General features: G+C 41.3%; 1 protein-coding gene across 1 annotated transcript; it reads right to left on the bottom strand.

Moving 5' to 3' along the window:
• Positions 1 to 67,587: 67,587 nt before the first annotated feature.
• Positions 67,588 to 106,829, bottom strand: LOC124622357 (cytochrome P450 4C1-like). Its single transcript, XM_047148035.1, has 12 exons — positions 106,623 to 106,829; positions 93,183 to 93,289; positions 91,628 to 91,718; positions 87,448 to 87,633; positions 85,390 to 85,459; positions 84,990 to 85,116; positions 83,663 to 83,735; positions 83,478 to 83,587; positions 81,741 to 81,809; positions 76,101 to 76,272; positions 73,243 to 73,422; positions 67,588 to 67,862 (listed from the first exon to the last, which is right to left on the bottom strand). Exons 1-12 carry the CDS (start codon positions 106,783 to 106,785, stop codon positions 67,705 to 67,707), a joined length of 1,506 nt encoding a protein of 501 aa, XP_047003991.1. The 5' UTR covers positions 106,786 to 106,829; the 3' UTR covers positions 67,588 to 67,704.
• Positions 106,830 to 144,179: the final 37,350 nt, after the last annotated feature.

Here is a 144,179-nt window from a genome sequence, read left to right as displayed (position 1 = left end):
CGCTTTCGATTCACAGTCACAATACATTAGTTTCTCCGATTTATTAGGCATTACTTTTTATATTTGAATCGTTCTTTCTATTCATTAATTCATTTAAGTTATCACTGTCATTTCGACAAAAATTTCAATTTTACTAGATACGGGGATCAATCAGTCACACTTGATCGCCCTCTCACATGAGAACAAAACACCATTCAAGAAAATATCGCGATCGCAGTTCGCCTCTCGGATTGACTTTAAAAGAAAAAGTAAGGACATTTCAAAACTAGCTTTTCCCGGTTTCGTACAAGCGTTTCCTTTTGAAAATCGTTTGCCAAACCAGCCTTCTACGTTACCCACATTTCTCAATCTGTTACGTCAAGTCTACTGGACGGGTTTAGGCGGGTTAGGATATTTACACAAAGTCAGAATAAAGACATAGATATAATAGTACATAGAAGAAGAAATATAGCAAACAACTCCTTGTTCCTTATGACTTAGAAATTAATTTTTCTTTCCGTCGTACGTCTGCTCAAAAATGGTTCAAATGGCTCTGAGCACTATGGGACTCAACTGCTGTGGTCATAAGTCCCCTAGAACTTAGAACTACTTAAACCTAACTAACCTAAGGTCAGCACACAACACCCAGCCATCACGAGGCAGAGAAAATCCTTGACCCCGCCGGGAATCGAACCCGGGAACCCGGGCGTGGGAAGCGAGAACGCTACCGCACGACCACGAGATGCGGGCCGTACGTCTGCGTACGCGCTCTAATTAAGAAGTACCTGCTTTGTTTTACTGGCGGTTTCACTGTCATTTTATTCTCGCTTTGACGCCTGCTTATGTTCCGCTGCATTGACCTCTATATATGACCTAAGTTATCATTGCTTTCTCCTTGTCACTTACGCTCATATGCTTGATATTTTATTTCACTTATGGCTTTAAATGTATCTGACTTGCGTAATGCAATTACAACTAATGCCACTCTGTTTATCTAGCTGAAGGGTAGCGCTTTCGTTGTGACGCTGATACTTACAAGTAACTCACTTGCTTCGTAATCATTACGTTATTTTAATGCAGAGAAGAACTTGTTCCAGATTCTATGTTCATTATAGCTTAATCTAAAAATCGCTGACTTAGAAACTAGTTACTTATTTTACTTTGCAGTGGCATAATGAACCATCAATTGTCAAGCGACCCTTGTCCTTGACGAAAATAAATTTCCTTTTTCGATCATTGCTCCCTGAACTCAAAAAAATTTCTTACATACTACGTTTTACTTTCGTTTCTTTACCATTTCATATCGCAGAAGCCGGCTTGTTAGGCACATCCTTCGCTTTATACAGGGTTATTACAAATGATTGAAGCGATTTCACAGCTCTACAATAACTTTATTATTTGAGATATTTTCACAATGCTTTGCACACACATACAAAAACTCAAAAACTTTTTGTAGGCAGTCACAAATGTTCGATATGTGCCCCTTTAGTGATTCGGCAGACATCAAGCCGATAATCAAGTTCCTCCCACACTCGGCGCAGCATGTCCCCATCAATGAGTTCGAAAGTATCGTTGATGCGAGCTCGCAGTTCTGGCACGTTTCTTGGTAGAGGAGGTTTAAACACTGAATCTTTCACATAACCCCACAGAAAGAAATCGCATGGGGTTAAGTCGGGAGAGCGTGGAGGCCATGACATGAATTGCTGATCATGATCTCCACCACGACCAATCCATCGGTTTTCCAATCTCCTGTTTAAGAAATGCCGAACATCATGATGGAAGTGCGGTGGAGCACCATCCTGTGGTACGTTTAGCTCCCTGCTTGCTTTATTCGTTGACATCCGCGGGCTACGCGTGAAACTTACTTGCCCGCACGCGTTCAACCGTTTCTTCGCTCACTGCTGGCCGACCCGTTGATTTCCCCTTACAGAGGCATCCAGAAGCTTTAAACTGCGCATACCATCGCCGAATGGAGTTAGCAGTTGGTGGATCTTTGTTGAACTTCGTCCTGAAGTGTCGTTGCACTGTTATGACTGACTGATGTGAGTGCATTTCAAGCACGACATACGCTATCTCGGCTCCTGTCGCCATTTTGTCTCACTGCGCTCTCGAGCGCTCTGGCGGCAGAAACCTGAAGTGCGGCTTCAGCCAAACATAACTTCATGAGTTTTTCTACGTATCTGTAGTGTGTCGTGACCATATGTCAATGAATGGAGCTACAGTGAATTTATGAAATCGCTTCAATCATTTGTAATAGCCCTGTATTTCATTTTTCTTTCTTAAATATTTCATGCTTAAAACTAACTCTTAAGCTAGAGTTCTCGGAGTCGATCACTTTCTTTGCTAACCAAGAATATTTCATCAGCTGGTCTGTGCATAAATTATGGTTCAAGATAACTTATTTTAAATTATCTGCTGTATAGCAAGACAGGCTCACAATCGTGTAGTTTTTCCTAAGCATTTTTAGCGAAGTCAGATCAGTTTACACTTAGTTACTAGCGGCTAACCTCCTCTTGCCAATATAAAGCTTTCTTCTGATTTATTTTGTAGCATGATACTTTCTAAGGTCAGAGTGATGGTATAATCGTTTTATTTTTCCATTTGCGGGATCAGAAGTCAGATAACAACCTGTGTGCGGTATACAAAGGATCTCGTAAGGTCCCTCAAAAAGACTTTGCCATTTTCGTTTTTTGCGTGAGAGCAACGATGGTTTAAGGCGCGTTTTTAGTAAGATCTTTTCGCCTACTTTATAAGATAACACCTTATTAATATGTTTGGGTGATCAATGTTGTTAGAGCTTGTCTTATTCTGGCGTCTAAACTAGCGCTCGTGTTGTTACACTTAGGAACTGAATTGACCCATTCATTTTTTTCTTGGTCAGAAGACATCAACTCACTCGGAGTGAAACCAGTACACAGGTGCGGTAGATTATTCATAATTTCCTCGAAAGGTGACACGAAGCAACCCAGCGAGTCTGCTGATTTGGTACATACGTACGAATGAAACGATTAAACTCATTCAAGACTCGTGCAGTCGGGTTCGACTTGGGCCTGATTTTTACTCTTTCTTTTACTAACTTCTGTGCTACTTCTGTCTGCTGTACTAACAGTGCGCAAATGCCAGTATAAAGGTTTATTAGGGCTCTATAGCGTCTTAGAAAATCCATTCCCAAGAGCCATGGCACTGCCAAATTCCTGACAACGAGGAAAATACATTTGATGGGTATTGATTGAATCTCCAGTGGTACCCAAGCTTGAATACTGACCTTTTGTGTCTGGGAGCCTATGGCTCCTGTTATTGAACATCCTTGGACAGGTAATGTTGGAATTTTAATTAATGCGGTAATTTGCTTATAGAAACATAAGAACATAGCATTAATATTTGCACCTGTATCTAAGATTACAGTCGTCAAAATTCTTGCTATAGTAAGTTTTGTCACAGCTTGCACTTGGTCATGGATCGGTTCGTCACATTCAGTCGTCTCTTTCTCTTGTAATAATTCTCCTCTCGCGTCAATTCCGTCATTGTATCTCAGTACAAGTACGTCCTGGTTAGGCTCTTTGTCGAAGTGGTCGCCCCCATTCTGTCTCACTGCATCCCTTAGGGAGCTTTCAGATGCTGGAACTAGTTTACCTGTTTGCGTGTTTTTAATTGGCCTTCATCATTATGAAGTTTGACGAATCTATGAGAACAATCAGGAACAAAATTACTATCATGTACAAACCTCGTGTCAAAGTATTGTTGGGTTTGTTCTGGTGTCCAATATGTGTTACTGTCTTCTGCGTTCGCGAAAAATACAGGGGGATTGTACTGACTTCGCGGGGTCTGATGATTTTTATCACCATTATGATTTCCGGAATTGTTACAGTGAAATCCACCTTCACACTGTGGCTTGCCGTTAAACTGTGTGTTTCTATTCATTCCCTGCGCTTGATTTTTACTAGGTGCGGAGTTGTGTTGGTTTGAGTGGTCGGTGTGAGCTGTTTGTTGCTGCCCGTAATCTGAATGTTGCCCGTGCGAGTACAGTGCATTTCATTGCGATCCGCTCTGCTGTTGCCAACCCTTTTGACTGAAACCATTTCCAAACTTCTGCTTGTACGGTTGACTGCCGTACTGGCTATCAGTCGTGTTATACACGGGATTTAATCGGTTGTGTTGATTAGGTCTATTGCTTTTGTACGGATACCCATTGCCTTGATTTCCGTTTTGCCAATGGTTACTATTTTCGTAACCGTTCCCTAGCTTTTCATTGCCGTTACTCTCGTAAGGTTGTGGCCAAGAATTGTGTGGAGTGTTCCGCGGTTTGTTAGCTCTCATGTCCTCGTAGATCAGGTCTAGGGAATCTAATATCGACAGAAAGGTATCTGGATCATCATCTGGTATGGCTATCAACTTTTCACGAATTGATATGAGTAATTTAGACTTTAGGATCATAATTACATCTTTACTATTAATAGGGGCATCCCAATACCAGATTTTGCCAAGACATTTTTCGAAGTACTTTCTCATGATACTATTCCTGGGGTTAAATTGTTCTGCATTATAAACTTCCTTACGAAGGTGCTTCTGAACACCTTCGCTTCAAAATTTTGTGAGGAAACAGTGCTCAAACTCCTCATATGTTCGACACTTATCAACCATTTCGTTTCCCCATATTGCCGATTCGCCACCTATATATCCGGTAACAAATTGGATACGCTGTCTATCGGACCACGAATTTGGAAAAATGCCAGAGAATCCACGAAGAAAAACAATTGGGTGTGTATTTCGTTTTTCCGGGTTACAGGTTTGAAAAACAGGATGTTTTACCACGCTTTCTTCCTACACCATTTGTACTACCGAGTCAGATTCTTGGTTTCAGTGACTAACTGAAGTATGTGGTGGTGAAGTGTGCTCATTAGATACAACAGGTATTGGGAACTGCCGAAATAATTCTTCTTCTTCCTCTGAGGCTAAAGAGGTAGGATGATTCGGTCTCTATATTCGGAAACTACTACTCACTTGTGCCTTCAAGTTATTTAGTTGTTCCGTTACCTTTTTCTTCCAATTTGGTATTTCTTGCTGAAGGGTACGCCTAATGCTACCGAGTTCAGACATTACAGTATCTCCGGAGCTTCCAGGAGCTGCCAAGATACTAGGTCTTTGTTAATTTTATTTTCGACAAATTTGTCCTTTCCAACAATCCAGTTCTCATACATTTCTCTAAATTCTCTCTCATGACTATCTTGCCTCTCTTTTCCTTTTGTTTCAGTCTCCAGAGCCAAATTTGACATTCCCGCGGTTAGTTTTTCTACCTACGTAGTTACTCTATCTAATCTATGATTAACTGTGGTTACAGAGGAGTCAAGATTCTTGGTTATGTCTCGGATGTCAGCTGTCTTCCATTGCATGCTAGCTAAAGCGTCATTCAGTTCGGAAATTATTCCGCTTCGCATTTGAGAAACTGCATCCTTAACTTGATATTCTACTTCGTTGGCTACGTCTTCTCTAACAGTTTTTATTTCTACGCCTACTGTGGAAAGCTTATCTTCAAGCGAGCCTAACATTTATCAATTTTCCTCCATCAAATCTTTCATTTGGCGATTTCCGTTCTGCATCATTTGACTTATTTTACTCAGTAGATGTTTGAATACATCGTCTGTCACTACCCCTGGATTACTTTCACCTGCCTCCCTTGTAATCGGTATATGCCTACGAGTACTAGTGGCAGAAACTGTGGTGACATTGTCTAGTTCAGTAACATTATGGTGTGAGACACCAAAGTCCATAATATTTCCTATTTCACTTTCTACAGTTGTTTCGATTGGTGTCTCAGCCCTACTAATTATCCTGCGGGACCGTAAGCGACACGACAATTCACTCGTTTCATTCTGTTCGTTTGTATCTAGAGATGACATTTTATCGTCTGCCATAGCTCACTTATTTACAAATAGTAAGTCAATGAAGTTCGTTTGAGTTACGCCCGTCAGCTGTTGACAGAGATGAAATTTATTGGTAGCGAGTCGGTTGTCACTGCTACGTCACAAGATCTGAATGTCGGAAGTTGCACGTCACGAGAACAAGTGACTATTCTGGACAGTAAAGGAAGTATGGCTGCACGCGGATCAAAATAAATGACAACTAATACCAGTCAGCTCCGTGAAACGGTAGCGGACATTTAAAAACAACTGATATACAATACACAACAATGGAATTTGAGCAATCGTTAAAGAAATGCCCAATCTACTGTATGCAAACAACTGAATTTGAAGCAAATTTTCTACTGCAACTACTAAAGATCGTCACAAATTGATTAATGACGGCTGAAACTAAAGAAGCTGACAAAATTTTAACTTACGTTGCTGATGACTGCCTTCGGCGATGCAATTAGATTTTCGCACAAATTCCGTTCCAAAAAATTTCCTTTCCGCAAATTTCTCTGATTGCCTTATCTCGTTTGTTCGCTCGATGGAAATTTTATTGGATGGTGTTTGATGCATGTAATAAATCAAAAGCACAAGATTAGCTACAATTCTTTATGAAAATTTTCACAAAGCTTATCTTACTAAAAAATTTTATTCTTTTCCGCAGTACACAAGTTTATTTAATTCGTGTCCCTGTTCAGAGGCGCCAATTATAACAATATATTTACTTTTGTGCGTCAACATACAGCTATAATTGGCGGTGGAAATATATTTGCAGAGAAAAGCACATAATGATATACACTCCTGGAAATGGAAAAAAGAACACATTGACACCTGTGTGTCAGACCCACCATACTTGCTCCGGACACTGCGAGAGGGCTGTACAAGCAATGATCACACGCACGGCACAGCGGACACACCAGGAACCGCGGTGTTGGCCGTCGAATGGCGCTAGCTGCGCAGCATTTGTGCACCGCCGCCGTCAGTGTCAGCCAGTTTGCCGTGGCATACGGAGCTCCATCGCAGTCTTTAACACTGGTAGCATGCCGCGACAGCGTGGACGTGAACCGTATGTGCAGTTGACGGACTTTGAGCGAGGGCGTATAGTGGGCATGCGGGAGGCCGGGTGGACGTACCGCCGAATTGCTCAACACGTGCGGCGTGAGGTCTCCACAGTACATCGATGTTGTCGCCAGTGGTCGGCGGAAGGTGCACGTGCCCGTCGACCTGGGACCGGACCGCAGCGACGCACGGATGCACGCCAAGACCGTAGGATCCTACGCAGTGCCGTTGGGGACCGCACCGCCACTTCCCAGCAAATTAGGGACACTGTTGCTCCTGGGGTATTGGCGAGGACCATTCGTAACCGTCTCCATGAAGCTGGGCTACAGTCCCGCACACCGTTAGGCCGTCTTCCGCTCACGCCCCAACATCGTGCAGCCCGCCTCCAGTGGTGTCGCGACAGGCGTGAATGGAGGGACGAATGGAGACGTGTCGTCTTCAGCGATGAGAGTCGCTTCTGCCTTGGTGCCAATGATGGTCGTATGCGTGTTTGGCGCCGTGCAGGTGAGCGCCACAATCAGGACTGCATACGACCGAGGCACACAGGGCCAACACCCGGCATCATGGTGTGGGGAGCGATCTCCTACACTGGCCGTACACCACTGGTGATCGTCGAGGGGACACTGAATAGTGCACGGTACATCCAAACCGTCATCGAACCCATCGTTCTACCATTCCTAGACCGGCAAGGGAACTTGCTGTTCCAACAGGACAATGCACGTCCGCATGTATCCCGTGCCACCCAACGTGCTCTAGAAGGTGTAAGTCAACTACCCTGGCCAGCAAGATCTCCGGATCTGTCCCCCATTGAGCATGTTTGGGACTGGATGAAGCGTCGTCTCACGCGGTCTGCACGTCAAGCACGAACGCTGGTCCAACTGAGGCGCCAGGTGGAAATGGCATGGCAAGCCGTTCCACAGGACTACATCCAGCATCTCTACGATCGTCTCCATGGGAGAATAGCAGCCTGCATTGCTGCGAAAGGTGGATATACACTGTACTAGTGCCGACATTGTGCATGCTCTGTTGCCTGTGTCTATGTGCCTGTGGTTCTGTCAGTGTGATCATGTGATGTATCTGACCCCAGGAATGTGTCAATAAAGTTTCCCCTTCCTGGGACAATGAATTCACGGTGTTCCTATTTCAATTTCCAGGAGTGTATATTGTGTTTTAGGCCAATAGACATAACTAGTTATTGTTGTGGTTTTGAATACCTTTACTTGTCAGGGCTAAACGACTATTGAAAATATAATTATTTTTGGGTAGCTCAACATGAATTTCCTAAGGAACCGAAGTTTATCATGCATTTACCAGTACAATAAGGTGTGGAGAAACTATTTCGCCGTATGCAACTTCCGTCCGATTTCGACGAAACAATTTGTGACTGTGAACCATCAAAATTTGCATAAACAGAAAAGAAAATTAAATACGTATGAAGTAGTGAGACATAGGCACTATACTAAATAATTAGTCCATACACAAGTTCCATTTAACTTTGAATTTATGGCAGTCGATATATAACGAACTTAAATCTTTTAACATTTCCAGATAGACGTCGCACAATATAGCTTCTCACGTGAATTTACTGCTATGCAGTATGGCACTTTCCCATTACGCTAAAATAATATTATTTTTAAACAACAATAATACGGTGGCAAGACATGCATATCCGACACCAATTACAAGAGACAGCAGAATGAATAACTGTTCCTCGAGAATATCTCGTACATCAAAAGAATGTGCAAAAATGTTGTTCATTTGTCCGCCTTTCGCGCAGCGGCTTTCAAAGTCAATAGCTCACTGTATCTCTGACTGCGCTTCCACAATAAACGCGTCACGTCACAGGACGTTATTTCCTAACTGTAGCTGTTGCCGAGCGACTGCTCGGTTAGTGAATGATTTAAAATGGTAGGGCAATCACATAATGTTACATGGTCTGTCTAGGTCCTCAAGACGTTTATTCAGGCCGTTAATAAGGAGAAACTGGTTAGTTGCTCGCCGTTGCCCTGTCTGATTCTGAGGTAAGGTCTTGTCTGGATTTTCTTTCGTGACTGCATCCGTCTTGGGCCTTACGTTGGTGCCTCAACAAACAAAAATGTGGGTGTGACTGTGTGTGCGTGAAATTTTATGGAACTTGACTGCTAAAGTCATCAGTCCCTAACCTTACACACTACTTAACCTAAGAATTCTAAGCACAAACACACAGACGGAGGTCTCGGACCTCTGCCGGGACCAGCTTCCCAGTCCATGACTGCAGCGCCTCAGACCGTTCGGCTAATCCCGCGTGGCTTGAGAGTGCTATTTGACCTTTTTCACTAACCCTAAAGGCCAGTAATTGTAACTGTTTTCGATTTAATTATCTGGTGTTACTAATTGTATTAATTTTTGTTAGTCTCTGTTAGACCGTTTACTGAATGAATTTGTTTACTATTTAATTTATATGTATACTCAAATTTTAACATAGTGTGTAGTAAGCTGATTCAGCTTGTTTTTAAAAATTTGTCGTTCAGTTGCACCTAACTGAAGGGGCTTGGCTGTCAATATATCTTGTGCGTCCTTTGGCGAACGGCCATTGTGCCCGTATTACTGTTTGATTCGAACCTGTCTTGCTTCAGCGATTCCTTCGCTGCGATATTTCCTACCTGTCAGCGCTTCTCGCCTTGGTTGCAGGCCCTGCGGAGAACCGGGTACTGGAGTGGTTGTGTACTGCCGTGTGCGTCTGTTCGGCGCGGCGTGACTCCGGCATGCTGTTTAGTCGCGTAGCGCGAGGTCTGACACCGTCACTTACCTCTACCGGCAACTTTCATGCCGCTTCATCAGCTCCCTAAGTTGAGTTTGCCGTTTCTTATGTAACCTTTAGCCGCTTCCAGAATGAGATTTTCACTCTGCAACGGGGTGTGCGCTGATATGAAACTTCCTGACAAATTAAAACTGTGTGCCGGACCGAGATTCGAACTCGGGAACTTTACCATTGCGGGCAAGTGCTCTACCATCTGAGCTACCCAAGCATGACACAGACCCGACCTCACAGCATCAATTCTGCCAATACCTCGTCTACTACCCACCCTACCAAACTTCACAGAAGCTCTTCTGCGAACCTTGCAGAACCAGCACTCTTGGATGAAAGGATATTGCGGCTTACCCACAGCCTGGAGGATGTTTCGAGAATGAGATTTTTACTCTGTAGCTGAGTGTACGCTGATATGAAACTTCCTGGCAGATTCAAACTGCGTGCCGGACCGAAATTCGAACTCGGTACCTTTACCTATAGCGGGCAAGTGCTCTACGATCTGAACTACACAAACTTCTACAAGGTTCGCAGAAGAGCTTCTGTTAAGTTTTGAAGGTAGGACACGAGGTACTGGCAGAATTGTAGCTGTGAGGACGGGTCGTGAGTCGTGCTTGGGTAGCTCAGATGATAGAGCACTTGCCCGTGAAAGGCAAAGTTCCCGAGTTCGAGTCTCGATCCAGCACACAGTTTTAATCTGCCAGGAAGTTTCACTTTAGCCGCTTGTTCCTCGGTGCCTCACGTCCTGAGATTGTGTCTGGCCCCTTAATCGTTAGTTCCGGTGCAACCCTGTGAAATTAAGGACTTTATGCCCTTGACTTGTTATTCAATTGTAGTTTTACTAAATAATTCATTCCCTTAGAAGGGACTTTTTTTAATGCATGTTGTTCTGGAATTGTTTCGGGGTCCACTGCAAACTTGTTACCTGTATGGTTTTGTTACATTCAGAAGTTATTCAATACTGAGTGTTTTTCCTGCCCTTATATGTCACTTCTGTAGTTCTAATTGTCATTCAGCATTGCTTCAACTAAGAATTCAAAATTTTTAGTGTTACCAAAAAAAATAGATTGTGAAACAAAGTAATATCATTAACTGTTTCGCAATTATTCGTTTTCTTTGGGGGCAAATTAATCCATTTTCAGTTGTGACTATCTCCTTTAAAAATTCAAATTGTGAGAAATGATGAAAGTCTCATGACCGAGGCTTAGCCTTCCACGAAGTGTTCCAATCCTTATTCCACTCCTGGAGATTTCACCAAGCAACATTCCTTCCGGTTCCTTTGTGCTCCTTTCAAATGCAACACAAAATCTGCTGCTCCTCACATCTGTTACTTTCCCCTCTTTGGGGAAGTGTGTGTGGGGGAGTTTGTAGCCTTTCGGCTTTTACTCCCCTGTGAACGTGTGTGTGTGATTTTTCTATATTTTTTTGGTGTCTGTGACTTGTGATGTTTGTTGTGAGTGAGTCTAGTACTTGCCTGAGGTAGGCGAAAGATTGGTGTTATATGGGAAGGAACTGGATTAGGGATTGGGTATTGGGATTTTCTCTTCGACTTAATCGTCGAAGATCGTCATAGGGCGCTTATGCTTATCGCGGGACATGTCGTACCGACCTAGGGAGTGGATGAGCGCGTGTCCGGATCTGGAAGATCCCTCATAGAAGGCCCTTGCCAGATCCTGGAAACGCTCTCTCAGGAGTGGGATTTCGGCTGCGGCGTGCAAGTCGTCTGTAGGGAATCCAAGAGGTAGGCGCAGTGCCCTTCTGAGGGCGCGGTTCTGCAGCCTCTGGAGTTTGTCCAGGTGCTGCTTTGCCGCGTATCCCCAGACAGGGCACGCATACTCCATTACTGGCCGGATCAGGGCCTGGTACACATTTACTGCTACTGGGCAGGGAAGGGAGCTGTTTGTGTTCAGGATAGGGTATAGGATGGACATTCTGGTGCAGACCTTCCTGTGGACCTCGTCTATGTGGGGTTTCCACGTAAGACGAGAGTCCAAGGTTACGCCAAGGTACTTGGCGGTTCTGCGCCAGGGGAGTTGGATTCCATTTAGGTGAAGGTGGAGGGGGCGACGTTGAGGAGGTTCGCGCCTTCCGAGCCTGCGGGTAATCAGCATTGCCTGCGTCTTCTCGGAGTTGATCGTGATGCGCCAGCGACGGGCCCAAGTTTCTGTGTCATCTAAAACCTTTTGTAGCCTACGGATGACCAGGTCCTTGTTCGCGTTTCTCGTGTAGAAGGCTGTATCGTCAGCGTACTGTGCAGTGTGCACCAGGGGGGCCGTTGGAGTGTCCGCAGTGTACAAACTGTACAATACGGGCCCCAGGACCGATCCCTGTGGCACCCCGGCACGAATACGCTTTCTGGTGGAGGTGGCAGTTTCTACTTTGACGGAGAAAGTCCTATTCGTGAGATAGCTCTTAATGAGCTGAACTATGCTCCCGGGAAACCCTTGTGTGTACAACTTGTAGAGTAGCCCTCTATGCCATACTGAATCAAAGGCTTTGGCTACGTCTAGTAGCACTATCCCGCAGTAGCCTCTGTGGTTGAAGCCCTCTGTGGCTGCTTCAACCATTCTCATGACCTGTTGTGGGGCAGAGTGGTTCTGCCGGAACCCAAATTGGAAATCCGGTAGAATTTGCTCTCTGGTAATATGTTCTTGTATGGGTCTTAGCAGGAGGCGCTCATAGATCTTGCTGAGAGTTGGCAAGAGGCTAATCGGCCTGTAGTGCTGCGGGAATAGAGGGTCTTTTCCTGGTTTGTGTATCGCGACCACTTCCGCATGTTTCCAGCAAGCTGGGAAAACACGGGAACGAGTAATCTCGTTGAGGACGTTCGCGAGGTGTGTGATCGCTGTGGGTGGGAGTTTTTTGACTAACTCGTTTGTGACACTGTCGTGCCCTGGCGTCTTTTTTTGTGGGGAGGGACCTGATTACTCTTGCCACGTCCTCGGGGGCAAAAAGTATGGGTTCGTCCTCTGGGTCCTCCTCGGCATTGAGGAAGACGGCCAGTTGACGACTTACTACCTCTTCATGCTCTTCATCCTGGGGTTCTGCCGCTTGGAACTGCTTCTCGAAGGAGTCGGCGAGGGCGTTGGCCTTTCCAGCATGGCTGTAGACCAGTCCCCGCTCGCCATGCAGTGGCGGCATCCTAGCGCGTCGTTTTGTAAACTGTTTGGTCGCTTGCCATTGTGTATGATCATCTACTTTGAGAGCTGTGAGGCGGTTTTGCCATTGCTGGTTTCTGTGCTCATTGAGCACTACCTTCAGCTCTCTCTGTAGACGATTGAGCAGCCTCCTGGTGGCCTGATTTCTGGTGATCTTCCACTCTTTTGCCACTCTGTTCTTGTGTCGAATTTGAGCTAGCAAGTGTTCCGGGAGCTGTATTTGCGGCGGTGGGCCATCCCTTTGTGGAGGGGTGGCTTCTTCCGCTGCCTGCAAGATGGTGCCTGTTAGGTCTTGTAGCGCTTGTTCTACTGTTTCAGCAGTGGGTGGCGGAGCGCGAGCGATATGAGAGGCGACAGTTTCTTGGTATCGCTCCCAGTCTGTTCGTTTGTACGACGTCTGGTACCGTGGGAGTGCTACCCATTCTCCCACATCGACCTCCAGAATCACTGGGTTGTGGTCGGAGGACATTCTGTTGATTGTCCTTGCGGCCACGAACCCTGCGATCCTCCTAGTGAGAGCTATGTCTAACACATCGGGCCTGCTTCCGTTTTTCGGAAAATGAGTGGGCTCGACTGGACCCCATGTTTCGAAGTGGTGGGCGCGCGCTAGTTGTTGCAGTTTGGCGCCTGCTCTGGAGGTTACTCTAGAATTCCAATCAGGATGTTTGGCATTGAAGTCTCCCCCTATTATGAGTTTGCCTTCAATTTGCCCTAGAGCAGCTATGTCTCCTTTATCTATCTGGTCATGTGGGGGTCGGTAGACTGCAACAGTTGTTAGGGGTCCGGTGGCAGTGGTTACTTCCACAGCCACTGCTTCGATTTTGTTGGTAGCTGGTAAGAATACCTGGTGGTGGGGGATCCCTCTTTTTACATATATGGCCACTCCTCCGCCTTGGGTTGGCCTGTCTTTACGGTAGCTAATGTAGTTGGGAACTGTCGCTTTTATACACAAAATCTAACAGTCCAGTATTTCTTAAATCCTGCTCTATTGCTACTCTATCGATGAAGTTGAAATTTCCCCTGCTTGTCTAAGAGGGATCTGAGAATCCACAAAACTTTACACCACATAATACACTCCTGGAAATTGAAATAAGAACACCGTGAATTCATTGTCCCAGGAAGGGGAAACTTTATTGACACATTCCTGGGGTCAGATACATCACATGATCACACTGACAGAATCACAGGCACATAGACACAGGCAACAGAGCATGCACAATGTCGGCACTAGTACAGTGTATATCCACCTTTCGCAGCAATGCAGGCTGCTATTCTCCCATGGAGACGATCGTAGAGATGCTGGATGTAGTCCTGTGGAACGGCTTGCCATGCCATTTCCACCTGGCGCCTCAGTTGGACCAGCGTTCGTGCTGGACGTGCAGACCGCGTGAGGCGACGCTTCATCCAGTCCCAAACATGCTCAATGGGGGACAGATCCGGAGATCTTGCTGGCCAGGGTAGTTGACTTACACCTTCTAGAGCACGTTGGATGGCACGGGATACATGCGGACGTGCATTGTCCTGTTGGAACAGCAAGTTCCCTTGCCGGTCTAGGAATGGTAGAACGATGGGTTCGATGACGGTTTGGATGTACCGTGCACTATTCAGTGTCCCCTCGACGATCACCAGTGGTGTACGGCCAGTGTAGGAGATCGCTCCCCACACCATGATGCCGGGTGTTGGCCCTGTGTGCCTCGGTCGTATGCAGTCCTGATTGTGGCGCTCACCTGCACGGCGCCAAACACGCATACGACCATCATTGGCACCAAGGCAGAAGCGACTCTCATCGCTGAAGACGACACGTCTCCATTCGTCCCTCCATTCACGCCTGTCGCGACACCACTGGAGGCGGGCTGCACGATGTTGGGGCGTGAGCGGAAGACGGCCTAACGGTGTGCGGGACCGTAGCCCAGCTTCATGGAGACGGTTGCGAATGGTCCTCGCCGATACCCCAGGAGCAACAGTGTCCCTAATTTGCTGGGAAGTGGCGGTGCGGTCCCCTACGGCACTGCGTAGGATCCTACGGTCTTGGCGTGCATCCGTGCGTCGCTGCGGTCGGGTCCCAGGTCGACGGGCACGTGCACCTTCCGCCGACCACTGGCGACAACATCGATGTACTGTGGAGACCTCACGCCCCACGTGTTGAGCAATTCGGCGGTACGTCCACCCGGCCTCCCGCATGCCCACTATACGCCCTCGCTCAAAGTCCGTCAACTGCACATACGGTTCACGTCCACGCTGTCGCGGCATGCTACCAGTGTTAAAGACTGCGATGGAGCTCCGTATGCCACGGCAAACTGGCTGACACTGACGGCGGCGGTGCACAAATGCTGCGCAGCTAGCGCCATTCGACGGCCAACACCGCAGTTCCTGGTGTGTCCGCTGTGCCGTGCGTGTGATCATTGCTTGTACAGCCCTCTCGCAGTGTCCGGAGCAAGTATGGTGGGTCTGACACACCGGTGTCAATGTGTTCTTTTTTCCATTTCCAGGAGTGTATTTAACCAACTTGCAAAAATAACCAGTTAACTGCATGCTGCATAAGTGTAGGGTTGAAATAGGTTCTAGAGTGTCATGAACATAATCAGAGGCGTAGGAAAGAGCTCAAAATAACTGATATAGTAAGTATCAGTAGCAGAGCCAAAGACATTTAACTTGTTGTTGTTGTTGTTGTGGTCTTCAGTCCGAAGACTAGTTTGATGCAGCGTTCCATGCTATTCTACCATGTGCAAGTCTCATCTCCAAATGACTAATGTAACCTACATCCTGAATCAGTTCATTGTATTCATCTCTGGTCTCCCTCTATGATTTTTACCCCTCCACACCTCTCACCAATACTAAATTCGTGATACTTTGATGTCTCAGAATGTCTCCTTCTTATAGTCAAGTTATGCCGCACATTTCTTTCCTCACAGTCATATTCAGTACCTCTTTATTAGTTACATTATCTACCCATCTAACCTTCAGCTTCTTCCGTACCACCAAATTTCAAAGTTACCAAGCGAAATGGTTCAGTGGTTAAGGGGCTGGACTCGTTTCCGAGAGGACGGCGTTTCAAATTCCCATCCGACCATTCAGATTTAGGTTTACAGTGGTTTCCAGAAATCGCTTGAGGTAAACACGAAAATATTGTCTTTGAAAAAGACGTAATCGACTTCCTTTCCTTGATTATAGCTTGTGTTCCATCTTTAATGACATCATATTATGGGACCTTAATTTGTGTGTTGCCTTTGATCTGAATTAAAAATATACGAACGCCTATGTAGTTGAAATTAACATATGCGCTTGGGAAACGTATTTCCTGCGTGCTGAGTCATCGTTGTTTCTAGTCAGTCCACGTTTAACGTGACCTATCACTCCTTTAGTTTTATGGCTTTCTCCGCTGGAGACCTGACGAACACAATTCTTTTTCTCTCGTTTTGGGAAGCTGTTGGATTCACTTGAATATTTTATAACCTAGTTCCTGCAGCGTATTAACAATTTGTTTTACCTGGGGGTATCAGAGCACTGTTTCCGCACTCGTTGCAACTCTATTGTTACCCTTGTCGCTACGGAAGTTTTTTCACGGGACAGATTGGGAGTTCCTGAATTTCCCACGGGACTGCAGCGCTGTTCGCCAGTCTGGACTGTGCTGTGCAAAATCGCACAGAGTTTTCGCATATTTCGCTAGAACATTACGTTTTTTTAAGCAGAGACAACTGTGTAGTCACCTCTAGCAGCTAGATTAGTTTTTGAGGTGGACAACAGGGTATGAGCGTTCAAAACAAAAATGCTTCAGGACGACTAAAATTATTCAGAGAAACTGCACACGCAAATGAAATCATCTCGTGCCTGGAAGCAGGTTCAAAATTTTAGTATAGTGTAGCTTTGAGGGGGGAGGGGTGGGAGGGCATTTGTGAAAGACACACACAGTTTAAAAGATGCACCATTTCCACAAATTTCAAGATACGGTAACAAAATTTTGTACCATTCTTCACATGAAATTAACACATTTAGTGTTAAGTTCCTTGGTTTATATACACATTTAACTTCCGTTATGGAATCTGAAGTATTATTTTCAAAAAAATAATATATACATTTTTTTTCTCAATAACTAATCAAGATATTTCTGAGAAATTTTCTCTGTTTAATATCTTTCTATACGGTGAGCTTCTCTCATGAGGTTTTTTTGACAATGTAGAAGAAGAGAATTTTAATAATTCCTTAATTATAATTCTGTTATATAAAATTCATGCAACATTCCAAGCACTTTGCTCCATACCTCAGCTAACACTCACGATATTCGTATTTACTCTTGAGACAACATTATATAGTTTATAGGTATAAGTGTACAAATTTTTGTAATTCAAATTTCAGAGATTCCGAGAAAAAGTCGCATAAACTTTAAAAAAGATTATTTTCAGGAAATGCAATTTGAAGTTCAAATTAACGTTTTTATTAAATCTTTCTTACGTCACCTGTTCTCCAGATTTGTACTCAGGCTTCTCTTTCAAAATGGTTCAAATGGCTCTGAGCACTATGGGACTCAACTGCTGAGGTCATTAGTCCCCTAGAACTTAGAACTAGTTAAACCTAACTAACCTAAGGACATCACACACATCCATGCCCGAGGCAGGATTCGAACCTGCGACCGTAGCGGTCTCGCGGTTCCAGACTGCAGCGCCTATAACCGCTTGGCCACTTCGGCCGGCGCTTCTCTTTCCCTTGAAGGCTTATCTTCTGGTTTCTGGTCTTCTGCCCCCTTCCCTTTGTCACATCTAAATTGATTTATCAGCTGTAGAGAGGTGCTGTAAATCTGTTTTTCTCAAGATGCCTTGAGTTAAATTTCCCATCTCAAATTCCATTTTCACTGAGATCTTCATTGTCCCTACCTTTCTGTCATTAAATACAAGAACTACATCATAATTTGCAATTCTGACAACGGTAGCAAGTGAAAATGTAGTTTTAGGGCATCGTTTCATGACTGAATTCAGAAAGTCATTTGGATTCTGGGTTTTGCCAAGACCACACATCTGTAGAAGTCCAGGAGAATCGGCTTTTCAACATCCAGGATACAATCTGGAAGCCTCTCCTTGTGAATAGAGAAGTTTTTGTCCCTCTGAGGGACCTAACAACGTTTCTGGTTTGTCTCTGTTGGTCCATTACGGCCAAGGGACGTCGGCTGATACGTACTTTTCAATTCAAAAAACTTTACCGACAGCCGTACCCTTTAAGATATTTTATTTAATTTTGAAAGCAGCCAGTTTTGTCAGTTCATTTTGCCATCTACAAGCCCCTACAATTTTTTCTAATCATCGATCTTATCATAGAGCGCCTTAAAACTGAATATCGTGAATCCCAATCGTTGTGCTGCTGATTCACACGAAAGGGCTTTCGTGTGAACCACCTGCACGACGATTGGGATTCACGATATCCAACTTTAATCATTCATTAAACACTTACTTAAATCTTCGTCAGTAGCACAAGGTAAAACAAAAATTGCTTCTTCATAAACCGAGTATCTGGTTTATTATTGTTTCTAGACTGAAGAGCGAAATAAACTGGAACACCGGCCTACTATCGTGTAGGTCCCCGCGAGAACGCAGAAGTGCCACAGCAACACATGGCATAGACTCGACTAATGTCTGAAGTAGTGCTGAAGGGAATCGACACCATGAATCCTGAAGAATTGTCCATAAATCCGTAAGAATATGAGGTAGAGATCTCTTCTGAACAGCACGTTGCAAGGTATCCCAGATATGCTCAATGCTTTTCATGTCTTGGGAGTCTGGTGCCTAGCGGAAGTGTCTAAACTCAGAAGAGTGTTCCTGGAGGAACGCTGCAGCATTTCTGGACGTGTGGGGAGTCGCATTGTTCTGCTGGAATTGCTCAAGTCCATCTGCAAAAATGAGCTTCCGTGTTAGCCACAGTTGGGATTCCAGGAGGCTCTCGTTTTCAGCTCAACTGTTTTGTTAACCTGGGTTTAGTTAAGTTATTCATATGATACATTCATTGTAACTGAGTCTCTTCCCGTGATATGGAACGAATCGGATTTTACAGTTAGAGTATTTTCTCAGTGAAATGAAGCCCACTAGAAATGCCGTGACAGCAGGAACAGTATAAGAAACACGCAGAAAAATTGATCGGTTTTCAGCAAATGGGCCTTTCAGTTTATGAACTCAGGCAGAAGACAGGATACGTCATTAACAATTACAATAGCACAGAGGGAAGAGGAAATATATAAAACTAAATGTTCAGTGTACACGACTGTGCCTTTCTATCCACCTGAAGGGAGCTCACATATATTAAATATTTTGAAACGCCTGAGTTCATTAATGTTTGCCCTGTGTGTGATTGCTGTTTTTGGAGATGAAACACCAGAAAATTGGCTCACTTTTCACACATCGATTCATTCAGAGTTTCATTCATTTACATTATGTGTATCAAATTTCAGGGTGATTCAGCAGTCAATATTTTATGAGTTTTATTGCGAGAAACTAATCACAAACTAAAAGCAATGGAAGAATTCGTAAATAAAATACTAGTAATACTCTACCTCTGTCGTCTAAGGGTCAGGTCGACAACGTTAATGTATTATAAACGACACCTCCGGCACCTGGTAAATCGCGTCAGCGGGAAGTCATAAGGGCCGAGCAACAGACAGCAAGCCGGAGATAAGATCTGTCATACAAGCTGTCACAAGATAGTTTTAGTCCTGCTGTGCTAAAGCCTCCGCCGCTTATTCTCTTGGTGTCTTCTACATATTACGATGACCTGGAGTAAACTGAAATTGTGTATCATCACTGATCTCTGTGTACCCATATGTCCTGTAAGATAGTGTCTCGTACTCTAGCAGATATAATAGTAACAAATATGGCCGCCACTATGGGCAAACTACGACTAGGCCACTCTTGCACGGAAGACAGCTTATGTAGCCATTCGAATTTGGACCACTTCTCTTGTGAATTAACTGTGCTGACCAGCGTAGAAAACTATTTTAAAACTTATTTATCGATTATTCTGTTATTTCTTCGTAGAACAATTGCATATCGGTATTTAAGGTTGAATAACGATTAAATGCTTATGTCCTATTGATTTTTGTTTATTTCAGATTAGTTTTAGACTTACTGGGCCATCTTCAGGAAACACCTGACTATGGTCTAAAAGGAACTTTAGATCTCAGGCAACCATGTGTATGGAAGATGTTTAACATTGTTAGCACAAGTTGCACAATTGATAATATTAAAAACAATAATTGAAGTACACAATATTACAGTATTACTCCTTATATGGCTATGATGCCATAGTTTGTGAGGTCGTGAAATTGACTGAGAACTGTGTAACTGAGCACTATTTACTTACGTTTGTAGCATTTAAAACAAGTTGTGCGTAAAGTGTAATTACAACGTTAAAAAACAAGTTTGGTGCACAACATTCTGTGCAAGTGAATTGTATGTTTGCTTATAATGTTTGGTTACCCATGAACTAGTGTCCCTTGCAGGCAATAGTCAGTTGTTCCCTGAAGATGGCCTAATAAGCCGAAAACTAGTTAGAAATAAACATAAATCAGTAGAACAAAAACAAAGTACTTGTTATTCAACCATAAATATCGGTATTCTCGAAACTGTTAATCATTTGTACTACAGAACTACTTCTACTCCACAGGTGAAAATCTGATTGTATCTGCGATCGACTGGCTCAGAGTAGTAAAACGTTATTGTAAAAACGATTGAGTAAAGTTCTCTTTATGTAAATAGTCAGCATGCAGCTACACTTCTATGGTGAAACTATATAGACATGCAAACCAACTGACATGTTCTTCATTGTGAGTTGTCACATATAGATTCACATAACATGAAAACAACTGAACTGTTATTATTCTCACTATTATTTATTTATTACAATCATGGAACCTACCATCCTCTGTTTCTACAGCAGATTGTAGAAAACATCGAGTAGATTTGAAATTTTCTGCATATTAAAACACTATAATTATGCAATATTGAGATAGTAATTTATATGATATAGCTTTGTTATAAATATACATGTGTGGGAGTCGCCAGAAGATCATCTGTGAAAACATTGTGAAGCGCAGCATTATTCTGTGGCGAGAAGCGGACGAACAATTGGTTTTACTCTTTGATTTTTATGGCTATTCTTTGTATTGATTTAGGTTTTTAAGTTGATTGGTGTTTGAGTAAAACTAAATTAAATGTTATTTCTTGACTACTTTTATGGATCTCTTTAGCAGACAGAGGTAAATTGTAGTTGGCTAATGACGTAAAGATAACATAATTGGAAAAAAATAGTTTAAAGTGAGGGTAGATAGAGGGACAAATCAAAGTGAAAGAGCTTATTACGTTATTTCTTATGTAAATTTTTCTTGCTATGCTTCGGTTTGCAGGTGCCTCGGTACACTTTCGAGTACTTCCTAAGCTGAGAGAGACAATGCTCTAAAATTTAACCAACTGCTCGTTTCCTGGATTTATTGTATCCATACATTTAATTTGATACATTTTAAATTGTACTTTACCGTCCATTTGTTGAGTAAAGTATAAGAACATCGATGTATGAGAATAATTTACTAAATAACAATACCATGCTGTTACCAATAACTAACATATGTATAATAAACTAAGTTACAATTACACACGCTCTTATTAACCGATGCAACTCAACACTTCACGGACCACACACTGCTGTTACATTACTTGTGAACTGATCACTCTCTCATCATCGACAAACATCACCGGTTGTAGAAAATTCTTCCACACAGGCGCCTTCTTATTTTGCAACCGCCCTCCTCCTTTTCCCTCTTCACCTTTCACCCAAGTTAGTTTTTGCAGGTAACAGTGATAAGCATTGTAATATAAAGCTTGCAATTGGGAGCCCCTCTCATTCTGACCCCACAAAGCGCCGCTACAAAGTGTGTGATGCGCCCAGTATATAAATCTTACAATTCTAATGCGTCTGCCGCCCTTCACAATTTGGAGCCCCAAGCGTCGGCTTGTGCAGCTTGGTCCTTAAACCAGCACTGTAGACACCACGACGTCCATCCTAACTCCTCATCATTCGCATATGCCTTCCCACTCACCATTTCTGTTAACATCCCTTATACGTCTATTTCTGCCTCTAGTACCTACTCTGAACTCTTTTAGTTCGTCTCTAGGTATATTTTTTGTGGCTGTATTAAGTAACTAGGATGTGTGAGCGTTTGCAATTAGCACCGTCATTGCGCCCAGAGGGGCATCATACCTCTTAGCTTGCACTTGGAGTGGGTATGTTAACACAATGTGCTCAGAAGATACTAATCACCGGAGTCACACAGTGCTAATCTCTTACCTATTTTATGTGCTTATTGCTATAAACGGCTGTGTTCTGTCCCAAATTAACTGTACCTTTGGTGGTGACTATAGGATTCGTTCGTAGTCTCTGATGTTCCGATGGAGACTATACTGACTTTCCAAACTGCGTTGGTGCTGTGGACAGAAAACATGCAAGCCTGAAGAAATCCGTTAATAGTGGATCGGAATTTTATAATCATTGGAATATTTTTTGGTCAGTACTTTTGGGTCTAGTACACGCTAGCTGCTGTTTCACTGTGATGGACGTGGTCTCATACAGCGCCTGTGGGGATTCCGATGTATTCAAGAAATTCAGCTTCTATAAAAGACCGAATCCTCAAATATTCTCTCACGATGTGGAAGACGAATTTCAGCAGTTTAATTTTGTAGGATATGAAGCGTTTCACTATCTACATGCATTCTGCTTATTTTTCAACATAATCTCCGTTCAATGCGAATGGCTTACGCCACTTTACGGGGTGGGGGGGGGGAGGGGGGACTGTATGCCTGTAGGGTACTACAATACTGGTCCACGTCCAAGTCAATACTTTTTGCATCAGTAACCACCTCATTATCCATGTACCACTTCCTATGGAGTGCATCCTTCATTGGGCCAAACAATTGCATGTTGGAAGGTGTGAGTCCAGGGTATAGAGCAAATGAGGAACAACAGTCCAATGAAGTTTTATCAGCTCCTATCAGGTGCACAGACTTTTGTCAGGCCTTGCACTGTCGTGGGGAATCCCAATTCGTTTGCAAAATGGTTCAAATGGCTCTGAGCACTATGGGACTTAACTGCTGAGGTCATCAGTCCCCTAGAACTTAGAACTACTTAAACCTAACTAACGTGAAGACATCACACACATCCACGCCCGAGGCAGGATTCGAGCCTGCGACCATAGCGGTCGCGCGGTTCCAGACTGTAGCGCCAGAGCCGCTTGGCCGCTCCGGACGGCAATTCGTTTACATTTTTGTGGCGGCGAACACATTGTAGGAGTCACAGCTGTGTGCTGTCCACTGGCATGTGGGAGATTGACAGGTCTGCGCGACCTTGTTGTGATGATGACAAGCCTCGCCGAAGGACTCACCGTGCTTTTGTTCACTGCCCGTTCTTTCTGCAAACCCCTATCACTATCTACTATGCTCTGGTTTTCCTCGAAAAGAAACTCAATGACGGCTCTCTGACTGGAACGCTCCACAGTTACGGACGCCATATAGCGCCGCCTATCGGAAATATATGAAACTATGGCAGTTGGTGTCGGAATATTCAATGATATCCCACACTTCCGCATTTTCTCAATCGAAAATGGCCGAGAAAACAATGTGTTACATTACTTATTGAACGCCCCTCGAATGGTTGCGATTCTGGCTAAGAAATGGGGAATATTTCATCGGTCTATAGACGTGGATATCAGTTTTCCGTAGATAATCATAAAATCATGTTGTATTCTAAATGATTTTGTAAGAAGAAATGATATATAAATCCAAGACGAGTCATATGAATGCATTCAGGAATGCTCTGATCCAAGAGGAAGAAGACCTGATATGTGAAATATTCAGGAAAGAGATTATTTTGGGTGCCATGACTCTAGCCGTTGTTCGTTGTGAAAACGCCTCCCTTCCTGGACTTGAATCTTTCGCCGACCGAGATGCCATCGCCTATAAGATATGGCAATGTGGTATTGACCCGAAGACGCAAAGTAGACCTAGCTATGTTTATAGTAACATGCCATTTACATTGTATACACGCTCCTGTAGAAAAGTTAGTAATGATGAAAAAATTCATGTATGGATGAAAGGACTTTGTGTACTTGCTTGGCAATATGACACAATTTAAATTGTAGTAATGGTGATGTTTACATGAACGAATACAGTAAGTGAACTATGAAATATCATTGTTATTGATTTCTGGTCCTGACAATTCAGTCCAGTTCCGAATGCCGCTCCAGTACACTTCTTCCCATACTTTCTCTTTCAAAGTGCTGTTACTGTATTCGTTTGATTTTCTATTGTAGAGATCCGGCCTCTTTTCTGCTTTTGAAATCAGTCTTCGTCAGTCGACAAAACAAGTTACAGTGTCATCCGCAACTCTAGTTATCATACAGCCCGCTAGCGCATCGGACATGTCTGTCTGCGACACATTGCGAGAGCGACTGAGAAACAGCGTCGCTAGCAGTGTTGCCAACAAGACTGAATCAGTTGTCGCTAGATTTGACGTGAAAAATCGCTAAATGTCGCTAAAATAATTTAATAGGGTTGACGAACTGAAACACAAAAATACACAATTCTTTTTTCAGAAACTTTTACTCTTCTACAAAAGCGTCTTTTAAAATAAGCGCAGAAAAGAACATACAACGGATTTGTTCATCGTCATCGTCACAATTGTCAATTAGACAGGTTAAAGGGTGTTATAGTTGTCCCAAAGTTGAAGTTGATGGCTGTGCATTACTATCAATTATACTCCTAAACGAGTATGATTTGTTGGTTCCAATAAGTCTTAGTACATTTGTTGGCAACCCGTAGTCAAAACATTGTATATTCATTCTTTTTAAGGTTCTTTCGATCATCAAAATAGAATTCAATGAAGTAAGGCCAAGGCGATGGCGAAGTTCTGATTTGACCATATTCATGTCGCTAAAAACTCGTTCTACCTCTGTATTTGAATGTGTCATGACAATACAGTAAACGCAAGATTGCACAATTATTTGCACGGATTTCGATTTCCAACATCTTTATATGATCGAACTTCAGTCCAAAGCTTGACTCTACTCTCGATGTTTTCGCCATCCAGTGAAGTTAATACTATTCCGTTGTTATTATATTTCTTCCAATATATTGATATAATAATATCCCAATTCCTTTGTTAGGTCTGTGAGATTATGAGGTTATGTTGGTTAAAATTTCAGTCTTGGGTGGAGGTCTATCTTATAATTCTTTTATAAGCTTCACTGTAAAGTCAATGCATACTTATGTCACCAATTTCGTACCGTTCGAAGGTAAGTCCAACTCGCTAGCAAAGCCGAGTGTAGTATAAGGATTAAGATAAATTTGTTGAATAGATGTAGTTAGGACGTTCTTGGTAATATCAGGTGCGTAAATTACTCTTTTACACTGATCACCAAAGAAAACTAATGGTCTTCCGCAATTTTGTGGGTTCGGAGTTTTCACTCTCAAATGCTTTTATGGCTGTTTGGGTGTCACTTGATACGCTTTTTAAATAAGTCAAGTACTGCAAATTGTTTGGATCTTGGTACATGGAATGGAGCAGTTCCACAATGTAACGATTTTCTCTAGTTTCGCATGTAGAGAAATGCCTTTCAATTCATCTCATTGTTTTAAAATACGGCAGACTGCTGGATGTATGGAAAACCATTGAGAAGCACATACTTCAAGTATTTTCAATGGTGCTTGGCCGCATGTTTTCTATGGTCGTCGTGTCGACTTGGAGACAGACAAAACCAGTTGTAGATTTCTCATATATATTCTGTCTCGGGGTATAGTGTTTTCTGAAGCGTGGCTCAGTGCCAGTGTAAAGAATGACATATGCAACGCACAAGTAAGATGTCTGGCAGCCCATAATCAGTTTTTAAAATTTTATGTTCACCATTATTCACACCTGTCCTAACTGACGCTTTGTCTGTACCTATTCCAATCAAATTTTTAATTTCCAGGTTGTGGTCTTTTAAAGTTACTATGACTGCATCGGCAAGACCTTGCGCATCGGCTTTTTCGACAGTAGTAGGCGATAAAAATATTGACAGATCTTTTTATGTGATTCACTATAATATCTTTTTTGCACTTCCTAGATGTTTTAAAACACTTACGTCAGTGGATTCGCCACAAGCAGACCAAATTTTTCGTTACCGATATTAGCTCGCAGTACTTCTTTGAAATATGGATCAAATACTTCAGTTATTATGTTTTAATACTACGTTCACTGTAATTGTTAGTCCTTGGTGGATTTAGAGTCAAAAATACATTTTCACACAACTATCCCATATGTTCTACAGTGAAAAGCAAGCAATGTTCAGCAATGAACAATGAAAGTGAAGCTCCTCCTTTACTAGGAGGTCTAATATTGTCAATTTTTTGCACTGTCAACGTCTTCGGCGCCCATTTTATGTCAAGTCTCATTTGATGTTTCTTGGTTTCACCGTGTTCTTTTGTATTGCTCAGTACAGCGTAAAATTCAGTTTGGCTGTAGAGACACATACCCTTAGTATCATTTCCAGGAACTGGTGTCAGCCATTCATTAATTTCAGGTTTATTCTCCAGTTCTCTTTTGCAATCTTGAATGCAGCATGTTTGCTTCACTATTAATTCCATTACACAGCACTGTATTCGCTCACCGAATACGACGCAACACAAAGAAACGAATATGTGCACAAATACAGTTGAGCCTATCTTTAGCGTTCACAGTGCCATTCCAAACCACCCGAACAGTTCCGAAATGACGCAAGACACTAATAGTCTCGTTTCATAACTCCTCATCATTCCCTTATTCCCTCCCGTTCACCTCTTATCTTCTGTTGACGTATCTCATACGTAAATTTCTGCCTGTAGTATATACTCCGAAGTCGTTTAGTTCGTCTCTAGATATATTGTCTGTGACTATGTCAAGTAACTAGAATGTGTCAGCGTTCGTAATTAGCAACGTCATTTCTTCTGGAGGAGGAGCGTTTAACTTGTATTTGGAGTGGGCATGTTAACACCACATGCTCGAAAGATCCTAACCACCGCAGTCACACATCACTAATGGTCTCTTTCCTATTCTATGTACCTCAGCTGGAGCCGATATTGTTCATTTGTGGTCTCTTTCTGATGTTCGGAAGGAGACTACACCCGGCGTCCTGTATTTGTGCTCTCTCAATGGATCTTCTATTTTTCTGAAACCTGCAATTTCTTGTTCTTTATATTATCTCGCCGCAACCTGTATGTTGCGGCAAGATACTGTTCTGCGATGTCTATCGTTACAGGTCTTCTCATCAAAGAACAACCAGCGCTGCACAGTGGCGGAGAGCGGCACTACCACGCCGACGTTCTTCATACTCTCACCAGATGGCAATTCTGATTACATACGAGTCTGCGAAGATTGGCATGGAGGATCTAATTTTTCGGTGATATGTTCTAATTCTCATTCAGTTTGACAATGTAAATAAATCAATTCTTCCCTCAGTTACTTACGTACTTCGTTGCCGCTGTGTAAAGTCAGGGTCAGATAATTCTTTTCTCTCGCGAAGCGTGCGGTATGTTATTTATTATTTGTATCACAGATGAAGTGCTGAGGCCTCATTTTATTTTGACAATTGTGAATGGCTTCGCTCTTCCTCTGTATGCAGAAGATTAAGCGTTGTCTAAATATAGCATGTCATATTCATTCAGCTTAAATTAAAAATTATAATTTTAATAACCAACATAGAATCAGATGACCTAGTCTAGTGAACGAACTCTCGGTCTGTTCCTATTAATGCTGGGTATTTGCTCTTTATTTAATTGAAAATCAATAAAACACATACAACGACTAACTGCATACAACAGTATGTGGCTTAATTATCCTCGTTAGGTCGTTAATTGGATATTAAACGGAACGGCTGTTACTTCAGTAATTATACACTATACGTGTTTTAACAACTGAAACTCGTAGAAAATTGCTAGCTGTAAAGTAGTACCTCTGCCACAATCCTGCGATGTACGGATGCAGGTATGTTCGTCTGTTGTAACTGCAGCTCTATGCATATGAACTTGCCATTTTTTCCTCATGAAAATACGGGACATCTGAAAAAGCTATAGTTGATTGCTCAATACTTTATGAAATACTGTGTGAATAAAACATGAGGATGACGGAAACGTGATACTGAATATAGGCATTTTTCATCGGAAGAACGTTTATTAATACCCTAAGTGAAGTGCACTTCCAAATCTTTCATGGCAGTAGAATTTCATTCGTTCCGTATTTTTTACATGAGTGAACTTGCGCACATAACTGATTATTGCGTAACAATCTGTCGTACAAGTTTGCATATGAAATGCCTGAGCGACTTTTCATTTGCAACAGTACTACATAAAACATTTGTTTTATTACAAGTCCAATATTGATTGATTTTTGAAAATAAACACTCAGGTCCTATACTCGACCCCGGGAAGCAAGACATTATGCACTTTACCCTCAACACTCTAAATGCTGCATCAAATCTGTTGCGTACGTCTTTCTTGGTCTATTCCATTCCACTGTGTTCCTTTTTAAAACTGGTCTAATAAAGTGAATTATAATCTGAAAACTGCTTCCCCCCTACTCCACCCCCTCGCAATAAAATTTTCAAGTGCTACATTATAGAATAAATAAACGTAGGAATAAAACCCATTATGAGCAGCTTGATCACCGTCGTACATTTCCTTCAACATTCCCTTTTAGATATTAAATTAGAACTTTCATCTCCAATAGGTATGAATTCCTGCATTGTTTTATTCACCCCGCTTTCTGAAAAAAGTATTTAACTGATACAGGAAAAAGCTTTGTTGGCCTGAGATTACTGGTATCAATGGCTAAATTTATGTGGTCAAGATCTTCAATAAGAGGTAGTTTGCAACCAAGGACTTAAAACGCTAAGAGGTATTAATACATTTTTACATACTATATTAGAAGTTTCACTAGCAATAGAGATGACTCCTAATATTTTCAGTTTCAGCTCCATCTTTGGATCGTTTGCAACTGAACTTGACACCATAGAGTTTTTAATGACTTTTGTTGTGGACTCCATGGAATTGTAGCTAAGATTACGACACGGTATGGTATATAAGGGTTCCCTCAGTTGCAGCTACTGTGAGCCCTTCATTTCCTGGGATTTCATAAATTACGCGTCTGCTATTTATCCATTCTTGCTATTCACCCATTCTGTATCGATAGGAATTAAAGCTAATACCTGTAACATGTATGCTTCTCACTTTATAGAGCCCATCTTAACGTAATAGCCGGCCGATGTGGCCCAGCGGTTTAGGTGCTGCAGTCTGGAACCGCGCGACGGCTACTGTCGCAGGTTCTAATCCTGCCTCGGGCATGGCTGTGTGTGATGTCATTAGGTTAGTTAGGTTTATGTAGTTCCAAGTTCTAGGGGACTGATGACCTCAGATGTTAAGTCCCATAGTGCTCAGAGCCATTTGAACCATTTTTTAACATAATTCCTTACAGCAATTAGTTAACTATCAGATCAAATCTAATGATAATATATTGTAATTCGTTATTATAATTAATGTAAAATCTTTATTATCCTTAATATCACGGATATGATTTCATTATAAACCTTTAATAAAGAATGTTTATGCTGGCAATATTTTACATTTTTAAATACATGTTTCACAAAATCAGCATAAGAATTTCTTATGATCCGTGAAACAAACTTACCCACTAATTTTTGACGAAGACATCATTGACTTAAGAAGTTGTTGCAACAGTTGCAGTAGAAGCTAGCTTACATTATGAGATATTCGCTATTTTTGACTTCATTAAAACAGCAAATACGAGTAGTTAATACTTTCAGCCAGAAGGCAAATACTTGTTTGTAAATAATGATTAATGTATAATGAGGCGTCGCATAGCGACGGTGGAATTTTCTAATGATGTAATTTGTCGTCTTTGGGCGGCAATAAAAACAGAAAAATACGGATAGATATACGATCCTTCACTATTTTGTTCGATGGAGAACAAATGAAGCCTGGAGCGCTAAGAAGACTTGTACTGTTTTTCTGAAGTAAGACGGACGCAGATTTGTGGCAGTCTGATCTATTTTTTTACTAAATGTATAAAAACGTGTTATGTCTAAGTTTGAGTGAAGTGTAAAGAACTGTTATAACTTACCGTGACGACGCACGAGCGACTCAAAGAAGACAATGGCCATATAAAAGAGCGCTCAATGGACATGATATGGACATAAAAATCTACCGTCATTGTAGTATTAAGCTTAAGGTACGATATATGTTTTAGTTATAATAAATATTTGTTCTGGGAATACTGAATCATTTAGCAGTGCTCATTTCTATTATCTCCTCAGTATTATTTTCATTTTAATTATGCATTTTGCTAATATTACAGACTCCAAGATCAGCAGTCCAATGTGCGTGTTACACTGATAAAAAGAAAACTGTTTTATCGTCTTCTTGCATCAGCTTTAATATTGAATTTCTCTTTTGTGTGATGTTACAGTTGTTTTTGCGCCCTTAAGAACTTTCTGGTCCCTTAGGAAATTTTTTTTGTCATAACAATAACTTCACTACCGGGTATGATCGTATCTACGATCATGAAGTAATTAGAAAGACGATAACGCAACTTCTTAATCAATAGCACGCTAGTTGTGACTGCCTCAAGCCACGCGAAACCGCAAGTAAAAACTATTCACATCTCATAATGCAATATTTTATGACAATGGTCAATCCAGGATTCTTACGCCAATTGTGATTGATAAAACAGTTAGTTAAATCTCAATTTCCAACTTTCCATTGAATAGCAACATCACTTCCATTTTGTAACATCACACTTGGCGCCCGAACAGAGACTTGACCAAAAATTAGTTCAAATACTTGGAAAATTTTCTATGTGCTTGTGTTAATAAATGTTCTGTCGTTTCATGTACACATCGTCTCTCTGTGAGAATAACGGTCAATAATGCAGTTTAATTACCGAGAGAAAAGAAGAGAAAAGAGACGTGAATTTGCTGAGACAACATAGCGGTATTCAAGCCATCAAAAAGTAAGTCAGAATTTTGCATACGCAGTGTAGTGCTTCAGTAGCAACGTTGCTTTTCCAAGTCGATCCACATCCTTTCTATCTCCTTCCCGCTATAGAAAATCTGCTTTATTTTATCTTTCAAAGTAAAATTCTTCGTAGTCTGATAATAGAAATTATTTCTCCCCATTGTTAGTATACCTGTATTGCATTTTCAACATGGTGGATAGTGTGCGCAATTTGCAGTGAAGAGCATCTTCATTCATTTGTCTGAAACGGTTAGGTTCCATCTTGTCTTCTCGCCAGATAGAATTTCATTTGTTGCTCACGCGAGAGTGGTGCTCTTAGCGGACTCACCACGTCACTGACAAACGACGAAAGCCTTGCGTAGCACCTGATTTACTGACGAAAATGGCAGATAGTAAACAGAGACAGGTGACAACAGGAGACGGGAGTGAAGACGTTAATAGTATTCCATACCCTTTACGATCGCGAACGGTAGGTTCCCGTGTGGAAACTGAACTAACCATGTCTGTAACAGGGGAAAGTGACCCTGAAGTCCAAACTCGTCCCGCTGCAGCTACAAATGACCTCGGTGCGTTAATGGAAATGCTGAAACAACAGTTTGACGCAGTAAATGAGAATATAAAAACACAAAATGAGACTATAAAAACACAAAATGAGACTGTTAACGCGCGACTAGATGCTGTAAGCGAATCATTAAAAACAGAGCTAGGCACAATCAAAACAGATCTGCATAAAGAAATTACGGCTGAATTAAATACCCATTTGGGTGAGGTGCAAACTAAGATCAGTGATCAAATTCAGAAAATGCAGAAACAGGTGAAAAGTGAAATAGCTGAAGTATCTGGAACATTAAACACAAAAATTCAGGCAGCTACCAAAGAAATAAACTCAGAAATGCAGTATCTGACATTGAAGGTGTAGTAGAGGATCTGTCGAGGCAGATAGACTCAATCAATATCGAAGAACAGGTTAAGAGCACCGTGAAAGCACACGCGGAGGCATTGTCGGAACACTACAGTGAATGGATAAAGGGTAAAGATATTTTTATCGAAAAGAAGGTCAGGGAGGAGCTTAGGGAGACTGTCAAGGATGTAACTTATGAAATCTTAGCTGCTCCTGGTAAGTCGGGAGACACAGTAGTTTCTCAATTGGGACAGATTCGGAGGACACTTACACGGGATCTTCCCGAGTGGAAGCAGCAAGAAGTGGACGAAGTCCGAATGCTGAGAAACTGGGTAGAAAATCCGCACACACATACGCAAACTATAGGGAACAACTCTTTAGACGGTGACGAATGTCAGTCAACTCCTTATCGTTCACCGCCTGATTACATGCAAAACAACAGTCCTGTTGAGTCCCGAGTAGGGAAACTAAATGATCCGCCCACAATTGTGAGTTTAATGCAAGAGGAAAGTGTGATTAAGCATCGCACTTTTCCTGTTTTTCATCCGCAGAAGCGTGAAATACACCCCATCGTGTTCCTAAAGAATTTTTCCGGCATATTTCCCAGGAGCTGGACAGACAGACAGCGTATTCAGTTCGTCACTGGCTTTATTTCTGGTGATGCAGCATTATGGGGAACGGAAATGGTAGACACGTGTAGGAATTATGAAGAGTTTGAGAAAATGTTCTTGGCAAAATTTTGGAGTAATGGGGTACAGCAAAGATTAAGGAAGGAGGTGTATGGTGCGGAAATTTTCAATGAGAAGCATGGAAGTCTCCGGCGATACTTTGAGAAGTATCTAGCAAAAATTAAATTCTGGGATTCTCCGATTTCTTCCAAGGACGTAATTATGATTCTCAAAAGCAAACTCCCTGTGTATATTAGAGAGAAATTAGTAAATGTGTCCGAAGAAGACACGGATGTATTCCTTTCTGTGCTGGATTCCTTAGATTTAATTAGCGAGGATGTGCGCTCCAAGGTTGGCAGCGGCAAATTCTTCCCTGGCAGCCAGCAGAATGCATCGCACGCGGACAACAATGCGCCCAAGGAGAGAGCGAGCTACTGCGACCGCTGTTACCAACCTGCCAGCGGTTATCAAAACGCAAACGGCAATAACTTTAAACGGAAGCAGAAAACCAATTACAGTAATCAGCAGAGATACCACCCAATTTACAACCACCAGGTACAACATCAGTACGGAAATCCACCCTTTAATTCTGCGCCTGAGCAGTATGGAAATTCTCCACAAACGATTGGTAATTTTTCAAATGGGCCAGTGTACAATCAAAGTTATAGGTCGAAAAATAGCAAGTGGCATGGGCAAGGCGGAGGCCACCCAGCACATCAGAACAACTTTTCACAGAATAGAGGACCGCGGAACAATTTTCAAATGGCACCAAATGCGAACTTTCCTTCACAAGGAAATGGTTTTGCCGGCAACCAAAAGATCGGGCGACATCAGCCTTCTCAAGTATTCTATTCACAAGTGAATGCACCCAGTGGATTTGACCCCTTTACACCGGCATTTGTACCACATAACCAGCACCAATATGAAACGGAACAAACACTTAAGGCCATGAATGACAAACAGGTTAAACATCCTGCGGAAAATTAGAGGCAGCGCCTTTCAGCCTCCTAGAGGTCGCTGCCGGTTCCAGTGGGGGTACTAACGAATACTCTGATTCTGAGTATGTTAATGCGATACGGTACGACCATGAGACCGACTTACGAGATGACCTTGCACCTGACCTAGAAGCTCAAGACATTAATGACATATATGATGAACAGGTCCAGGCTTCGATTAAGATTTCTATTACTAACATTCCTGTCACAGCCATTGTTGATACAGGAGCAAACATCAATGTGATGTCATCATGTCTCTTCAGACAGGTGTCTTCTGTTTCAAAAGTTTTATCATTGCCGATTCAGGGCTGCTCCATATCGGGAGCGATTGGTCCATTGAAACAGAGAATTAGTTTACAGACACAGCCTCAACTGCAGATAGCATCTGTTTTGGTTTCTTACCTCTTGCGTACTGGAAATTTCCTTGTGTGAACTGTTAATGATAAGTATTGTGTTGAACAGCGCTCTGACTACATGGTAACGGCTATTACATGTAAACTTTAAGTATTAAATGCTATGTGTGAAAAAATTGTTTGTAGTGATGGACATTGAACTGATATTTCTTCAACAAGCTGAAGCAGGAAATTGGGGTTGCACCAAGAATTTCAATTTAATTTTAAGTTAGTATTAAGAAAAAAAAAGTGCTTGCGAGGCGATTGCCCGGAGCTATATAAATATGTAAAGGTGAGAAATGGAGAAATGGAGGAGGATGCGTAAATAAGCACTTCTCTCAAGGTACAAGAAGATTTACAGATTTATTTATTTTTAGTAATGTAAGTACTTGAAGTTCTGTTGTAAAAGCCCAAATTACCTGCTTAAAAAAAAAAAAAAAAAAAAAAAAAAAAAAAAAAAAAAAGGGTACATGTTCAAACAGTCCAGACAGTGGACAGGAGTAGAAGAAATAGCTTAAAGTTCAGTTAAAGCGTGCTGTTAAATGGAAAAACAAGTGGTAACCCACATGTGTTCACGCAAGGAGACAATAAGCTGTAGTAAACTAAGTTAGGTGAAATACAGTACAAATAGAGGCAAACCATGAAGCATCAATAATGTAGCGTAAGTACTCCACGAGGCCACTAATTGCTATGAAAGTAAACTATTTCCCTGTGATCTGAGCCCAATGTAAAGAGTATATGAGGAATGTTAGCTGACGAATTGATTTCAGTAGAATCGAGGTACTAAATAACCACACAGCAAGCCCCCTGTATCACAAATAAGTCCAATTAAGGTCTTCAGAAGATCTGTAGTGTAATCTAGCGACCATTCAATACCCTAATTGAAGGCTAATCTAAAGAACAAGCAATGCAGTGATATTTAAACTTAATATTGACTATAACCTGAGTAAGACGTAGAAGTGGCAAAGCATGCTGTAAGGAAGGAGGTTGAAGTTTGTATATGTGCCTATGTTTATTGAGATAATTTTATTTACATGCAGATTTTATTGCAAAAATGTCTCCTAAGACACTCCTCTTATGAAATCCATTTTCCTTGTGCCCGTTCCTTTTGATCCTGGTTCATTAACCCAGACCAAGGGTCGACTTGTAAAAGGCACGTGTGCTTCGAAGCAAAGCAGTGCTTATGAGAAATGAGACACGTAGCGTGATGAACTTCGCTAGCTTTGGTAATGTTTGTTATGGACTGGTTGCGTAAACCCAGTGAACTGTCGGTAATTCCATTCATGCAAAAAAAAAATAGTAGACACGCGTTACCCTATTTTTTTTAACAGAGAACGATTGCTGAGTACATGAAGCAAAGAGGGAGAACTATTGTTATCCAGTCTGCCCTCAAATATAAAAAAAAATTGGCAAGCACAAAGGAAAGCACAAAAAGAAAAAAAAAGATTCAGCGTTAAATGTGTACTCGTTAAGTAGTAGATATGCTGCGTGGCAGTAGAAAATGATCTTGGGTGCACTAAAGAATAAATGCAACGAGTGTTGCGAAACCTGTAGTTTTCATAATGAGGAGATGAGCACTTAAAAGAAAGTTTGAAAGAATATTTTTAGGTTCACTAGTGAAAGTAAACCTTGAGATATAATGAGTCCATTCATAAAGCAGTTGTTCACTGGACTTAACAAAAGGAATGACCATTAATTGTAAATATTAGCTCGTAAGTGATATTTTGTAAATAGTAGAATATAAGTCTTTCTGTACCAATGGAGGAAACCTGCAAAATTGATTGTTTTGTAAATGAACTCCATCGGCGAAGGAACTAAGCACGAATGCTGTGTGAAGATGTACACTAAAGTGCGACGTGCATAATAAAAATAACTGTTCACTGTATACTAGTGGTAGTGTTGTACTGCAAGTGTAAAAAAAGAAGTCAAGGCTACGACAACAGGTGCAACGCAAAGTTCAGTGTTGTTCTAAGTGCAGCGACAGCTAAAACATTCGTCGTCACTTACCTGTGAGCCTCATGGGAGGCAGTTGACAGAGAAGTATGGAGGCAACTTCAGTGTCCGGCTCCTCCGATGGGAAACGCGCGCGAGGTGTTTGTATCGATGCACTCGTGTGATACGAAGTTCACAAAAAAAAAAAGGGAGCAATCGGCGACCAGCAGCTCTGTTACAGCCTGAGCGCGAACGGATACTAAGTATTGGAGCTCACGCAACACTGTGCAGCCGCTGTGAGTGGCTGACGTGTGGGTGACGAAACAATCCAAACTTTAAACTGCTAACCGCCATGACTTCAATCGTACGTACTGGAGGAAAGACATTTGTACACTTGTGTGACTACATTTTCATATGTAAATTAAGCAATTTTCTTGAGTTGAAGTTAAGATGAGTGAGAAGTAGATTGTTAGATTACTCAGGCCTTAAAGCCATTAATACCGGCACTCCTGAACACTGCTAAAATGAATTATAATCCTGTCTCTTGATGGACAAAGAAAATGAATTTGCACTATAGGAAGACCCTAAACTCCAGACCAGTCCCGATCCTTAACAAATGTATCCAGTAGCTTGTAAGTCATACTAATAATTTTCCACTTCTTCTGTTTCATATTGTAAATAAAAACCCGGGAAGCCACTTGAATTCCTGGCACCACAGTGGAAAGGACAGATGTACTGCATGATGAACGCCGTAGACAGCTAACACAGAAAGTGAAAGTATCACGAAGTGTAGTGCTACGTTATTAAACTGTAATTGAACCACAATGAGCCAACAGATGCTCGAACATTGTCCACTCTAGTTTAGTGAAAATAAGCACTCACTGCACTCATGTATTAGTTGTTAAGCTCAAGAGAAAGTAATTTCTGAATTCTATCCCATGAAGAGCGAAATGAACGTTCACTTATTGTTATAAGCAAATATGAACCAAACTTAAATATGCACATAAATGTTAATCTTGGTATTATGGAATGAAATGACTGATGAACAAAGAATGAAAAACTTTATTTTGAAAAATGATAAATATCTGATATATGTTTATAAATGTAATTTCAATTTAAGTACATAGTACGCCAGTAACATTATGTAAATGTCACACCAAAAATCACGAATATCTCATGAGGACATGAGGATCGAGGTAATCCTTCGGCATTCCCTCTCTCCTCATGGGAGGCAATGAGATATTCGCTATTTTTGACTTCATTAAAACAGCAAATACGAGTAGTTAATACTTTCAGCCAGAAGGCAAATACTTGTTTGTAAATTATGATTAATGTATAATGAGGCGTCGCATAGCGACGGTGGAATTTTCTAATGATGTAATTTGTCGTCTTTGGGCGGCAATAAAAACAGAAAAATACGGATAGATATACGATCCTTCACTATTTTGTTCGATGGAGAACAAATGAAGCCTGGAGCGCTAAGAAGACTTGTACTGTTTTTCTGAAGTAAGACGGACGCAGATTTGTGGCAGTCTGATCTATTTTTTTACTAAATGTATAAAAACGTGTTATGTCTAAGTTTGAGTGAAGTGTAAAGAACTGTTATAACTTACCGTGACGACGCACGAGCGACTCAAAGAAGACAATGGCCATATAAAAGAGCGCTCAATGGACATGATATGGACATAAAAATCTACCGTCATTGTAGTATTAAGCTTAAGGTACGATATATGTTTTAGTTATAATAAATATTTGTTCTGGGAATACTGAATCATTTAGCAGTGCTCATTTCTATTATCTCCTCAGTATTATTTTCATTTTAATTATGCATTTTGCTAATATTACAGACTCCAAGATCAGCAGTCCAATGTGCGTGTTACATTGATAAAAAGAAAACTGTTTTATCGTCTTCTTGCATCAGCTTTAATATTGAATTTCTCTTTTGTGTGATGTTACAGTTGTTTTTGCGCCCTTAAGAACTTTCTGGTCCCTTAGGAAATTTTTTTTGTCATAACAATAACTTCACTACCGGGTATGATCGTATCTACGATCATGAAGTAATTAGAAAGACGATAACGCAACTTCTTAATCAATAGCACGCTAGTTGTGACTGCCTCAAGCCACGCGAAACCGCAAGTAAAAACTATTCACATCTCATAATGCAATATTTTATGACAATGGTCAATCCAGGATTCTTACGCCAATTGTGATTGATAAAACAGTTAGTTAAATCTCAATTTCCAACTTTCCATTGAATAGCAACATCACTTCTATTTTGTAACATCACAATTTGTTTCATTCAAGATGGTGAACAATATCCGAGTTTCCCCATGCGCAGTCGAAAATGTGGCATAGCAGATTTTACAGTGAGCTTCATCATTAAGCTTTGTCTCTTCAAGGAAGGACATTTTTTATCCTTTAAATTGGAAGAAAAAGAACATTTGCGTTTAGGCTTAATAATACCACACCACATCAACTGCCATCATTAAAATAGGCAAACTTCATCTGTGTCCATAGTTCACAGTAATCTCTAAATAATTACAGCAATAAGTGAGATAAGTGCCGATCCAGCGTTTCTCAGAACAAGAAAAGCCGGATCTGTAGTCCAGGAAGACGGTACCAAGAAAATATGGGACCTTTTCGTGTCCCATCAAAACTTCTGGGGACGCGGTTTAGTGTTTCCACCTCCGATTTTCGGTTTATCCTAGGTTCTATCTGCATTATCCCTAGGCTTCATAGATTTACAGGACCGGAATATGAAGTATTACTTTTACATCTTTTCGCTGCATTTAGCATGACACAATTGGAATCTGAAATCGAGTAATTGTTTTCTAGAATTCTCATATTTGCTAGAGGTTTCCCGTTAAGGGTGTCGTTAAGTCCATTGCTTTTGTCTTACTACCTCAGTATTTGAAGATGCAAATGGTAGTGAAAATGAGATGAACACTTTGAGGTTTTCGTAAATAAAGTTGCCTCAGTGTTCTACTCCAATAAATTTTGGCTGGTATTTTTTTTTCTTTCTCACCTTAAGCCCCAAAATATTTGGATTCGATGACAGCTTAATTCCTCCGTTCATCATCTGCTTTTTTCATGTTGATTATTGTCACCAAAAATTGAAATGGCTAACAAACTTCCAAAAATTGATTTTTCAGATTTCGCGCAACTTATGAGTTATACCGTTACACAGCTGGTGTAATCTGTCAACTTTTCACATAAGTGCTGTTGGTATAATGCGATTAAATACCGATGCCGCCTCTACAATGATAATAGCCCAGTTAATATAGTAGTCTGAAATTAAACGGATTGCATTCATTAAGGGTTTGATGGTTGCCTATGTAATATATCTGTGGGGAGCGGAGGTAATTGCCTACTGAAAATAGTAGGATAACCACCTTAAGTTCGATTTTACGCAAATTTTCCGAATCTCTGTCAAAATAAATTAACCCAAACCACATATAATAAAGGACGGGTTATCCTTGTCAAACTACAATAGCCCTAAACCACATATAATATAAGACGTTTCGCCCTAAATCAGGACGATATTCCTCAAAGAGGAAATACTGCGGGACGAATGGCAGGATTAATCTTAGAGGCGTATCACTTTATTTAAATCGTTCCTGAGAACAGACCTTTCTGTGTGTTTCTTTCCCTGTTATTCATACCTCTTGATTTTTCTGTTCGCTTTGGTAACGGCACTATAAACGTTTTGAAAATACAGTGGACATCAGTTATACCAAATTCTAAAATGTCAGACCTGGGTTCAGCCATCACTTGCAGTCTCTAACGATTTAACAGAGTTGTCCATTTAAAGTGTTTTTCTGTAATTTCTTTGCTTTGATTACAATAGCTTGTTGATGTTATAGTGTCTACTTCGAAAGTGATTATTTAACGACCTCTTATGCGTGAGTGCTGTGGAGGAAGTATATGGACATATGTTCAATGTGAATGTGTTAATTTATTGAAAAACTATATAAATATATGGATGGGGAAGGTCTTGTGCACTCATGAATCATGTGATGTATATGACTTATGTTCAGAATGCATGTCTTTGTATAGGAACAGCCAGAAGAAGTGTTAAATTTTGAATCAATTGGTGAATCGTTTCTATGCATAACTCACAGTTTATTTTATTTAAATTAAATTTCGTTTCGTAAACTGAGAGCATCTTTTGTAAATTGCTTTCTGTAATTCTATTGGATGTGTTAGGGATTTCCACTAATATTGAACACCTGGAGGGTCCTGATTGGCTGCCTAAATCATCAGACAATAGGAATTAAGCAATTCCCTCGATTTGTTAGTGCTTTGTGCTATAGTTCTACGTCTCTATGAGTCACTCGTGAACCGCCGTACGCTACAGATCAATGTGGACCGCGCCACACAAAGTTTTCTTAAGAAGATGGAAATCTTACGAACGGTCGGTTAGGTTATCGGAATTGCGAATCTACTTTAGTTTCGAACATTATTGGTGAAATCCTGGACATTTTAAGTGACTTAGTTTGAAAGTGAAATTTCTTGTTGCTGACTTAAAAATCCGGGTGCCTTGTTTGTGAACATGACAGAAAATTTTTTTGAGCACTTCTTTCGGAGAAAACCACTAAAAGACGACGGGAATATCTGTGGGATAGTGATTGTGTAAAACGTTTAAGCTGTTCGGGTCAGACTGGTAAAAATCTACCATCTCTTGTGTGCAGAGCTTGTAGTAGAAACAATAAATAACACCAATGATCGTTTTCACAGAAAATATGGACTTGAGGGCCCATTTGCAACTTGTTTTGCAGGCAATAAAGCCTAATTAGCTGAATTTTGAACATTTTCAAGCAAGTTATTTGGTAACCCCATTGTCCGAAATTTATACGAACTTTCAAATTCTGCCTCCATGCTCCAGTTACGTGGCATTTGTTTGGTAGATATTTAGTCGGTGTTTCTTCAACGCTGCTTTTCAGCGACTGAACGAGTGTCTACCAGCACAAAGGCGTAGGGGGCCGACAGCAAGAAACCTGTTTAGTTAGGTAGACGGAAATGTTTGAGGTGGGAAGGAGATATCCATCTCGCCGCAAACGATCATGTCGTTTTCAGCTCTCATTTCAGGACTGAGACCCAGTTAAGTGTAGAGGTGTCCTACTGTCGTATAATAAGATCCAGTTATCTGTCGGAAGATAAGTGTGTACCAATAAATGGAAGAGAAGAATCTTGTACGAAGGCAAAGCAACCACTTCAAGCTCATCAAAAAACCTACTGATCCCAATCACACCAAAAGAGAATAGTTATCCCTACAAGCCAAATTCCTCCACTGGCGTAATTTAGGACTCCACTTCTACTAAATCTAGAACTTTCAAGATTACCACTTCAAAACTAATTACTCCTAAGTCAACACAGACAAAATTTTTGGAAGAAATGTCACCTATTCCTTCTATCGATAAAACCATGAGTTTTAAGAGGAAGGCAGTAACTCTACCCATACGGCTAAAAGATTGAAACTGTAAACAAAAAGAGGGATAAGAAAAGAAACGAAATAGAGAAAAAGACACAAAAATATCACCAAAAGGAAAAACTAGTGAAGAGAAAAACACATCAAAAAATCTCAGTAAGGAAAATACAACAAATAACTCGTAGTGAAATCAGGTGCAGACACTGTAAAATGTTACGAAAATAACTTTGATAATCAGGTGAGGATGACAGAGTTGGCTGTGGTGAAATCTAACAAGAAACTAATAAAAATGACGATTGGATTTAGTGTGTTGCGTGTTCACTATGGTCAACATTTGGCAATAAATGTAACTGCTGTGGTGAGAGAAAGACAGTCAAATCAGTGAACAATAACAAAAGGTTATTAGAAAAGCCAATGTTCAATCGAGATTTATAGTAAATTGATGAAACTGTTTTGGAATAAAATGCTAAATGGTATAATTCTTTATTCATTACAATCTATTCCAAATAAAAACATGAAATCATAACATACTATTTTCAATTTAGTTTTTTCCATATTTTGCAGCTGCATAGTCATTTTAATATCGTCCATCTCTCGGAGTACACTGATCCATCTCACAAAGGTGTATGTGTGAGATGGACCACTCACGTATATTTTCATTTTATCGTATGCCTTTCATTTTAATTTACAGTGACTTAAAATGTATTGTACTTAAGTTTATATGACACTCTACGCGAATATGCTGCCAGAAGTAAAAAAAAGTCGAAAACACACATAAATTTTATGGTAAAGAAGAAAGGTGGTTCAACACTCCCGGACTTACCGTACTCACGCATCTGGACTAAACTGCAAGTGATGGAGTTGCTATCAACTGACAATCAAATATCTGCAAACGTTAATAATAACGATGACCTGAATTGTCAATAATTCTGGTGTTTCACTTGTGGTCGAACATGAAATCTTAAAAATCAGTGACGAAACATCGGAATCTACATGCAGAAATAATCATCTTCGTTTCAGCAGCAAGCTGTTTTCACCCTATGTTCATTATGATCGACTGAATTAATAGACTGTCGAGACAAAAATCACTTTCTTATTCAGGTCCTCTACTGCAGGCACGATTGAGATCAATATACGCTCTTTGCATTGGGAGAGGGAAGGAATTTTGAATATTTAAAAATTTATGTCATCTGGCTTAGTGTTAAGCTGCAGTGGCAATCATTCATTCTGGAAACATCCCCCAGGCTGTGGCTAAGCCATGTCTCCGCAGTATCCTTTCTTTCAGGAGTGCTAGTTCTGCAAGGTTCGCAGGAGAGTTTCTGTAAAGTTTGGGAGGTAGGAGTTGTGATACTGGCAGAAGTAAAGCTGTGAGTACTGGGCGTGAGTCGTGCTTCGGTAGCTCAGATGGCAGAGCACTTGCCCGCGAAAGGCAAAGGTCCCGAGTTCGAGTCTCGGTCGGACACACAGTTTTAATCTGGCAGGAAGTTTCAAATCATTCATCTGGTTAAATCGTGACTAGCCAGTCATGGAGGCACACACCAGTTTTGTAAGTTGAAGCTATTCACAGTAAACTTCGCCCAGTTGTATTAAGCCATACCATAAGCGAACTAGATTATCAGACATTACCTTCTGGATAAACCGTTTTTTCACTGTCGCTTCATTACAAGCTTAAGGTGGCATTGCGTTTCCTATCGTCATAAGCAAAAACTGCAACTCAAGGGACACAACTACTCTCTGGATATCGCTAATGTAAGCGGTTCTGGTAACAGAAATTCCAACAGCAACATATATCAATATATCAGCATGCATCTGAGTACTGTTTATTCACGTTTTCTTAAACAATGTATAACAATATTTGTTTTCACTTCATTTAAATTTTTATAATTTTTTTGCTTTAAATATTTTCAACGATTAGTACTAAATTTTCTGTATGGTAAAGTGTATCATACTGGAGGTTGAAGTTCTTTGTATTGTACGTGAGTAATGTGTGTTAAATACCATGTAAATTGTTTATTACGTTAAATAACATTCTCATGACCCTTTGTATTTAAAAATTTTTGTGTGTATAAATTGTTCATGTTAATGTGAATTAAGACGATCGTGTGAAACCCCGCTCGCGTTATTCGTCCACGAGACTCAGAGAGCCATAGACACGGGTTCCCAGGTAGATGCCGTGTTTCTTGACTTCCGCAAGGCGTTCGATACAGTTCCTCACAGTCGTTTAATGAATAAAGTAAGAGCATATGGACTATCGGACCAATTGTGTGATTGGACTGAAGAGTTCCTAGATAACAGAACACAGCATGTCATTCTCAATGGACAGAAGTCTTCCGAAGTAAGAGTGATTTCAGGTGTGTCGCAGCGGAGTGTCGTAGGACCGTTGCTATTCACAATATACATAAATGACCTTGTGGATAACATCGGAAGTTCACTGAGGCTTTTTGCCGATGATGCTGTAGTGTATCGAGAGATTGTAACAATGGAAAATTGTACTGAAATGCAGGAGGATCTGCAACGAATTCACGCATGGTGCAGGGAATGTCAACTGAATCTCAATGTAGACAAGGAGTGATTTAAAATGGAATGACCATATAAAATTAATCGCTGGTAAAGCAGATGCCAGACTGAGATTCATTGGAAGAATCCTAAGGAAATGCAATCCGAAAACAAAGGAAGTAGGTTACTGTACACTTGTTCGCCCACTGCTTGAATACTGCTCACCAGTGTGGGATCCGTACCAAATAGGGTTGATAGAAGAGATGGAGAAGATCCAAAGGAGAGCAGCGCGCTTCGTTACGGGATCATTTAGTAACCGCGAAAGCGTTACGGAGATGATGGATAAACTCCAGTGGAAGACTCTGCAGGAGAGACGCTCAGTAGCTCGGTACGGGCTTTTGCTGAAGTTCCGAGAACATACCTTCACCGAGGAGTCAAGCAGTATATTACTCCCTCCTACATATATCTCGCGAAGAGACCATGAGGATAAAATCAAAGAGATTAGAGCCCACACAGAGGCATACCGACAATCTTTCTTTCCACGAACAATACGGGACTGGAATAGAAGGGAGAATCGATAGAGGTACTCAAAGTACCCTCCGCCACACACCGTCAGATGGCTTGCGGAGTATGAATGTAGATGTAGATGTAGATGTTGAAAATTTATGAAATGGTCACGCTTAGCAACAATATAAGAAATAGGTGTTAAGTAGAAGCCAATGTGCTTTTGTTTAAAACGAAAGTGGCTCTGGGGAGTGGAAAAATGTGGCAAGGGCGGATTGGCGCGCTATCTAGAGCAAGCGCTGGAAGTAAGACACACGGTCTGTAGGCAGCAGTGTTTCAGATAACACCATTGTGGAGCAGGAGAAGCTTTGCCTGCAAATTCGCACAAAATGCCTCAGATGGAGACTGCTAACGGTTTACGGAATAGCTGCGAGTTGTTTGGCTGCTGTGTGTGGAAGTGACCGACGATAAGAAGAGAAATTGAGCCCTTACAGCAAGAGACTTGCAGGCCTTACTGTGGGTAGTGTAGCCGCCACAACTGTTCGCCACACCCAAGCCTACATCCACCAGATAAGATCTTTATATAAATTTACTTTTGTTCAGCGTAAACCATTAATTTCAACTGTGTTTTAATAATTATTCTTGAACTTTCTTTAAAGTGGTTCACCATGTTATTTCATCCTAATCATACACCTATATAGGGTTCCTTCCTGGTGTCTGTTGAATCCAAGAATCCTAGTTTACAGACTTATGAAGTGGCAGGTTAATATAAAGATGCGCCATTTAAATTGTTTTTGTGTTTTCTTAACAATTGCAAAGTATTATAGCAAAAGTTTGCTTACATAAAAATCATTCAGAGTGAAACCAAGTAACTAGAATCTGGTAAATGACTGTACAGAGTTAGTTCAAAGAATAATAGCTTTTGAAAGTAAATTCCAGTAAAATAGATGTTTTCTTGAAGTGAAATTATCAGTATAAAAAGTGTGTGCTTTAGTATCTAAGTATTTTTGTATTTTAGTTTGTTTATCATAGAAAATGTTTTTCTGTATGTCCTCCCTGGCCAAACAGTTTTAGCTTCCCTGAAGTCATCTACTAGGCTTTCTCTTTTTAAAACTTAATGTATAAGGGTATAGTAGTCAAAAATAAATTCCAGTGTCTGCACTAACGTTGTTTGCTTGGAATAATATTAATTTGAAGAACCAAATTAAACAGTAATATAAAAGTATGCAAAAACTCATACTTCTGCTTTTCCAATACTTCACTGTTCCATTGCCTGGATAGGCTGGCAACCATTAACATTTGTTTTGGAACTGAGTTGTCCTAGCTTCAGTATAATATTATTCATACTGCGTTTCTATTTAACTGCTTGGTAAAATCCTACGAAAAGAATTGATTAGCCTGATTTACTTATCCATTAGACATAACACACACTCCAATTCTGCAAAGAGAGTAACTGTATTGATTAGCTTTTCCTATTAACAGGACTATTTTCCCATAGTGTACTTTATTGGTAAACAAGATTAAATTTTAGTAAGAAGGTTATACGAGGCTTTTTCCGCAACGGGACTACTTGTTCTGTTGTGGTATAAAATATTTGACAACACAGAGAAGGGTTTTTCTGTTATTTAGGTAAAAGCACACTAAATTACAGTAGTAGATATAGGGTTATAAGTGTTGCGGGGAACTGGTTCCGCCTTGTGGGTAGACTAATGCGGCCAGTATTGAAGGGCAATCTAAATGAGGACAAGTATTCGACTGTGCGATAACGTTTTTTTTAATTTCTTTCAAATTTCATGATCTCATGGGGAGCTCCCTTCACTGACCAGAGATCTGACAGCATCTTAGAGGTATGCTAAACAGTTCAGCCGACACATCATAGCTCCCTTGTGCATTTATATTTAGCCAATTTCTGTGATTTCCCTTCTTGCGATACCCATTTTCCTTCAACTGAACTGTCTACTGTCGTATTCATTGTTGGATTATCTACAGCCTTCTGAACGGTTCTACTACACTATTATCTATTATTCATGTTTATTAAATTGTCATCTCAGTCTGTACCTGATTCTAGGCACACAATGCAAACCAGTCTGTGATATTGTAATCTGTCTCCCATCAGGATGCAATCCACTTGGAATCTTCAGATGTCACCTGGTCTTTTCCAACTATACCTCCTCCTATTGCAGAACTCAGTTGGTCTTTTCCCTCACTCATTCCTACCACCAAGCCCACTTTCTCCCCTAAATATTTCTTCCATTTCTTCCCCTATATTGACTTTCTAGTTCCCCAAGTTTATTAAATTTTCAAATTCGTTTACATACTGAATTACCTTCTCAGTATCCTCACATTTTTTGCTTACTCCTTCATCTGTTTGTAGTGTCAGCTTATGTACCTGAAACATTGTTGTTGACGTTGAATTGTTGTCGATTCTGTCACTCACCTGTTGACACTCATTCACTCTCTGCCCTACCTTCCTATTCATAATGAATATTACACATTTTACTCTATTTTCTGCTGCTGTAGACTCTACCCTATAGAAATCACTACCTTCTGTCCATTTCACTTCACTGAACCCCAATTTATCTATATTAAGTTGCTTCCTTACCACGTTCAAACTTCTGACATTCCACACTCGGACTCACAGAATGTTACTTTTTCGTTAGCTATTCCACCCTTTTCCCAACGTTACCACTCCCTTGGCAACCACTTTCCTGAGATACAAGGGGGGGAATAACGCGGAATATTTTTGTCAATGTACAGATTACAATGAGAATTTGTCAATCACTGGCTACATGTTCTGTTGTTACCCGTTATGTGTCTTAAGGCGGATCGTACGCGCAAGCGACGAAAATTGGGAAAAAATTAGTGGATCTTCATTTACTACATAGTATTGATTGTCTATTTCAATTCCTGAATATTACTTTCAATTTCCACTGCTAAGTCTGATAAAAATAATGATTTACAATAGCCAGCACGGGACCACGTCCCTTGATTGTTCTATGTTTCCTCATATTATTTATTCGTGTGGACCTTTCTTCCAGTTTAAAGCAGTCATAGTGTGGGGAATATTTCGGTATTTAGCAGATCCAGAACTTCTATAGATGTGCGTGCACGGAAAAACTCAAAATTGTAATGAAAGTTACAACTCTCTAACTCTCTGATAGGAAAACCATGCCCCAAGTCAACATTTGTTTCCACAACTGCAGATGAAGTTGCAACGAATGATAGTCGTTTAGTTTTTAAGAGTGCTAATCCCCGCAGGCTACAGACTCTACAGAGGCTAGGTTTTGATACAGAAGCTTTCAGTTTGTCGATACAGAAGAAGATCAATAATGAAGGCGATCAATACCAGGAGAACTGATGCAGCTGACATTATTGTTACTCAGTCTGCCGCGCGGGATTAGCCGACCGGTCTTAGGCGCTGCAGTCATGGAGGTTCGAGTCCTCCCTCGGGCATGGGTGTGTGTGTTTGTCCTTAGTATAATTTAGGTTAAGTAGTGTGTAAGCTTAGAGACTGATGACTTTAGCAGTTAAGTCCCATAAGATTTCACTCGCATTTGAACATTTCTTTTTGTTACTGAGTCTGAAAATCAGGTTAACCTAAGAGGACAAGCTAAGACAGAGTGAGGATGAAGAGGAGAATGCATATGGTTTACGCTAATTCACCCAGTTAAGGTAAGTCCCAATACAAACACTGTCATATCTTTGGTTCAAGTTTCCCATAACTTACATATTGGCAGCCTTATGTATCTTTTGCTCAGAAACCACTGACATTATAGTATTTCTATTCGGCATGCAATTAGTCAATACTATAGTGAAACATTCTATGGAAGGAATTTTCATTTACATTTTAAGGCAATTATGTAAGAGAAAAGACCTAAGATTTTTAAAGGAAATTTGGAGAGTTGTAAAAGTCTAGCAAATGAAGATACCAATATTGCAGTCTACAGATATTTGTAATAATCGTATATCAAACTTCGTACAAACGTACATTAATTTCGTTCTGAAAGACTTTTCAAAAAAGGAACACGTTGTTGAAAAATTTTCAATTATTCATAATTAAAAACCTAAAATTGCAACAAACATGAAAACGTATGTATGTATTCATGTAACATTCGTTAACAACTGGGTCACAATTAGTTACACTGCCTTGTAAACTTTGCACTCGTAAGGTTTTTTTCAAGGTATTGCAGCTTCCCATAAGCTCCCCTCAATGCAGTGGTTTCCATTGCTCTCTGCATGCTCATGCTGTTGATCGTTCACCTAAGATATCTCTAAATTTCAGTATATTTGAGGTTGACGACCCTTAGCGTCGCCTGCTTTTCTACTGTAATTCAGATGCCACACAAACCAAGAGGCAGCCGGTGTATCGCGGTGGGGCCTTTCCTCAGGTAAACGGACAGCAGCAGGCGCTGCCTGGTTGCCGTGTGACGGACACCGGTCTCTCACGGAACGGCTCGCTGGCCTGACCAGCCACCAGCCGCTGAGTGTTCCTCTGGCCCGCAGAGTTGTGGCGGGAGGTCACGCAGCGACCTACGTTGTCTGCTCGCGAGCTTTATTTGCCTGCCAACGAGAGAACCTCCACGCACTCGGGACACCGTTTCTGATGTGAGAAGCGAAGTTTGAGAGCCCGAATGCCGCCTACGGCACGACTGTCGGAATATGTGCGCAGTGAAGTCTCAGGACGTAAAAACTTAGGTTCAATGAATGCTAGTGTAATGATGGAAAATTGGAACAATTGCATAAATACGTGGACATACACACAAGACTGATAAAAAGTGGACAGATATTCGACTGAATATACAGTATGTTTCAGGAGTGATGATCAACAATTCACGTATGGAAATTACAGGCCAAAACTAACTAAAAAGATCCAAAATACATGGGTCCGCAAATCAACCGTTGCCAAGGTATCGCATTAATTCGATTTGGGAACCCACTTTAAACACCCCTGGATACCGCGGTATTTACTTTGGTATCTGGAGGTTTTGGATCGACTACCTGTTCGTTTACGCACATTTATGAAACTTTGCGAGATATAAAGGCTCGGGAATGCTCTGTAGCAGCCAGGATACATGTCCATCAGACAATTATACGTCAGCAAGGACCATTAACGATAACATCATAAGAAGCAATGTTGTGCAACCTTAGTAGGGACAAGATCAGACTATTCGGGAGTAGAATCTGTGAAAGAGTTCCGAGACAAACTTCCGTCACACCGTCCGCAAATGCGACGTCAGATCCGCCTGCCAATATCGATCTGAACGCCAATTGGCTGAGAGTTTTGATATGTATTTGCGTAGGAGACGAGCGGAATGTCCCTATTGGCTGAGGGGAAAAGGTGGGGTGCGTCGAGAAGACGGTGCGAAGTTGGTAGCTAGGCGCCACTCAAAACGCACGGTCGAGTAACCGGAGGCGGCTCCAAAAGGACGGTCGCGAGTAGGCAGTGGCAGTAACAGAATGAACCACTGACCACAAATATAGAAGTGATAAACAATATATAAAGTAAAAGTGAACGGTATTAATTATCAGTGAATGCTACGTGTCGTGGGCAGTATCTCTAACGAGTATTGAAAGTGATAACCGTGTTGTAAGGTGTTGAGTGTAACGGCACAGCCAAGAGCTGCCAAATGAAAAGTCTGTGACGCGTGTTTTACATTCCTCTTCATTAAAAAGTTTATATTACAAAACGTTGTTAACCTTTAACAGCTGGCATCCCGGCACACTCCATTTCAGCAGGAGCACAAACCTACATTGAACCTGGCGCCTGAGCGCTACAACTGTGACAACGGACAACCGACGAAGCAGCACACCAGGTTAGTAATAAGGAAGCCAGAGAAGGAAGGCAGACTCGCTTCCTTCTGGCTACAATGCCACACATAAGAAGGAGGGCATTGTAGCGTGCGCCACTACTTCGCTTTCCCGCTCCCTGCACTGTTGCGTACCGGCGTCACACTCAGTTACGAAAGTGAAGACCCCATGGACAGAGTTTACTCATATGAAAAGTGCGCTAACATGCATTTTATGTGTGGCAAAACGAATGGCAGTTCCCTTGAGACTAGACGGTTGTACGAAGCAGCTTTTCCTTTTCACAGGCAGCCCGACAGGTTACATCAGCCGGTTGTATCAGCACCTTGGAGAAAACGAGAGTTTCGTACACCATGAACACAAATATTTACCCAAACCCATAATACACGGCGCTGATGAAACGGTGTTACGCATTGTACACGAACGTCCGAGTACTTCAACGAGGAGAATTGCTATCCAAGAGCGTGTCCTGAGTCATAGCAGTGTGTGGCGGATTTTATATCGTTAAGTACTCTATCCATATCATCTCCAGCGAGTGCAAGCCTTCAGCAATGCAGACTTCCCCCCTAGAGAGAATTTCTACCAGTTAGTGCAATGACATTGTGCCCTGGACCCCCTGTTTCTAACCAGTATTCTGTTCATGGACAAGGCTGGATTTGCCTGTGACGGTATTTTTAACTACCATAACAGTCACACTTGGGCCGATGTCAGTCCTACTGCAACACACGTACCACGGCATCATTAGCGTTATTCGTGGAACGTCTGGGCAGAACTGGTCGTACACCGCATAATTGGACCACACTTCATACCAAAGAGACTAAGAGGACAGCAGTACATGCGGTTTCTGCGGACTGTACTTTCAGATGCGCACAATGACGTCCCACTGAACCAACGCCTAAACATGTGGTTCATGGCTGACAGAGCTCTATTGCACTTTCATTTATGACTGCGCCGTCTTCTAACTCGGATGTACAGTCAGCATTTGATAGGTAGAGGAGGGAGGGCCTGTGCTATGGCCTCCATTGTCTCTGACAGCTGGCAGTGCAGTTGCCAGTATTCGACGTGGAAGTGCAATGGGCAAGCGAGCGTGTTAACGGCACTTCCGGTCACTCCCTTTTGCCAGGCGATCGCAAGGACTCCAGATCCTGACAATGTCGCACAATTCATTGCAGCGTTTTTGCTGGTAGCATTCTACTGAGCAACTGGTTCCTTGATCAAATGTATTCTCTCATGCCCTATCAGTGTTTGCCTCCTTACACAAACACAAGCAAATAGATTTTCGACATTAACGGGGTACAAATGGTTCAAATGGCTCTGAGCACTATGGGACTCAACTGCTGTGGTCATAAGTCCCCTAGAACTTAGAACTACTTAAACCTAACTAACCTAAGGACAGCACACAACACCCAGCCATCACGAGGCAGAGAAAATCCCTGACCCCGCCGGGAATCGAACCCGGGAACCCGGGCGTGGGAAGCGAGAACGCTACCGCACGACCACGAGATGCGGGCTAACGGGGTACATCTAAATGCACAATTGTTACATGTAAAACAGTGAGTAAAGATTTTACCCTTTATTTTGAGTGCGAGAAAACGGAAATCCTCAGACCATCGTCATCTGACTGACTCTCTCTCATCACGAGCACACAAATTTCGTATCTTTGCTGCAGCTGTCCTCATTGGCTGATGAAGAAATTACAATGTTTTGTATTATTTTTCTCTTATGCCTTCATCTAAGTTCGACCTTGTAATTTCTTCCACACATGATTCACAACATAATTCAAATTTCTGGCGTTTTTCGTATGACAGTCTCATTTACCAGCCTTTCTGTGTCTCACAACGTAAGGGTTTTATTGGGCTGATGCATATTAGGGCGGATGATAAAATTTCAGTACATCGATCTTTCGAAAAAACGTCCATATAAACCGGCGATATCGAATTGGCAATATCGAATGCCGATATTTTTATTTTATATTATATTTTTTCGCAACTTTCGATAAACACTTGAAGTTGTTCTTTGAAATTGTGGTAGAATATAATTTTACTTTCACTGTGTGAAAGAGTCTTACTACTCTTTGAGCTTTCATCATGTCCAGTCTTTCTCTTTGGCTGTGCGAAGCAAGTATAGATGGCACAAAAAAGAGGTCCGATGCTCTGGGGTGTGGCGTTGTGAATGGAATAAAAAAATTTCCGATGTGGAGAAATAACACACCAGTTGCATTAAAAAAAATTTAACGCAACTAGTTGCTAATTGGCACTCTTCAAAAACGGTTGCTGAAAATGATGAACAAAAAGCTAAGTGGCAAGATTGATCTTTGCTGTGGGCAGTGAGCGGAGACGTGTGAGGGGAAGCGCTGACGTAATCGGCGCTCGGCCCAACGACAGAAACTGCAACGTTTAACTTCATCATGCAGTTTTGACACTACAACTGCAAGTACGTTGACACTACATCTGCAAGTTCACTGGCGTTTGCACAAATGTAAAAGCAGGGAAGCTGACACGAAGTGTTCCGGGCAATTCCGACATGTGGCGAAACCGCACGACAGACCCATCGGACAGCATTCATTGTTCCACTTATATGCAGTTACCATTGTTAGCAAAGTGGTTATCGGCAAGCGTGAACGTGCATCGTTTTCCTTTCAGTTCTGGCTCTAAGGGGGATAAGCAGGCTGCTACCTTGTTGATACACAGAATTTCTAAGAATAAAGCAGCACTTAAATATACAGCTCTAAAATTGGCAATATATATTTACAACGTTCAGCCGATATTTTTATAGACCGTTACGTCGATATTTTTTCCGTTGATATATCCATACTTTTTTCAACATATCGAGTACCGATAATGACATTTTTTCAATATCTATGTATCACATTCCGATATTTTTACATATATCAACAGTCCTAGTGCATAAATTCGTGGCGTTTCTCCATAACGCACGGATGCACATAACAGAGACTTCAGTCATTAATAATACGTTCTCTATCACTATTTACAATAATATCCCAACGCTGGGCTTACTTTTCGATTCCGAAACTGAAGAAATCACGTGGTTTTGAGGCGAATAATTCATCGCGCGCCATTTTTGGGGCGCGTTTTCATCCTGGAAGGAAGTTTCTTGACGATTGTCCGATAGCGAGCGGAGAAAGTGAAATCCTGAGGGTGGAAGATCAGGTGAGTAAGGGGGTGTGAAATGAATTCCGAATCCAACTCCTAAATTTTTCTTTTTGTCAGCCTATCAGTATGCGGGTGGACCTTATCATGAAGCAGCATCACTTCACGCAGTCTTCATGGTCTTTGTTCTGGGGTTGCGTCTCCTAGGCGTCTCAGCTGTTGACAATAAATGCCAGCAGTGATGGTTGTACCTCAGGGAAGCCATTCATAGTACACCGCGCAGTCGCTGTTCCACGAGATGCGTAACATTAGCTTTTGTACGGAGAGTTGCTGCTTTGTTTGGTCTAAACCATTCATTTCTTTTTCTTATGTTAGTCTAAAGACACCATTTCTCGAGACCAGCAATGTTACAGATCAGGAATGGTAGGCGTTGTTCACGAGCCAGTTGATGACGAGCTCGCAGAGATGCACATACGAACACCCGCTGATTTTTGTGATTTTGGCTTAGAGCATCCGATATCCATACACCAGATTCATGAACCTTCCCCATTGCAGGCAAATCTCACACGATGGTGTTATGATCACAGTTCATTACATTTTCCAGTTCTCGAATACACTGACGTGAATCATTGCGAATTATGCATTTAAATGATTTCATCAAACCCTGAAGGTCTTCCTGAACGTGGAGAGTCACTAATGTCAAAACGATCGTCCTCAAAATGGAAAATCATTTTCTTTCCATGCTCTGTCGAGTGGCATTATCCCCATGCACGGCGCAGATGTTTCTGTCTGTCTTCCCTGTAGTCATCCATCTACGGAACTCAAACAGAAGAATATGTTGAAAATGTTGAGATTTCTCCATTTGTTACTCAATTTTCTAGCATCCACAGTTCCACTCACTACCGCCAAATGACAATTTGACAATATGTAAACTGAAATAGCAACAGTAAATTACAAATAAAAAATGACAACCAATAAATAAATACCAACATACAAAACAAAAATGCTACGAACTTACGCACCAACATAATGTTTCGCTCCACGACATCTGCTTTTATTCGAGCCCAGTTAAGTTCAATAGCGTTGTAATCGCTGTGGTAGCGTGGAAGACGTATAACCTTGTAGCCTTGGTTCTCTGCTAACGTATCAGTTACTTATTGCGTCTTCTGTGGCTTATATTGTTTTACTAATTCCAGTTCTGCTTTCACATATTCTGCTCAAAGACTATGTTATTATCTTTCAACCAGCTCACCATTTCGTCTCTCCTTGCACCAGCCGGTGGTACCTTATTTAAATGTATAGAATGGTACAGTGCGTTGTTCACTGAAAGTTGTACTGTCAATAATTGTAAAAGTTGAAAGTTTTCTATCAAATATTGAAATTATAATTAGTCTAGTGGAAGACATACGGAAATTTGTGAAGCTCTATTTCTGACGATGTTATCGTTATCTATACTTTTTCTCTAAAAACAGTAAGGAGCCTAATGAAACTTTATTATAGTTATTATAAAATATGATGTGTAGAACTCCCCTATTCAGACAAATTAGTATTCAAACATTTTCTGGAACCGCCTACTATCGGACATATCAGTATTCTGATAAAGAAAAAAAACAGAAATTAATTACACTTCCCATAAATCCTGAAAAATAAATTCTCTAGTAACTGACTGTGATTTTAAAAATATTCTTTAACTTCTCCTAACAATTACCCCGGAATGCTCTTGCTCGCATCCAACAACTTACCTCGCCTTGCCGCTGCAATTGCATAAATATACCGTATCCACGATCATGCTAAAATAACGCAAAATGACTACGGCGATCGATGCAGAGTGCAATGCATGGCCATGACTACTAACGCAACTATTCCTTTGCTTTATTTTTATAGAAATTTAATTATTTTGAGGGATTTAGTCAACAAGCCCTAGGCAGTGTGAAACAACAATGAGAGGAATCAATAGAAACTTTTAATTTCCTGTAAACTGAAAACTGAAGATTCATACACTGACAAACTTTACTCAGACTTCGACAGTTTGATTAGCAAAAAGTTTATTATTATTCCACAATGTCTACAATCAATAATCAAGTATTTGGTCACAACAAAGATATGAATATTACTTGCAATTTATGAGTACACACATCTGACAAAATCCTTCCAGTGCGCAAGCAAGCAACAGCTACGAGCAGCAAAAAAGACAACTTACCAAAAAACTTCGATTAGTACCAAAATCTCCTCTGGCGCTACTGGAACGTCCAGGGTCAGCTGCGACCTCTCCTGATGCGGCTTCTCTCCATGCAAATTCACGACATCTCCATGACACAACCGTCTCCGAGTTCCATTAGTACCTTTCTACCTGAGAACTTTTTCCACCGGGAGCCATATTTTTTTCAAACAACAGGCAGACTTGTCGATCTGCCTGTGAACGAAACACTGCCCGACGGTGATGTCATCAACTTTTTAAATATCAGGCACTCTTTCCTGCTGTAGTATGCGTATATGCCTGCCCTGATAGCATTTCCTTCAAAGTTGTCTGTTTCAGTCACACAACACAATCTCTTCTTGACTTTCCAGGCTACACAATAACAGACTCCCAGTTGAACTGGCATCCTCTTGACCATTCGGGACTCTCTTTCTGTCTCTGTAGAGAGATGTTCAGTGCCTCTGCCACCCTGCCAGTCACTTTATTCACTGGTATCAAAGACCTACTATTGCCTGTTTCCCTTTCAAAAGTAAACACACAGTCTGTACATAAATTCACGCTCTTGAAATCCCACCGAGCGAGGTGATGCAGTGATTGGCATACTCGTCTCGCCTTCGAGAGGATTACAGTTCAAATCCGCGTCCGGCCACCCTCATTAAGGTTTTCCGTGATTTCCCTAAATCGCTTCAGGAAAACACCAGTTTTTTTTTTTTTAAAGGGGATGGCCGACTTCCATCCCCATCCTTTCATAATCCGATGGGACCAAGGACGTCGCTGTTTGGTCCACTCTCCCAAATGTACCAACCAACCAACCAGCGTAGCTCCTTTTTCAAAAGTCCTCTTCTCTGCACTATAGGAAGCTATTTTCCACACACGCTGCAAGTATCTCATAGAATTAATGCCAAAGCAAACGTACTCATAGTGACATGAACGAAGCATACAGCACCACTGACTGAAAGCAGCGATTGCCCAGCCCTACAGGAACACTGGGACGTTGCCATAGTAACATAAACAAAATCTTATGATCCTATTGGCCATTGTGGATGCGAGAAGCACGTGCACCAAAGGCCGCTTCAACTGTCAGCTTGTTTCAATTATTCAATAATTGAAAATAGTTTACAAATCGCTGCCTACCAGATTTGCAACATCATGAAGCCAACATGCAACAGCTGTGGAAATGGAATGAGATGTCCTACATACTGTGATATACAAATGATCACATTTCAGGATAACCACAGAAAGTAGGCAGGACTAATGTCACCTCCATACTGTGCATAAGGAAAGATTACAAAGCGGGTTTCTCGTCCAGAAATAGCTTCTGAATATAGACTGTGAGGAGATCGTGTTATGCCTACCGTAACAAAGAGAAAAGTCAACCAGCACGTGCTGGAAATCGATGGTAGCAGCCTCGTGGCTCGAGTCCGCCGGCAACCCACGAAACGATGGATTCAGGGGGAGGGGGCAACACTCAACGCCATGCAGGATCTCAATGGCACAGCGCGGCTAGCGCCCGAGAGGACAGACCATTCGTTCACTTGGCTGTGAAAGATTTTACATTCACATCATTTCCCTTCAGTTAGAAACGTGAGCTTGTCTGTAGTACAATGACATATGGAGCACTGTGGACTTCCTGCGGTGACCGCTGTTGGGGCTTCACTTGACGGAACTGAGCAGCAGAATGAGGTTCGTGCACATTGACGCGGGTAATGATAACACTGGACACAGTAGCGGAGAAGTTTCGCCACGTAGTCTTCCTAGACGAGTCCTCGTTCTGAATACAACACCACGAGGACAGACCTATGTGCACAGGCTCCGAGGAGAACGGGTGTTGCCAGACTGCATTCATCATCGTCATACACGCTAATCATCTCTTATAATGGTACAGACTGCCATAGGATCACGTCTGGTTCCCATAGCCGGCAATTGGACAGCACCCGTAAGATTTTCGACTAATGAAGGCCAATGGTTGTGACCTATCTTCGACGTCTCAAGGATGCTATAGTTAGAAAATCTCGAAATTGCTCATGCTTCAGTGACCTAGGAGGCGTTAGTCTGTTGCCTAGTCCGCACGTTTTCCAAAAACTCTCCCTCGGTGAAAACTTCTGACAGTGGTTTCCTTGAGCCTCGTACCTCACCAGTCACAAGTAGCTGCGATTTATGAAACTTGTCATAGAGTCGAAGTTGTTTGGAAAGGTGAACCCGCACCTGTCATCCAAGCTCAGCCCGACTCAGTGCCGAGTCGGCCTAGGGCCATTATTGCTGCCACAAGTGAAAGATCTATACACTAAATTTAGCGCCATCTACATATATAATCATTTATTCATCCTCCTATGCTATATACGCACAACAAATAAATGTTTTTAAGTTTTCCTGAGGTATTGAATACGCCTCGTAGTTTATTTCCGCGCACGGTACTTCGTTTACACAACAACCAGACATATTCAGGCTGGCCTTAGAAGACTAACATCCGTCACCCACAGGGCACAAGTTATTAGCGCGCTGTACGCATTTCACTCTTGCGTCGAGATTGTAATTGCAAGTCTGTTCACCCTGCCGGAACGGAGGGCCCTCGATAACGAAAATACAAAACAGTTTTCTGGTGGGTTGCCGCTCGCTGTGGACGACTCCATCGTCTTCGCTGAGAGAGAATCGTGGAAATAGTAGGGTATCTTGTGTTAGCTATTTGATAACCGCTGTCTCTTCGAGTAATGCTTTCCGCGATGTGTATCTCCGCAAACTCTTTGATGATGGACTGGGACAATGGATTCGCTGTACCCAAAACTGTTATTTGATTGTGTTCCATTTTAAGTCTCGTGGATATACAGTTTTCGACAATGGCAGTCTTCATGGCTTGCAACAATGTGAGTTCTACTCAACATTCTTCCATGTTTCGCGTTCTCTGTCTTTTGTAAGCAATATCAGATTGACCAGAGATTTAGAGTTCTCTAGCTTTTTCTAGTACTATGTTATTCTTCATGGATCCAAGAAGACCTGATATCTTAAATGCTGGAAAACCACCTTCACTTTAAATTTCCAAAGGATCCAGTTTGTCTTGAGTGAGAAGTTGCCAAAAGACGGAGGAAAAGGTGCGTTTTTTTCTCGGCATACAGTCCTATTTGTCCGATTGCTGGCTTTTGACTGATAACTCCATGTAGATTTGCTGGGTTGGGTATCCATTTTACCCCTAGGACTCCTCTTAGACCAGCTAGCAGCTTAGGCCAGCCCTCGGAATCGGAAACTGTGTGCGTTCTATGTACAAGTGGCTTAAGCGCACTCACGTCAACTCAAAGACTAAGTGTAGTTCCGTGTGACTGGCCCAGAGAATCATCATTCTTGTATCTAATCTGAACCCTTCAAGCCGGTAGTTTCCGGGCGCGTGCCTAGCCTACTGGTGGTACTTTATATGGCTGGCTGGCTCCAGAATGCAGCGTTTCAGCGAAATTGCTCTAGGATGGGAATTACTTGTTCAAATTTTACGAAAATTTCAGGAATTGGTATCAATACATATTTATTATGATTAAAACATACACTGTCTCTTAATATAAATTTTGAGTGTGGTACATTTTGAAACAATCTTCGAAACAAAGTCCTACACCACAGTCCTCGCACCAGAACGATGTTTCCTTATGTTTCCGCGTCTTCTTGCAGTAGACTGCACATCTCTTTGTAGGCTTACTCGTCTTCTCTGTGGGTGGGATCTTCTCAATGAAATGCCTTGCTGTGAGCCGTTCAGGCAGAGGAGTTTTTGAAGGTCGCCCACATCGAGGTGAAGTTACATTCTTCCCGTGAATTTCCAGGAATTGTATTATGAGCAGAAGCCTGAAATTTATAAGAGTTCTTCCGTTGTTTTTTTCGCTAGCATTGTAAACAATAAAAGCATTGTGTACTGCAACATTCATCAGCCTTCTAAACATTTTCATATACCACTTTACACCTTTCTTCCTTTCCATGAGAAAAGGTTGTAGCTTCTGATCCTTCACATCTACACCGCCCATAAAACTATTGTACTCTTTCATGCACTGAGGCTTTCTTAACTCGTTGCCCCTTTTGGTTGCCGTAACAACTGCATCACTATGAAACGTAGAAGTAAAGGCAACCTGCTTTTTATCCATCTGTTTCAGTACCATTACGCCGTGTGAATGATATGCTACGAGTTCACCTTTCTTCAGTTTTGCGCGTCTCAAGGCATCAGGTACATTCTTCCTACTCAGTCGAAGTGTGCCAGCTACATTCATGCCTCTTTCCTTCAAAACGTGGCACAAAAGGACGCTGTTATAATAATTGTCCATTCAGAGCGTATGGCCTAAGTTGAAAAGAGGCTCAACAAGCTTCACTACAATCTGAGTGGTTTTCAGGATATCTGCAAAAAGAAATTTCGTTTCTATTTCTGTGGAACTTCCTGCATAAATAATAAATCGCCATAAATAACCTGTTGAAGTTTCGCAGATCTCATAGGACTTTATACCAAACTTTGCTGATTTTAGAGGTAGATAGGTTTTTATTGCCAGCCTCCCTTTCCATAACGTAAGAGATTCATCAACAGAAATGTTTTCTCCCATGTTGTATGTATTTCTAAATGTATGATTCAAGTGCTGAATGACGGAACCCAACCTGAACATCTCTTATTGCCTTCAAATGTAATCAGTTCTTCATTCTTCACAAAATTAAGGAATCTGCAAAGTAGCTCAAACCTGTCTTGTTGCACACTCTGGTAAAAAATCGACGTGTTCAAAAGCAGATGCTTGCTGAACTACGACTTTATGGATGGCTTCTGAATAATTCCCATCAACATCTGCAGGGCAAAAATCACACAAAGCTCATCTTTGTCATTATCTACCAAGTTACGTAGCCTAGAACGAGGTTGTAGAACAGTCTGTTTTTGTATACAATCTGCAGCATAACGGATAGTTTCACACACGATTGTTTCTACGATAGTTTCACCGAAATAAAGCTTGAACGTTTTAGCTGCAAAATTTACCTGTATCAAAGGTCCACATTTACCAACGACTGGTGTTTTCAAAGAGCCATAAGAGCTATCAGCTTCTTGCAATTTCCAGTCTTCTTCATTCCGTGCGCGCTTTACTTTCAATGTCATCGTCACTGTCCGCCGTTTCTTCCAAACAGTCAAAATCATTTTTATCGTCAACATCTAGATCACTCCCGCTGTCATTTATACTATCTAAACCATTCGTTGGTTCATTGAGAATTGCGAGAATTTGCTCTGAAGTAAGATCGCGCAAAGTGTTTGGCTGCATCGTTTTGCGTTTGAGAGTGTCGCTCGGACTGCAAGATAAAATATGTTATTTCTCCCGACTGCCTCACATCGTGATAAAGATCTTAGAAGCAGAGCAGTACAGATATGACTGTAGTTAGCTGACGAAGTAGTATCGACTGTCGTCAACAGATGGCAAAGCAATACAGTTTTACCTCCGGTACTGCAACTGACGAGTACGTGGTCGGGATGCCGCCTGATCGGAACACTCGCAGCGCGCGAGTACGTACTCGGCTCCCGGCTTGAGGGGTGAGTATACAAGAATGACAGACAGATATGTTTTTCTGATTCCATGGCAAAACTAGGTGTTTTTGCAAACGGATTTGAGATTGTGTAGAAACTGCGTTAATTTGTCCTTCTCACGTGGCCATACTATGAAAGTGTCATCAGCATACCTACTAAAACAATTTAAGAGCTGCTGATTCAAGGGCTCTTTCCACAAAGTTTCCTGTAATAAATATAGATACCATGAAACAGTTTGAGAAAAGATATGCTGGAATAAGGCTGTGATGACTGGAATTTGTTGCTACTTGCTTACATGTTGTCTGTGGTATGAGCCTTCTAAATAGAGAGATTACATCATGACCAACGAACTAATCTATATTACTTAGATTAGGGGTTCCAGGTCTAGCTGTGAATTCTGTCGAGATGCAAATGTGGAGCGAACATTTACCACAAATCGTCTCCATAATGTGGCAAGGTGTTCTGCCAAATCATATTTAATAGCACCAATATTGCTTACTATAGGTCGCAATAGTACACCTTCTCTATGAACATTGAGGAAGTCATATAGTCTGGGTCAACACAAATATTTGGCTTTAGTCACTTGATTAATATTTCCCATAATGAAGAACAATCCAGGGATGCTCAACTTTTCCACTGCACTCATTGTGTGGGGTCGCGATCCTCAGAGTCCCGCGACAAAGCGTACATTTTAGCTGTACAGGGGAACGAGGTAACAGTAGCGTCGCATTGCCTTTGGCGGTCTTGGTATTATAACGTCTGGATTTTCTCGGTGACTTCCCGTGGAGGTTATGTTGTTTCATACGGATGGCGAATTCCCATCTAATTTCTTCTGTAGCAGTCAAAGAAAAATGTCGCACATCTTCTCCAATGCCATTTAACAGCATTTTATCGTCCAAAGTTTTCTCTCTGAAGTTAACCACCTAAAGCAGATCATCGCCTTCAAAGCCAAGGCTTCTCCTTCTAACGGCAATTGCCATTGGCCTCTGAATACGAGATCGCTCCATTCTTCTGTACTCGCGAATTCGTCGTTCCCCTGCTGTACTGATGCCGGGACTTTGTATTCTGTCTACAGTCTTTGACTGCAGGTTGCAGACTAGGAAAAAAATCCTCTGGATCTCTGTGCTACGAATGCCTATGACGTGTGGAACACTGTGAACTGCCTCATGCTATTATCAGGTGTCACCAACAGCATGCTATAATAAACTCTGAATGCCTGGAACTTCAAGTGCCAATTTCTGCTGATTCGGGACGTTAACTTTTCCCAGGTGTAAAAATTCCGCGGCTTATGTTGTATGAGGGTGGTTTGATAAATCTGGAGAAAAAAGTGAGAAGAAATGTTAACTCCTCGAAATAAGTTTCTTTGGGGGATATACACTTTCTTAAGTAATTCTCCAGCTTTCTCATCGAAAAAATAGGTCCTATCAAATTTTGCAAAGTACTCGTTGATACAACTGTCATTTCCTCACTTAATGACAGTCCCTTCCCAGCAAACCGAAGTTTGAAAAAAGGAAGATGTCTTTTTGGGCTACATTTGGCGAATAGAATGAAAGGGGAACCAATTCAAAGCCCAGTTCATGCACTTTCGCCTTTGTAATTACTTATGTGTGGGCTTGTGCCTTAGCCTAATGAAAGAGCACTTTTGTGTGTCAACCTTGGTTTTTTTGTCGGCCAACGGAAGTTTCAAACGATCCAACAATGAAGCACAATAGGGACCAATTATGGTTCTGCCTTTTTCCACGTGACCTATGAGGGTTATTTCTTGTGAACACCAAAAAAAACAGCATCATCACCTTACCAGCTTGCTTTCTTTGGTGCGCTTTCATCAGACTTTGTCCATTGTTCTGACTGCTATTTGTCTCTGGTCAGTAATGATAGATCCAGATTTCATCAAAACTCACAGATCGACGCAAAAAGTCTTACAGACTACGATTCAACATTCTCAGACATATTGTTGAAATGTTACGCCGGATCGATCTGGTCGACTGAGCAATCCCGTCCCTCACCTCGGACACAGCTCCTTGATAGCCAATTTCCCATGCTGCGTATTACGCACTCTCTCAACTGAGATGCCTACAGCATCAGCAATGTCGCGAATTTTTATTCGGTGGTCTTGAATAAAAATATCATGGATTCCGTCAATGGTTTCCTTTGTGGTGACCTCAGTTGGATGGCTGGAGCGTGATTGTTCTTCAGTGCTTGTCCAAACAGGTTTAAATTCGTTAATACAAAAGCAAATGGTCTTAAGTGAGGTGCAGAGCTCGGGTGAACTTCATTCACTTCTGTTTTGATCTGTACGGCAGCCCGACACTTCGAATGAAAACATTTAACGTTGCCTGCCAATGTAGGCGTGCGGTTCAGTCTGGAACCGCGCGACCGCTACGGTCGCAGGTTCGAATCCTGCCTCGGGCATGGATGTGTGTGATGTCTTTAGGTTAGTTAGGGTTAAGTAGTTCTACGTTCTAGGGGACTGATGACCTTAGATGTTAAGTCCCATAGTGCTCAGAGCCATCTGAACCATTTAACATAGTTGTTGTGCTCTTCAGTCCAAAGCCTGATTTGATGCAGCTCTCCATGCTACTCTATCCTCTGCAAGCCACTTCATCTCCGAGTAGGTACTGCAACCTACATCCTTCTGGATCTGCTTGCTGTATTCATCTCTTGGTCTGACTCTACGATTTTACCCTTCCGACACCCTCCCCCCACCCCCTCTCCCCCGCCTCCTCCCCGTCGCCTTACTCCGACCATCATCAGTTATTTTGCTCCCCAAATAGCAAAACTCATTAACTACTTTAAGCGTCTCATTTCCTAATCTAATACCCTCAGTATCACCTGATTTAATTCAACTACATTCCATTATCTTCGTTTTGCTTTTATTGAAGTTCGTCTCATATTCTCCTTTCAGGATACTGTTTATTCTGTTCAACTGCTCTTCTAAGTTGTTTGCTGACTTTGACAGATTTACAATGTCCTCGGAAAACCTCCTCCAAATTTTTCTTTTGTTTCCTTTACTGCTTGCTCAATATACAAATTGAATAACTTCCGGCATAAGCTACAACGCTGCCTTACTCCCTTGCCAACCACTGCTTCCCTTGGTGCCCCTCGACTGTTATAACTACCGTCTGATTTCTGTCCAACTTGTAAATTGCCTTTCGGTCCCTGTGTTTTACTTCTGCCACGTTTAGAATTTGAAAAATAGTGTTCTAAACAACATTGTCAAAGGATTTCACTAATTCTACATTTGCTATAGAGGTAGATTTACCTTTCGTTAACCTATCTTCTATGTGAATTCGTAGACTCAATATTGTATAGCGTGTTCCTACATGTCTTGGGAATCAAAACTAATCTTCCCCAATGTCGGCTTCTACTAGTTCTTCCATTCTCCTGTAAAGGACTGATATTAGTACATGGCAGCCGTGACTTATTAAACTGATGGTTCGGTCATTTTCACACCTGTCAGTACCTGTTGTCTTGGAATTGGGATTATTAAATTCTTCTTGAAGTCTGGGGGTATTTCGCCTGTCTCATACATCTTGCCCACCAGATGGAAGAGATTTTGTCATGGCTGGCTCTCCCAAGGCTATTAGTAGCTCTAACGATATGTGGTCTACTCCCAGGGCCTTGTTTCGACTTAAGTTTTTGAGTACTTTGTCAAATTCTTCGCGCAGTATCATGTCTCCCTCTCATCTTTCTCTATGTCCTCTTCCATTTGTACACTCCTGGAAATGGAAAAAAGAACACATTGACACCGGTGTGTCAGACCCACCATACTTGCTCCGGACACTGCGAGAGGGCTGTACAAGCAATGATCACACGCACGGCACAGCGGACACACCAGGAACCGCGGTGTTGGCCGTCGAATGGCGCTAGCTGCGCAGCATTTGTGCACCGCCGCCGTCAGTGTCAGCCAGTTTGCCGTGGCATACGGAGCTCCATCGCAGTCTTTAACACTGGTAGCATGCCGCGACAGCGTGGACGTGAACCGTATGTGCAGTTGACGGACTTTGAGCGAGGGCGTATAGTGGGCATGCGGGAGGCCGGGTGGACGTACCGCCGAATTGCTCAACACGTGGGGCGTGAGGTCTCCACAGTACATCGATGTTGTCGCCAGTGGTCGGCGGAAGGTGCACGTGCCCGTCGACCTGGGACCGGACCGCAGTGACGCACGGATGCACGCCAAGACCGTAGGATCCTATGCAGTGCCGTAGGGGACCGCACCGCCACTTCCCAGCAAATTAGGGACACTGTTGCTCCTGGGGTATCGGCGAGGACCATTCGCAACCGTCCCCATGAAGCTGGGCTACGGTCCCGCACACCGTTAGGCCGTCTTCCGCTCACGCCCCAACATCGTGCAGCCCGCCTCCAGTGGTGTCGCGACAGGCGTGAATGGAGGGACGAATGGAGACGTGTCGTCTTCAGCGATGAGAGTCGCTTCTGCCTTGGTGCCAATGATGGTCGTATGCGTGTTTGGCGCCGTGCAGGTGAGCGCCACAATCAGGACTGCATACGACCGAGGCACACAGGGCCAACACCCGGCATCATGGTGTGGGGAGCGATCTCCTACACTGGCCGTACACCACTGGTGATCGTCGAGGGGACACTGAATAGTGCACGGTACATCCAAACCGTCATCGAACCCATCGTTCTACCATTCCTAGACCGGCAAGGTACCTTGCTGTTCCAACAGGACAATGCACGTCCGCATGTATCCCGTGCCACCCAACGTGCTCTAGAAGGTGTAAGTCAACTACCCTGGCCAGCAAGATCTCCGGATCTGTCCCCCATTGAGCATGTTTGGGACTGGATGAAGCGTCGTCTCACGCGGTCTGCACGTCCAGCACGAACGCTGGTCCAACTGAGGCGCCAGGTGGAAATGGCATGGCAAGCCGTTCCACAGGACTACATCCAGCATCTCTACGATCGTCTCCATGGGAGAACAGCAGCCTGCATTGCTGCGAAAGGTGGATATACACTGTACTAGTGCCGACATTGTGCATGCTCTCTTGCCTGTGTCTATGTGCCTGTGGGTCTGTCAGTGTGATCATGTGATGTATCTGACCCCAGGAATGTGCCAATAAAGTTTCCCCTTCCTGGGACAATGAATTCACGGTGTTCTTATTTCAATTTCCAGGAGTGTATAATATTGCCCTCAAGTACATTTCCCTTGTATAGACCCACTATATACTCCTTTCACCTTCCTGCTTTTCCTTCTTTGCTTAGGACTGGTTTTCCACCTGAGTCCTTGATATTCATACAGGTGGTTCTCCTTTCTCTAAAGGTCTGTTTAATTTTCTTGTAGGCAATATATATGTTACCCTAGTGATATATGCTTCTGCATCCTTGCATTGGTCCTCTAGCCGTTCCTGCTCATCCATTTCGCACTTCGTGTCGTTTCCACTTTTTTGACGTTTGTGTTCTGTTTCGCCTGAATATCTTACTCCGTATTTATATTTTATCCTTTCATCGATTAAAATCAATATCTCTTGTGTTACCCAAGGATTTCTACTATGTCTCCTCTTTTTACCTACTTGGTCCTTTTCTGTCTTCAATATTTCATTTCTCAACGCTACCCATTCTTCACCTAACGTTTTCCTTTCCTCTGTTTTTGTCAATCGTTCCCTAATGCTCCCTCTGAAACACTCTACAACCCCTGTTTCTTTGAGATTATCCAGGTCCCATCTCCTTAAATTGCTACCTTCTTGCAGTTTCATCAGTTTTAATCTGCAGTTCATGACCAATAAATTATAGTCAGAGTCCAAATCTGCATCAGGAAATGTCTTAGTATTTAAATATGCTTCTTAAATCTCTGTCTAACCATGATGTAATCAATCTGAAATCGTCCTGTGTCTGCAGGTCTCTCCCAAGTATACAACCTTCTCTCATCTGCGGAGCTGGTTGGCATATAAACTTGCACTACTGTGGTGGGTGTGGGCTTCGTATCTGTCTTCGCTATAGTAATGCGTTCACTGTGTTGTTCATAGTAGTTTATTCGCGTTCCTATCGTTTTTTTCATTATTAAACCTACCCCTGTATTAGCCCTCTTTGATTTTGTATTTATAACCCTTTATTCACCTGGCCAGAAGTCCTGTTTCTCCTGCAACCGTCCTTCACTAATTCCCACTATATCTAACTTTAACCTATCCATTTTCCTTTTTAAATTTTCTAACTCACCTGCACGATTAAGGGATCTGATATTTCACCCTCTGATCCGTAGAACGCCAGTTTTGTTTCCCCTGTTGACGACGTCCGTCTGAATAATCCCCACCCGGAGATCCGACTGTTTTACCTTCGGAATATTTCACCAGAGAGGATGCCATCATTTAACTATACAATAGAGCTGCAGGCACTCAAGAATAATTACGGCTGTAAATTCCCCTTGCTTTCAACCGTTCGCAGTACCAACAGAGCAAGGCCATTTTGGTTGATGTTACAAGGTCAGATCAGTCAACCAAACATTTAATAACAGTGTGAAACTCGGCGTTCTCCATTTTTGATGGCTGTCGACACGCAGATCAATTCAGGTGGCTGTCAAAAACGAACTGAGCGTTGTAAATTTTTGAAGTTTTTTATACGATTCTTGGATTAAGTAACCTTACCAACTACGAAGGTACAACAAAAATGTTCCATTCTTTCACGGAAATTTACGAAACTTCAAATCACTATTGTATTAATATTTGTTGGCCAGAAAATATTGTAAATATAAAAGAGTTTATTTATTGCTATAGCTTACAGTACTTTACTTACAGAACTTAAAGCTAAGGACTAGAAAATTGGTGCGTATGACTTGTGGTTCAGTGTCTTCCGCTCTACCGCGGCGTCAGGCGGACGTAGACGCCGTTGACTGGCCTCAACACAAGCTCACCCACCACCCTCAGGTCCTCCAGTTTCTCCACCGTCTCTATACGGTAATTGCGTAAGACGTACGACAGCACTGTCTTCTCTTCCAGGATGGCGAACCTCTGACCTGCAAAAATCCCATAATAATTGGCCAAAATGGTACTAATCGATATTTTACTTTAACCTCACTTTAAAAAACTGAGCGTTTGGTATGTGTAATTTAGCAGTGCCAGATAGCATAAGAGTCTGTTCACTACCATTGAAACTAACACGCTTTTTATGAATGTGAAACTCTAGTATCTGTATTGGAGAAGGACGTTGAAAGTTAGGGGAAACTGCGCGTGAAAAGGACCAACAGTTTGACAAAAATACGTCTCCTCTATACAAAAGTGCATTTCTTGTCAATTACAAACAATGTATAGTTTATAAATATTTTCATTTCCCGTTTGTTCGTATAGTTAGTTTGATCATATTGTTGCACAGGTTCCACGTCCCTCTGTCATTTTAAAATGCACCAGAATCCTTGGTGCCTTCTTCTTTTCTTTACTTTTTCAGCTTTTAAATATAGATCGTAAACACAGACGTATTCTAGAAGACTTTGACTATCGGAACCTAAGTATTGGCGTATCTAGAAACCTGTGGCGTATTTGTAAGCAAAGATCTTATGACTTATTTGTTTTCTTCTTGCTTTAGGAATATGAAACACAGTGAATGGGTTTCCTGTGTTAGAAATGCCGAATAGAGAAATTTCACTCCGAACGGCTGTTTCGAGCCAACCATCTCAAAGCAGCATCGAATAATTGCTTATCATTTGGTTCAACAGCCACCTAGAGAAATTCGGTGTACAGGCATACAATACATTCACAATCATTTCTTGCTGTTATGAAGTCTATTAAGCCTGCCTAAAGCCGCTGCATAGGGAAGTGGATACTGGAAACTCTGTTACACATCAGCTGAGAGTAACCGAAGCCGAGAGAGCTGCACAAGCTGTTACCAAGGAAGCTAGGATAAATGAAGGAAAGAAGAGAAAGAGCATGGAGGAAAAAGAAACAGGTGACTAACAGGAACATGCAACATGAATGTTCTAAAACAGCATAGTGCTAAGCTAAGAAGTTTGTAGATCCTCTTTTGCGATTTACCGGAAACCTGACCGAGCGAGGTGGCGCAGTGGTTAGCACACTGGACTCGCATTCGGGAGGGCGACGGTTCAATCCCGTCTCCGGCCATCCTGATTTAGGTTTTCCGTGATTTCCCTAAATCGTTTCAGGCAAATGCCGGGATGGTTCCTTTGAAAGGGCACGGCCGATTTCCTTCCCAATCCTTCCCTAACCTGAGCTTGCGCTCCGTCTCTAATGACCTCGTTGTCGACGGGACGTTAAACACTAACCACCACCACCACCACCACCGGAAACCTGAATTTTTATCATTCAGGTACACTTTCCTCTTAAATGAATGAAGTTAAATTCACCAAACTTGTCACGTATAATTAGAAGGACCTTATACATCTCCCCTGCCTATTATTTTCTGAAACTTCTAAAATATGGTGATTAATGCGTGTGTTTATTAATCCTCATTTGTATATATATACTTCTCGTAGTAAAATAAATTTTGTTATTTTTCACAGACTAGCATCAGAAGGTTAAACTGGATGTATAACATACTTCCCTGAATGTTGTATGTAGCCTGACTGTTTTCCTAAGCAGTCGAGTTAGTGGTAGCAAAGGAAATGGAACGCCAGTGAAATAGTGTTGCTTTTTAGCCTTTTATAATTTTTTTGTCAACAACATAATATAATACACACGTAAATGATTTTCTCAAAAATACTTTGCCTAATATCGGTAATTATTTTTACAAAATTTGAGCGACTTGTGCGTTTGAGATCAGTATTACTGTGAGGGGGAAGAGAAGTTTAAAAAAGTCGTCGGTTCAGGGACGAATCCCCTTAAGTGCCGAAATGAAGAGAGAGTATGAAGAAAGGTGAGAGAGACTGTCAACAAAGCATGTCGCCAGAAAATATTCTCCTGAGGAAGCCTTCTAGTGCAGCTTTGTAGTTACAGAAGGGACCTGTTACACAGAATACGAGCCCAAGGATTGGGAGATTTGCGTTTTCACAAAATATGGAAACTTGCAGATTCAAGGAGAGGTACTTGTAAACAGTGTAATAATCTGAAAAGCTTCCAGGCAGAACTTTTCTTTTTTTCATTTTTTTTCAGAAGCAACTGACCAACACTTAATTAAAACGCCTAAATGAAGGCTCTGAACAGGTCAATCAAACAAATCATATGCCTTTAGGAATATTGTCGACCAACAACGTAGGGGACACTTCGCTGCCAAACCCAACTTGAAGCAGTTTACTGCGATTGCGTTGACTTTCCCAGCGTAATAATTCTTGATAGCCTCCTCGGGCTTGCTACCGCATGCTAGTATCCAGTAGCTAAGCTGAGGAAACTACCACGAACCATTTCAATGTCTGCCTGAAGGTCGGTCAAGGCACTGGTTCTGAATGCAAGCTTCGATGGGCAACATAACTATTACCATTCTAGCCTTGCCTAGTTAGGCTGCAACACGAGCAGCGCAACCAGCTCCTGGAGCAGATGCCGATCTATTTACATAGTATGAAAACCATAATCTGTTCAGAGCCGCACATATCGCCAATTTGTTGAAATACATTAATGATTTCATCGTAACCATCATATTCTTCCAAGAGTTAGGTATTGTAGTCTTCTGTTCCAGGCTGTATCATCCATCCACCTCTTAAGATGTTCGTCTTGTTATCGCTTTGTGATCGGCCGTTACTTTCTTTGGCAATCTAATTTCTGTCGTTCTATCAACATGATCCTTCCACTTATTTCTATTTTCTGCTACCCTGTCAGCATACTTATCTCGTGAGCTTCACTTCTGCTGCCTATATGCGTGATTCTTCTGTTTTCGTTTCTGTTCATGATTTGGAACCATACCCAGGAGTATGTATAGCCGTAATTATATAGAGAAGACAGCTTGAAATTTATTAACCTTCTTCTGAAATGTCTTTGTCATTGTTGAAGTCAGTCTCCCATCCTAGATAACATTTTCTAACATTTTCTCATTTTCGATCTGACTGGATTCTTCCCTGTGAAAGCCATTGTCATTGTCTTATTTACAGATATAGTGAATTTGTGTTTTGGTTAAATGTATATATTGTTCTTTGTAAGAACAATCACCCTTTAGGAAAATTTATGCAATGATAATATATTTATAATAAGGAAACCATTGGAAACTATTGAAAAACATAGGTAATTTGACCAGAAACACAATTAAAGTTTATTGATCACAGGAAAGCCTTCCATAGAGTAGAAAGACCCAAGTTGTGAAAAAAATTATAATAAGTTAATTTACCAGAGTACAAACCACCCTGCCAAAGTTCTGGTTGTCTGAAACTAATAGTAACAACTAGTAAAGTCACACTCTGATAAGTTTTACTAGGGTGCACATATTATTGTTTTATCTCCAATTTCAGTGTATCATGGAAAGATGTTTTGGATGATATACTAAAGACCCTGTGATTAATTATTACTAGAATGGCAGTGTTATTAGTCTCAAATTAGTTATGGTGTATCATGGTAAGGTGTCTCTTATTTTGGATTCAAAATAAGTAAGTCACTGTTTAGTGTGTACCTGCCATCAGTTTCGCCACGGTAAACGTAAATATATTTTATAAGTATGAAATAGTTGTATTTTACTTTAATTAAATCCTTCCAATTGATGTACCTAATACTATTATTGATCAAAAATGTCACATTTAGGTACTGTGTTAATGATCCATAAATATCATTAATGTAAGTTAGCCATTTAAGGTGGAAAACATAATAAATCCATCACCAAATAAATAAGTTCCTAAAGCTTCGTAAAGGTGTGTACTACATACGTAGATGCCCAACATGGTATAATGAATTCTACTCTGCTTTTTTAAATGATGAAAGTCTATGTGAATGCAGCTTGCCGCTAACTTGGTGTAATGTTTTGTCTGTACAGAAGTGTATCTGTCGCCTTTATCGCTCTTTCCCTCTCACACATAAATCGGTACAATAAAGTCAGGGCTTCGTGTTTTCTGGTTAGGCTGATCCGTGAAAAGACAGAGAAACAATTATGCTAATGGAGGATTCTCTCACTCTCTCTCTCTCTCTCTCTCTCTCTCTCTCTCTCTGTCCTTTATCTGTGTACAGTTTAAATATATTATTTACGTGAAATCAGCCTAGTAGAATCTCTGGTGGAGCCCTTCGTCTTAATATTCAGCGGCTGGCTTGCTAGAAAAGATCTTTACATTTGTTATTATTATTAAGCGCTGCATTCAGTTGGGAAAATCGATTGTTTGAACAATTCGTTCAGTTTTCGACAGATCTAAAATTTCAGATGTGGACGAAGCCTTTTTGGACGATTTCAAAAAACTCAGAGATTGCAGGCTCTCTTCGTCACAGCTGAAACTTCCCAATTAATTACAGGGCCCAGACAATCATCAATGGTTCAGACAGAGAACTCATCCGTCATTCACTCTAGAATAAAATGGTCACAAATCTTATTTCTGAGGAAAATTGTATATTGAATCCATTTCCGTACATGTTCCGTTTTCTGTTGGTTCCAAGTCTCATGTAATTTTCTTTTACAGGTTTTTCTTTCTCTTTATCTATCACGCTAGCGGCACAAACTTTCCTAGCTCGCTTTAGCGCGAAGAAGAGTAAATAAATCTCCTTTAGCAATCCGACAATCTTCCAACCGATACTTCCGAAGCTGTTCCTCTCTCTCTCTATAATAACCATGGAGCATACATTTCTGTACCTCTGTTGTTCCAAAGAATAAACGTACTAGAAAAATACCTTGGCGTCGACGAGCTGTCGGCGCATATATTACTAGAAAATCTGATCAGATACTTTTCAAACGTAAATACATGTGGATGATTTGGTTGACCATTATTAATTATTGCGTGGTAGAGGGTAATTTTCCGTGGGGAGATTACAATGGGACTAATTACTACGATGTATAACGTATCTCGTATTTGGGGAAGACGTCGGGGACTTGAGCTAAGATAGCCTACAAAGACCTCGTCACACAAAGAAACAGCAGAAAATATGGAATAAAATCTGCAGAGATGAAGAGATTAGCGTAACACATTTAAGACTGTATATAACATGATGTAATGGAAATGTTTCAAAATGAGGTATCGTAGAGAAATTATTGTTATCTTCATCTCTGATGTTACAAGTTTGTGGCAGATTACAAACTATAGCTCTTAAGATATGCATCAGACACTGTCTCAATAAACAAGCAAACAAGAAATTTGACACTACTACGCCTACTGACTACTTTCTTGGTTTCTTGACGTAACGTAGAGGAATTAAAGTTTTATCATGTCAATTTTTTTCAGTACGTGGAGTTGCTTTGTAACAGTATGTAATCAGAGACTACCATAATATTTTAATATAGAGCCCCTTTGTGGTGCAGAATGTAGCAACGTTGTCGTTGGGACTGCTTACCTATGCAGTTACGAAGTCCGGCGCTGAAGGGCACGTAGGCGTAAGGGTGCCTTCCCTGGGCGTTCTCTGGCAGGAAGTTGTCAGGGTTGAAGCGATCCGGGTTCGGCCAGTGTTCAGGATCGCGGTGAACTTTGCGGATGTGCAGAAGTATCATTGTTCCCTTCGGAAGGTGGTAACCACCTGCCAGATGGACAAATCAAACATGAGGCTTATCATCACCATATATCACCATGTTGAAATTAAACCGCTGTATGATAAAAAAATTGAGATGGTGGAAGAATTCAAATATCTTGGAGGCTGGATGAGCTGGAATGTCCTCGAGAAAATGTAATTGGAGTCCAGAATAAGTAAAAATGAATGACTTTCCAGCTCACCCAAAACACATATAACAAAAAGCCCCTGTCATGGAACGTAAAAATACGCATTACAATAATGCCAAAAACTACACAGAAATTTTTTGCACCGGATGGATAAACAGAAAAAATGCTCTGTACAAATTTATGCTGCTAAGTCGCACTGCAGTATTCAATTTACTCATTTCTGCTGCACGAAGAACCGCTTATCATAGCGGTTTGTGGAGCGCTTCCTACCTAGTGCATGAATCGGCGAATAAGCAGATCCAGCCGTGACAAGCGAACGCAGCACCACGTAGAGCGAAGTCAAAAGTGCACACGAACGAATTTTAAGCACTTTAGCAACGCCAAAAATGTCCCAAATCATCTATTTTTTGAATAACTAGCATTTCATATGGACAATGAAATTGTTGTAGATGTAATTGTTGCACAAGCGACTAGCAGAGGAAAGAAACAAGGCAATTTTTGATGTTACAGGCATCTCCCACCAATCGTAACTTGTAATTGTTGACATCAAATATTTTATAACAATTTCTGTAGCACAGTTATTATGATAATTTTTGAATAATTTTTCATTTTACTAGCAATGAAACAGCTCCCTGATTATTATATGTAGTTATTACAAGCATGTGAGATGTCTGTTAGATCAGGAAATAAACATTTTCCTTACATCGGACACAATTGACAAAAGAAAAAATCGATGCCTACAGATACTTCACAGTCATTCCTAGGTTTAGTTAGGCAAGACTGGAATTGAGTAAGAAATGGTCATAGCGTTGTTCGGCGTATTGTGCTGCGTGGCAGGTGTACTGGATGAAATTCGTAAAATATGGAGATACAAACATAAGATGAAGAAATGACTGAAGTTAACTGTCTGATAACTTTCTGCATAATGCTCCTCACAACTGAATTTTTTAATTTTTTTATTTTATTTTTTTAAATAAATTATATATACTTCCAGATGGAATCAGAATTTCTTTTCGTCGTCTTCCTAAAAACAGGGGTGTCATTATGTCCAGGCCAACAAAAGCAATGAATTATTTTCTGTAAATGGTAAGGTAATAATAATAAAAAAAAGGTTACAGAGTAATAAGTTGGCAGCATGCAGGTAGTCATTCTACACAGATTTTGGCTTTCTGCACAATGCAACGTAGTATGGCTTACTAACTGTGAAATCATGAGAACATGGGGTTGATGGCAGACCAACGTTGGCAAAACATTTGCAACGAAATAATCATTTTAAGAGTTTCAAACAGTACGTAATATTTTTTTTTCTTTTTTTTCTTTTTTTTTTTTTTTTTACAAGTGAACCAAACTAACCAGAAAACACAATGGATTACTGTCAACAAAAATGTCGAATATTCAGAAAAATAATCAATTAATAATGCGTATGGGATGTACGCAGTCGTTCTACGTGGATTTAACGTACTACACAATGCTACATGTTATGTTTTTGTAGCTGCAAAATCATGAGCGCTTGGGGATGATGGCGAACAACGGTCTCCATACTGGATGCAAAGAAAAAAAGTCACTAAACTGGGATAAATATCACCCAAATTTATACGTGAACATCAATGGACAAACTACTAATGAACTATGAATCCTTATTGATCAACGCATGAAATATCAGTGGTTCAGTCTCACACGAAGTCAATAGCTCACACTACACTCTTGCCGGGAAGTTTACTAAAAGGAGCAAGATTAATGTACCTAAAAGCATTCCTATAGCGAAAATGACGCTGAAAGATAGCTGCCACCAGTACTTAGAAGAGACAGCCCTACAGAGAATTTCCGTTACCTTACCACGCCAAAGCCAAAATCCCTGGCATAACGGATGCAGAGAAATGGCTCCACTTTCTAAAGATTGCAGAGGAAAAGGACGCGTTCGGCCTGACCAATCGTTTCACCACAAATAAGTAACCTGACGTATATCTTAGACTCATATCACAGTATTCATTCCTTACTAATCTTGTTAAATTAAGGTTACCAATGGCTCTACTCTACTCACTCTCTGTGATTACCCACGCAAGCGTTCAGACTTACAATATATTCATTTTCATTCAGTCACAAACTCCGGAAAGGATGCGTATCAATAAATAAATGAACGAGTAAGCCCATCCCTTCTCCGGAAGCTATTGATTTGCGGAATAATTAAATACGTCACAAGAAAGTCTCCGTTATAAATAAGCAACATGTCTCAGAGAATGTAATCGTAATGAAACGGTACTTAAGAAAACCTTTCATCTAACAAGCTGGTACACCGTTTCCACTTCATAGTCGGCTTTGTTTACTTCTGTTCTAATAGCAGACAGTGGAGACTTGCAAACCGGAATACCAGTAGGCAAGTGGATTATTTGACAAATAACATAGAACGTTAAAGCATATTCATAACTAATTATATTCTGTGAATGTTACGACACTCTTCCTGAACGTACGTACTGCAAGTGGTACGCTCATTGGTGAAAGAGTCGACAGATGAAATATTAAACAAAGTGTTTTGCATACCTACTTCTACGTCCTGGGTAACCTTTCGGCCTACGAAAGGCACGCTGGGATAGAGCCTGAGCGACTCCTTGATCACCATCTCCAGATACTTCAAGTTGTTGAGGTCCTGCATCGATGGATTCCGCCGGGCATCCCCTCCGAAGACATCGTTTAGCTCTGCGTAGACCTTCTCCTGCAATCATTATTGTAGTTGTTCAGATCAGATAGTGAGAGAAGTAAGTAATGATTACGCAAAAGCGAACAGTTGCTGTAATATGAAGTATTCATCCGTGGTTATGTCGTAAGCTCCTCTGCAAGGTACTATATAGCCTGTAGTATGAATTATTAATGGTTTTTCCTACAATTAAGGAATATGTTTCCCTTAAACGTGTTACATTTTATGTATAAAGTTTCTGGTTTGATCACTTTGAAGGTGTGGGCACATAATACATTGACGGCAAAAAAATTCCAGCACTGAGAAATAATTAACGCAGAGTACAGAAATTTTGGGGATTCATTTCTCTAGGTAATGTGTTTAAGTGATTGATATCCTAGGTTACTGGAAGCGCGAGCTAAGCCATTGTAGGTCTGACATGCTGTTACGTGAATAACTGGTGTAGCGACCAAAATGTTTAATGCAAGCCTGCAAGCGTGGATGCGTTTTGTTGTACAGGCGGCTGAGGTCAGTTTGTGGGATGGAGTTCCAAATCTTCAAATGTGTATGTAATCTTATGGAACTTAACTGCTAGGGTCATCAGTCCCTAAGCTTACACACTCCTAAGGACGAACACACACACCCACGCCCGAGGGAGGACTCGGAGTTCCGCCGGGACCAGCCGGATGGAGTTCCATGCTTCTTGCATTTCGTCCGTCAAGACAGGAATGGTTAATGCTGATTGTGGATGGCGCTGGATTTGTCGTCCAATTATGTCCCACACATGCTGGATTGGAGACAGATCTGGTGATCGAGTGGACCAGTGCAACACGACAACAATCTGCAGAGCATGTTGGGATACAATAGCGGTATGTGAGTGAGCGTTATCCTGTTGGGAAACACTCCCTGGAATTCTGTTCATGAAGGCAGCATAGCAGATTGAATCAGCAGGCTGACGTACAAATTTGCGGTCAGGGTTTGTAGGATAACCACGAGAGTGCTTCTACTTTTATACGACATTGCACCCCAATTCATAACTCCAAGTGCACGTCCAGTGTGACTAGGACGCCGACTGGTTGCACATGCTCACCTGACCTCTTACTAACAAACACATGGCCATCACTGCCACGGCGGGAGCACCAGATTTCATCAAAAAACACAGCAGACCTCCACTACTCTCTCTTATGAGCTCTCGCTAGACTCCACTAAAGTTGGAAATGGTAGTTGTTTGGGATCAGTGAAATGCACTGACTTGGAGCTGCACTTGATATAACCGATTTGTAACAGTATCAGCTGTGTTGGAACCGCGCGACCGCTACGGACGAAGGTTCGAGTCCTGCTTCGGGAAAGGATGTGTGTGATGTCCTTAGGTTAGTTAGGTTTAAGTATTTCGGAGTTCTAGGGCACTAATGACCTTAGATGATAAGTCCCATAGTGCTCAGAGCCATTTGAACCATTTCAATCAGTTGTGTCACTGTGGTTCCAACCAGTGCTCGAATCCGTGCCATACACCTCTCGGTAGCGCCACGTGGCTGTCCGGAACCCGGTCTTCTCGTGACCGAGCCTTCCCGTAACCACCGCTGCCCACAGTCATGTACAGGGTAACTAACGCTTACGACCATTACAACGTGTAAACCTGATTTACATCCTGTAAACATAAGTAATCCTGATTTACATCCTCATAATGGTGAGACTAGCCCCACTCTTGTGCGACTGTTGCTAAATTTGAATATACGTCTAAAAACAAGCCTACCAACTTCCGTTGGTGTCACTAAACTCTTTCTTCGTGTTTGGATCTTTTTTCCGTGTTCTGGTGTTTTAGATTTAAAGCAGTGCTTCCTTACAAAATATGCGTGCATTTCACTTATGTCATTCTCGGCTCTTTTTTACCTATTCTGAAAGACACTGCTTTTTATTTCTTTTTTATCCTAGAACAGAAAAAACTTCGCAGTTTTTCGCGTTTTTTAAGCTCCTTGTTTCTCACCCAGTGTTTATGTTACATCCACATTGTCTCACTTTTCAATACTTCACAAGAGAAAGACTCCTGTAGTTTCACGTGTTTCGCACTCACCACAATATGTATTTTATTTATTGGTTCTCTTTGTAGGTTGACAACTTGTGAATGTGATAAAATGAACCTGAATAAACCACAAACACCAACGTCAGGCTATTAGTAGTGTAACGTAGATTAGTGTCCGGAGACGCTCTCTGGGGATGGATCCTGTGACTACGGACACCCATACTCCTATTTATTGGCCTTTGGAATTAACTATTTAGCCAGAGGACTGAGTAGCTACACATTTGATATACAGTGTGATATATGCAGCGTAGACATTGGAAATTAATTCCAGGTAAATTTCATGGTACACTTTGTACGTTGACGCATTCAGTGCAGTCCATTTACCACAACTTCTTACTCTGTAGCCTTTATGTCTGACTTATAAATGTGATATCCGCTTCTTGCAGAAACTGAGCAGTACTGACATAGTCCGTTGTGGTCAGCTGTCGAAACAGGTCCGTCACAGATGAAGGTTTGGAAATTAAGGCTCTGATCAAGGCCTTAAGAAACTTGTGCCGGTACCTATCATAGCGTGAACACCCTAGTGTTACATGGTTGAGGTCTGTAATCTCAGTTGTGTGGACTTTGCAATTTGGAGATGGCTGAACTTTTACCTTATAAAGATGTGAAGGGTAACAGCTGTGACACAACCGGATGCACATATGGTAATAGTATGACGTCTGGGTAGCTTTATTTGAAAGAACCATGTTTTTCGCGAAATATTCAGCATTTTTGCGACATATCTTCCTTTGGACTGTTGTGAGTTCTCACACGTCTGTGAATGTGCTAATATATGTAACGCTACTAATCACATAAATAGGCTGCTTAAAGCAGCGAAATCGGTCACGAATAAATTATCAGTTATCAGCGGTGTGTGTCTATTGACAGAGAGAGAGAGAGAGAGAGAGAGAGAGAGAGAGAGAGAGAAGAGAAAGAAACAAAGAGATTAGATTGTGGCAAACGGGGGATAGAAAGAAAAGAGTGTGTATGTGTGTATGTGTGTGTGTGTGTGTGTGTGTGTGTGTGTGTGTGTTTCTGTGTTTGTGTGTGTGTGTGTGTGTGTGTGTGTGTGTGTGTGTGTGTTTTTGGATAGGTGCGAGCGAGTGTAGAGCAATGAGGATGTCTTAGATGTCCAGCAAAGATGTGAGCGAGGGCGGTGGGACAACAGTTTTAGGTTTGATTGTAGAAGGTCGGAAGGTGATTATGGGAAAGAAACTACGAGGAGATAGTAGAGGTGAGTGGGAGGAGAGGGGTAGCGTTGGTGATGGTGGGTGGATGATACTTGTAGACGTTTGCTCGTATGGCTAAATTTAATGTTATATTAATTGGTCTATTAGTTTAAAAAGTGTATTGCTAGCCAGGTTGGTCTCATCGTTTATGAGTTGTTTCTGTTCTGTTAGGATTGTATGAATATTTTGGTACTATTTTGTTGGGCGACTAGCTTTTTGTTTGTTGTTTATCCTTGTGTTTCTGGTTGTAATTTTATGTTGGTAATGCTGAAAGTGTGATTTGTCCTGTACTTCCATTCTCTTACATGTTCTTTGTAACTTATGTCATATTTTCTCCTAATTTGACCTATATATTTTCCATCACAAAAAATACATTACATTTCAGTTGGTGTAGTCGTGATTTATGGTACAGACCTGATTTTCTGTTGATTTAGGAAAGAATTTTAGAAATGAATCCAACTTTTTATGAGCTACATTCACGCTTTTGGTATTTGAAAATATTTCATATTATGTTGTTGCATTTGTATACTACCTTCTGTTTCCTTTTTCATTCTCACTGAAGTATTATATAAAATATAGGTATATGATTACATCTCTACCCACTGACTATCGCCCCAACCCTCCCACTCAGTTCCCTTTCAAGCCGCCTAAAGCTACGGTGGAGCGGTCAACAGACGTCAAAATATACGTGTTCGTGACTATAGCAACTTCACACTGAATTCACGGTCCGCAGAGTCTGAAGTAAATCAGGTGAAGAGCAACAGAATGAAATACGCCAGCCTCCGATGGGAACGTATGACCGATGAATTTGAAGTACTCTCCTGGGAGTCAGAATTCCGGAAAAATTGGTGTTTGTGCAGATGATAACCTTGATGGGTGGCCTGGGAGGAGCTAAATAACAGAAGTTGAGAGGAAGGGAAATTTTGTGGGAATTTGTTCACTTCCCAGAGCAGGCATTGGTCGGCACTGGGAAGCGACACATAATTAATGTGACTGTTGCTGCAATTGGCATAAGTGATTTTGTTGGAGGGGAAACCAAGGCGAAGAGCGGACTGGGAGAAGTCCCCATAGAGGTTTTCCGTTCCCAGCTTCCCTGGAGTGCGGACGTGGCTTTCTTGACTCAGCTTGCCTGAGAAAGAGTGAGCATCTCTGCAGTTTAGGACTTAGCAAAGGGAACGATTGAGCTTGGAGATAGGAAGTTTTGGTTCAGCTATGTACTGAGCAAGGTAGCTAGGAGTGAATAGAGAAGCGCAGCCTTGCAGCACCACGAGGTCGGCCGACGTCCACACAAAGACGCCGTTCCGCCACGCTGTATTCGGTGATATTGCGCCCGCTCCAGCCACTGATTAATTTGTTGGATCACGTCGGCAAAGTTTCCACGAGGGTTTCATGGGCCGTGTATTGTAGAATTCTTCTCGCACTTCGCATTACGCCTGGGTCAGTCGATAGGAATTACTTTTGAGTTAGCGCGCTTTGCTCCACACAAACGCAATTTATTACCACTGCCTGATGGGAGAGTCTTGTAATGTGATGATTGAAGGTCGGGAGTTAAAATAAATTTGTGCTAATCGACTGCATCTGTGTTCAGTCAAGTACTTGAAATCCCAAGTCACTTTCTAAATTAATTTTAGGTTCAACATTTGCATCTGGTGTTCAACAGCTGAATATAACATCAATGTGCACCCCTGTTTAATTAAAAGTGATCAATTCTGAATAAATTAATGTCAACACTGCCACCGCAGTTCAATCAGGAGTCACAGGGCCATATTACTTTTTTTGCGTTATCCGATACTGCGGCAGTTTTGCACTCTCTGTTGATCTGTTAGTCAATTAGTTGGGGTGAACACACGCCAAAACCAGCTAAGTGACGGGTGGGGTGTTACAGAGTCATATCGTAATTTATTTTATCTGAATAGTTCCTTTGGTTCAACAGATAAATATTTTGTTAGGCTATGGAAGCATCTTTATTGCAACAGCAAAAAGTTTTACATTTTTAACATGAGTTAAGACGAGGACTTATATTTTGGTTGGTATTAAATATTCAAGAATCGTACTGTTCAGTAACACAAAAAAATAATGTATTAGTGGTCTGTAAGAAGTCACATTTCTAATAATTTCGACAGAAATTATTCACGTATCTATGACACCTACGAAAAAGGGAAGTAAATTGCCAAGGAAACGTACTCATGTATTTTCCATTTCATCCCTAATTTGCTCACCTGAACATCTGGATGATGGCCCAGCAGAAAAAGCGTCCAAGCCATTCCGACCGACGTAGTGTCATGGCCCTGGAAAACAAAAATACTGTGTTACAGTCGGCGACTCCACCTCATTCATGAGGTAAAACTGTAATAATTGTCTATGTAATGATAAATCAGACGCGAAAATGTTTTCTACCGCATATGAATGAAAACCACAAGATCAATTAAAACAGATACCTCATCCTCTCGGAAACGACTAAGCTAACTCCTGGAGGAACTACAATCGATATTCATTGACGCTCATGTATGCTGCATCATTTAAGACATGGACTTACGGCATGTACAGTGTTGCTGTTCTCGCATAAAGAACGGACAGATGGAATCCTATTGTATGACATCGTGGGTACATCGGGCTGAAACCTATTGAATTATTTCGATGAGTTCGAGTGAAAGACGGTGTCTGTCGTCACCACCCGCTTTACAAAATGTAAACGATCGCTTGGCGTAATGGTGTAGCACTTCTTACCACAAAGTTATAAAGAGCCAAATTGGTTTTAGTTATGGATATGTTTCTTTTTGCGTGTTTTTAGAACTTTACTCATTTATATCCTGCAGGAGAGCCCACTCCTTTTTTTTTTTCGAGGATAAAGTGAAAGTCCAAAGCATTTTAACCGCAGATTTTAGACGCTCTATTTTAGTACTAGCATTCCCGTTCTTAGGGAAAAGATTAAATGCCAGTTTGACATTAGTAAATAATAGCCTTTTCATCGAGCAAAGGTAAATGCAGAAAAATAAAGATTAAGTTTTACCTGCAGATGAAGCATGGCTGTTATTTGTATTTCTTGTGTACCGCCGAATAGTGCGAGAAGATAACGGCATCTCAGTCTTCTGGACAATGAAGTTGTGCTTGGAACTCGACACGTGTGAACTGTTTCTCGTTAAACAACGGGAGAAATTATGTAATAGCTTACCATGGCTAAATACGTAACAAAATAATTGATATTTTCTTGATTTCATGTCCGTTCAAAATGGTTCAAATGGCTCTGAGCACTATGGGACTCAACTGCTGTGGTCATTAGTCCCCTAGAACTTAGAACTACTTAAACCTAACTAACCTAAGGACATCACACACACCCATGCCCGAGGCAGGATTCGAACCTGCGACCGTAGCAGCAGCGCGGCTCCGGACTGGAGCGCCTAGAACCGCACGGCCACCGCGGCCGGCTTCATGTCCGTATCGCTTAAATATACGGCTGGCAACTCTTACGAGTCCTCACTTAAACGATATCATTAAATACGCACCGCAGACCAAAGGAAAAGTATGAACTTAGTTTAGTTTGAGCTGTTGTATCTTTACAGATCCAGCGAGTGAACCTTGTGCCTGAACTGTGGTGGGCGACCTGCTTAACTAAGGGTCTACGAGTAACTGAGAGATTAACGAGAGTGATATGAGAATCTAATTAATATCTCATTGAGTTCAATAGTGTTCAAGATATTTAAACAATGCTTCTTAAGTAACTCAGTCGTATCAGATAGAATGACACAAGAATGCCGAGCCAGGGTCAACGTGAATTTCGAATTAAGTTTCATTTCATATAATACCGTCTATATCTGGTGAGCGTTTTAGGCAGTCCTGTACGTTACAGACAAAGAAAAGAATAATCTTCCTCTCAGCGATGGCCACCGTTAGATTTCAGAAAAAATTATTCTCTTAAGTTCATTTAGTATTGGTAGAAACAAGTATTCTTCGCTGACCTCAAACATGAACGTGTCGACTTCCTCTTGTATCGCCTCATCAGTGAGTTTCTGTGATACCTCAGAAGCTTCCAGCAGCATGTCCAGAAACGCCACTCGCCGCTTCCTCCCTGTAAAAAATGATATCATTCGTCGGAGAACTTCGCGTAATTTCGCTTATAAGACACCAACGAAAGTCGACTTACCAAATTCGTCAACACTGTCTGATGTTGTCTTCTGTTTATTTGATTGCCTTGACAACCTCCTTTCATTAATTACCTGAAAATGAGAGAAAAAAAGTGATTTAGCAATTTATTGTGAAACAATGGACGTTTATGGGCGCAGGAAATTGAAAAATAACCTATGACTCTAAAACTCCATGTAACTCATTGGAAAAATAAATCTTTCTAAAGTAATTCTCTTTGAGCCTGTACGAGATGTATGATGGACGAAGCAAAAGTGAAGCACAATCTACCTCGGGTACCGGTGCTCTAACTTTACTCGTCAGTGTCTCGTGAAATGAATGCAGCCCCTCAACCGTTTAAGTTCATTGAACATTTCCGTTGGGCTTTCTTCCGGCCTATACTGACGGACGTGTTACCATCCTGTTAGAGTACTCTGGATTCATCCGATGTCTTCTGTGATTCCTGGCCGAATTAAATCCCAAAGACTTTATCGACACTCCGCAATATCTCGCAGTAGTGTCTTGCATGCTGTTAACTTTACGGATGTACCGCAACATTCACGAATACAAGTGTTCTATTCACTTTCCCTACGGCTAATATAATTCTTCATTCCAAATTATGTAACTTACAAATATTACTCCCACTGTTCTAGAAACGACGAAACTTTCTTTCTTTATTTTACATGAATCAGAAAGGAAAATTAGGTCCAAACACTGGTAGACACCACGACACCAAAGGTTCTGAAATTCAGAGACTAGGATGAGAATTTTTGTGCTCCGGCCAGTTTGCTTCTCTCAGTTTATGTGGTGAACATTTGAGGAAATGAGATGTGGAAGGTTTTAACTTTAGAGAACGAATTCCATGTAAGACGTACCAAATGAAAAGAATATTTAGTTAGAATGATACCGGTGTAAAAGAGAAACGTTGCTCTTTCTGCGGACCGGTGACCATAACTTAGTGACAGCGCGGCTTATAATTTTGTAAGTAGAGCATTATTTTACTCTATAATGTATCACTGAAAATATTTGAGCGTAGGTTGCCTAGAGATTAGTGCGTCACCACTCGCCAGTCACACAGCAGATGATATTTCGTACTGAGCTGCAACACGATTGAGTAACATACTAAAATCTATATTTCAAGCTCAGTTCGACCTGTTGCTCTGCAGGGTTTGAGAAATTTTTGCTACCCACACATGACTTTTGTTATCATTATAAACACAGTCCACGGTTTCTTGCGTTCTTGAAACACGTCGCAGTCATTCAGCTTGCTGTATGCATTCTGAGTATTTACGTTAAGCTGTACATTCGGACATGCTCTGCTTACTTGTGGCGTTTTAGTATGAAAGTACCTTTTTAGTGAACCCTTGTAGGATTTCCACATTCTTAAAGAACTGTTTTCCCGTAGCAGTCTTCTTGTAGATAAAATCGCTGTGTAGCCACGGCGACAGACCTCGCTTAATAGTCATCTCACTGGCACTGAAAAGAAGCAAAATTTCCCTCTTTTAAAAGTACGATCAGTTTATGGTTGCTCCGGTAAATCTTTCTGATGCTACTGGCATATCTAGAATCAGATCATTAAAAGACTTGCTTATTCTCATAAATGAAGTTTCCGGGTACTGAATCTTGACGTATGATTAGATGCAAGTTACGTACAAGTTCCATCTCTTACCGACTTTCAAGGTGCATGTGGTGCTAAGACGAAAGTATAAATTAATTCATAGACGCAAGCAAAAAGCTGCAAAAGCTTACCTGTAGACGGCAGACACGTACGCAGACTGAGAGCCTCTCTGGGCGTCTACAGAAGTTCCCATCGCCGTTTCTAGAAAAAAAAGACGAATCAGCTGTACAGTTAACATTACCACTCCAAGAACTTAATAAAAAATGGGAACAGCTGAATGGGTAGCTTCTAGTGGCAGTCATTATACAGAGTGTCCGGGCTAGAGGTATAGAAAAACATTTGATAATTTTTATTTTGGCTGGAGCCAAAGTAATCGTAAATTTTTTGAATGATGCTACCGCTATTTTGGTATAATAATTTTTATTTTATTGTTATACCATCGTTAGAAATTGTCTGGTATTACTTGATCATTTAGCTTGTCTCATACGTTGCCAGTTGAATGAATAACCTACCGATTTAACCACTGAATTTTTAGATACTATTATCAGAGTGACCGAACAACTATTGTTTTATACTTGAGAAAATACTTTATATTGTGCATTTATTTTCTTATGGAATTTTACCATTTTATTAACCGCATGCAAATTGCAGTGCAGATGTTGACGAAGAACTTACTCAAGCGATTTCACAATGCATGTTATGGATGAGAGTACACTAATTTCATTAGTACTTCAATAAGTTTTATAACATGGACTTTACAGAAGTTTTATTTATTCGTCAGATAGTATGGATTTGAGTCCAAATCTCGGGAATTTTGGTTCCCATCCTTTGGGGACCCACTTCTTCAGACTACCCCTTCCCCCTCTGTTCCCTGTCCCTCCCTTCCAGTGTCACGTTTATCGGGTTTGAATTACTTCTCACTTTCTGTTGACTCCACAGCTGCATCCATGTTCTTCCCCCTTCCCACCATTCCGTCACCACTGTATTGTGGTTTTCTTGGTGGACTGTGCTGCTGAGAGGGACATTTGGGAGTGTCTGCGTACTGCTGTTGCTGTTTGCAACGATACATATTACTACTCGCCTATACAGCGCATCATGATTTACACAATTAACTGTATTATAAGGTAGAAATTCCATCTTTGTTACAAATATATCATGACACGACTCTTGACGATGTTTACATGTGAACCCTAATAATGGACCTCCATGTAAACACTGTTAAGTACCGATAAATACAGAGATAACGTAACCATCACACGAAATAAAAAGTTCAGCTGCCTTGCTCCCTAGCACACCACATATCACATTGGGCACACTGCGATGTCTCTCAGACGATCTTTGGAAGATCACTTCGTCTATGCCCATGTCACTTATTTTCCACAAAGAATTCTGTGGCGCATATAAATTAGTACATGGATCTTGTGAGCTCTGCAAGATCCATGTACTAATTTATATTTACATGACAAACCCTAATTCTAGGGCTATATTTTAATTTTGACAAATGGATCTATGCCGACACTTGTAAAAATGGCAATGGTACATTAGTCCATACTAATGTAAAATTGTATGTACGAGTCGTCGATTTCATATTTCTGTAATGCCAGAGCTCTCTAATTTGTGTTAAAATCTATTCTTGACTTAAGTTTCATACTTTTCTAATGTAAGCTATGATGTTCATTGTCCTTAGGCCACCTTCTGAAGAAGACAAATTTACATTTGTCGAAACCTAGGTAAAGAATTCTTTATCCATTGCAACTGGTCGGCTGTTTATAATTTTATTAAAATAATTGTGATCCTACAGTCTGACCAAGATTTTCGGGAAGTTCCCCTTGGTCACCAGGCGAATATTGGAACTGCAAATAGCCTCCCACATATTCCCAATTGGGATTTTCTCTGTTCTCTTCCAACCTTATAACCTTATATTTCGCTGAAAAGAACGAAGTTCTAAAACAGCCCTCTCTGCTCTCACGACTTGCGATTGAAAGAAGTAAAAAATATTTTTAAGTTGCAGGTTGACAATTATTATTATTATTATTATTATTATCAGTATTATATATCTGAGTTTAAAAAATTATTTCGTGTAGTTAAGGGTACATGATTTAGTCATCTCTTATGTGTATTACTAATGGCATATTTTTGCTATCGGTTTATTGTGGAACGTGCAAGTCTTTCAGCGGATCATAACTTACCACAGATAATATCCAGAGCACAACGGGTGATATATGGATAGATATCGAATGGCTTTCCATCGGCTTTGGTCTTCAGTATGTCTAGCAGTATTTCCGACTTCTCTGCAAAGACATCAATGAAGTTGTCGAGAATTTTGAAATGGAAAGCAGGCGTGATCATCTTCCGCCGAGAGTGCCATTTTGCTCCTGTCACACAAAAGCAAATTCGTTAGTTTTGGTACAGTCACAACTGATGTATACAAGTAAAACCAAAAAACAGAAACATTGGTAAAATTCATGAATAACATTCAATATTGGTCATCAACGAGTCTGTTTTAACAGTAGTAATTATGTTAATTAAAATTGTGGTGACCAGCTTTATCAAACTGAAAATAATTTTCGAAAAACAAACTGATTATTTTGACATAATTTTTGTTTGACAATGCTTTACCTGATGTATTATGATATAGCACAAAATAGTTTGATAGTAAAATTGTGTGACTACTAAAACGTATTTGCGTCCGCACAACCTCCAGTCACTTCTACTTCTCAGCCAACTGCTGCTGCTAAATTAGACATTATTAAACACTCACGAACCTATAGAGTATCCGTTCGCCTCAATTATTGAAGAGAACTATCCAGAATCAAAGTTGTATAAACGATTTAAAATATGAAAAACAACGAAGAAGGGATGAGAACGGATTGTTACGGAGGCGCATAAATTCATTGATGAAAATCTGTTCCGTACGTTATGGCGAATGGTCCAAGATTCTAAGTACACATTAACCCATTGTCTACATTAGGGAGGTGATGAAAGTGAGGCTGAATACTGCAAAGAGGTCTCGGCTTTATTATTTATATACAAGACACTTTCTAAAGGACTACTTAGTAAACTATAGAAACGCGTAGATGGCGGGCATAGGGAGTATTAAGGGGAATTTTGGAACTAAAAGTCTTGACAGGAGCCTAAGTGTTAAGCTCACAATCCAAGACGTAATACTAATATTTTTATTCCACGCTTAAGTGTCTGTCGGCTTGAAAAAGACGTGGACTGTGTTGACATTACTTCTGAATTTTTAAAGCTGGAATAGTTTGCTGCGAGTAATCACGCAATTACTGATAGACATAAATTTAAGTTTTAGAGAAGTACTGAGGTGCGAACGGGTGTCAATCAAGCACATGATAATTCCCCATCTTATTCGATTATGTCCTTGAGAAAGTAATCCAAGAGGTTGCAGAAGAGCTAAGAAATAGTGAACTGAATAACGAAATGGAACTGGGCCGAAAACAGTAGATTACTAGTATTCGGTATTCGGTTTAGTTGACATCCTTGCCACATAGTCTGGAGATAAGGCAGTGGAACATCAGGGTTTCAAAAATAACTGCAGAAAAAAAAATATTCAGGTGTCTTACACAAAGACTGAACATATGACACCAATATCAAAGACTGCAAGAAATGGATAATATAAATATGAATACACAAAAATCTTGCCTCTGAAGCAGATAGTATACAGTACAGTTAATTTTCTTCTTATTCCTATTCTCCTTCCCTTCAGGTATTAAGCGAATTTGCCTCTTACTGTACCCTCATAGTGCTCAGAGCCATCTTACTGTACCTATCTTTCCTAGACTCTTCCTCTACCTCTTCTTCCTTCGTGCATGTAATTTCCAGCCTTTAAGGGGAGTCTTTCAATCTCCCTTCTTTGTATGTGTCCGATTTTCTTCTACAACCTAAATTTTTTTCTGAATTAGACCATTTTCTCTATTATCTTTACTTCTTAGTCAATCTTCTATTGTGCAGCCTTTATCGCTTCTCAGAAATTTCATTTATTGTGCTTTTTTGCTTTTTGCTAATCACCCAGAAAAATTTAATTACAACATCTGGTAACTGCGTGTAATAAGCTTAATTGTCAAAACTTTGCTGTAGCTATTTGTCTCCTCACATCCAAGCTAACTGGAATGGTTTACTCATCCTAAGATTTTCTGATTCATCACTACATCTGTTCTAATGTGTCCTTTGCCAATCGAAGTTATTATCGTTTTCTGTTGAGCTTTACATGTCACATTCAGCAGTTATCTGTTTCAGTAAGTAAATTCTGTTCTGGACGTAATCTTCTTGATCTGCTAGGATCACTGCATCGTCGATATATAGGAAGTTATTTAAAAGAGTTCTTCTGTTTAGGTGTATACCTTTTCGAAATTCTGTTTTCTGAGATACATGTACGTAAATGTTGAACAAAGTTGGAGAGATACAGCAGCCTTGTTGTACTCCTTTGTTCGTTGGTATCTCAATACTCGTTTTTCTGTCGAGATCTAGAATGATAGTCGTGCTCTGATATAAACTTATATCAAGTTTATTAAATGTTTCAGATATTCGCGATTCGTCACTATCTTCCAAAGTTTCTGTGTACTGACGTTTTCAAAAGCTTTTTTTAAAATCGATAAGAGCAGTGTGTTTCTTTAGCCCATTTTAGACTTTATGTGTTTGTACAGCTGTAAAATAAAAGCTGCGTCAATCATTGAGCGTCCTTAACTAAAGCCCATTTGTTCCTCATGCAGTGCTACTTCCGTTCTGTTTTTAAGACTTGTGTTTAAAATATTGGCACATATCGTGTGTGCTGAGTCCAGCAAACTTTTATTCCTCTGTAGTTACTGCATAGGCTTTTATCAGCTTTTTTTAAGACAGCTGATAGCACTTTAGCAGTCTTCTAGTATTGGGATACTATCGTTTTTCCAACATCCGTTGAAGAGATGCGGCAGTCTTATACGTAGCATTCCTTCGTGTTTTAACAATTCACCGCAATATAATCTCTTATTGTTGCTTTTCTGTTCATAAATGACGACAAGGTAGATGATATTATGCCAGACTGTACTTCATCTACTCCCTTCTCAACTAACGGTTCAGTTTCCATCATATCATACTCCTATGTAATAATTTACCCATTGTTTTTCTTCAATATTGTTTATTTGTACCTTCTCAGTTTCTATTGTGTTTCAAGTTTTTAAAAACTTATGGGCGATTTGCTGTCTCCCATGAACATAACTGTCGATATTAGAAATAAATCTGTTCCATTGTTCCTGGTTTCTTCTACCCTTATCGTACTGCTTCTTCTCAGCTGTGGAGTTGTTTAAGTGTTTGGGCATGCATCCTGTTTTTCCTTAACAGCTTTCATTTTATCATGATTCCCAATTTATAAGCCCTTTCTCTGACTTATTGTTTTCTTTTTGCTGAGAGCTTCTCCTGATACTCTACATACCACATTACTTAGATTTTGCCATTCTTCTTCTATATTTTCTTTAGTTTGCAAGTATCCTAGCTCTTTATTTCATCTGGTTTCAAGAAGATGTTTCTTGCTCGCCTCTTCAAACAAATCCACTTCATAAATACTTCGATCTTATTGGCTACTCGTTTGGTTTGTCATTTTCTTCCATTGCGCAATATTCTGGAAATTACTAAAAAATTATATTATCTACATCTTGTCTTTTACAAGCTCACAATTTACCAAAATGTAGCGATTTATTGATCTACGTTCTCTATTCGCCCAGCTATACGTATACTATACTTATCTTTCCGTAGCATTGTAAATATTCATAGTCTTCTGTAGTTCTTCATAAAATATCCTAGACTCAATCTTTTTGCTTCTTCTGGTGGATATGTGCTTTTAGCGGCGACGTTGCCTCTTTTCAGTCTGACTGTATTCATTCGTTTATGTATGTGTCATCTTTGATCTGTGTTGCCCATCTCTTCTGCAGGAGTAATGCTACACCTTTGCTTGCTCTTTCATTTGGTTCAACATAACGTAATTTTCTATCTGTTTATTACCTCTCATTTTCATTTTCATTTCTGTGATTGCTACATCATCGATTTTTAAGTCTTTTAGTACATCTGAAGTTCTACCTCTAACATTCTAGATTACTACTTTGATGTACCCGATGATCCATTTTCGTTTGCCTCTTTTCATAGTTTTGTCATTACCTTTGAAACCGTCCTTTTTTCGAAGCTCTTTGGGGTATTAGGAGTAGTGCGTGTTTACCGAAAGTTTGTTACCAGCCATGTGCTCAGTACCCTTTCTAGCACGCCAAGGATCTTCTTTTGGAGTTATCTCCCCTACGAGATGTGTTAGTTAATAGTAACTAATATTAATAACAAAATCTAACAAACTGGTAGGTAGTCGTTCATTTAACTGACAACGCTACTTACCAGTGCTCATGAGTAGCCCGTCGCCAAGCCAAGGCTGCAGAAACGTGTAAATAGGGGCCTTCGTGATCAGTTCGCTGCTCGTCATTATTTTCTGAAACGGGAATACAATAAATGTAAATCTCAGCACAATGCTAGCCAAGCCCGACGGTGCATCCCTCTCTAAATTTTGCCAAGTCTTTGACATGCACGTCGTATAGATACATTATCTGAAGTGAGCGGGATACTCGTCATACATATAATACAACACTCAGGATTTGTCTAATCCATTCAGCATTTGGCCTTCTCAGATATGAATCCAGTGTATTAAGCCCATTTGGTCAATATAAGTAGGAGCGAAGTGCCTTGAAGAACAGCTGAACGGAATGGACAGCGTCTTGAAAGGAGGATATAAGGTGAACATCAAAAGCAAAACGAGGATAATTAAATCAAGTGATGCTTGAAACGTCCCCTTTTGAACAATTTATACATGACTGTGCTTAAACTGACACACAATATTTTGTTAGCGCAACGCAATCTGACTTTCAAAATTCCCTACAAAAGAATGGCCCTGACTAACATTAAACTATACCTTTCACAAATCACTTACCTCACAAAAATCTTCGCTGCTCAAGCTACTGCAATACAGCGAGCGCCACTACTGCCAGCTAAATAAAAGATTCAAACTATGGAAGGCACTAACTACTGATAGGGATAGTTAGCAAATGAAAGATATTAATAGAGAACAAACAATGTATTTACCTTGATATCATCATATATAAATATAGCAGTTCATGACAAATTTCAAAACTCCGCCATCTCTCTCCCCACATCCACCACTGCTGGCGGCTCACCTCCAACTGCGCAACGCTACGCGCTGTTCACAGCCAGCTGCCTAACACTACAATGGCAGACAACAATGCAAACTACCCACAGACTGCACTCAGCACAGCCAGTGATTTTCATACAGAGGTGGCGTTACCAATAAAAAACCTAAACAGCCTACTTACATGCTGAGTGTATTAGATTAGGAAATGAAATTCTTAAAGTAGTAAATTAGTTTTGCTATTTGGGGAGCACAATAACTGATGGTGGTCGAAGTAGAGAGGATATAAAATGAAGACGGGCTATAGCAAGGAAAGCCTCTCTGAAGAAGACAAATTTGTTAACATCGAGTACAGACTGAAGAGTCAGGAAGTCTGTCCTGAAAGTATTTGTATGGAGTGTAGCCGTGTATGAAAGTGAAACATGGGCGGTAAACAAGTTTAGACAAGAAGAGGATATTTTCTGAGGCATCAAGAGATCACCAATTTAGTACTGGAGGGAAGCGTGGATGGTAAAAATTGTAGAGGGAGAGCAAGAGATGAATATGCTAAGCACATTCTGAAGGATATTGGTTGCAGTAGTTATTTGGAGATGAAGAGGCTTGCACAGGATAGAGTACCATGGAGATCTGCATTAAACCCGTCTCTGAGCTGAAGTCCACAAAAACAACAACAACATGTAGGAATTCAGTGCTCACAATAATGGCGGGATTGATGAAGTACAAGAGACGGACAAAATTATTTCAGCTGCCTACCTCAACGTATTCTGCCTTCATAAGGTGAACTTCGGGGGTGTGGCCAAGCCAAGTACGAAACATCGGCCAGTACTGTTTACTCATGCGGTCGAACACGTTCGCCAATTCTGCAACAGACAAGACAGTTACGTTACACAGCATCATTTAAGATAATGTAGGAGCTGAGTCAGTGGTTCTCAAAATCAGTGAATCCCAGGTTAAATGATAATGCACTCTCATTTCTTCGTCCTATAATGTCAGTTATTATTTGGAAATGGTCAGCTGTCAATAAGCTGGTCCTAGAAGTCGTCGTGTTACAATTGTGCTTTACTAATTTATTTGTTGTACTTGAGGAATTCCACTCTTTGACTATTTTCGTACATTTTGCTGTTTGCATAAGTTTCTTTGTTAACCAATTACTAATCTCATCGATAGCTGAAACGTTTTTATTTTCTAAGGCCATAAACGTATTGCTTTGTTTGATCTGTTATTCCCTCCTGTTCACAAATGTATTGTAGTAATCAGCATACCTTACCGTACTATGAGTCTTTCCAAACGTGTGTCTGTTTTCATGTTTATCTTATGAGTCTATGGTCGCCAGCAATTCAAAAGTTGCTCAACACCGTTAACCTTAGTACAGTCTCCCTATTTTTGATAAAAATTATGTAATCAAATTTCGTTCTCTTTACTCCTTGCCAAGTCCATTCAATGCTTGGTTTCTTCTGATATAATGACGAGTGAAGGGCAGACCTACTGACACTTACGCCCAATTCTATTAATTTAAGTTGTTGCTAATTTTATTATCACTCCCAAAGATGCAAACTAGAGTACTGCTCCTTACTTTAAGTCTTAATTTTGTGTTAAAATTTGCTATTTGTCACCTGATAATGAAATATTAATATCAGTACAGGATATAACTTTTTACGGAAAAGCACAAGAAAAAAATTCGTCTAAGTCCAGTGCATAAAGTCATGAAAAAATTTGCTTATGTCATTAAATATGGCTGTATTGCAGTACTATTGCGGCAGTGCAGATATAATTAATTAACATACGATTATTGAAATGAGGTCACCCTAGCTTTCAGCTCTTACTGTTTTTATTTTACAACTGTAAAAGCATCTAGAAAACATTATACTACGTATTCAGAACCATTCACTACGGCAGAGGTTGAAAATAACGTTACAGACGTAAGGTTCTTTTATTTACGACACTTCACTGATCCCCATACAACTAGATTGAGCCTTAGTATTTGCTTTTTTATAATTTCTTGCTTCCATATCGCATTCAGACTCCTGGCACTCCATGCCCCGAATCGTAGAACGTTATCCTTTCCTTGGCTATTCATTCTTTTTGGCTTAGTCACCTCCCCCTTCGCAGTCTTCTCCTGTAGACCCGAAACGGGGACTAGTTCGAAATCTTTCGCCAATGGAGAGATCATCATTTCACTTTTTTCAAATACTGTCTCCATGTCCTGTTTACACACATTATGTGTCTGTAATGTAGTGGCTTCCATTGCCTTCTGCATCCTCATGCCGTTTATGATTGCTGATTCGTCCGCCTCCAGGGCTGGTTTGCCATCGAATGCGGTACCGAGGACGTTTGGTTACTAATCAAAGACACTACCCCTAGCGCATGTGTCTGCCACTGCACTGGCAACAAAGTCATGTCTGGCAAAGAGACGTCTATTGGTATAAAATATGGGCCTCAACCTGAGGAAATGTCTGAGAATGTATGTTTGGGGCACAGCATTGCATGGTAGTAAAACGAGGACCTCGGAAACCTGGAAAAGAAGCAAATCGAAGCATTAGAGATGTGGTCCAGCAGTAGATTGTTGAAAATTAGGTGGACTGGTAAGGTAAGGAATGAAGAGTCTGTATGTGAAACACTGTCAGAAGGGACAGTAAGGTAGGAGATCTATTAAGGCATCAGCGAATAACTTACACGGCATTAGAGGGATCTGTAGAGGGTAAAAACTGTAGAAGACAACTGAGGTTTGAAATAGCAAATAACGGCGGACGTAGGTCGCAAGTGCTACTCTGAGATGCAAATGTTGGGACAGGGAGGAATTTGTGGTAGGCCGCATCAAACTAGTCAGAAGAGTGATGACTTAAGAAAACGCCTTTCAGTAAGGCCCACTGGTTTTTCCCCAAACCTACACACAGCCGAAATTAGGTCGAATCCCGGCTGGTGTTACTTCACCTTCCTGCACAGTTATACAAGATTTGATAGCTAGTCTATGTCGTCGACCATCCTTAATCGTGGTGTGTTAGTGGTGACACAGAGCTGAGTGATTAGAAGTCCAATGACGGGAGGAATTAAATTAGCTTAATATTTGGCTGAGACAGGCAGGAATAGTTGTGGCATAAAATTCGTGAATACTTGTCACCAGCGGCACCAGCTTGGGGTAAGTCGATAACTTCCTAGTAAATAGCTTCCCAGTAATACCTCATAGTGCTGATGGTTATCAGTAGATCTGATAAGGATGTTACCCTCGGTCGTCCTCGGTGATTGTAGGGAAGCAGTCTGTTTACTTATACGAATTTCTTTCTGTTCATTTCACTGAATGCTCTCAAAAGCACTGTATAAAACACTATGGTCTACAAGCACTCATGTAAGTCCACGATGTGATGTCAATCCATTTCTAGAGCTTTAAAGGAAGTTTGAAAAAGGCACCACCTTGACCAGTGGGTCTAACAATTTAACTAACGGTCACCAACCTCTTTCTAATTACAGATGTTTTCAGGTTTTCATGATCACTATTTGACGTTTCTCCTCTTTGTTTTTGTATCGGAATCTTCGTCCAACCTATTCTACTTGATCTTCTCGATGTTTCGCCAACATGAACGGCGGCTGTGTCAAGGATTCACCATCCATTTCCTTTAGTCTACCACCAGCAAAAGAGTGTTCATCTTGAAGAATATCAATCTCTCGCGCTGTCGAAATGTGAGAAACTCACTAAATAAACGTCAGCCCAAGACCCAACGGGTAATACCGCTTTCTTATTTATTCGTTAAATCAATTTCTTCTATCAATGGGAGACTTGCAGAGGCTAAAGTACCGTTCTTCAGCCATCCCTTTGCCAGTTAAACGAACGAAAAGAAAGGCAAGGTTCTTGTTTGGGTCCTAGACGAGCCAAACTGGCCCGATCGACCGCCGAGTCACCCTTAACCAGTAACCTCGTTGGGTGCGGTATGGCCGGGCATGTGGTCAGCACATCTCTCTCCCAGTCCTTGACATTTGAATCGCTACAAAATGGCCGAGTCGCTCCTCCGCTGGCCTCACAAGACTGAGCGCACTCTGTCCCAGTCCTCCAACGAAAACAAAAGCAGGCCTACGTGGCAGTATCGGGAATCGAATCCGGGTGCCCCCCCCCCCCCCCAGTCACTCAGTGGCACTGACCTTTCGACTACGGAGGCGGACACTAAAATGAATACAAATCAAAATCTTGTGATAATAATACATTGACAAAATGCAAAAGGTGATGGGGGAGCTGTGGTTTCTTTCTGCGCAATGTTGGTGTTATGGTATTCAGTCCAAAGGCTGGTTTGATGCAGCTCTCAGTGCTACTCTATCCTGTGCAAGCTTCTGCAAGCCTCTTCATCTCCGAAGAACCTACATCTTTCTGCATCTGCTTATTGTATGCGTCTCTTGGTCTCTCTCTACAATTTTAACCCCCACCCTTTCCTCCAATACTAAATTTGTGATCCCTTGACGTCTCAGAATGTGTCCTGTCAACCCATCTCTCCTTTTAGTTAAGCTCTACCACAACATTTCTTGTCTCCATTGTTCTATTCAGTACTACCGCAATAATTACGTGATGTACCCATATACAGGGTCATTCAAGAAGATATGCAAATATTTTGATGTGTTGTTGTTGTTGTTGTTGTGGTCTTCACTCCTGAGACTGGTTTGATGCAGCTCTCCATGCTACTCTGTCCTGTGCAAGCTTCTTCATCTCCCAGTACCTACTGCAGCCTACATCCTTCTGAATCTGTTTAGTGTATTCATCTCTTGGTCTCGCTCTACGATTTTTACCCTCCACACTGCCCTCCAATACTAAATTGGTGATCCCTTGATGCCTCAGAACATGTCCTACCAACCGATCCCTTCTTCTAGTCAAGTTGTGCCATAAGCTCCTCTTCTCCCCGATTCTATTCAATACCTCCTCATTAGTTATGTGATCAACCCATCTAATCTTCAGCATTCTTCTGCAGCACCACATTTCGAAAGCTTCTATTCTCTTTTTGTCTAAACTATTTACCGTCCATGTTTCACTTCCATACATGGCTACACTCCACACAAATACTTTCAGAAACGCCTTCCTGACACGTAAATCTACACTCATGTTAACAAATTTTTCTTCTTCAGAAACGCTTTCCTTGCCATTGCCAGTCTACATTTTATATCTTCTCTACTTCGACCATCATCAGTTATTTTGCTCCCCAAATAGCGAAACTCCTTTACTACTTTAAGTGTCTCATTTCCTAATCTAATTCCCTCATCATCACCCGACTTAATTCGACTACATTCCATTATCCTTGTTTTGCTTTTGTTGATGTTCATCTTATAGCCTCCTTTCAAGACACTGTCCATTCCGTTCAACTGCTCTTTCAAGTCCTTTGCTATCTCTGACAGAATTACAATGTCATCGGCGAACCTCAAAGTTTTTATTTCTTTTCCATAGATTTTAATACCTACTCCGAACTTTTCTTTTGTTTCCTTTATTGCTTGCTCAGTATACAGATTGAATAACATCGGGGATAGGCTACAACCCTGTCTCACTCCCTTCCCAACCACTGCTTCCCTTTCATACCCCTCGACTCTCATAACTGCCATCTGCTTTATGTACAAATTGTAAATAGCCTTTCGCTCTCTGTATTTTACTCCTGCCACTTTCAGAATTAGAAAGAGAGTATTCCAATCTACATTGTCAAAAGCTTTCTCTAAGTCTACAAATGCTAGAAACGTAGGTTTGCGTGTCCTTAATCTTTCTTCTAAGATAAGTCGTGGGGTCAGTATTGCCTCACGTATTCCAACATTTCTACGGAATCCAAACTGATCTTCCCCGAGGTCGGCTTCTATCAGTTTTTCCATTCGTCTGTAAAGAATTCGCGTTAGTATTTTGCAGCTGTGACTTATTAAACTGATAGTTCGGTAATTTTCACATCTGTCAACACCTGCTTTCTTTGGGTTTGGGATTATTACTTTATTCTTGAAGTCTGAGGGTATTTCGCCTGTGTCATACATCTTGCTCACCAGATGGTAGAGTTTTGTCAGGACTAGCTCTCCCAAGGTTGTCAGTAGTTCTAATGGAATTTTGTCTACTCCGGGGGCCTTGTTTCGACTCAGGTCTTTCAGTGCTCTGTCAAACTCTTCACGCAATATCGTATCTCCCATTTCATCTTCAACTACATCCTCTTCCATTTCAATAATATTGTCCTCAAGTACATCGCCCTTGTATAGGCCCTCTATATACTCCTTCCACCTTTCTGCTTTCCCTTCTTTGCTTAGAACTGGGTTTCCATCAAAGCTCTTGATATTCATGCAAGTGGTTCTCCTTGCTCCAAGGGTCTCTTTAATTTTCCTGTAGGCAGTATCTATCTTACCCCTAGTGAGATAAGCCTCTACATCCTTACATTTGTCCTCTAGCCATCCCTGCTTAGCCATTTTGCACTTCCTGTCGTTATCATTTTTGAGACGTTTGTATTCCTTTCTGCCTGCTTCATTTACTGCATTTTTATATTTTCTCCTTTCATCAATTAAATTCAATATTTCTTCTGTTACCCAATGGTTTCTACTAGCCCCCGTCTTTTTACATATTTGATCCTCTGCTGCCTTCACTATTTCATCCCTCAAAGCTACCCATTCTTCTTCTACTGTATTTCTTTCCCCCATTCCTGTCAGTTGTTCCCTGATGCTCTCCCTGACACTCTGTACAATCTCTGGTTCTTTCAGTTTATCCAGGTCCCATCTCCTTAAATTCCCACCTTTTTGCAGTTTCTTCAGTTTTAATCTATAGTTCATAACCAATAGATTGTGGTCAGAGTCCACATTTTCCCTGGAAATGTCTTACAATTTAAAACCTGTTTCCTAAATATCTGCCTTACCATTATATAATCTATCTGATACCTTTTAGTATCACCACGTTCTACCATGTATACAACCTTCTTTCATGATTCTTAAACCAAGTATTAGCTATGATTAAATTATGCTCTGCACAAAATTCTACCAGGCGGCTTCCTCTTTCATTTCTTAGATCCAATCCATATTCACCTACTATGTTTCCTTCTCTCCCTTTTCCTACTGACGAATTCCAGTCACCCATGACTATTAGATTTTCGTCTCCCTTCACTACCTGAATAATTTCTTTTATCTCATCATACATTTCATCAATTTCTTCGTCATTTGCAGAGCTAGTTGGCATATAAACTTGTACTACTGTAGTAGGCGTGGGCTTCGTATCTATCTTGGCCACAATAATGCGTTCACTATGCTGTTTGTAGTAGCTTATCAGTACGCCTATTTTTTATTCATTATTAAACCTACTCCTGCATTACACCTATTTGATTTTGTATTTATAACCCTGTATTTACCTGACCAGAAGTCTTGTTCCTCCTGCTACCGAACTTCACTAATTCCCACTATATCTAACTTTAACCTATCCATTTCCCTTTTTAAATTTTCTAACCTACCTGCCCGATTAAGGGATCTGACATTCCACGCTCCTATCCGTAGAACGCCAGTTCTCTTTCTCCTGATAACAACATCCTCTTGAGTAGTCCCCGCCCGGAGATCCGAATGAGGACTATTTTACCTCCGGAGTATTTTACCCAAGAGGACGCCATCATCATTTAATCATACAGTAAAGCTGCATGCCCTCGGGAAAAATTACAGCTGCAGTTTCCCTTTGCTTTCAGCCGTTCGCAGTACCAGAACTGCAAGGCCATTTTGGTTAGTGTTACAACGCCAGATCAGTCAATCATCCAGACTGTTGCCCCTGCAACTACTGAAAAGGCTGCTGCCCCTCTTCAGGAACCACACGTTTGTCTGGCCTCTCAACAGATACCCCTCCGTTGTGGTTGGGCCTACGGTACGGCTACCTACCTGTATCGTTGAGGCACGCAAGCCTCCCCACCAGCGGCAAGGTCTGTGGTTCATCGGGGGGTTTGATGTGTTATTGTATCAATAAAACTAAAGATAAAAGTTCATATAAACATAGGTCCGCAAATGTTTAGTTACGGAGTTACGGCTAATGAAAGATTTTGCCTGAAATTTAGCAACTTTGCTAATATGAAGTCATAACAAAACTGCAAGAAGTTAAAGTAAAGCACGATTTCCATTTATTTCGTTGTTATTGGTCTGGTGAATCTAGTAAAACAAGTCCCAGACGTGTATCTGCAGTAGTTTTCCAGAAAGTCGAGAGAACCAAAGATGTAATTTCGTAAAAATTTTAATCTATTAATTACCTGGCCCAATTTGTTTTTTAAATTCCAGACAATTGTACAAAGCTTTCAACAGAAATTGTAGAGAAATTCGTTTTGGAAAAATGTTGGTAATAACGTTCAGTAAAAAAAAAAAAATTTCGTGTGACTAGGGTCTCCCGTCGGGTAGACCATTCGTCGGCTGCAAGTTTTTCGATTTGACGCCACTTCGGCGACTTGCGCATCGATGGGGATAAAATGAAGATGATTAGGGAAACACAACACCCAGTCCCTGAGCGGAGAAAATCTCCGACCCAGCCGGGAATCGAACCAGAGCCCTTCCGATCGACATACTGTCGTGCTGACCACTCAGCTACCGGGGGCGGACCTAAAATTAATTTAAACTGTATGACTGTACCTGATAATCTGCTTTTATTGATACCATATCACAGCACATGTGAATCCATATTAAACCGGAAAAAAGCCATACTCAGTGTTAAGGAAGATGTAATTTAATATATTTCACTTTCAGACTTTCTCAAGGTTGTGAGATAACATCCCAGGCAGAAAGGCCTGATCACAGGATTCTAGTTCTAGTATGAGATTTCATCTGCAAAAGATTATGCTTGTTATCTTACATTGGTATTCGAGACGAAACCACGACCTGGAGTTACGAGTTTTATTACTTCACATCGAACGGATCTGCGAAGTATTATCTGATGCTATGAATACATGAGTCTTAACTAAACTTTTGATATATGTATATATATATATATATATATATATATATATATATATATATATATATATATATATATATTGTGCAATATCTGTGATAATTCAAGAGAGAGACGATTAATTGTATAATCCTGTAACCACCCTGAGTACTGAGTTAGTTTCCTGATTGCTGATCAGCGTCTGGTTTAATTAAATTACATTACAATGTTCATAGAGTTATTAGAGTTATTTCTCTTTTGTTTTGACGTCACTTTATCAAAATCTATCAAGCGTATATAAATTAAATTCACGTGTTGCGACATAGTCGTGTATACGAACAGTGAACCAATACTGTCAAATCTTTTTATTCCAGTCTGATGTTGTACTGATTACATTTATATGTTTTGACGATGCGATTATGGCCTTATCACCTTAGGACATGGTGTAAAAAAGATCTGAGGATGATCATTACGGACTGAAACCGGTCATCGTCAAAAGAATTAATACTGTGATCAAAGACTGGAATAAAAGCATTTTTAAATTAAATTAAATTACATTATAGGAGTCCCACCGGATGGTGTGAGAGTCACTTTAACTGTGGCAGCGTGCCGGCCGCGCTGGCCGTGCGGTTCTAGGCGCTCCAGCCCGGAACCACGCTCCTGCTACGGTCGCAGGTTCGAATCCTGCCTCGGGCATGGATGTATGTGATGTCCTTAGGTTAGTTAGGTTTAAGTAGGTCTGAGTTCTAGGGGACTGATGGCCTCAGATGTTAAGTCTCATAGTGCTCAGAGCCAATTGATTTTGTGGCAGCGTAGCAGCATGCGTCAGGAAGGCATAGTGTTATTAATAGCGGCACCTTACCTTCCCGTGGTCGCAAGGTAAAAACATTGGTGATGCTACGAATGAATGGAAGAGGGAAGGGTCTAAGCAACTTTTCGATGGCCCTTATTAGGTACCGAGCCCTCAGGGTGCTGGCCACATAAACGGCGACCATGTACGCCACCACCACCACCAGCATCACCAATGTTTGGTGATTCCTCTGTCTCGCTCAGTTCGGCCCTCGAAAGTGGGGCTCCGGTCAGTGTCTGGCAGCAAATCGTGTGCTGGTCACTTTATCTACAGTTCGGGTCGCTGACCTTCGCCGTCCTCTTACGCACAGGGAGATAAAAAATAAGCTCCATTATGTCATTTTCACTGACGAGTTATCTGAAGAACGTCTCAACTCGTCAAATTGGGAAGCGCTTTAGTAATGTCATAAGGGCGTCGTGTGTAACCTTCCGCGTAGTTAACCGGTTGCTTGACAAAAACGAAGGTTCTGTTCCAGTGAATAGTTCGAAGATGGCTGGCGGAGAAAATCCTATGAATTACTTTGTGAGACTTAAGCCTAAGCGATGCTCGGATTGATGAGTTAACCATGCTTTCCTCTTCTATAAGTTTACTTCTGTTTTCTTTTCAGACCTACGATAAACACATTTCTCGGTGTCTAAATGTGCATTATGCTCAATATGTAATGGTTATATCACTTGGTACACGTATAATAATGTTGCCAACAAATAAGGTTATGGTGTAATGAACGGGCGATGGAGAATATTGTAGTGCCCCTCGTAATGAAATTTCATTGATAAATTGCCTGGTGTGCTGCTTACTGTTCGTACAGCTGGCATTAATCTTACCAGAGTGTTATGTAAACCCACATAGTACCACATCATTCTTCTCACAGTCTTTATCTACTTTATTGCAACGAAAAGAGGGAAATTCAGTCTTCTTTATCCAAGATTCGCCAGACGTATTTAATTTCATGGTTGTGAACTGAAAAGAGTAAGAGTCTAATACACGACTAAGGTGTGTTCCTAAGTTGGCATTACTTTGTATCGGGTCATTGTTACAGGCTTTTCCTTTGGGAAAATAATCATCATAATTCTGCGTCATCCTTTAGAAAATCGTCACGACCCAACTTCTCTTTACTGTAGAAATCAAGGAACCCAGAGAGTAAAAACCTTCGTATAATTTGCTTCAGTAGACAATCACAATGAAACCAGTATTCCTTATCTTCCTTTACCCTTCAACATTTTTCAAGTCTTCAGCAGCTGATGTTTTACACTTTGATTCATCATATTTATTGCTTATGAAACAGCTGTAAGTCCTCTTAAAAGGGAATTAGAACCGCAAATCCCTCTGTAAAATACTGAATTTGAGAAGCATTTCTATAGTAACAGGTTCTTCAAACTCTTAGCTGACATGTTCTGTTCTCTTCAAGCCAGCAGGAGAAGAGCTTTCTGTGAGACCTCTTTACTACACGATTCCGATTACTAAGTCAGCACTAGAATTGATTGGGCGGCTAGATGCCCATCGATACACAATAAAGAAGCGTTCTTACGTTCTCTTATTACATTAAAATGTTCAAGAAAGTTAAGGCTCTTTTGAACATTTGGGATTACGTAGCCCGATCTCACGTTAACGAAACAGACAATTTGGGAAGATCTCACAATTTAATATATGGGTAATGCGTGGTCATGAGTTTCTAGTATTTGTTTCTAGTATAGACAAATTTCAACGACGAACAGAGAAAATTAATACAACAAGTTTTAAAATGGTTATGAAACACAGTTAAAATAAACCTAAATGAAGTCATAGATCCAGTTAACGAACATCTGGATATATGTTAGTTGCACGAAGTGGCTGAATTCAGAGAACTATATTGAACAGAAGAGTGGAGCACTATTGGTGAGCTAAGAGAAACTTTCAAGAGTGAGCTTCAGAAGTGCGTGAAAAGGAAGGCGTATATCTGTGTGTATCACCAGCATTAATTTATGGCAATGGATACGGGTATTAAAACAGAAAACAATTGAAAAACTGAGGATTATTTGACACGTAATGGAGAGATATGTATTCGAAATTACTACCAGGATTCCAATGAAAGTGCAATTGGAGATGAGAGGGACGTGTAGCGAGGCTTACAGATAGAAGGTGATGAATTAAGTTACATGCCGAATTCCAAGAGACAAGAAAATACTGCCGCAAGGGTGTACGGGAAGATGAATGAATGAAATTAGATAACATGTATCTAGTGTGAGAACTGGCCTAGAAATGCTAGAAATGAATAAAGACGATGTGTGATTTTCAAAGAAAATCACAGAAAGCTTACAAGTTGAAATTAAACCTACTTTCAGAAACAAATATTCTGTGATAAACAGTATAAAAAAAAACATAATAATGTTAAAAAGCGAGAGAGAAAGTGTCAAAATACATGAGAACTTGAAACACTGAAAAATTAAGAATGGGCTCACTTATCATAAAGTGTAATTATGATTTATTATCTGAAATAAGTAGTAATGTGTCTCCGATCTTTCTTTGCTTTGCGAGTTATTATATGGTTCTTTTCATTCGACCCCAAATTTCTTAAAAAATATGACACTGTAGCCTATAGTTCTCATGTTTGAGACAGAGGATGTTATAAACAAATGCACAAAATCGAAAATAGGGATCTAGCTACTCGAATCTCAAAATATGTTAATAATATACAGAAGCGAATGTATAGATTTTAATTATTGCGTTTTTGCTTGTTAGCTTCCATCACAGTTATGCGGTTCCACAATAATAATATATGTTGTGGTATTTGTATCATTGTTGTGTCATCAGCGTATGGGTTGTACTAAATGTCTGTTATTCAACGTTTAGCTGGCTAAACAGCCGTTAGCTGCCGGAGGCAAAAGAAATAAGCAAATAGCTTGTTCACAAATTTACGTTTCTTTGGTTAATGAGGTGGGGCATGACCGCTTATATTTCTACAGAGTCAATATTTTGAAACAGATTGTACCTGCAGTCTCCTTCTGCAGAGGTGTCATGATACGTGAGTCAACCAATACAGCGCCTTCACTGACGAGTGTAATAATATCTGAACCGTTACCACCTTTGCAGAAAATGGGTAAACAAAGCTGTTATCGTGTATACTACAACAATTCCCTGACTGAACTGTGCCAAAGCAGTAAACAAAGACTCACAGTTTTCAGTACTTGCTCTCACCAAATTTTTATTGTAACTTCTCACTTCCATTAGAAGACAATTCTAAACAGTTTCATTTTATTCACCAAAGTCTATCATTACCTACTTACACTTCGATTTAATAGCTATTTTGTACATTTGAATGGTTGTTTTCTTTCCTTGTCTTTCTACATTACGTTGTTCATTTACAGCAAGTATTTTTGTTAAGAAATTGCTCTTTCGTAGCCATGACTTTGCAGAATGCTTAACATATTGCTGAATTTAATCGGAATCGCTTCCTTTTCACTGGTATACCTGTATAGTCGGCATCTGTGGTGTCCTATTCGACAGTTCTCATTCATTTCAGTTTTGTATACGTTTTCACACCATGTGTCATGAGTCTATAATAACCTGCCATTCAAAAGTGATTTAGGACAATTAAAATATCTTTAGTTTTAGATAAAAAATTCTAATTCAATTTTGGTTCCATTTGGTTTTTGCGAAGTCCATTACATGTATATTAGTCCTCTGTGGGTATATAGTGCTCTAAAAATTGTGTCAATGAAAAATTTGTTGTTGTTCTCGGCAGACTCTTCCAACGTAAACAGCTACCACTTCTGTTAATACTTCTAATATTCCCTATTATAGTGCAGTTCTTTATTTTATGTTCCCATTTTTGTATTAAAGCAGATTCTCTTTTTTTTTTTTTTTTGGTGTTTCCACAAATGCTTGAAATCACTGCAGTGCTATCGTGGCAGTGCACGTACCACTATCTGTTTATATGACTAAACTTGTTTCATAGATGATTAAATTTTACATATAATTAAATGAGAAAGTGAAATACAGGTGCAAATTACATGTGAAACCTAAGAGAGCGAGAAAGAAATCTCCTACTTTGTTTCCAGTTACGTATGTACCTTAGTGATTGGCTTTAATTGTTGCTTTCATTTCAGTTATAACTTCGTCAATTATTTCAGCTGTGCTTAAGAGTTACGAATTGTGTTAGTTCTGAGTTTTTGTTGGTACGACAGGCAGCGTGCCAGACTGGTTGATTTGCCAAAACGAAAAATTAGGGCACAAAATAAAGAATGCTTCTGTAGTTTGAAAGTTGTAGACTAATAATAAAAATAACAGTGGTATACAGTAGTACAATTTGCCGAAAGCAGAGAAGAAAGTATTGGAGAATATGTGATATTAAAAGGAGATGGGGTGTATACGGGAGAAATAAATGATAGTGGCGATAAAGGACTCAAGAAGATTCACTCCAACCTTGTCAGCTGTGCGAAATGTACCACAGAGATAATGTAAATACAGTACTTACGTTGCTGTAGCGACATCTTACCTTCTCGCGGTCTAAAGGCGAATACGTAGGCTGTTCCCACGAATGGAAGAAACAACGGCCCCGGCAGCTTCTCTATGGAGCGTACCAGGCGCCAGTTCTTGAGGACGAAGGCCACAGAAACGGCGACCACGAAGGCCACCAGCACGAACACAGCCAAAGCCATCTTGTAATGTGTCCGGAGCGACGAGTTTGGTGCTCACAACTACGAGATCCGGCGACTGTCTCCCAGTAAAACGTTTGCTTGTCAGTTTATCAATAGTTTGCGCCGCCGACCTTTGCCTCCCTCTTACGCACAGAGAGATAAAAAGCAGAGGGGCATCATTTAATCTTTTACCTTATAGTTATCTCGAGATATATAAATATGAGCGTTGATTATGATCTACTGCGTAGTTAATAGCTTGCATGACAACGTCGACAGTTCATCCAGAGTGAGTAATTCGAAACTTGAAGATGGGAAAAACCTTGTTGGATACATCCTGATACTCCTGCCTCTCTTTGAATAGAAGTCAACTTCGTCTGAAGAACAATCCGCGTTCCCTCTTCATTAAATTTACTAATACCTTTAGTTTTAGTTTTGCAATAAATGTACTTCCACTCCTTATACAGAAAATAAATTGCTTCACTCACACTTCACACAACAAATAATGTAAAGAAACAGTACAATATACCGAAGATGGAGGCAATCGTTGTTACCGTTGTAGTACAGTTTTATTTATTAGGAGTTTGGTGGTTGGCTGTTTACCTTCGTTACAACTGATATTAATCCCTTCAGATAGTTATGCAAGGTGTAACGGAAATAAGTATAGTTATTTTGATATGTGATCCCTTAATAAGTAAATACATCGGTGTGTGGTGTTTTTTCCACGTTTAACAGCCTTTCCGCAAACACATAGCGTAATATACTGCCTGATGTTTTCTGCACTGGATTACGCCTGCAATATAAACTAATCATTATGCGTCCATGTGTTCACACTTTAACACCTGACCTGCTGCCCAGGAAAAAATAAGCAGTAATGGCTTGCTCTTTGCAATGTACTCAGAAGTACTAAAGAAGCTAAAACATACTTCTCCTAAAACCTATAGTTATTAGTCTGCAAATGAGATAGCTACTGATGTAATATTGCTCAATAAACTGTCCTCAGTCACTTATAGAAATATGTGCACTTACATCCATTACACCCAGTATAAACCGAGAACAGTGTTACATCGTTTTTTCCACAGTCTGTATCCACTCTCATGCAGAAAATGGAGACAATTTCAGTCTACTTTTTCCAAGAGTCATCACACTGTCCAATATCACCATGATCGTGAACTCAAAAACCTGGAAAATTTAGAGTATAACTCACATCGACGGCCTGCTCATTAGCTGGACATAACGCTATATCTGCACATTTACTCTGATATGCCTTTCCATTAATAATCACTAGCATCCTACGTTATTGTTCATAAATTCGTCATGAAGCAGATTTATCTTCTACAGAGTAAATCAAGAAATTCATGCCATAAACACTTGGTTAATTAGTACACTTAGATCCTCACAGCTATCAAAAATGTTATTCTTTTTCTTTCTTATTTTGTCATCGATTACTTTGATTTATACTTTCATTCATAGTAGTAATGTACAGTAGTAAGTCTTCTGTAAAAGGAATTTTAATATTGAACTCTCCTTAAAAAGTCGAGTTTTAAACGCGTTTTTCATGGTTATTAATAGTAACAGGTTCACACGATGTTTCGGGACATAACTTGTTATCTCTGCTACATCGATGGAACAGCTTACTTTAAGAACTCTACTCAATTTCAGTTACTTCTGTGACTTGAGAATGACTTTGATCATACAGTCACTACAGGACTTCATGTCCAACCGTCATCATGCGCTATGCGCTCTTCGAAAATCCGTATAGTACGATAATTAGATTCTCCTACTACATGACAAAATCGTGATAGTGAAGGATATTTAGAAGCTTACGCCATTATCTAGCAGCAATGGTTTGACCATGGAAAACGACCCTAACCAATTCTACATCTACATCTACATTGATACTCCGCAAGCCACCCAACGGTGTGTGGCGGAGGGCGCTTTACGTGCCACTGTCATTACCTCCCTTTCCTGTTCCAGTCGCGTATGGTTCGCGGGAAGAACGACTGTCTGAAAGCCTCCGTGAGCGCTCTAATCTCTCTAATTTTACATTCGTGATCTCCTCGGGAGGTATAAGTAGGGGGAAGCAATATATTCGATACCTCATCCAGAAACGCACCCTCTCGAAACCTGGCGAGCAAACTACACCGCGATGCAGAGCGCCTCTCTTGCAGAGTCTGCCACTTGAGTTTATTAAACATCTCCGTAATGCTATCACGGTTACCAAATAACCCTGTGACGAAACGCGCCGCTCTTCTTTGGATCTTCTCTATCTCCTCCGTCAGACCGATCTGGTACGGATCCCACACTGATGAGCAATACTCAAGTATAGATCGAACGAGTGTTTTGTAAGCCACCTCCTTTGTTGATGGACTACATTTTCTAAGCACTCTCCCAATGAATCTCAACCTGGTACCCGCCTTATCAACAATTAATTTTATATGATCATTCCACTTCAAATCGTTCCGCACGCATACTCCCAGATATTTTACAGAAGTAACTGCTACCAGTGTTTGTTCCGCTATCATATAATCATACAATAAAGGAACCTTCTTTCCATCAAAAATGTTCTGGTACATCTTAGTATTAATCAGTCTTAGAAAGCAGGTTTGTAACTCAATTACAATAGGATTATAATATTTTACAGTTGACACCCTGAAACGAAACTAAAAATTAAAAATAAAGTCATAGAACCAGTCGATGATTACTTTTGGTGACTTCTAACTAGTATTTCGATATTTCTGAAAAAAAAAGGCATAGAATCAGTTTCAGTTTACGGTAGTCAGACATAAAATGTGAAGCGAATACTGTTCATAAAGGACGGATATTCAGTGGAACAATGAGAGATATTTGTTAAGTGAGACTAAGAGAAACGGGAAAACTAGCAAATGAAGTGGAAGTCGTTGGTAGGAATGTAGCGGACATGAGATGGGCGAGACATGTGGCTCAGTCTTAGAAAGCAGGTTTGTAACTCAATTACAATAGGATTATAATATTTTACAGTTGACACCCTGAAACGAAACTAAAACGAAATTTAAACGTCTCGTTCTTGAACCCATGTCACTTCCCTCACTGCGAAGCACAAGTGCGAATTTGGCGCAAACGTAACTACAACCTTCTTCTGTAGCGGTGCAAAAGCGTGGCGCCCTGAAACGTCACCCTTAGGCTCGGCGAGACGTCAGACAGCAAGGTGTCAAAACATGCGAAGAAAAGACCGGATCTCATTACTTCATGTGACGTATAAGATAGGTTAATGATGGAACGCTGGCACCAATTTTCACCAGATTTCTTCCCAAATCTACGGTGGACGTGTCACACGATGGGAACGTTTTCACAACCCCGCTTAACATCATCTCTTTGGGCTGTGTGTCGGAACCACGATATCCAGCATGGTAATCACACGGTTGTCTTAAGTATGGCTAATGGAAACACTTTCAGACACACTGACGCTCAGAATCTACATAAAAAAGTGTCTGGAAGTGGCATGAAGGGCATCAATGAAACTACTCCTTTCCTTGGGGAATTCATTTACACATGTTTCAAGGTCGAAAACGACAGTTCGCTCTGCTGTATGCATCAGAACGATGTTGTGGAGCCGGCCGGTGTGGCCGAACGATTCTAGGCGCTTCAGTCTGAAACCGCGCGACCGCTACGTCGCAGGTTCGAATCCTGCCTCGAGCATGGATGTGTGTGATGTCCTTAGGTTAGTTAGGTTTAAGTAGTTCTAAGTTCTAGCGGACTGATGACCTCAGATATTAAGTCCCATATTGCTCAGAAACATTTGAACCATTTTTTTTTTTTTTTTTTGATGTTGTGGTGAACCTTGGCATTTCCTACGACCAACGGAGTATTCGCAACTTCACTAAGGATGCAGTGTGGCTGTAACACCGCTAAACGTCATCTCATCGCTTCGAAGTGCAGTACGACAGCAATATTTGCTCTGGAATAAATCGTGAAACTACCGGGGACCGTGCAAAAAGGTGAACGTGAACCGAAGCAGCAAACGGTGTTTATGCTTTTTCCGCTTTCCGTTTTTGCACCCTCCTGCGGCGTGATGATGGTGGTACTTGACATCCAAGAGAACAACCAAAAATGTTACTCCCGGAACTGATGAAACAAGAGAACGTGATAACTTACACTGCAATGGGGTGACAGAAACCATGTTTGCACTCGGGAATCGAAATTACAATACCGATTCCGTTGCAGACATTTTAGCAGCGCGTTTTGCTGTCAGCGTAGAAACCGGACGACGGTATACACAAGTCATCAGCTGAAAACGTGAAGCAAGCACCACACTCAGGAAGTTTAGTTGCTTCCATATAAACCTTCCTGCTTGTACAAGAGTTGTCGAAGGAAACGTTAATCCACGCAAGACATGGTTCCCCATACTTCTCAGAACATGAGTAAACAAAATTTTTAGCATGGAGTTAATGTGGTGGATCGAAGTAGAAGGCAGTAACAATTCAAACACTCGTGGAGCACGCCCAGTGGAACACTGGCACCTGATTGACCCGCTTTCGCCGCTCTCCGGTACATCAAGACAACCGCCCAATATCGACCGCCGAGGCGCGGCCGCGTCCATTGAACGTGATTCCGTCAAAGCTTCCTTACAGGGACCCCGCTCCCGTCGGGCCCGCAGATCACAGTTCAAGCGCTAGGACAGAGGGCTTTTCTACTCTCGGAACGAGTACGTCCTCCTCACTTTAGCTGCATCGATCAACTACACGGCCGATTGATAGGTCCAATCGATAGTCGATTATCAGGTAAAATAGGGCAAACTGTTGTGTCGCTCACACATCTTGATCACTAAGAAAGAAACATTATGACAAAAAATTCCATACGACGCAAAGCTACAAGTTTAGCGAAAAGGTCCTACTTCGAATGCACCCAAAACCTTCGTTGATGAAAATGAAAAATTGGAAATGGCAGATACTATTTACAGGATCCTACAAGATTATAAGAATCCCTTATGAATGTAGGTATTTACATGGATATCCTGAGTCGAACCGCATTAAAGATTTATATCCTCATCAGTATAAAAAAAAAATATATTCGGTGACAAATATGTTTGTTATTCTCAAAAGCATTTTTGTTTGTATGTTTAGTACATGTTTATTTTTATGTCTATATTTGTGGTATGAGTAATGCGGTATGAAAGGAAATGTGTTACATCTTTTATCCAAAGACTAATGTTGAAAGAAATTAATTTCCTTTAGTACTTAGTAAAGCAACCGTGCTTAAGCACGTCAATATTTCAAACAGTTTTTTCTGAATACAGTACTCCCATAATGTAATTTAAAGTAACTGGAAGTAATTATGTAAGGTAATACTTCGCAAAGAATATTTAAATATTGATGTTCGTTTAGAGCATACACAGATGAGAGATGTAATGAACTATGCTCTTTTATAAATATTGTGTACTTGGTAGTAATAAATCAGTTTCCGTACTGGTGATTTTATAAGCCCTTACATAGATTAAGATGTGATAAAGTGGGTCATGTTTATTCATTAAGATTACTGGCTCACGGGCTCGCCCCCTACTCCTTCCGTGACAGTAATTCGGGGCACAATGTGGTGGCAGTTAAGTTTGTCGCACCTGCGGGCCGGTGTCTGTTATCCTTCGATCACTATGGTGGACACGTGTTGTCACCAGTTCTGCTCCCCTGTATCATTGGATCCAGGCGCGTTTTGCTGCGCGTTCTCGTTGTCAGCTGACGTGAGTGTATTCCATACACAAGTTACTTACACTGACTTTTCTGTATTGGTTTTGATGATTATTTCCGTACTGGAAATAGCAAGGATTGTATCTAATATCTTGTTACCTGTGTTTACTAAAAGGTGACGAATTTGCGCCATCTCCTAGTCTGTTCCCTGCACCATTATGATGCTGTGGCGATGCATTATTGTTCCTCCCATTGCCATTACGATTGTAATTATAACAGTGGTTGTTGTCCGCCCCGATAGCAGAGTGGGCAGCGTGACGGATTGCAGTCCTACGGGGCCGGGTTAGCTTCCCGGCTGGGTCGGAAATTTTCTCCACTCGGGGACTGGGTGTTGTGTTGTCTTCATCATCATTTCATCCACATCTGGCGCGCAGGTGGGCCACTGTGGCGTCGAATGTAATAAGGCCTGCACCAACGCGGCCGAACCTGCCCCGCAAGGGGCCTCCCTGCCAGTGACGCCAAACACTCATTTCCATTTTCCACAGTGGTTGTTACTGTTTGTAAAATGCTCACCACTGCTATTACTAGTATAAAATTTCGTTTCTTCGTGTAGAATATGTGATCAAAAGTATCCGAACACCCCCAAAAATATACGTTTCCCATATTAGGTGAACTCTTACTGCCATCTACTGCCAGGTACTCCACATCAGCGACCCCAGCAGTCATTTGACATCGTGAGAGAGCAGAATGGGATGATCCGCGGAACTCACAGACTTCGAACGTGGGCAGGTGATTGGATGTCACTTGTGTGTGTTTACTTTTTCTTGCACTTTCCCAACAAGCTATTGAAGAGTGTCTTCTATTGTTCCCTACGCAGCTTTGGTTTTTTTCGACCTGCAGAGACAAATTGTGCACAGTCGATGAAAAATCTTTGTATAATTTAGTAAGATAAAGTCCATCCCAATACTCTGAAAGAATTAATTCTTGTTTCAAGTTCAAAATTCCTGTTCATATCTGAACTTAACTGTGCAATTGCTTTAATGTCTAATTCAGATGCCACACGTTCAAAGTTCGTATTCATATCTGAACTTAGCTGTGCAGTTACTTTAGTATATAATTCACATGCCATATCTTTAAAGTTTGCGTTCAGTTGCTTTCTTTGGATTATAGCTATCTCTTCAAAAAGCTTACGAAAGTCAGTGAACGATCCGGATTCCGACTGAGCGGTTTGCTGAGATCCTGCCGGCTTCTCTTTTTCCGCTACGACAGAATCTGCATTTTCGATTGACGTGCCTATTATTTCTCCATCATCAGTTTCCGATTCCACCTCGTATTGTGGGCGGTAGCTGTTTCTTTTCGTTCTCCTATTTTTCCGATTCTTAGTTAAACAAACAGCTTCTACTGAAATCGAATATTTAGTGTTGATTTATCAGTCCTGCTAAAGTACTATTTATGATCTATCTTGATTTGATATTCGTTAGCGTGGGATGTATTATAAAACTTCTAGCAGCGCTACATTATTTGTGCTACAGTGCGGCCATATTACCGGCTTTGATTCTGGCAAAACATTCCTATTTTTTACGTGCTCAAAACATTCAGAAAAATTAATCGACGCTAATAAGGGACACGATTCATCGCTTCCTATCCGAACAACACACGTAAAGATAAGTGAAAACTGTGATATCCTTACCTTTCGTTACTTACGGCAGCACAACAGCAAGTCATTCATTCTCTTCAAATCTTATGAAAATGTTACTTTCTTTTTAGTTGGTTTCTCCGTTTTTGCCTCCATTTTCATTCTTTATCTGTACTAACATTCTCTCTCATGTGATTGTTGTACATGGAAAAGAAAACACAAATTATAGGTGCACAATACTAAAAAGCAGTAAATTACGTTTTGTATAAGACGTAATACCGGGTGATCAAAACGTCAGTATAAATTTGAAAACTGAATAAATCACGAAATAATGTAGATAGAGAGGTACAAATTGACACACATGCTTGGAATGACATCGGGTTTTATTAAAACCAAAAAAGTACAAAATTTCAAAAAAGTCCGACAGATGGCGCTTCATCTGATCAGAATAGCAATAATTCGCATAAGAAAGTAAGACAAAGGAAAGATGATGTTCTTTACAGGAAATGCTCAATATGTCCACCATCATTCCTCAACAATAGCTGTAGCCGAGGAATAATGTTGTGAACATCACTGTAAAGCATGTCCGGAGTTATGGGAGGCATTGGTGTCGGATGTTGTCTTTTAGCATCCCTAGAGATGCGACCTCAGGTAACCCCAAAGCCAATAATCGCACGGACTGAGGTCTGGGGACCTGGAAGGCCAAGCTTGACGAAAGTGGCAGCTGAGCACACGATCATCACCAAACGACGCGCGCAAGAGATAAAAAAAATGGCTCTGAGCACTATGGGACTTAACTTCTGAGGTCAATGTGTGTCAATTTTTACCTCTCTATCTACATTATTCCGTGGTTTATTACGTTTTCAAATTTATACTGACTTTTTGATAGCCCGATATGTCCTGACATGGTTACCACTCTACTGTTGGGTTCGTTTACTATAAAATCTGTAGAATAGTTCCCACCCTTCTCTAATCGAAATTCAATTTGAGGTGGTTAGCCAACAATGGATTAAAAAATAGTGTTTCTCTCTGCTTTTGCTACAAGCCGATGTGCAATGGCTTCAACATGCTTTTCATTATTTTCATAAAGGCTCTAGTTACAGTAAATTCTCTTTAATGAACATTCATATTCATAGCCAGGCTCATCATTTGTTTGGTATCGATTCGTTTTGAAACTGCAGGCACAGTGATTCCAAAATAATAATCTATGAAATTTAATTTAGTTTGAAAGGCAATCGGACCTCTTTTACAAAATATGTCAGGTTCTATTTCGGCAAAACTAAGAAAATAAAAATGGAGCAAAAAGCCTCTCGACAATAGCTTCTTTAAAATTACTGTTCGATACCGTTTATGAAAGACGGCCACATTTACATTTATTTAGGAAATCATTGTACAGTTGAGGAGGGTAAATTTAAACCAGTAACATGACAGATATTTAAAAAACAGATTATTATTTCAACAATATTAATCACTTATACAAAAGATGACACTCATGAAAATCTTTCTTTCTTTCTTTTGCTTGTGCCTTTTTCCCACAATGACGCAGGATCGCCATGGTTAATCGGATTTGGCAAGGTTAATGAAAGGGGTGGCCGGATGCCCTTCCTGCCGCCACCCTCGGGACGGAATTAGTGTACCCCAACTGTCTGTGGCTAGTGTAATCCATGGAATAGTGCTAATGTGTTCAGATGTCTGCGAGCCGTGTAACTGAGGCGGGACGTGGGGGCCATGCCGGTATTCACCTAGTGCGATGTGGAAAACCCCCTAAAAACCACATCCAGGCTGGCTGGCACACCGGCCTACGTTGTTAAGCCAGCGGGCAGATACGATCTGGGGCTGGCGCGCCTACCAGAGTCCAGGAAGCAGCGTATTAGCGCTCTCGGCTAACCTGGCGGGTCTTGACACTCATGACAATACAAGACTTTAATCATCTTCGTGTTCAGAGTCAGGGAGAGCTCAACGTTGATAATGTTATCGGTTTTATAGACCAGAAACAAAGATCATTTGTCGTGGTTCAGTTTCATAAACTCTGTTTTTCTATTCTCTCTTTGGGTTTATTACATTAGATACTGTCGTCTGATATTTATATTAAAAATAACCAGGGTATGGCAAATAAAAGTGGCTCGGTCAAGGGGATACCGTTGGGCGTGAATGTATGCATATAACCACACCCTGTGCCCACTCGCCACGTGTACGACCGCCAAGTGTCGCACACCCGTCAAAGCATAGTGCGGGCTGTGTCAGCATGAGTGGAGTAGCGCAGAAGTGGATCGGCAGGCGTTCGTTGCGGAAAGTTACTTGACAACAAAGTAGTGGAAACGGTGTGGTCAGTTGTTTGCTCAGTAGTTTAATGGTGCCAAAGTGCCAACAAAGAGTACCATGCAGCGTTTAGTCCAAAAATGGTGTCAGGCCTGTTTTTAACAAGACGAAAAACATTCCGAAACGTGTCCACACACCAGAAAACAGGATTGCAGTTCAGCAGAAAATGGTTCAGTGTTCTACCAAATCATACCGACGCCTGTCGCAACAGACCGACATATCAAGTCGATCATGCGGACTCCACATGGACCTGCAGTCTGATCGCGGTCCTAGCTGGCCACCCAGGTCACCTGATCTGTCAGTGCGACCCCGGTTATCTGATCTGTCAGTGTGTGATTACCTTATATGGGGAGCCCACAAGTCTAAGGTGCATCTAAAGAACCTTCATAGTCTTCAAGAACTGCAACAGAACATTTCGGATGATACTGCAGCAAGTCCAGCAGTCCAGCTTCGATCAGGCCTTAGCAAAAGTGCCGAGAGATGATTGGTGGTGACTTTCAACATCTGCTGTAGTCAGGTTAGTACCGTATTTTCTTTCCCCTTCTGTGATTCAAAGAATGCTATAAGATCCTTTTGGGCTATCGAGCGGGGCAACAATGTTGTCGCGACTCTTAGACGCGCTACTGGGTGACATAAAGTTCAAACCCTGTATAACTACTCGGCTGATGTAATGGTGTACAACTTCCAAGAGCACATCCAACATCTTGAACAGGTGCTGATCCGCTTCCGTGAGGCCGACTTGACGGTTAAGCCATCCAAGATTTATTGCCATAGAGCAAATTTCCTCTTTGCGGCGTTTGATGTCAGCTGACGGTATTCGAATAGATCAAGACAGAAAATTACCCCCTTCACCCTCAAGAACATGAAGGGAGTCACGGGGTATGGCCAACTTCGTTAGGAAATGTGGGCATAATTTGGCCCAGTTGGCCGCCACAGTGATTAAAGTGCGGAAGAAGAGAGAAATCTCCAGTGGGGAGAGAGTAAGGAATCCGCCTTTGAATCCATTAAGGTAGCCTTAGTAATCCACCAGCTTGGTCATTCCAGCTTTTGAGTCTCCTTCGTGGGTCAAACCGACGACTCGAATCCTGGGGTTGCTGCTGTTTTTTGCAAGAACAAGATGGATATTGCCAGATGGTGGCTTGTGCTTGTACCCCGAGGGCCCTTACACCAGCTCAAAGTACTCGGTCTACCAATGGGAGGCCATAGTGGTGTGTCACTTTGGACTGGACGAGAGTCTCTCTGGTGTACGGTGGCTATCTGAAATCGAAGAATAAGGGTCATGATTGAAACATAAAGGCGGAGCTCACCATACGAAACATGGTTGGCAGGACCAAATGCGGATCTTTGTTACAGAACCAATTGGAGGGTCAGCACCAGAGTCTCTGACGCTTCTCCACCATGCAATCTGCAGATCCCTTGACTGACGGTATAGGGAGAAGAGGTGTAAGGTTCCACTTGATAGGTAATGGGTCCATTACACACAGCAGACTGCTGTGGGGGTAGCAGGGGCTCTGTGGGGTGGACTTGAAGGTTTTGTAGGATAGACGTTCCTGGGAAATTACAAAACGGGCTCCAACCACAAATGCTGCAAGTCAGACATTGGAGTATGGTACACATAGAAACTATTAGTTTTATAGTTTAATCCACCGTAGATGTGTTGGGAAATATCTACAGCTCCAACCGCTAGTATAAATCACTTGCACTCAAATCGTTATAGGTATTGAAATATAACTACAGCTGGAGGTAAGACAGCCTGAGCTATTACAAAGAACCAAACGGTGTTCAGAAAGGCTCAAGTATAGTTTGTATTGCCGTGTTCGTATTGTCTGAAGTAGTTTATGTGGTAGTGAAACTGAGGAAGATAATTCCTTAGTTAGAGTGGGTAGAGGTTATACTTGACAACCGAAATAAATTAATAATTGGTTCCTTTTACCCTCCTCATTAAATTATAGTTGCTGGTGATTTAGATTTACCGTTGATATGTTGTGCATTACACGTGTTGAAAGACGGCGGTAGGCATAAATCATCGTCTCAAACTGTACTAAAGGCTCTCTCCGAAAATTGTTTTGAGCAATTGTTTCAGGAGTCCACTCGAAGTGTAAACAGTTGCGATATCATACTCGACCTCTTAGCAACAAATAATTCTGCGCAGATACAGAGTGTTATAACTGATACAGTGGTTAGTTATCATAAAGTCGTCCTGTTGAGACTAAATCCCGTAACATCCATATCAACCAAAATTAAACGAAATACACCTCTATTTAAAAAGGCAGATGAAAATTTCCTTTTCGGCTTCCTAAGACAGTCTCTGTTCCTTCCAAACTATGTAAGCGTAGATGATATGTGGCTTAAATGCAACAAAGAGACAGTATGATGGCAGATGAGAGATTTATACAGACCAAATTAATAAGAGACATATCCATAACGGCACACAAAACAGTTCTGAACACTGTTACAGAAGCAACGAAAAAGCATGCCATATTTAAAAGAAGTTGAAATCTCTAAGCTTGGCGATGTTTCAGAGGAACATGAAATAGACTTCTCTTGGCCAGATATGTCCTTTTTGCCATTGCTAGTCTGCTTTTGATTCTCCTTACTCCGTCCGTCATCGGTTATTTTGCTGCCTAGGTAGCAGAATTATTAACTTCATCTACTTCGTGGCCATCAATCCTGGCGTTAAGTTTATCGTTGCTCTCATTTTTGCTACTTCTCATTACTTTCGTCTTTCTTCGATTTACTATCAGTCCGTATTCTATACTGGTTAGATTGTTTATTCGATTCAACAGATCATGCAATTCTTCTACACTCTCACGCTGGGTTGCAATGTCATCAGTGAATCGTATCATTGATATCCTTTCACCTTGAATTTCAGTTGCACTCCCGAACCTTTCTTTTATTTCCATCATTGCTTCTCCGATGTACAGATTGAACAGTAAAAGGCGAAAGACTACACTCCTGTCTTAGACCCTTTTTAATCCGAGCATTACGTTGTTGGTCGTCCACTCTTATTGTCCCCTCTTGACTCTTGTACATGTTGTATATTACCGGTCTCTCCCTACAGCTTACCCCAATTTTGCTTAGAATTTCGAACATCTTTCACCATTTTAACTGTAGAAGCTTTTTCCTAATCGACAAATCCTATGAACGTGTCTTGATTTTTTCTTTGGTCTTGCTTCTATTATCTACCGCAACGTCAGAATTACCTCTGCGTTGCCTTTACTTTTCCTAAAGCCAAACTGATCATCTAATAAATCCTCAGTTTTCTGCTGTATATTATTCTTGTCAGCAACTTTGACGCATGAGCTGTTAAGCTGATTGCGCGATAATTGTCGCATTTGTCAGCTCATGCAGTCTTCTGAAACGTGTGAACGATATTTTTCCGAAAGTCAGATGGTATGTCGCCAGACTCATACATTCTACACATTAACGTGGATAGTAGTTTCCTTGCCACTCCTCCATAATCATTTTAGAAATTCTAATGGAATATTGTCTACCCCTTCAGTCTTATTTGTTCTGAAGTCCTCCAAAGCTCTCTTAAAGTCTAATACTGAATCCACTATCTCTTCTAAATCGACTCCAGTTTTTTCTACTATACATCAGACGAATCAGGTATACTGCCTAGAGAGCTGTTCCTTATTGCTGTGTCTACAGTGTTAGAAAACGTCAAGGGTATCTCGTCATTTCTTAGTACTTCCGGATGCCATTTGTTTGTGTATTGATTCTTCCTGAGTAATCTCTTCCAGCTTCTCGTCCTCACTACCATATTGTGATCTGAGTCTATGTCTGCTCTTGGGTACGCCTTATAATCCAGTATCTGATTTCGGAATCTCTGTCTATGATGTAATCTACGTGAAATCTTCCCGCATCACCCGGCTTCTTTCAAGCGTACCTCCTCCTCTTGCGATTCTTGAACTGAGCATTTGCTGTTACTAGTGGAAACTTATCACAGAACTCAGTCTTGTTCCTCTCTTATTCCTTGTCACAATCCCATGTTATCCTGTAATCTTTTCTTCTACTCCTTAGCCTACAAAGGCATTTCAGTCCACCATGACTATTAGATTTTCATCTCATTTTACGTACTATATTTCCCTTTCAATATCGTCATATACTCTATCTCTTCGTCTTCAGCTTGCAACGTCGGCATGTACACCTGAACTATCGTTGTCGGTGTTGGTTTGCTGATAATTCTGATAACAATAACCCTATCAGTTAACTGTTCACAGTAACACACTCTATGCCATACCTTCCTTTTCATAACCAGTCCTACTCCCTATATACTATTTTCTGCTGCTGCTGACATTACCCTATACTCATCTGACCAGGAATCCTTACCTTCTTTCGATTTCACTTCACTGTCCCTTCCTTTGTCTATATTAAGCTCTTGCAATTCCGTATTCAGATTTCCTAGCCTCCCTATTACGTTCAAGCTTCTTACTTCCACCCCTCCGATTCGTTTTCCTTTCATGGGGTTTTCAATCTTCTTCTCATGGTCATCTCCCCCTTAGCAATCCCCTCCCGGAGATCCGAAAGAGGGACTATTCCGGAATCTCTTGCCAATGGAGAGATCATCGTGACACTTCTTCAGTTACAGGCCCCATGTCCCGTGGATACATTTAACGTGTCTTTAATGCCGTGGTTTCTATTGCCTCCTGAGAATACAAAATAATTTTGACAAGATACATGTATGGTGCGATAAGTGGCAACTTACTCTAAACAAGGTATCCATTAAATTTCGGTTGCACGATAAATCACACGATTGTATAGAATATCAGTTCAACTAAATAAGCAGTGATTTCAATTACAAGGTAATCGGAAACTATCTCATAGGAGATCTGCGGAAGGCGAGCCAGAGACTGAGTTTTATTGGCAGACTGCTTAGAAGATACAACAGATCTACTAAAGACATTACCTACATTATGTTCGCCCGCTCTCTCCTGGAATACTGTTGCACAATATTGGATTCTTACTAGATATAATTGACAGATTGCATCGACGAAGTTCAGAGAAAGGCAGTCCATTTTGTATTACCAGAAAATAGGGGAGAGGACTTAATGGAAGGTGAGGGTAGCAACCATGAAAACGAAGGCGTTTTTAGATGCAATGAGAACTTTCCTAGAAATTTCAATCGTAGTTTTTCTTCTACGATTGTGCAGATATTTTTCTGATGCCCGCTTGCAAAAAGAGAGGAATGATTAGCCTAATAAAAGAGGAGAAATCAACGCTCGCACGGAAAAATTTCAGCGTTCGTTTTCCAGTATTGAGTTACAGAAATAATCTGAAGGTCATTCGATGAAACCTATGCCAAGCACTTAAGAGTGAATGTAGAGTAGTGATGTAGATATAGATTTAGGTATATGGGATGTAGGTCATTGTCGAGATGTTGGTACTGTGAGGTGTCAGGATTGCGGTTAAGCAACAAGATAGTTGAGCCTTTGGATAAGAGAAACTGAGGAACAGCTGTGCGTCATGCGTCATTTGTGTAAAGTAAATACACTATCGATAACAGTATTTTACCTTCTAGCGATCGCAAGGGATATAAATAACTGATCCCTATGAATGGAAGAAAGAAGGGTCGCGGCTACTTCTCTATAGCGCGCAACAGACGCCAGTTGTTCAGGTTGAGGGTCAGAGTAAGGGTGACCACGACGGCCACCGCCTGTAGCAAAGTAAGCCGCATCTGATGCCTTACCTTTCAGGCTCGTGTCGGGCGTCTCAAGTGGAACTCCAGCCACTGCCTGCCAGAATTGCTTGTACTGGTCAGTCTGTCAACAGTCTGCGTACCTGACCGTTGCCTTCCTCTTACGCACAGTGAGATACAAAACAGAGCTTCATCATGCAATATTCCACCGACAAGATATCTCGAGAGAGAGATTATAAATATATCAACAGTAACACATTAGCACCGCGTATTATCTACCACACAGTTATTTGAATCAGTCACAAAAGATACCGAAGATGGAGGCAGTCATGGTTCCTCTTATAGTACCATTTCAGTTAAAATAACGGTCCGTTTCTATGACATGATCATGTCTCTGAACTCCCTGAAACCCTCCCCCCCCCCAAACTCTCCTCCCCACTCCTCTCCCCGCTGCCCCTCTCCTCCTGCCAGATTCTATCATTTACCTGTCATTAAAGCGAAACAGCTAATAACAGACCAATATTTACAGACCATTCAGATGAAAAAGTCAATCACTATATAGCTGCCATGGAGAAAGGTTTCTGGATGTTTTGTGCTATGTCAAAAAATGTGACAATACTCTTTTTCCACTTCTGTATTACTTTAGAAAAAGCTTTATGTCATATGTTGTTCCTAAAATTCCTGATACTCATTAAATATTATTTCACATATCCGCACACACCATTAGAAGAAAAACTGAAAGATTACCCTGAATTGCAAGTTGCATGAAATGCTATGAAGTGAAGCAAACATTTGGACGCACTTTAATAGCTCTCAGATGTCTTGACCACACTTTTATATTGTTTCCAAAATCGCCTAACCCCTTTCGACATCGTCATTTTAGAAGGCTATAAAATACAACACAAAACTGGTGCCAGAAGGTACGCAGATATGTTACATTTTATCATTGATTAGAAACTTAGTATAAATAGAATGTGGCTTTCTAACCTACCATTGTTGTGTCAGTCACATAAATTTGTCCAGTAGATACGTTGTATCTCGTCAACACCGTTAACTACGAGACAAGTGTAAACTGGTACTAAGGGAAAAAGTGGAAACCAAGTAAACGAAACCACTGGGCGGCACTGGATACATGGTACACGAAGCATTTGTTTGTTTAAAACTGAATTTGCAACTTTCAATAGCATAAAGCAATTTCATAAGTATACAATTTATCAGCAAACTTCACGGCGTTTTTTAAAAAAGGTAATTTCTTTACAAAACAGTACGTAATAGATCTTTTCCACGGTCGAAAATAATAGACTGGAATAGGCCGCTGAGTAGCACTAGGGTACATGAGGCCAACTGTCTGTTAACAGTTTTTGATAACTTACAGAGTATAAATTACTACCATCAGTAAAATTTCATAAATACCATTTTATAAGAATTTACAAAGTATAGAAACACCAGCTGGGGCATGTAGCATACTCTAACGAAGAACAGGTGAGGCCCACGCGTCCCCATTGGCGGAATTTGCAAGATAGAGAGCCATATTCTACTAATTATTCATCGTCTCTAATGAATGGTGAAATGCAACGTACTTTCATATCTTTTTAAATCAGTTTTGTGTTGTATCTTACAGCCTTAGAAAATCGCGGATTCTCGAAACACGTAAGGCGAATTTGGAAACAATAAAAAGTGTGGTCATGAATTCTGAAAGTTACTAAAATTCAATTGAATTGCATATACTGGCGCCATAAAGTAAATTCACACAAACATATATACACAATGTTTATGCTGCGAAGTTACTGATACCTGTATTATACACTCCTGGAAATGGAAAAAAGAACACATTGACACCGGTGTGTCAGACCCACCATACTTGCTCCGGACACTGCGAGAGGGCTGTACAAGCAATGATCACACGCACGGCACATCGGACACACCAGGAACCGCGGTGTTGGCCGTCGAATGGCGCTAGCTGCGCAGCATTTGTGCACCGCCGCCGTCAGTGTCAGCCAGTTTGCCGTGGCATACGGAGCTCCATCGCAGTCTTTAACACTGGTAGCATGCCGCGACAGCGTGGACGTGAACCGTATGTGCAGTTGACGGACTTTGAGCGAGGGCGTATAGTGGGCATGCGGGAGGCCGGGTGGACGTACCGCCGAATTGCTCAACACGTGGGGCGTGAGGTCTCCACAGTACATCGATGTTGTCGCCAGTGGTCGGCGGAAGGTGCACGTGCCCGTCGACCTGGGACCGGACCGCAGCGACGCACGGATGCACGCCAAGACCGTAGGATCCTACGCAGTGCCGTAGGGGACCGCACCGCCACTTCCCAGCAAATTAGGGACACTGTTGCTCCTGGGGTATCGGCGAGGACCATTCGCAACCGTCTCCATGAAGCTGGGCTACGGTCCCGCACACCGTTAGGCCGTCTTCCGCTCACGCCCCAACATCGTGCAGCCCGCCTCCAGTGGTGTCGCGACAGGCGTGAATGGAGGGACGAATGGAGACGTGTCGTCTTCAGCGATGAGAGTCGCTTCTGCCTTGGTGCCAATGATGGTCGTACGCGTGTTTGGCGCCGTGCAGGTGAGCGCCACAATCAGGACTGCATACGACCGAGGCACACAGGGCCAACACCCGGCATCATGGTGTGGGGAGCGATCTCCTACACTGGCCGTACACCACTGGTGATCGTCGAGGGGACACTGAATAGTGCACGGTACATCCAAACCGTCATCGAACCCATCGTTCTACCATTCCTAGACCGGCAAGGGAACTTGCTGTTCCAACAGGACAATGCACGTCCGCATGTATCCCGTGCCACCCAACGTGATATAGAAGGTGTAAGTCAACTACCCTGGCCAGCAAGATCTCCGGATCTGTCCCCCATTGAGCATGTTTGGGACTGGATGAAGCGTCGTCTCACGCGGTCTGCACGTCCAGCACGAACGCTGGTCCAACTGAGGCGCCAGGTGGAAATGGCATGGCAAGCCGTTCCACAGGACTACATCCAGCATCTCTACGATCGTCTCCATGGGAGAATAGCAGCCTGCATTGCTGCGAAAGGTGGATATACACTGTACTAGTGCCGACATTGTGCATGCTCTGTTGCCTGTGTCTATGTGCCTGTGGTTCTGGCAGTGTGATCATGTGGTGTATCTGACCCCAGGAATGTGTCAATAAAGTTTCCCCTTCCTGGGACAATGAATTCACGGTGTTCTTATTTCAATTTCCAGGAGTGTACTTGGTGTAACGCGGTATAGGCACCTTAACGTTCGGTGAAACATAAGATGTTTGTCAACTGTTACTGCCTTATTTCTGCTCTAAAATGTCTGCAAAAATACGTCATAATCACAAAAACGCGATATTTTTGTCTAGTGTCACAATATTACTCACACACACACACACACACACACACACACACACGCTCACACACACACACACACACACACACGCACGTGCGAGTATATCCTCCAAAACATGCCTGTGGAGTCTCAGATTCAGCGCCCCTGTACCACTTCCATGACAAAATTGTTGTAAAAACACGTGTGACTAGAAGATAACAAAGGAACTACACTTCTGACATTTCATTTTTAGACATAAATGAGGCTGGGTACAAAAAACGCACTTGACCAACTGCATAGATGCACTAGGCACAATTTGACGGAGATGCTATGATCATCAGTGAAGCACACAGACAAATAGGCTGTCTGAATGACTATTAGTAACAGGAATAACGCAATTAATGTATAATTTATAGTACATTAGGCACCTAAAGCACGACTGAATCTCATATTAACAGCAAAAATGTTAATTTCACGTCCAAATAGTCCTACAACAGTAAAAGACATAGGTAGCTTGCTAAGAAGGCAACTGAAGTGTCACCCTATGACTAAAAGGGAGTATGAACGAAAAGGGAGCAGAACAAGCACCCTTTTAAAAGCGAAGAAGACAATGCATCACATTCTTCAACAGGAAAGTGGCGGGCTTGCAAATATGGCTCTAATTAATAACATTTTCATTTGGGATCTACATGTGGTTACGTTCCACTGGTGCTCTTAACACCAACAGTACCTTTTCCAACCCTGTAACTTAACAAACAGTACAAAAAAGGAATGCATTTTGACGAGATATTTAGTACTGGTACATAAATTGTATGATTCCTTGAGACCATGGTTACTCATGGTTAAAAATGAGTCACTTTATTATTTACATAACTCTTAATTATGCACCACTTCACCAAGGACCAATTTATGGAGGCTGCGTTTTGTGGATACAGATAATCCATCAAATTTTTGTGTTATAAAAATAAAATGCTATTTAATACATGTAATCTGGGCCCACCTGAGGTGGCATACAAAACAAACTTTTGTGGAAGGCTGTGTCATTTACCGAAAAGTGCACGGCTCTCTTAAATCATAGACTGAATTTTCTTTCCTTTCTAAAATCAAGTCCCAAGCAATACCAAAATCCAGCAGTAACACTCTAAAACACAAGATGTAAGAACACACAACAGTCTAGTTTCATATTCATTTGATGTGAACTGAGGTCCGTTGTTACTTCAGGTTAACCTTCTAGGCAAAAAACCTAAGACAACGCCTGAATTGTGCTACGTGACTGGCAGTTATCTCTCAATATTAGTAAGTGTAACCTACTGTGTATAACAAGGTGAAAATCCCCATTAATGTAAGAGTACAAAATAAATGCTTATTCTTTGGAAGCGGTAACGTCCGTCAAGTACCTAGGTGTGACTACTCGAAATGATCTCAAATGGAATTATCAGATTACACAAGTATCGGGTAAGGCGAAATCTACACTCCTGGAAACTGAAATAAGAACACCGTGAATTCATTGTCCCAGGAAGGGGAAACTTTATTGACACATTCCTGGGGTCAGATACATCACATGATCACACTGCCAGAACCACAGGCACATAGACACAGGCAACAGAGCATGCACAATGTCGGCACTAGTACAGTGTATATCCACCTTTCGCAGCAATGCAGGCTGCTATTCTCCCATGGAGACGATTGTAGAGATGCTGGATGTAGTCCTGTGGAACGGCTTGCCATGCCATTTCCACCTGGCGCCTCAGTTGGACCAGCGTTCGTGCTGGACGTGCAGACCGCGTGAGACGACGCTTCATCCAGTCCCCAACATGCTCAATGGGGGACAGATCCGGAGATCTTGCTGGCCAGGGTAGTTGACTTACACCTTCTAGAGCACGTTGGGTGGCACGGGATACATGCGGACGTGCGTTGTCCTGTTGGAACAGCAAGTTCCCTTGCCGGTCTAGGAATGGTAGAACGATGGGTTCGATGACGGTTTGGATGTACCGTGCACTATTCAGTGTCCACTCGACGGTCACCAGTGGTGTACGGCCAGTGTAGGAGATCGCTCCCCACACCATGATGCCGGGTGTTGGCCCTGTGTGCCTCGGTCGTATGCAGTCCTGATTGTGGCGCTCACCTGCACGGCGCCAAACACGCATACGACCATCATTGGCACCAAGGCAGAAGCGACTCTCATCGCTGAAGACGACACGTTTCCATTCGTCCCTCCATTCACGCCTGTCGCGACACCACTGGAGGCGGGCTGCACGATGTTGGGGCGTGAGCGGAAGACGGCCTAACGGTGTGCGGGACCGTAGCCCAGCTTCATGGAGACGGTTGCGAATGGTCCTCGCCGATACCCCAGGAGCAACAGTGTCCCTAATTTGCTGGGAAGTGGCGGTGCGGTCCCCTACGGCACTGCGTAGGATCCTACGGTCTTGGCGTGCATCCGTGCGTCGCTGCGGTCCGGTCCCAGGTCGACGGGCACGTGCACCTTCCGCCGACCACTGGCGACAACATCGATGTACTGTGGAGACCTCACGCCCCACGTGTTGAGCAATTCGGCGGTACGTCCACCCGGCCTCCCGCATGCCTACTATATGCCCTCGCTCAAAGTCCGTCAACTGCACATACGGTTCACGTTCACGCTGTCGCGGCATGCTACCTGTGTTAAAGACTGCGATGGAGCTCCGTATGCCACGGCAAACTGGCTGACACTGACGGCGGCGGTGCACAAATGCTGCGCAGCTAGCGCCATTCGACGGCCAACACCGCGGTTCCTGGTGTGTCCGCTGTGCCGTGCGTGTGATCATTGCTTGTACAGCCCTCTCGCAGTGTCTGGGGCAAGTATGGTGGGTCTGACACACCGGTGTCAATGTGTTCTTTTTTCCATTTCCAGGAGTGTAGATTGCGGTTTATTGGTCGAATCCTGAAGCGATACAATCCTTCAACAAAGGAATTAGCTTACAATACGTTAGTTCGTCCAGTCTTGGAGTGTTGTTCGTCTGTGTGGGACCCTTTCCAGTTGGGTCTGATTCAAGAGATTGAGAAGGTCCAAAGAAGAGCGGCAAGGATCGTGACTGGTAAATTTAGCCATCGCGGGAGCGTTACAAATCTCATAGAAAGTTTGAAGTGGGACACTCTTGCAGATAAACGGTGCGCTAAACAGAAGAGGCTGCTCACTAAATTCCGAAATCCGATATTCACCGAGGACGTAGAGCATATGTTATTACCACCATCTTTCAAATCGCACAATGATCACCATTCAGAGGTAAGGGAAATAAGAACTCGTACTGAGGCGTTCAGACAGTCATTTTTCCCTCGCGCGATCCACGAGTGGAACAGAGGAGGGGAAATATGACTTTGGCGTAAATTGCGCCCTCCGCCACACACCGCTTGGTGGCTAGCGGAGTATATATGTAGATGTAGATTAACATAGCGAAAGACAAACAAAATGACAAAGCACAAATTTTTTGGGGAGGAGAGAGGCAGAGGGGAAGACGGCGTTTTTGATGAGATCTTTATTTCATGCATAGGTTGGACTACATATTTTCGTAAAATACAAATGTAACTTTACAATGCTAAGTATATAAGATATAATCGTGGGAAAAGGCACTTGTGGACAAGCTTGCACACAGAGAAAGTTCGTTATCTTTAAAATAAGACCCATGCATCAAATTAAATTATCAAAATACATAAGATTTCAGTCACAAAACACACAGTAGTTACTTATAACACTCAGGTTTAATTGTAGATCTCTGATTTTTCACCAAAAGATCTCGAGTACAAAGGAAGTTACACATGGCTCACAGATTCGCATTACTGCTCAGACTTGCCCATTAAATAACACTTGTTGTCGTCTAAACTTGTCGGCTAATGTTTAATATCCGTACCACACTTTGCAAGGCAGAGAGGACCTTGAAATTAAATACATGCACATCTTCATTGTTTGTATTACTTATCAAAATACGTACAGCTCAATTATTAGTACTATTGCCATGATTAACGTTTAGCAGAGGATTAATTCGACCTCTGACTATCTATTAAAGAAACTAAAATACATAAAAGTTGGTTGTCTTGCATCAGTAGATCTGTGGTAGAAAGAACAGGATTCCTGATCAGATGAGTACAGGGTTATAAATACAAAGTCAAGCAAGGGTATTACAGGAGTAGGTCTAAAGATCACGAAAAACAGGAATGCTGTTAAGCTACTATGAGTAGCTTACTGAGTGCATCATTATAGCCAAGATAGACAAGAAACCAAAATCCATCACAATAGTATAAGTTTGTATGCATAGAAGCTATGTGCATGATGAAAAGATTGAAGGGGTGTATGACAGACAAATGAAATTATTCAGATAGTTAAGGGAATGAGGCATTTAGTTGTGATGGGGAACTGGAATTCGATAGTAGCAAAAGGAAGAGAAAGAGAAATAGTAGGACGATATGGAGTAGGCGAAGGGGATGAAATAGAAGCTGCCTGATAGAGCACAATTTAACCATCGCTAATCCTTGGTTTCCATAATCATCAACGAGGCTGTAGAACGTTAAAGAGACCTGGAGAAACCAGAAGGTTTTAGTTTGACTATGCAATGGTAAATAAGATATTTCAGAACATGTAAGACATTTCCAGGGGCAGATGTTCACTCTGACCGCAATTTATTGGCTAGGAGCTGTAGAGAAAGACCGAAGAAACTAGATCAAGACTGAAGAAACTGCAAAAAGACAGGAAATTAAGAAGATGGGACCATGATAAATTGAAAGAACCAGATGTTATTCAAAGTTTCAAGCGATTATTAGACAGTAACTGTCTGAAAGAGCGGAAAGTAGTGCGATAGAAGACAAATGTCCAGCTTTGGGAGATGAATCAATGAAAGCAGCACAGGATAAAATTAGTGAAAAGACGAGGCCTAGAAGAAACTCTAAGGTATCACAGGAGATATGGAATTTAGTTCATTAAAGGATAAAACATAAGAAGTGCAGCGAATGAAGCAGTCAAAATGAAATATATGTAGATGTTTAAAGTATGACACTGACAAAGTGCAAAATGGATAAGCAGGAATGGGTAAAAAACAAATGCAAGGCTACAGAAGCATACTTAACTAGGAGAAAGTCAAACACAACTTACAGGAAAATTAAAGTGGTCTTTGGAGAAAGGAGAAGCAGCTGTATGAATATGAAGATCCTAGATTAATTAAAAAATTCAAAGTGAAAGGTGGGAGGAGCAAATGGAAGGGCTATACAATGGAAATGGACTTGAAAGCAATATTGCAGAAAGGGATGAGGGTATAGATGAAGATGAGGTAGGAAATGTAATACTGCAAGAAGCACTAGACAGAGATGTAAGTCGAACCAAAGTCCCTAGAGTAGATGATGATCAACTGAATGACGTGATGGATCTCAAAGCAAAGTGAAGAGGCACATACGACATTGGGAAGAAAGAAGTAGTTATCAACAAAGAGGTGCTCACCACTCAAGATACTGCAATAGTAGGGGAACATTTTTGTTTTGTTTTTATAAACTGAAATATAGTGATGGGTATTAGAATCGTGCTTGATTCTACAACCGTCCTTAGCTGGTGAAAAGAGTTATTGGCATGTTGTATGTAGTTCTATCAATACTAGAGAAGTGTCAGTAGCCTGGGGAAAGTGTAATGTAGTTAATGTCCTCGCCAAGGGAGCGTGAGGACACAAATGAGAAGTGAGTGAAGTATTTGAATTCGTCCATTGTTGAGAGTACATTTGGGGCTTTGTTATAAGTTACTTGTGGGCATTTTTGTATTTTTGTTTTGGAGCACAGAAAGTATGGGTATTGCTTTTCAGAGGTAAGCAAGTTTTTTTACTTACACTGTTCGAAGGGGCATTTATGGACTGAGACAACCCTGTACCCATATTTTGCATTAAGATGACCAACCATTCACGACGAACCTTACTAATTAATAACTACGAAATTCATGACTCGTGTGGAAGACCACGTGAAATTTATGTAGCCATGTCTTGTATTAAGATGACATCTATTCACAACGATTCTTATTAATTGGTAACATTAAAATTTGTGACTCGAGTGGAAGAGCAATAGAATTTTACTTTCAGTGGCTTATCTGTTAAAATAATGGAAAAAATTAGAAAAAAATCGTGAAAGCACTCTAATAAAAATTTAAATGTGGTACAGTGTATATGAAATATGTGTTGGTCCACGTATCTACATTGAAACGAGAAGATGGTGTATGCATTATTTCGCCTACAATCAACGTTCACAGATTAAGTATTTGCTGTATGTGCACAGTGTCAGGCAATTAACTACAAGAATCATCAGTGAGATCTTGGCTTAGAAGGCAGATAACAGTGAGCTGAAGGAGGGAAAGAATGAACAAAGAAGTAAACTAAGGACAGCTGGCTGACCAAACACACAGACACCGAATGGGTAATGGTTGCAGGTATCTCTTCACCTTGCGTATTAAACTGGGGTGCGTTGGATCCAACACATAGAATACTTTCTCCTTAAAGCATGTACATAAACTAGCAGTGGCATGGATGAAAGGGGGAATGATACATGTGTTCACTAACGTCTAACAAATCAAAAAGATATCGTAATAGTCTATATAAGATAGTAAATTTATGGTGTTAATATACTACTATTTAAGATGGATAGATGTTCCTTCAGCTACAGTAAAGAGAAAAGATTATTACAAATAAGAGATTTATTGTAAAAGTAATCAGTCAGGATAACTTGTAGTTTTCAATTGAATTGGATATTGCGGATGAAGTGTTACTGGAGTACAAAACATTCAAAGAACAGCTAATGTAAAGACGTATCACTTGTGTATATGCGGTATTAATGAAAAAGTCAGAATAATCTTGTTATTTCTGGACCTTGAGTAATGAGCAGGAGGCCAAAGGATAATACAATTGGAAGCTATGCACACTGGTTGGCGACTGTATGTAAACGGACATCACCAAGTGATGATGCACTCTGTCCTTGAAACGCATCTGGTTGCAATGTGCAGCCACATCAAGGGGGAAGGAGATGGAAGAGAAGGAAAGAACGATATGCTGGGCCGAGGAACAACTTTCTCTCACATTTTTAGTGAAAAGAGTGAGTTGCTGCAGTGCTAACTAATCTGGTGAGATAACCTTAAAGACAGGTAGACCATCTGCCCCCGAACAAGGGGATGAGTGGTTTCTGCAGTCACAAGAGGTGCCTGTCAAGGAGATTAGCGGGTTCCATGCCTAAAATGAAAACTCTTGTCAACACAGGAAGCTACAATATGTAATCCGATTCAAGTTAGTGCACTACAGGAGCAGAGAAAAAGACAATCAAATGGAGCTTCTACTAAGCGAAGGAGAACCGGTCGATAGCAGGTCATTCTGGCGAGTCTAGTCAGCCATGGACGCAAACAACACACACCTATGGCCACAGTCAACTCACATTGAACTGAACTTCGTTTACTACTGCGTTTAACCGATATTCGTGTACCAGCGTCCACATACTGGTACCTCAGGTGCTGGATTCAAACATATCACAGTTCTTAGGTGCTGTTAGGTTCTCTTGTGTGATTCCGTATTGTTGAAAATATTTTTCCTTGTATCTACCCGCAGTGAACGAAACAGATATACTTTTTATGATTCTGATATTTTTCCTTGTGATTTGTAGACATGAAAGTGCTTGCACACCTGTAGCATCTTGTACTTTTTCCAATAACCGTTAATATTCTTCCTTTGTGGTGGTTGTCTTCACAAAATTCTCCAGTTTTCGTGTTTCGACTGTGATCTGTTTTATTTTAGTTCTCTTTTTCATATATATAACACATTAAATGTACTTACGGAAGTAATTTCTTTAAGAAGGAATGGTTCATGTCGTGGTGTAGATTTATTCCTTTTCTTGAGATCTGTGCAATAACAACCAATCCTAATTTGGCAATACCTATATTTGGCGGTGTTGTGTAGTACAGTATCCTGAATTTAGGAAAATACGTTTCTCCAGTTTTAACATAATGCTTGTAGCATCTTTTGGAAACCTTTAATATAATTTCCAAGTACTGTGCACACAAACAATTGACACTAGTGTCAGATAGAACACAGTTTGCAATATTTTCTCAGTCCGCATTATTCGAAAGATTTACTTGTGCGTGAGTTAACTTTCGGGTATCCTTCTTGTCCCAGCAGGCAAACTGCAGAACACCGTTATAGACATCACAGGAAATGTAGGAGTGCGTAGTTTCACAGCGACATGTAGTAATAAAAGTTCCTCAGGCTTCCAGCTTCGTCAAGCAGTTTAAAATCCACAAGCTTCCGGCCGAGTACTCCTGGGCTGTTGTCAAGTGGTGACGTTGTCACCAACTGACAATGGCTGAGGAGTACTTGACCGAAAGCTCGTGGCTTTTAAACTGCTCGATGAAGCTGGAAGCCTGAGAAACTTTTATTATCACAGGAAATGGTGTGAAAGCTGACCAACAGAGGACACAACGTAGGCGCAATTGACACATAAAACAGCGAATCATGTTGTAAGTAGGGTTTGTTGGTGTTTAACACACTCAGCAGTTTTCCACGTGGTCAAACGCATCATCCACTCTGTAGTTTTAAATTATAGCTTCCAATCTGATAATACTACGTTCTCAAGCCAAGGAAGACTTAAAAGTTTCTCGTAGATGCATATCGGTGCACTTTATAAAATCAGTAGGATGGTTGACTATATTTTTGTGTACTCCTAAGCTTGTGATTTGACATATTAATCCTTTATGTATCTGTATAATTGGAGCTTATCCATATTAAACAGTCAGTTCCAATCGTCTTGTCGTTCTTCTATATCACATTACTATTTCCTTGGTAATTGTGTTGCACTCAGAAGTCGTGATGCAATGTAAAGTAATCATATATTTCCAGTACATTAAAAATCCCCGAAAAATCCTGAGTTATATCCACGACCATAATCGTCTTTACAGGAATGCTGCAATAACCCAGGCGCTTCATCCATTAGTTAAGCTAGTTTAGAATCAGAAAACTATATTTTATACGAAGCAACCACTGAATTTTTAAATTACGTGAATATGCAGTGGTTAACGCGCCTGACTAGTAAACAGGAGATCGCAGGTTTGAATTCCAGTCCAGTACACATTTTCAATCTTCGCCGTCAATTCAGCGTGATGTCCCAATGCAGCTGACAGCAGTGAGCCCCTCCTCTTCGTTTCCTTTCTTCCCATGTCCACCTTGAATTTACACTGGATTTTTATGTTTTTGCGAAGTGGCTCCACCGCTTTCAAGCTATTTTTTTCCAATTAGCTTTTTGCTCTCACGTACTTATTCCCAGGTAGGAAAAATGGTAGCACTGCCTTCACTCCATGTCTAACACAGATAACCTTTGAGAATCTACCACGTACATAATTAATAAATGAATTGCACACTTCCTTTTTTAAAAATTACAGACCATACCTTTTATAAATGTTCATGACAGTCAACTTGATCACATATTTTAATCACGATGATGCTGCCACAAAACGATTCTTTAATGGATGTAAGCACATTTCAATTCTTCTTGCTAAGGTGGATTTCGTTATCGATGAAATTTATTTTACCAATGTCGGTAACAAGAGTGCCCTTGTTTTCCAAAAATAACCACAAACCAAAGCTTTCAATGGTTGGTATCAACTTCCTCACTAACAGCTGACACGTTTTTAACGTTTTGGGGAAAACCATGTTAACACTTTCTACCATTACAAAATACTGGTCTGCTGTGGCCATCAAGGCTTCTTATCTGCTCTAAGATCCCACAGAATAGGACATCACTTCTAGTCATACCATCAGAATCTGTTTGATACGCAAATTTTGTGGTTAAGCATCCTATATGTTGAAGGCTGATAGATGGGTGACACTAACTGGATCTTAAAACTGCTTTGTAATACGAGAATCCATAACTTGACAATGGGTGTCAGCTACAACATCTGAAATAGTTTCCTAACAACAGAAGCATTTGTACCATATCCTGGAAGTGAGCGTTAGCTTGCAATAGCTGTGAAATAAGGATTCTGTACTGAAATTTCCCAAAATTGTGGAGGAGAAGAGACTGCAATATGCACCTGAGTGGAGGTGGAATGCTTTATCGTTGATTGGTTGGTTTAAAAGAGGAGGAGGGGACCAAACTGAGAGGTCATTGGTCGCTGAATGCTTTATCACTGGTGTAGTGCAGAAAATGAAAAATCAAAATCCTCGAATGCTCTCAGCTAGAAAAATTGCAAGAAGGAGTGAAGCCAATTTTTAAGATGAGAAAAGTGATAGTTACAAGAAAAACATGGATACAAATTCGAATTTCGGAAAATACCTTGTTTGTATTTCTCAAACAAGTGGTGGGAAAAAGAATTGCATGATTTGAATGTAGGCTCACTTAAAATTAACCAAGATACTACTAAAACTACATCAAACATAAATAGAGGAAGATTTCTTTTCTGAGTGTAAATGTATATGCAAATATTAAGTTTTGTGCAAAAATATTTGTTTTCTCATTCTCAATTGTGCCAAAAATCCTATAATATTTCCAGTTTACAATGATCTACACGTGTTGGCAGGCACACGTATATTTGTTTGTTTGTTTGTTTGTTTTTGTGTGTGTGTGTGTGTGTGTGTGTGTGTGTGTGTGTGTGTGTGTGTATGAAAGAAAGGAGAGAGAGAGAGAGAGAGATAGAGAGAGAGAGAGAGAGAGAGAGAGAGAGAGGAAGGGAGGGGGAGGTAGGGAGGGAGGAAGAGAGACATGAATGATGTCGATTTACGCAATTCATGTGAAGCTTATGTAGTTCTTGAAAATACTGCTGTATTGAGAAAAATTTGATCATGGCACACACAAAAAGAAATGTAGACGCTTTTGAACATGGTAACATACATACTGCTCGGATACAAACGGCTTGGCTATTTCGTATTAATTGCACTAGTAAAAAATTGTATTGTGATTGGCTGTTTCATTTCATCGAATATTAAACAAAATAAACTTTCCCACCATCACCATATTTCTTTTTTTAAAGTTTGCCGACATTGCCACCTTCCCACTGTACATCTTACATTTTCAGGTCACATAGTTAAATATGTATTTATATGCAAAGGTGTCACGATATAGGATGATGAAGTCAGCGGTTTCATAAGGTTGAAAACTGGTTTTGAGTGCATAGTTGGCCAGAGTTGCTACAGCCATACGAGTGTAGTATTGTTACATGTTAGTATTTTAACATGTTGCGAAATGATATCAGTAATATTAGGATGTCTGATCATGCAGACATGTGTTGCTAACAGATAATAACACGAACAAGCGACACAGGGCGAACGCAGGTGAGATCAGCAAGTCATTGGCCGCTCTCACCGATTACTTATCGGATGTCTGGGAAGCGCAAGTGACTGCAATTAGTGAAGTTCGTGAGTCACGTCCGCTTATCACGGCTCTTGAAAATCGGAGCGATTGGCGTGAGTCATGTGTGTTGGACCACATCGACCTTTCGAATGGCGTACTTTGACCAGTGCTTTCAATACATGACCCTGCTTTTAGCATAACCCACACTAAACGTCAGATCATTGTCTCGGGTGAGACTTGTAGATAATTTCTGCGTAGTAATGGTGGGTAGCAGAACTTGTGGCATTGCACTTTGGCCTCCTGATGGTTCCTGATATTGCAGACCTAATAATTACCAGACTCTTTATTTTCGCTATATTTGTACATGAACATAATGTAAAATAAATTGCATTTGTGACTTAACGCCGTTGTCACTTCACGAGTTTCATAAAGAGAAAAGTTGGATATTCCTCATACATTAAGGCCACAGTGGTTCACTGCTTCATTTCTCTCCTGGTGACCATTCCTCATCTTCCCTCATTCATCTTCTTCTCGCAAACAAGATTTCGCTTAAAGCAGTCTGTTGATTAGGTTTCAGTGGTCCTAATCCACCAATTTAAAGAACGTCCTCACTCGAAATATGAATTTATGTCTGTGCAAGAACTACACGGTCCGGTCACACTACTCTAACCACCTCCTATTTTCGACATCAACGTGGAATAACGACTCATAGACAGCGGGTTATAGCACCAGCAGTTAAGGATAAAGCATCTGTGGTGTCTTTGTAGGGGTGGTCGCTAAAACGGTGCAGTAGTTGCCGTAATGCGCAATAGGAGCGATTTATCTGACGTCCAAAAAGGCGTGAACATTGGTTTCTGGGCCAAAGATTGAAGAATTTCCAAAACAGCTTGTCTATGAACTGTTCGCGTGACGCCGTGGGTTAACGTATACCATGAATGCCAAAACTGCGCTATCCAAAACGAGCACTAAGGTAAATGTGGTGCACCACCGGCCATAGATGGCAGAGGTGAACAACGGTGGTGCCGGCCGGAGTGGCGGAGCGGTTCTAGGCGCTTCAGTCTGGAACCGCGCGACCGCTACGGCCGCAGCTACGAATCCTGCCTCGGGGATGGATGTGTGTGATGCCCTTCGGTTAGTTAGGTTTAAGTGGTTCTAAGTTCTAGGGGACTGATGACCTCAGATGATAAGTCCCATAGTGCTCAGAGACATTTGAACCATTTGAACAAGGGTGGCTGCGGAATATGTACGGCTGAACAGATATGCAACTGCTGGGCTGCTGATCGACAACATGAACGAAGAGGCTATTCCTTCTTCACGACTGCGCCGCTAAAGCGGAGTTATTGAACGCAGTTTTCTGAAATTCCTTCACCAGGGAAGACGAATGGAATATTCCAGAATTTGAAACACGAACAGCTACTAGCATGAGTTTCTTAGAAGTCGATACCTTAGGGGTTGCGAACCAACTCAAATCGATTGATACGGGCAAGTCTTCAGGTCCAGATTGTATACCGATTAGGTTCCTTTCAGATTACGCTGATACAATAGCTCCCTACTTAGCAATCATATACAGCCGCTCGCTCACCGATAGATCTGTACCTACAGACTGGAAAATTGCGCAGGTCGCACCAGGGTTTAAGAAGGGTAGTAGGAGTAATCCATCGAACTACAGACCTATATCATTGACGTCGGTTTGCAGTAGGGTTTTGGAGCATATACTGTATTCAAACATTATGAATCACCTCGAAGGGAACGATCTATTGATATGCATCAGCATGGTTTCAGAAAACATCGTTCTTGTGCAACGCAGCTAGCTCTTTATTCGCACGAAGTAATGGCCGCTATCGACAGGGGATCTCAAGTTGATTCCGTATTTCTAGATTTCCGGAAAGCTTTTGACACCGTTCCTCACAAGCGATTTCTAATCAAGCTGCGGGCCTACGGGGTATCGTCTCAGTTGTGCGACTGGATTCGTGATTTCCTGTCAGGAAGGTCGCAGTTCGTAGTAATAGACGGCAAAAAAATCGAGTAAAACTGAAGTGATATCAGGTGTTCCCCAGGGAAGCGTCCTGGGACCTCTGCTGTTCCTGATCTATAAAAATGACCTGGGTGACAATCTGAGCAGTTCTCTTAGGTTGTTCGGAGAAGATACTGTAATTTACCGTCTAGTAAGGTCATCCGAAGACCAGCATCAGTTGCAAAGCGATTTAGAAAAGATTTCTGTATGGTGTGTCAGGTGGCAGTTGACGCTAAATAACGAAAAATGTGAGGTGATGTACATGAGTTCCAAAAGAAATCCGTTGGAATTCGATTACTCCATAAATAGCACAATCCTCAAGGCTGTCAATTCAACTAAGTACCTGGGTGTAAAAATTACGAACAACTTCAGTTGGAAAGACCACATAGATAATATTGTGGGGAAGGCAAGCCAAGGGTTGCGTTTCATTGGCAGGACACTTAGAAGATGCCACAAGTCCGCTAAAGAGACAGCTTACACTACACACGTTCGTCCTCTGTTATAATATTGCTGCGCGGTGTGGGATCCTTACCAGGTGGGATTGACGGAGGACATCAAAAGGGTGCAAAAAAGGGCAGCTCGTTTTGTATTATCACGTAATAGGGGAGAGAGTGTGGCAGATATGATACGCGAGTTGGGATGGAAGTCATTAAAGCAAAGACGTTTTTCGTCGCGGCGAGATCTATTTACGAAATTTCAGTCACCAACTCTCTCTTCCGAATGCTAAAATATTTTGTTGAGCCCAACCTACATAGGTAGGAATGATCATCAAAATAAAATAAGAGAAATCAGAGCTCGAACAAAAGGTTTAAGTGTTCGTTTTCCCCGCGCGCTGTTTGGGAGAGGAATGGTAGAGAGATGGTGTGATTGTGGTTCGACGAACCCTCTGCCAGGCACTTAAATGTGAATTGCAGAGTAATCATGTAGATGTAGATGTAGACTGCTCAGCGCCCGTTGCTGCGTATGGGGATTCGCAGCAGGCGCCTGGTACATTATCCTACGCGAATTACAGTTCATCGGTGGTGAATGCTGGAGTTTCCACGCCAGTACCGTATATGGACGTCCACTGAGAGCTGACAGATAGTCTTTTGAGATGAATCACTTTTCATGGTACATCTGACAGATGCCATTGGCGTGCACGACATGAAATGTCTGAAAGCAAACACCCAGCGACAATCATCGGGTGGGTCCAGGTAGGAGGAGGGAGCTTTATGGTTAGGAAAATTATTTTTTCTGGCATCCCCTGGGTGATCTGGTCATTCTGCAAGGAACAGTGGATCATCACAAGTGTGCATCTGTCCTTCGGAACCATATCAACCCGTACATGCACTTTATTTCGTCTTCGGCACTATGGCATCTACCAGCAGGAAAATGCTGCGTATCACACATCTCGCCGTGTACATGCGTGGTTCAAAGAGCACCAGGATAAGTTTACCGTACTTTCCTGGCCTCCAAATGCCTCAGATTTAAACGTAATCGAGAATCTGTGGACCACCACGATCGGGCTGTTCGTGCCAAGAATCCTCAACTGAGAAACCTTTCACAGCTTGGAACGACACTGGAGTCATCATAACTACATATGTCGGTTCCGTCCAGAACCTCATCGAATCTGCAAATGCTGCAAAAAGGTCCTTTAGGCTTTCGACCGGTGGTCACAAGTGTACGACTCGAGAGTGTAAGTATATAAAGCGTTTAGGACAGTTAGAAGCAACACACAATGCCCACATGTGCCTCAAAGGAGTATTCACATTCGGTAAGGACCCAAGAGTGCTCCTTGTGGTAATAACCGTTATTGAGTTTATGCACATGATAAATGGGAGAGATCAGTGTCTGCAAAGCATCAATTATGTTAATCACGCATTGATCTGTTTGACGTTTCTACTGGAAAATTATGATCGACTGTGAGAGTTTCACTCTCTTTACTAAAAATAATGAGCTTTAAATGCCTGAAGCAGTTGACCAGCACAGTTTTAAGTCAAGTACGTTGAAGATGACGAACATAAATGACAATTTATGGTAACAGTAGTGTAGTGATGATGATGGTTTTTACGGTTGGTTATAGAAGTGCTAGTAGTAATGATGGTGGTTATGTTCAGAGAGAAAGCTGTTGACAACAGTAATTATGTGGTTACAATGAGTAGTGATGATGGTTATGATTGTGGTGATTATAGTGACTTTATAGTGGTAATATAATGATGTTGTTAGTGGAGGCAGTTGTAGTGCTAGTAGTGACAGGAGTGATATCCGTTTTTCCCTCTCTCAATTTTCTACTGGAAGAGGAAAGGAAATGACCAGTAGTGGTATGTGATCCCCTCTGACATGCACTGTATGGTGGCTAACGAAATGTGTATGTAGGTGCAGATGTACTGGTGGTGCTTTGTGATAGTAGTTATGTTGATACTGAGTAATAGTGGCGTTGGCGGTAGTAAAAGTGCTGGTGGCTGGACATGCTTATAGTACAGGTTGGCTGGTCGTGGTAAGATAATGATAGTGGTAGTTGTCGTGTGTTGTTGTTTGTAGATGGGGTTTCGTTGAAGCAGTATTAGTAGCCCGTATTGTTGCAGTAGTAAAAATGGTTCAAATGGCTCTGAGCACTACGGGACTTAACATCTGTGGTCATCAGTCCCCTAGAACTTAGAACTACTTAAACCTAACTAACCTAAGGACATCACACACATCCATGCCTGAGGCAGGATTCGAACCTGCGACCGTAGCAGTCGCGCGGTTCCGGACTGAGCGCCTAGAACTGCTAGACCACCGCGGCCGGCGTTTCATTAGTAGTACCAGAGGCAGTAGATTAATAATAGTAATTGTTATTGTTGTTGTGATTGTGGTAGAGATAATGATGGTGACATCAGTGTGCAGTAGCGGTGTTGCTAGTTGCAGTAACAGAAGAAGCAACAATACAGTGATGTTAAGTTTAGTTGTTTTCAGGGTGGTAAGTACTAGTAATGAAAGTTTTCATATTAGTGGGTAGTAGTAGTTATTCAGAAGCTGTTGTGATTAGTGGTCGTGCTAAGTGGAACTATTTGTGGATGTGCATTTGGTTATGGTACTAGCAACAGTGATAATGTTGCTATGGTGTTGGTGGTGGAACTGGTTGGTCTGCCGATAGTAAGAACTTTTATGCTAATAGTCTTAGTAGAAATAGGTAGTAGCACTGGTAATAGTGGTAGTATTAGGAGGAGAGGAGGAGTAGTGCTGTTAATAGTAGAAGTAGTAGTTATTGTTTTTGTTGTCTTGATTTGGTAAGTATGCAGTATCACATAGGAAACACAGCAGGCATTGTTATTTACACGCATGACCGCCGCACACACAGGAATTATAAGAGAATAAAATGAAGAATAATAGCATTGTAGCCTAAAGTGAGTCGTAAATTCAGCAATATTTGGTACATATGTCAATGGCATTAACACAATACAATTTATTTTACTATCAGTACTTCAATTGTTGAAGAAAATAAGTAAATGATATACCGCAAATATCAAACCATGTACCTCCATTCTGTCTCAATAGCAGGCGATATTAGGACTATGAAAATGAAGTTGTGTCGTGTTGAACACATCAGTTCAAGTGCATGAAAATGATGCTCAGACAAGTAAATTCGTAACTTTAATAGTACACTGTGTAATGGGAATACGTCTGTCGGATTATAATTCAACTCAGTTGGTGTTCTTTACGTTTCCAGTGAAAGACAAGATACCCGTCCACGCTATCGATGCAGTGTGTAATTAAGAATGATGCACGTGACCGGGAAATCTTTTCAATATCTCGGTGGTCGATTTACAATTGTATCATGCCCACTTAAATTGTGAAAGACCGTGCGTAGAGTTCAATAGTAGCAAAACTGCCCGTGGTTGCGGTGGGTGTCTATTAACAGCATTGTAAGGTGACTGTGTTCTCCAAAAGACACGTGCTTACTTCAAGGTAGCCCCACCAGCAGAGACACAGTTTAGTATTATACTCTGTTTTATGCCGTTGGTAACATCTAACGCCTTATGCAATAAACATGCCGTCTGCATGCGGTTTCATGGCGTTTAATGTGATTTTGATGTATGGCTATGGTGCAAACCTGAAATCTGGCCGTTATTGTGGTTCCCGACACCTCTCACCAAGTCCTCGCTGCGTATTCTTAGTGAAACATAATTTAGAAGCTTTCCCCATTCTCACTGCACTTCGTTCACACCATTTCTTCCTGTTTCTATGAGTTGTGAACGTCCTCCTCCGTTCCTTCCATCCTTACGTTGTATTCTGTGCAGCTCCTGTGGGGTCTACTGTTGGGGCTATCGAGTGTACCTAGATGTTTCTGACGTTTAGTGCCGCTGATCTCAATTCCTTCATCATTATTTTCAAGGAATTGGTCAATAATAACAATAATGATTTTGGATATTATAGCATTAATGAAAACTCATCCTTATAGTCGCTGGAAAGTAATTTGACCAACTGCTTCGGATGGGGCTTTAACGGATCAAAGTTAATTGCTCTCCATTTATACTGTCAAATTGTCCCAGTATCACGGGAAGTACATTTCGGACAGCACTGAAACCTGATATGAAATACGCTGAGATACTCAAAGTCATGGGATAGGGATATGCACATATAGAGATAACGGGAGACTCGGATACAAAAGGTATACAAGGGCGCTGGATTGGCGAAACTCTCATTTGTACTCAGACGATTCAGGTGAAAAGGTTTCCGACCTGACTATGGCCGCACGATGAGAATTAACAGACTTCCAACACCGAATGGTAGTTGGAGCCACGCGCATGGAACATTCCATTTCGGTAATCGTTGCGGGATTCAGTATTCTGCTATCCACAGAGTGAAGGGAGTGCTAAAGTACTAAATTCCAGGCACTACCTGTTACCACCGCAACGTGGTGGCCGACAACGTTCACCTAACGACCGAGAGCAGCGCCGTTTGCATAGAGTTGCCAGTGCTAACAGACAAGCAACAATGCGTGAAACAATCGAAGCAATAAATTTTGAACGTACTACGGACTTATTCGCCAGAACAGTGTGGTGAAATCTGGTTTTGATGGGCTACTGCCTCACACGAACGACGGAAGTGCCATTCCTAACTGTACAACAACGCCTGCAGCACTTCTCCTGGGCCCGTGACCATACCGGTTGGGCACTACACGACTGGAAAACTGTGGCCTGGTCAGATGAGTCCCAATTTCAATTGGTAAGAGCTGATACTAATGTTCAAGTGTGGCACCGATCCCATGACGCCATGGAAGCAAGTTATCAACAAGACACTGTGAGAGCTTTTGGCGGTACATGAGGGTGTGGGTTGTGTTTACGTGGAGCTGACTGGGGGTCTCCTGATTTTCGGCTGCTTGGAAACCATCTGCAGCCTTTCAAGGACGTCAAATTCCCAAACAATGATAGAATTTTTGTCGACGCACCATGTCATAGGGCCATAATTGTTTGCGATTGGTTTAAAGAAATTTGTGGACATTTCGAGCGCATGGCTTGACACTCAGATTGGACGGCATGAATCA

The sequence above is a fragment of the Schistocerca americana genome, chromosome 7, assembly GCF_021461395.2.
Source record: "Schistocerca americana isolate TAMUIC-IGC-003095 chromosome 7, iqSchAmer2.1, whole genome shotgun sequence".
NCBI classification, from domain to species: Eukaryota; Metazoa; Arthropoda; class Insecta; order Orthoptera; family Acrididae; genus Schistocerca; species Schistocerca americana.
The sequence above is the reverse complement of the archived record's forward strand: the minus strand, read 5'-3'. Positions and strand labels throughout refer to the sequence as shown.

Excerpts from the sequence above, each read along its gene's own strand:
- LOC124622357 (XM_047148035.1), bottom strand. The coding sequence starts at position 106,785 with ATGGCTTTGGCTGTGTTCGTGCTGGTGGCCTTCGTGGTCGCCGTTTCT. Across the intron at positions 85,117-85,389 it reads TACGTGTCTGCCGTCTACAG|TGCCAGTGAGATGACTATTA; the intron begins GTAAGCTTTTGC and ends GCTTCTTTTCAG. Across the intron at positions 73,423-76,100 it reads TACCCAGGACGTAGAAGTAG|GTGGTTACCACCTTCCGAAG; the intron begins GTATGCAAAACA and ends TCCATCTGGCAG.